Below are 144179 nucleotides of genomic sequence, written 5' to 3' on the forward strand. Positions count from 1 at the left end.
AAAAAAATGATCATTTTAAATGTAATTATCCTAATTAAAAAATAAACCATAAAATTCAGTATAATTAACACATCAAGTAAGCCGCCACAAAATTATAATGCAGATAAGTAATTAAAACACAATCCTCGATATTGGTATGTAATTACCTAATACATACAAAAATTTAATGAAAATATGTCAACTTGTGCACACATGACAAAAAGACACAAAAATATAAAAACCTTCTTTAAAAAGAGATAAAATATTTTGAAACACTAAAAACCTGTCATATGACTTGAAAACACAAAATATAAAATCCTTCTTTAAAAAGAGATAAAAATTTTGAAACACTAAAAACATGTCATATGACTTGAAAATATGTTGTATGTTAACTTAATTGAACAATAAAAGCTTGTAATACTCTAATATGTCCTCTACAAATCAATAGGTCTGACTAGAATTTAATGTGAAAAGCGAATGTTATGGTAAATTTCCAAAATATTGTTACTTTTTGGCACCTTCCCAAGAGAAAACTTGGATGACTAGCCATTTATTGAATCCTTCAAATCTGATTATCAAATTTTTACCTAAGGTACTTCAATATGTATTGTAAAATTTGTTAAAATTTTACAGTTTGAGGTTCCCTAGAGAAGAATTATAGCCAATATGCCATGATCACCCATTTGAAACTAATTTCAAGACCATTAACAAACCTCAATTACCATACGGTATATTTCATAAGTTATGGAAAACTAGATTCTAAAATTTTTACTAGCGATACCTTATGATCCCTTCTTAATCACTAGAAATTTCACATTCTAAAGCATCCCAAAAAAATTATATACCGAAAAATGTTGAGATGTCTCATTTGAAACAGATTTCAAGATTAATCAATAACCCTAACTTCCATCGCCTATATCTAAGAAAATATAGAAAACCAAAATCTAAAATTTTAACTAAATGTGCTCTGAGATCACTCCTCAATATCGTGAAAATTTCACCACATAAAACATCATAGAAAAGAGTGATAAAAAAAATTCAAAGATGACCTATTTATAGCAACAAAACCATATTTTTGTATGTGTTGATGCCAAATGTTATGATTTTGTGTCTTAAAATGGTAAGAAACCAATAATTACAATTCACTTCAAAGGGGAAACCTCCTGTTACAATTAATACAATGTATAATGCAAAACTAAGACTAGGTCTCCTTAGTATACATATAGGATAGAAAGGATACAAACCTACCAATATAATAGGAGAAATGTTATAACTCAATATATAGTGTTTAATAAGGGGTTTTAGGGCCAACATGGGGCTTATATAGGGCTTAAACTCCTACATTCTTTTGTGGGATAAAAAAATCGGTAACTATCTCCAACCTCATTCTCTCTAAAAAAATAAAAAATAAAACTTTCATGTTTGCAAATTACCTAACATATCCTTCATGGGCCTTGACACAAGTTGCCAAGTAGATTCATGGACATGCATTAGTGGACTATCTTGTTCTAACATGAAATTAATTGGATTACTTAAAGGTCTAGCACAAAAATTTGGGCATGAAAATGCTCACCCTTCTTCCAACCAAAAATATGTACTAGAACTAGAATTGAGATTGGATTTTGCAGTTGAATTCTAAAATACAAGACTTTTACTTTCTCACCTAACAATAATGCACTATTTATACTTTCAAGGATATATGACATAAATTTAATTATATTACCTAAGAGATTAAGATATCCATACAAAAATTCTTGCATAATAATGCCATAGTAAGTCTTCTTCCATCCAAAAATATATATTAAAAATAAGAATTAAATTTAAAAATCCATGACACATAAATATGTTTTTTACGCATTAAAAAACAAAACAATTTCTATTTTTATTCAAAAAATTTATTAATCGTTCCATACACATGGACCTCAATTACCATAAACACATACTTAAAAAAATAAAAGTAATTCATAATTGATCCTTTTTAATATAATTATGCTAATTAAACATTAAAGCAGAAACTTACTATAACAAACACATCAAGCAAACAAACAGCCACAAAAGCCACAAAAGTTAGAAAACTTACTATAACAAACACATCAAGCAAACAAGTAGCCACAAAATTCTGAATTAAATATAGCCAAAACACAATCCTCAACCTTCGTATACAATTAGCCAATACACAAACATTTATGAATTAAATATAGCCAAAACACAATCCTCAACCTTCGTATACAATTAGCCAATACACAAACATTTATGGAAATACGGAAACTTTGTGTAAGACTTGCAGAGCATTCATAGATTAGATTGAACTATCTAAAAATTGATGAAGAAAAGTGAAAAATGAAAGGCATACGTGACTACATTAACCTAATTTAAGTAGTAATGGAAATTTCCAGCCACAGCTAGAAGATAAAAATATCCAAAGAAATAAATAAAAATACTATATAATCTTATATAATCTTACCAACTATAATGGTAACCAAAACAATAATAATAAGCCAGCATCTCTTTATATTGCATAATTATCCAACTTTTCAAGATAAACTCTTGTATCTTATCCAATGAAGCAACATGAATGTCATTATAGAATATTGACGTAGATATGAGCCCCAAGAAAAAGTTAGAAATGTGTTGGAACAAAAGCATTGACTCTTGTAGGTTCTCTAGTAAGATGCATGCTCGTACAATTCTATTCAAACAAAAGTTTTGGTTTATAATAGGTTACGTCATACTGTCATTCCTCAATATTTTTCTATAATTACCCCATCCACACAACATTTGTACACAATTACCCAATCTATACCTAGACTTAATGGAAATATGAAAACATTGTCTATGAGTGCAAAATAGAGAGATGAAATTGCAAGATCTAAAAATAGATGAAGAAATCAAAAGACCAAGGAAATACTTCATTACATTGAGGTAACCTAATTTATAAAAACAACAATGGAAATTTATAGCCTACTTAAACCTAATTTATAGTTATAGCTAAAAGATAAAATTGTATATTTGATATTTTACAAAAGGAGAAATTATACTAAAAATGTCCAAATTTGAATTTGGAAAAATACCTTTGGTTTATTTAGGTCATATTTTTGCAGGAGGACAATTGAAAATTAATTCTTAAAAGATTGATGTAATTATTAAATGGCCTAATCCTATCAATGTAATATATGTAAGGAAATTTTTGGGTGCAATACAATATTGAAGGAGGTTCATAGTCAAATTATGCATCATAGAATCTCCCTTGCTTGCCTTAGCCAGTGTGAAACATACTTTTTAGTGGAGATGAAAGAAGCAGAAGGCTTTTAACACCCTAAAGGAAAATATGACTACTACACTCGTACTAGCCTTTCCTGATCTTCAACAGCCATTTGATATTGTGACAAGTTCCAGTGGTTAAGCCATGGGTGCAGTGTTTATATAGTAGTAGATACCTGTTTTTTACCTTTCAGAGACCTTTTCCCAAGCTGTTGTGAACTATCCCACTTATGACAAGGAGTTGTATGCTTTGGTACAAAGCATCAAGAAATGTAAACGTTACTTGATTGTGTAGGAGACTGTAATTCATATAGACCACCAAACTTTATAGTACGTCCAATCACAAAACCAAGTTGCAGCGGGCTTTTCATTTCAGGTTAATGGAATTCCTCCAATAGTTTCACTTGGCAATAAAGTACAAAAAGGGTAGAATAAAAAAATTACTAGATATGCTCTCTAGACCTCTTGTTTTTGCATCAGTTATTTTGAAAAATGATTCTTTATCTCATGAAAGTTATGTTGAGCAATATGTTGTTGATGAGGATTTAAATTTTTTTATGAGAATCAAACCCATTGAACATAGGTAAATAACTAACATTTGCAGGGAAAACCACTTTATCACCTTTGGAAAACAATGTATTCTTGCTAATGAAAGAGTCAATGTAGTATGAGAATCTCACACTTCTCTTGTCTAGACATTTTGGTGTAGTAAAGACTATGTCTCACTTGTAGAGGTTTTTCTATTGGCCTCGTATGAACGATATTGTAAATAAATATGTAAAGGGGTGTTTTATATGCTCTTTTTGTAAGCCCACTAATAGAAAATTGGAGTTGTGCACACCACTGCCTGTTCCTTCTCATCCTTGGGGAACTCTCTCCGTGGACTTTGTAGGAAGGTTTCCTTTTTCAAGAAAGGGTCATGACTAATTGTATGTTGTGGTGGATAGGTTTATTAAGATGTGGATTTGTGTATCTTAATTCCCTGTAAGAAGCAGATTACTATTGGGTAGACTTCTCAAATCTTCTTTCAACATTTCTGGCTCCATTTGAAGTTTCCCACATCCATTGTCTCTGATCGAGATTCTTCATTCGTTGGAGATTATTGGACAAGCTTGTGGAAGATGATGGAAACCATGCTAAAGAGGAGCATGGAATTCCATTGACAAACTGACAAATGGACGAAGGCTATCAATAGAATGGTGGTTAACTTGCTTCGAGGTTATTATAGCAAATATCCCAAGTTGTGGGATGAGCAGATTAATTATGTGAAGCATGCATACAACAGGGTCATGCACTCATCAACTCAAAGCTCATTGTTTGAGACATGGTTTGGATACCTATCAAAACATCCCTTAGATTTTGTATTTGGGAAGGATGAGGATTCCAGTGAATGAAGTGATGAATAAAACACACATAAGTTCCTTCAACAGATCCAAATCATCCATCAAGAAATGCAAGAACAATTGGGGAAGAGTTAGGCTTGACACAAAGCTCGACATGACGAATGCTGAGTTGATCATTAGTTCTAGGTTGGAGATAGAGTATGGATCCATATTAGCAAGGACAAGATAAAGGGAGAAGGGAAGAAATTGAGACCAATCAGATACAACTCTTTCACCATCATGAAGAAGATTGGAAATAATCCTTATTACCTTGATATTCTATCATATATGTAGATGTATTTTGTGGTTAATGTTGAAAACTTGAAACTCTATGAAGCACCCATGATCATGGATCTTAAATAGAGTGGTCAAGTTCCATCCATGGGTGATTTTGCAATAGAGTACTTGGATAAGTTGCCTGAAGACATCATCCTAGAGAAAAGAACCAAGACTTCATGATAGGGAGATGTGGAGTACCTTCGAGTGGGTTTCAAAGGCATGCATCCTAATAAGGCAGGGTGGATGAAAAGGAGAAAGTGAGGGAGAAATTTCATCACCTACTTGTTGATTAATGGGGCTTTTCGTCTAAAAATATTATCAATGGGGAGAAATGATCCAAGAGGATCCTAAGAGGCCAAAATTTCAAAGTCCTCATATCATAGTGAAACCAACATCAAAATGTAGAGCTCGGTAGGAGATTTCCAACGACGTGAACAACACCTCAATCTAACACCGTATGTAAAATTTATGTCCATTTGAAGTTTAAGTCAAAAAGCTAAAAAAATTGTAGGCCATTGACAAGGTTCCACATGGCACTCCCATAGGATGCCATGTGTTAGCCACGGGGGATTCACGCAGTGAACCTCTGACATATCACATCTGTTCATGGCATATTAAACAATACCCTTAATTTGACTACATATTGGGAAATCCCTCTAGAAATCACATTATTTAACCTGCTACAAATATGAACCCAATACAACTTCCCAGTTTAAAAAACCCCTAACTTTAATAAATATTGTAGGTATCCATTTTTACATTAACATTTTTTATACCCGTTTATATCATTTTCATTAACTTTAAGCTCCTTTTTTTATATTTGCCAATATAAAAACCCTTTACCCTGTATATATCCCCCAATATATTATGTCATTTTTTTTTCAATATATATCCCCTAATATGAACCCACGTGGTATGATATTGCTCCCCCAGTGAAGCCCTCATGGTGTTAGCCTTGTTAGCAAGTACTAATTAAATTTAAATTACTCGGAATTTTGAGAGGATTTCACTCGTGCAATATGTTCCTAGATCTGAGTGGTCCATTTTTAGCTCACTCCTAGGATTGGAAGTATAATGATGCATTTTTCCATGTATTCCTCCTTATTTTTGTTGATATGAATGAAGAGGCATCCCCACTATTGAGGTAGGGCCCGAAGATGTAGTCCACATTCGACAAAATCCATCATCAAACTTTTATGTGCATTTCCTTTAGGGTATCCTTTATGTTTCATTTTCTTTAAGGATTTTCACATATGGTTTTTACATGTTCTTTTCATGCAATTCTGAAAACATCAATGAAGTAAATATCTCATATTAGAATCTATTGCACTCCTTTTTCACCACAAAGAATAATGCGTGACCGTCTAAGTTAATAACTGTGTACATACACAATTGTCATTTATAAGAAGCATGTGTAAAATCTGAAATGTTGACTTTTAATTGGAAGAAATCAACTATAGCTCCCCCTAAACATGTCATATATTTTCCTAAACAAAATTACTCTACCAAATACAACATTAGTAGCAAAAATCATCACCAAAATAATAATCATTTGAAATCATCATAAATTGTGAACTATCTAAATAGCACATCCACATAACTCTCCCTGAGATCATGCACCACTAATCCTGTGCACCTGGTTTTCATTTTATCCACATGTAATTCTACAGTTCTTTTTAGAGATATGCATCAGGTGTAATAGATTGATGTGATTACTATATTACCCTATTTTGAATCTGAAGAGGAGGAGCTTGACTTCCTATTTTTTCCTGGATTTTCTTTAGAGCATACAAATTTTTTGCATTTCCAAATCCTTTTATTATAACTTTTCTAGTGTCTACTTCTATAATTTTGCACCCATTTGATGTAAATACAATTACATTTCCTTTATAAACTATTTGGCCTACACTTAGAGCCTTCTACTTTATCCCTTCAACCAAAAATACATTAGTTGCTTCTTTATTCTTAAGATCAAGATCGATACTACCCTTTCCTAAAACTTTTTCTAGTGTATTATTTCCAAGAATAATTTTACCACTTGTTTTTCTTTAGAGAGATAAAATTTCTCTTATTTTTGTACATGTGATGAGACCATCTATCATTTATATACCATTGGTCTTCTTCTTCAAATGTGCATAGAGCAAGGCCACACTTCACTTTCTCTTCTTCCTTTTGTTGAATATGAGAAGTGTGAGTGGATCCATATTTTTCATGTTTTTTTATAATAGTATTATTTTATGGTTGCTTTCTTTGGATGGAATCTACTTCTCTGAATGTTTGTATGAGTTCATTGAGTTGGTATTGCATTCTTTTTCTACATGTATAACACCTTATGTGACCAGAGAAGGGGGGCATGAGAATCATAATATTTTTTCTTCATATTTCTACAATCAATAGCTTTATGACCAAATAAATTTCATGTAAAACAATATGCATTAAATAAAGTTGAGTACCTAGGAAATGATGGTCTTCCTGTGGAGAGATTATTCGCTTGAGGTATAAACAATATGCTTCTGCAATCAGTTGTAATGTGTCCAAAGTTACGATAGATAAACCATTCAATATCATTGACTAAAGGAGAGTGGATTGTTATTTATATTATTGGGAGCAAATGATTTCCTTTGAAAGTTCACTTTGCTTGGTTATTGGTTTAGTAACCATGATTTTCTTAATTTTCTTTGTTATACTCAAAATTTCCTACACAAACTTGTCAGTTGGATTCTCCCTTCATAGTTTCATGAAAATTTAGCCAGTTTTGATAAAGGGAGACCTTTGATTGTTAAGAATATTTTCCAATATCTTGCTACTATCGTGAAAATTTAAATGTTTATCCTTTTCTACTAATTTACCTTTTAATATGCTTATCTTAGTCTCCTCTCTTTTTGTCTCTTACAACTTTCTTCTTAACTCAAGTATTTCTTCTTTAAGCCCATTTTCTTATTCTTCAAATACTTGAAGTAACTCCTCATTTCGTTTGTTTTATTTTTCAATATCGGATTTCAGTGATATGGTCTCAGTTTCAAGTCCTTCACAATATTTTTCTTCTCATTGAGCTGTTTAGTTAATGTTGCAGTGGTGACAAATGTATCATGGTTCTTGTTTTCATATTCCTATAACTTAATCTCAAGGTTTCCATTCCTTTTCAAAGAAGACAAATTTTTTCTTCTAAGATTAAACACTTCCTCTAACCTCTCTTCTTTTGAATCAATAACTCCACCAGATATAGCAAGGATTGTTTCACGGTCACGTTCATCTTCTGATAGAATACAATCTTCTTTAGATTCATTTATTTTTTCAAAAAAAATATTACCTGGTAGTTTACCTAATGAACAAAATATCTTCTTTACAAGTTTTCCTTCTCCTTCATGTATGGCCTGCAAATTATCCCATGCCTACTTTATAGATTCATAGTGCATAATTTTCTCTAATTATGAATCAAGAATATTACAAAAGATTTCATTTAAATCCTCTCCATTCTTCTTCAATTCTTGACCTGATGGTGGAGTTTTAATATAACCATTATAGACTACAAGCTAAACATTAAATCTGAGAGATATTATCCTAGGATTCATATCTTCTTTCCGGTCATAATAATTTTCATCGTTAATTATGAGCATACCTTTATTATCCATAGTTTTTGATTTGTCTTATTCTACTATTGATTTTCCTTTATTGATAGCTGTAGATACTACTATAATATGTGATACATTTCTATCACTATCACAATTTTCTTGAACTAACTTCTTCCTTTGAGTTTCCTTCTTCTTGTGCTTCCTTCCTAGGGTCATCAATCTACTTTCAAATGATTAGTGTTTACTAGAGAGACTTGCTATGATATCAATTGTTAGAGATACTAAGGTGGGTGGGGGGGGGGGGGGGTGAATGAGTATTTCATTTTAATTAATCCTCAATTTCACATTGAATTTTTTATACGTGAATTCTCTTTAAGAAACTTGCGTGTGTACACTCTTTTAATCAGCAGAAATAGTGTATATGAAAATTTCTTATTTTCATCAATTTAATCAATCATTTTTTCACTACTTATACATTATGCATTAACCATGAGTAGTATTCAACATAAGAATAGATAAACCATAACACATAATCAACACATCAATGCATAGGGACACGAGTATTTTTAGCTGGAAACCCAATATGGGAGAAAACTGCCAGTGTTGCCATATTTGTCCTCTTTCTTATTATAAAAAAATATTTTACATCTTGCACTAGTATAGACTCTTACCAATACATAGGATCCTACCTACAGGATGGTACAACCTCAACAAATTCTCCAACGCTCACTAGAAAGAAACTACTACTCCCTGGTCAAGTTTACCAGCTCCTACCAGAAGGAAGCTCCCTCATTGAAGGCTCCAACCTTCAAAACCTCTGTGGACCACATTTTAAAATATTTCACATTAGATCCACCTGACTCAAACACACATCAAAACCTGCAAGCCACGTTTCATCCAATTTTGGAACTAGACCCATAACGAACAATGTGCTCAAACGTTGAATATCAATAACCTTTCTGAAACGAAACATTTATCAAATAGATATGCTCACTAAATTCCAAGATACCAGTCACCCCTATGCAACCAAATCACTGATATACTAAGCCAAATATCATAAACACTAACCAACCCAAATGCTTTGCTCATCAACCAAGTGAGACACTGTCCAATATCAAGTCAAACTCTTTTGCCAAAACAATCTATCATCATCAATCCAGTAAACTCTAAAGATCTTGTTAATTAACTCAATGCAACCATCATGATACTATGAGTTCATAGATCCATAAGATCATAAGACCTTGCCATGCAATGCTCATGAACAAATACCCTCTTACTCATTCAATGCTATGCCAAATTCTAGCTAATCAATAGTCCCAAAATATGAACTCAGACGCATTTATGTAAGCATTTGAGTTCTATGATTGTCTCGTGATCAATATGATGAATGGAAAAAGGCATTTGATAGAAAGATACAAAAATAAATTACAAAATACACATTAAATTTTGTTTAATTATTTTATTAATTAAACATTTGATTCAATCATATACATCCACTAAATTTTTGTGATTTATTTTCTTGCTTTTCATTACAATAACCTAATTAAAATATATAAACACCAAATTTATTAAATATAAAATAATGAAAACTCAAACTATTCAATTGTTCTATTGATTCAATCACATACATCCTTTGAAGTGCTCGCAATATTGATCCAAAATCTTTTGCTTATAGATGTGTTAAAGAATTACATGCATAAATTGTAGCTTAACATAGAAATTTAATGTGCACATGAGAGAAGAGGAGGAACACATAAAGCATGAAAGAAGACAACAAGACTTGGTAACGGAGTTCATCTGAATTGGACTACATCTCGAGGGCCTGCTCGATCAATTGGGAGGCCTTCATTCATTAAGTGGCATGAGAAAGAAGAATACAAACATTAGTTACAAAAAAAGATTTTTATACCTCCATACTAAAAAATGGCCGAAAAATGTAGGACTTTGATGGAGAAACGGACAGTGCCATTGCATTCAAGGTGTTGAGAAACGTTCAAACCATATAAAATTTGTCAAATTCTGACAAAGTGAAAATTCAACCTTCCTGCAAAAATCTGCTTCGAACTGCATGCGCTCCCTCCTCTGCCTGGGCATACTGATGAACTGCGTTTAAATAAAAAATTTGGTGGTGGATTTCTCAAGAAATCAGTTGTGCTGAGCTGGTTTAAAGATCCAGTTATTATGGAGGAGTTCAAGCAGTCAAACCCTGCCTCCTCCTTTTTTTACACACATGATGATATTTTAAAAGAATGGATCGGGCTCGGCCCGCCTTGGGCAACCTGCCCACTGCACTCACTATTGGGTCGTATTCTCATTAAGGCATGCTATTTGAATTGTAGTCGGGGTTAGGTGTTGGGTTCCCACCACAAGGGCTGGCCCACATTTAATGTAATGTTGTTTGTGTTTAAATGGGTTGGGTATGTGCCCCAAGGGCCAGCCCACTAAAAATCCGCGTTGGTTAAGGGTGGTTCTGTGGGAGGGGTCGGGGGTTGTGGCCCACCCCTCCACTAATATATATGTGCAGATAGGATTGGGGTGGCGGGGTTGGTGGCAAGCCACCCTTTTTTTGTTTAAATGAAACAAACTGCACATTTTTAAAAATTCAGATTTTGACCGAAGAAGTCATTTTAACTAGGAAACAATTTCACTTGGAATCTGGCTAAAGTTGTTCGGATTCCATCTGTCAGAAAAATTCCAAATTGTGCCTTCACTAATCCTTCCCAATCATCAAAAAGTAAACCCAACTTTCACTGCCTCTATCTCCTTCATCCGGACTTGGATTGGAGTGCCATTCACACCGTTGGAATCAGGGCAACTATCACTTCAATCTGATGTCAAGTTAATCGCCTTTCCACCACTTTGAATTTTGAGCTCTTTCCATGCCACTGGTGTCTAGAGATCCACCTAGATAAATCCTCCCCATTGAAGAGCTTTTGGACCGCCAAAAGCCTTATCAATCAATTGGCAAATGAGAGAATTGTTCCCTCACTCCTTTTTCCAGCCATTTTTCCTTGCTAGGGTGCATCCCCTTGAAAGCAACTCGAAGGTAGTCGTGAAGTCTTGGTCCTTCTGTCAAGGATGATGTCCTCAGGTAACTCATCAAGATACTTTGGTGCAAGGTCATCAACGGTAGGAACTGTGCCCACCTCTTCGGTGTCCATAATCAATGGTGGCTCATATAGCTTTAAGTTTTCCACATTCACTATGGAGTACATTTGCATATATACCAAAAAATCGATATGGAAGGCATTGTCTCCAATCTTTTCCAAGATGGTGAATGGACCATACTGGATTGGTTGCAACTTCTTCCCTTCTCCCTTCATCCTTTCCTTACTAATGTGGAACCACACTTTTTCGCCTACTTGAAATTGATGGTCAACTCAATGTTTGTCATGTCGAGCCTTGTACCGGGCTTGACTTTTCTCCAACTTCTCCTGTACTGCTTGCTGAATCAACTGGATCCGCTGAATGAACCACTGTGCTTTGTCCTTGTCATCACGTCCATTGGAGTCATCTTCCCTTCCAAAGGCCATATCAAAAGGGTATTTTGGTAGGTAGCAAAAACATGTCTCAAATGGTGAATGATGCATAGATTAGTGCACTGCTCGGTTGTAGGAATGTTGCACATATGGAAGATGCTCATCCCACAACTTAGGATGTTTCCCATAATAGCCTCACAATAGGTCTACCATGGTGCGGTTGACAACCTATATCTATCCGTCAGTCTGTGGGTGGAATGCCACGCTTCTTTTCAACTTGGTGTCCATCATCTTCCACAAGTTGGACCAAAAATCTCCGAGAATGTGAGAGTCCCGATCTGACACAGTTGATGTCAGAAACCAAAAATGGACCCAAAAATTCTGAAAGAAAAGATAAGGAGTCTGCTCTGCAGTGATCTTCTTTTTACAAGGCATTAAAATACACATCTTACTAAAACAGTCAACGACGATATACAAATAGTCGTGACTTTTTCTAGACAAAGGAAAACCTCCTACAAAACCCATCGACACACTTTCCCATGGATGACTCATAATAGGGAGTGGTGTGTAGAGTCCGAGTTTTCTATTAGAGGGCTTTGAAACAGAACAAATCACACATCCCTTTACATAATGAGTCACAATGTTCTTCATATGAGGCCAAAAAAAAAAATCTTTGTACATGACACAAAGTTTTTTCAACACCAAAATGACCAGACACAAGGAAGGTGCAGGCCTCCCGGATTACATGTACCCTTTCTCCTTTGGGTATGCACAATTTGCCAAGGTGATACAATAGTTTCCCCTACAAGTGATAGTTTTCCACCTGTGAACCATGAGTTAGTTTTGCATAAATCTTCTTAAAGTAATCATCAATAGAATATTGTTCAGCACAACTTTCAAAAGATAATGAAGCATTATGCAAAATAACAGAAGCAGAATTAGGAGGGCGAGATAGCATATCGGCCACTTTGTTGCTAGTTCCCTTATACTTTATTACCAGATGAAACTGTTGAAGAAAACCCATCCAGCTGAAATGACGAGATTGCTGCAACTTGGTTTGTGACTGAAGATACTACAAGGGTTGATGATCCATATGGATGATGGCCTCCTGGCTGATCAGGTAGTGTTTCCACTTCTTCACACTCTGGACCAAGGCATATAAATCCTTGTCATAAGTGGGATAGTTTATCACAGCCTGAGAGAAATTCTCTTAATGGTAACATATCGACTTCTTTTTTTGCATCAGTTCATCTCCCATGGCATATCCACTGGCATCTATCTCGATCTTGAATGGTTATTGGAGATCTGGTAAGGCCAAGACCAGTGCAGTGCTGATCTTTTCTTTCAATGTTTCGAATGATGTTGAAATATGGCAACATAAATATTCCAATTTTATTTTTCCTTGAATTAAATTGTGAATTAAAATCGAATTTAGTCTTAACAGTTACTTGGAAATAATTAATTAATTTATTTTAAATTAATTAGCTGGATAAATTCAAGTTAGAAGTCTTTCTGAAGTCATGCAAGAGTTATCCCTTAAATTAAGGAGATAAGATTGAGTTATTTGAGTTGTAAATAATTAACTCAGTTTACTGAGTTAAGTCCAGTTAAAATAGTTCCAAATTGTTTGAGGAACTAATAGTGAGTTAATAGTCAGTTGATGCATTAATGCACTCAACTAGTGCTACTCTAGTTAACTAAAGATTCCCTCATCAGAAACTCATGCATTTCTATTCTGAGAAAGACCTAGTTGAGATTAATGTTCAAGGATAGTGTACTATCACTTGAATGTGTTTTTTCATGGAGAAAACCCATGCATACAGTCAAGGATTCATCCTTTAGGATTGCACAGTTTTGAAGGCTGGTTTTTCCACTTGGTAATAGGCTAATCATCCATAAAGAACAACGCAAGGAAATAGGAGCTTGGAGGGTAGAGAGGAAGGCTGGAGAGAAGCCAAGATTGCCTGTGAGAATCTATGAGGATTGTATTGAGAGCTGGCTAGCTGTGAGAGCTAAGGATTTTTATCATTCCTATGTATTTCCACCATGTATGATAATACAATAGTGCGGGGTTTTATGTGATACTTCCCCAATGTATTTTCATGTGTATTGTGCCATTGATTCTTCTTCTTCTAGTTATATTGTTCAGATCAATCTTTAAGCTTCTGCAAATTGATAGTAGAAGTAGGTTATAGTCTTATGCTTTGATTTATATTGCATTATTGGGATAACCTATCACATATTTTCTACATGGTATCAGAGCTGTGAACAATATACTAAGAAGAGAATTTGAAGTTTGAAGTTCGAGGTTGTAGGTGAAAATTGAATTCATATCATACTTCACGGTTGGCCAATGGTGTTCTATGGCTTGAGACTCGAGTATTCCTTGGAAGGTAGCTCGAATTACATAGCATCGAAAGATAGAATGGAAGTTGTATTAGAAGACAATGGCTTGAAGGAATTCATTGATCAAGAAATCCAAAAGCTAGCTTCAACTAATGCACAAGAGTTGGCTGAGTGGAAGAAGTGTGTGGCGAAGGTGAGACGGATCATCCTTAAGGGATTTCGAGACCATATTGTCTCGAGTCTCCATGGGAAGGATACCCCATTTACAATGTGGAAGACATTGAACGACCTCTACCAGAACAATAGCGACCAGAGGAAATTGGTGCTCAAGGATAAGCTTTGAAGAATCAAGATGGAGAAGGGTGATAATATTTCCACATATATGAACAAGCTCACCATGTGTATAGATGATCTTGGTAGTGTGGGAATAAATATTGCCGATGATGATATGGTGAGCCTCGATCTCCTTGGCCTTCCAAAGAGTGGGAATAGATACCAGGACTCTGTGAATTGAAGGGAGAAACTGTTAGGCTAGTGATGAGCCCCAGAAATGAGTAATTATATGGGCTCATTTAGCCTCCTAATTCGACTTAATCCACCATTCTCATTATTTTATTGCATGTTTTTTATTATATTTATGCTAATAGAGTGAATTGGGTTAATCATTATGCCAACAAGTCTAATGTGTGCTTTATGCAGTGTTTTTGGTCAATTTTGAGAAAAAATCAAAGGTTTAATGAGCACTTGGCAGCCAAATTCGTGGAAGAACAAGGGAGAGGATTTGTAGAAAGGTGTCCCCTTAATTTATGGGCCCTTACCTTGAATTCTCCACCAAAAAATCGGAGCACAAGGGGCAGCCAAGCAAGTCAAGAAGGACTATTGTTAATTGCAAATTTTGGTAGCAGAGTTCCTAAAGTTTATGAGGACTGTTGGGGTCCTCAATTTGTATAAATAAGAAGACTTAGGGCCTCATTTGGAGTTAGTCAATTTTTAGTCAAATTTTAGTTAGATTGTAGTTATATTTTAGTCAGTAGGTTAGCACATTAGTGCAGCTCTGTATCAGCACATTTTCGAGCTTTTTCTTGTAGATAGTTTTTGGGATGTAACTATTATTTTTTGATCAATAAAGATGAATCCAGCTTTGCACCAACTCTGATCTTCCTTAGGAGGTTGTAGCTCTTAGGTTTGGGCCCAACCCAAGTGCCAGTACCTCCTTTGTGTAATTTTATGTGTCTTTGCTGCATTCATAGAATAAATTATGTTATTTAGGTTAAGATCTTGCTTTGCTACTTAGGTTGTCTTTGATGGTTAAAGTAGCTTTTCATGCTTCAAGTTGATTTGATAGTTTGGTAAAGGAAAAGATCTTCAGAAAAGGCCATCAAGCAACCCTTGATCTCACATCTCCCTCCTTGGGACCATGAGTTGAGACCAAGGCATACTTGCTGCCACAAAAACATTGTTTTTGCCTCTTCATGCAATTATTAGTGTTAGATTTTTAGTTAGGAAAGTTGATACCAGTTGTACTTGCATGTTTAGAATCTATTCTTACTTAGTTTCCATAATTATCTTGCATGATCTTCTGCCAATAAGCTTCTGTTCATCATGTTTATGGTTTTTAGGTCAAAGTAGGTCAAAATAACTAGATCTCTGGTTTTTCTAGTCTTTCTTTGATCAGTTTTGAGAAATAGTGTGCAGAGCATCTGTAATACCTCCTTGCCTATCCTACCTCCATCTTAAAACCTGCTCCAACCCCTAATCCAAGATTTCTTCCCTTCCTTTGCCACATTTTCCCACTTTGCCCTAATTTCGACATTCTTGTGCATCATTGCTCCCTCCATCCTTGAACAAATCCAACCGTCTTCAGTGCTCCCTAGCCTCATTGACCAGGTACTACACCTCTTCACACCCTCATCCAACCTCCATTTCCACTTTTTCACCTTTCTTCCACCATCAACCCTCCAAAATCCTCTTTCGGATCTTCCTATAGAAACATCCTATAGAAACCGCCTGTAGAACATCCTGTAGAAACATCCTGTAGAACCCCTGTAGACTTCATGTAGAAGCTCACGAGAGCGGTTTTTTGAGATCCGATCACAGTGAAACTCTCTAGAAGGGTGCTAGGGGCCGCTTAGGCCCTCTTTTCACCTTCCCAACCACCTGCAATTGCCTACGCCATTTCCTTTCGCCAATCAACCTCTGCACAGTAAAAAACAGTTAAAGCACATGCATAATAATTCTACAAAATTACTCAAAAATGAAAAAAGATGTTTTCTTCAGATATTTCTACAGAAGTAGCTTAGTCACATGCATCTTATTCTAGAAGTCAATGGCATCCATTTCCACCACTTCCATCTCTTTCCTTGCACTAGTAGGGTTAGTCGGTAAAACTAGGGTTTGCAATTCCTTTCAGCTTTTCGCTTCTTTCTGTAAGTAGATTAGCCTCTGTTGAGTTAGCTTTCATCCATAACAGTTAAAAGCTTCTTTTGAGAGCTCATAGAAGTTGTCTTAAGCTCCTAGAGGACTTGTGCCAGCCGATCAAGTGACAGCCTGCAACAAGAGCTAGTACTTGTGCATACAGCACCGTCGCTTCCAAGTTTGTTACGAACTAACAGGTTGATAAAAGTAAAGAAGGGAGTCCCAGGAGTTGCAGCATTATTGCTACAATACTAGAGCCCATCATCTTTTTGGTGCCATTTTCGGGGAAGCGTCAGAGTATTTGCGATTGCTGCTTTTCTTCTATTTTCCACTACAACCTTCTACTAAGTAGTTTATTTAAGCAAGAGTAGAGTAGTTGTTTCATTTCCATTCTGAGATTTCATTTCCACAAAAGTAGATTATACATTCCCTGCTTTCATTTCATTTCAGCAAGCGTAGATTCAATATTTCCTACTTTCATAGATTAGCATTTCAATTCTGCAATTTCAATTCTGCAAGTGTAGATTAGCATTTCAATTCTACAATTTCCATTCTGCAAGCATAGCCTAGCATTTCATTCCTGCAATTTCATTTCAGCAAAATAGATTATCCTTTCTTGCTTTCATTTCAATTCTGCATTTTCATTTCAGTAAGATAGATTTTAGTTAGTTGTAGTTCAATCTATTTTAGTTTTTGTAGGTACAAGCAGCAAAAAAAACAAAAATCAATGAAAAAGATTTCATTTCATGCCTTGTAGGAGTAGAGATAAGTCAGAAAAATGTTTGCGCAACAACCCCACTGCTTCACACAGCCAACCTTCTCTCTTCTTCAATGGCTGTGATTAAGAATAATCCTTAGGCAGACAAAAAGACATATTTGAAGAACCTCTAGGGGGAAGAAGAAGACAACAATCCTCTGGCGCAAATGGTTGAAAAAAATGTTGGGAGCAGTACCTTTTCTTCCAACTCCTCCATTGAAGGTGAAATTGGAAACATGTGGGAAGATTGCAAGGGCGAGATAAGACAGATGGTTGCATTTCATATCAAAAGAAGACAAGAGGAAGTAGAGAGGGATTTGGCCATCTTTTGTCCCAGGTGCACTAGAAAGCATCCTAGGAACGAATGTCCATTGCACTCCATAGAAGTGTGTTTTGTCTGTGAAAGAGACCATTCTATGACCTAGTGCCCTTCCTTGCCCGAACTTAAAGCTGCATATCAGAGAGCCAAAGGAGCCATTGAACCACTGTATTTCATGAACCAAAGGAGGCCACATGGACCTAGAACTTACCAAGAGGGAATGCAAGGGACATTCCAGACCTATTACAACCCCTATCAAGCCACTTCCATGCCTTCTTAGGGTTCCCCTGCTCATCCTTCATGGTCCACACCTCCTCCTTGGTCCTTCACATCTCCATATTATGTCCAACTAGCTACTCATCCATTTCACCCCTATGCTCAGCCACAGCCTTAGTGGAATGCACCTCATCAGGGGTGGAGGCCCCAGTACAACTCTCCTCCCACTCCTTCACCTCCATCACCTGCCCAACCACAACCCCATCCACATCCATCTCCAATATACACCCCCACTCAACTACCCATACCACCACTTCCAAATCTACACATTGGAGTAGCTCAACCCAATTACAATGCTGAGGAACAACGTGTCCAAACAACTCCTCTTGAGCTCAATGATATTCACCATAGCTCAGGAAGAGTATTGCAAAACAAAGATTATATTGACAACATTGAAGGACCAGATCCAGCAAAAAAAGATTCAAAAGAGGAGATCAAAGCACCATGGGCTGCACTTGATGAAGAGAAGACATCAGAATCAGAGATCAAGAGAGCTCCCTCATGGTTACCATTAAATCCTCCATGTATTCAAGAGAAAAAACAACAAAAAGAGGAAGATGAGAAGGTCATGATAGAAAGTGACATGAAGAATGATCGAGATCAGCAAAAGGACGAAGGATATCAGAGCTATATTGAGATATGGTTCCAGATGGTCACTAAGTTGCAGCAGTACTCTCTTCATCAACTATGCTTGATCCCTTCAAAGTCAAATCAGTTGGTCTCTGAAATCCGGATACCTGTCAAAGCATACATTTCAAGCCTCCACATCAGTTTGTCTATCATCTCGATGTGCACATGGCTCCATTGGAAGTATTCTTATACTTGAAAATGATTTTGATTTTCAAGTGGAGTAGGGTAGAAAAAAATAAAAAAGAGAAAAATGAAAAAATGAAAAATAAGAGAAAAATAAAAATCTAAGGTGAAAACCTCCTCTGAGGCGCCTCAGATTGGCTCATTGATTGAAAACCTCCATGAGACGGTCAATGGGTTGGAAAGAAAGAAGAAAAAGAGAATAAAATCCCTGGGTGGGAACCTCCCTTGGAGGTGCCCAGGACAGGAAATTAGGGTGAAAACCTCCATGAAGCGCCCTAGTTATTTTCAAAAAAAAAAGAGAAAAAGAAAGAAGAAAAGAGAAAAAGAAAAATAAACCTAATTTCTGTTGAATAATTGCAGGTTGTAGGAAGGACATTGCAGGTTAGGATGATCGCACAAAACAAGGACAGAGGTCAACACCAGCTTGCCAGCATCCCTCACCATCCATTCCTCCATGACCACTACCCTTTCCTAAGATTTGGTCTCATTCGGACTAGGATTTCACCTTCTACAGGAAGTTCTATGTCTCCTACAGGAAGTTCCTGTAGAACCTGCAAACAAGCCAAAATCATTCTCAGAAGAGGACCCGAAGGTTGAGAATCTATCTATGAGGCCTGTAAACATCCCTGTTTCCATCCCTCACCCTTCTCCATCACTTTTTCCACCTCACTCCGCTTCTTTTCTAAAAACTGTGTTTTCTAGAGGAAGTTCTTGTAGAAATTACAGAAAGCTAGAAATGGATTTTAAAAAGTAGTTTGGTGAACATGGAAGCTTCATAAAGGATTCATAAATCCTCCTGCAATCTTCAAACCTTTCTCCCATCAATTCGAAGCCTGCATTATAGCCCAAGCTCATTTTTTCTTACGGTGCAAAAAACTGCAGAATGCTCTCATACAAAAATACATAGAGCAGAAATTTGTTTTCTCCCTAACTTGAAAACCGTGCATCCATTTAAAAAAATTGTTTTATGGGGAGTTGTATAGGGATGATGGAAACATGCCCAAGCAATTTCAGCTAATTCCAGTGCACGGTTTCCAAGAAATCAGCCTCCATCACCTTCAGCCATTTTTGCATTTTCTCCATATCTGTGCATCCATTCCAAAACCTGTTTCATGGGGAGATTCATATGGGTGATAGTAACCTCACCAAGCAATTTCAGCCAATTCCAATGCATGGTTTTCGGGAAACTGACCTCTGTTACCTTCAGCCATTTTCAGTTTTTCTCGAAATCTGTTCATCCATTGACCACAATTTTGCTATGGGAGGTGCATAACAATGATAGAAACATGCTCAAAAAATTTTAGGTCAATCCAATCTATCGTTTGGGAGCTATGGAGAAAACAAGTCGCTGTCCTGCAAAAATCTAGCATCAGCAGCATGAGGGTGCAAATCTGAACGTTGAAACAGACTCCTGCAGCTTAGATCCAGCCAGAGGATACCTGCACAAGAAAAATAGCCACGTATCAGCAACCAAACCAGCATGCATCCACAGAAACAAAGGCATGCAGCAGAAGGAAAGGCCATAGCACCTCACAGCAAACGCATTCGACTTCCAGGTACATGAATAAACTCATTCCTCTGTTGCATGAACGTAATTTAAGAACTGCGTGGACAATGAGATGGTTGTGATTAAATAAGATCAGTGGCTAGCTAAATGGCCACCCTCATCTAGTTCAGACAGTGCCTCGTCTAGTTCAAAGAGCGCTCGGTGGGTGCAATCGACACGTGTGCTCAGCCATCTCAGGAAGAAAACTAAAAATAGGTAGTGGTGGCTGTTTAAACTCCAATGTAATTGATGGAAGTGATTACAAGTAGAGAACATACAGTTCATAATAACACTATAGTGGGGACCAATGGTCTGCATGGGGCCAACGTTCACTTGGCCAGCTCACCCTCCATCAATGGAAGTCTCCATAAACAACCAATCAAACTCATCTTTCAAATACTCTCACCACCATTGTTTCCATTTTATCATCGTCATTGCAGCTGCAACAAGCTCCATACCACCTCCATAGCAGCAAACCAGTCTTTCTCAGCCATTTTTCAAAACCCTCCTGCTTATCGGCATTCTACAGGAAGCTGTAATAGTTCTACAGGAACCGGGAGCCTTCTACAGGAAAGGCATAGAACTGCTCTGCAGAAAGAAAACCTGAAATTTTCGTCAAATTTCAAGCTCAAAATGAGGTAGGCTTGAGAAAACTTCTCTGTACATGATTTGTTTGTGCAAGGTGGTGAATTAAACTCGACATCCGATTGAAAAATCAGAGGAAAAGTCTGCTTGTGTAGTGGAAGTAAAATGTTTGCCTGCATATTGCACTGAGTCTCCCCAATTTTCCTACATCAAAAATCTCCTCCATGTTTTCTTTTTAAATTCTCCTATAGGGAAGATATATGCAGCTGTGGAGGCCAGCCTGTGCATGTGTATAAAAAAAAATTGGATTTGCATATTTGTCTGTGTGCTGAGAAGAGAACCTGATCCTTATGCTCTGCCTGTAAAAACAAAATTCTTCCTTTCATAAGCAAACAGTCGAGTTCTGGGTGATAGTAGTCTTAAAACAAGGGAATTGTTGCTAGTTGATATTGGACACACGAGAAATTCCTTCTTGGGTTCAGGGAAACCAAATTCAGCTATCCTCTATTTTACATTGACTCTTTAGTTGCCTAAGCATTTTCTTTTCTAATTAAAACATAAAAAGAGCACTCTCTAGAATGAAGTCAGTTTCCAACTTATGAAGTGCATCATGTGTGAAGGGAGGTTTAGCATCATCTATGGTTATCATTTCAGGTTGTTGTGTGAACTAAGGCATGGGATTGCCTTTCCTCCAGCCAAGAAACTGAGCATCCCCTATTTCCTTCTTCAGTCACTAATTGAATGTGGTACAAAGTTAAATGAAGGGATCCCAGATCAGTTGGTCCATCATGGGCTCATCAAACTATTGGTGGAAGATGCTTTGCACACCTACACTGTTCCCATCTCTTGGAAAATATTCAGAAACATGTCCAGGGATGACAATATTAGAATTTTCGCCGAAAACATTGCCCCATCCAGTAGTGAGGATGGAGAACACACTGAAGAAGGTGAGAAAACCAATGGTGAAGGAACACAGGACATTCAAGCACATGAAGAACAGAAAGAAAAAGGGGAAATGGGCCAAATTGCTGAGCCTAAAATAGAGGATGAAACAACAGTAAAAACACCAAGGGAAAAGAGGATGTAGAGTAGGACAGAGAAGGTCGAAAAAGCCCAAATGAAGGCTACCGCAGCCAAAGCAGGCACACAAAAACAAAAGAAAAAGACACACCGTGAGATCTCAGCAACACACACAGAAACAATTGACACAGGGATTTCTACAGGAAGCAAGGAAAAAGAATAGCAAGAGGAGAAATCACCTCAGATATTGGCAAGGGAGGCAGCAACTGTGCTTGCTGCTAAGCACACCTACAAAACAAAAAGGAAAAGGAGAAAGGCAAACCTCCATGTATTGCAAGGCTAGGAAAAGCACAAGAATTCAAACAAGCAGAATAGAAATAATAGTGGAAGGACATGGACAAGAAGGCAGAATTTTATGGCACACATGAGTAGACCACATCAGAAACTTGGGGTGATAAGGAGGCCACCAAGGCCATCAAAGATGAAGAGATAGATTAGTTGCTCAGAGGATGAGCAACACTTTCAGTAGGGGGGTGATGATGAGCTCCAGAAATGAGTAATTATATGGGCTCATTCAGCCTCCTAAATTGACTTTATCCACCATTCTCATTATTTTATTGCATGTTTTTTATTATATTTATGCTAATAGAGTGAATTGGGTTAGTCATTATGCCAACAAGTCTAATGTGTGCTTTATGCAGTTTTTTTGGTCAATTTTGAGACAAAATCAAAGGTTCAATGAGCACTTGGCAGCCAAATTCGTGGAAGAACAAGGGAGAGGATTTGTAGGAAGGTGTCACCTTCATTTATGAGCCCTTACCTCAAATTCTCCACCAAAAACTCGGAGCACAAGGGGCAACCAAGCAAGTCAAGAAGGACTGCTGTTAACTGCAAGTTTTGGCAACCGAGTTCCTAAAGTTTAGGAGGACTGTTTGGGTCCTCAATTTGTATAAATAAGAAGGCTTAGGGCCTCATTTGGAGTTAGTCATTTTTTAGTCAGATTTTAGTTAGATTGTAGTTAGATTTTAGTCAGTAGGTTAGCACTTTAGTGCAGCTCTGTATCAGCACATTTTCGAGCTTTTTCTTGTAGACAGTTTTTGGGATGTAACTATTATTTCTTGATCAATAAATATGAATCCATCTTTGCACCAGCTCTGATCTTCCTTAGGAGGATTTAGCTCTTGGGGTTGGGCCCAACCCAAGTGCCAGTACCTCCTTTGTGTACTTTTATGTGTCTTTTCTGCATTCATAGAATAAATTATGCTATTTAGGTTAAGATCTTGCTTTGCTACTTAGGTTGTTTTTGATGGTTAAAGTAGCTTTCATGCTTCAGGTTGATTTGACAGTTTGGTAAAGGAAAATATCTTCAGAAAAGGCCATCAAGAAACCCTTGATCTCACCTCTCTCTCCTTGGAACCATGAGCTGAGACCAAGGCATACTTGCTGCCACAAAAACACTATTTTTGCCTCTTCATGCAATTGCTAGTGTTACATTTTTAGTTAGGAAAGTTGATACCAGTTGTACTTACATGTTTAGAATATGTTCTTGCTTAGTTTCCATAGTTATCTTGCATGATTTTCTGCCAATAAACTTTTGTTCATCATGTTTCTGGTTTTTAGGTCAAAGTAGGTCAAAATAGCTAGATCTCTGGTTTTTCTAGTCTTTCTTCAATCAGTTTTGAGAAATAGTGTGCAGAGCATCTGTAATACCTCCCTGCCTATCCTACCTACATCATACAACCTGCTCCAACCCCTAATCCAATATTTCTTCCCTTCCTTTGCCACATATTCCCACTTTACCCTAATTTTGACATTCTTGTGCATCATTGCTCCCTCCATCCTTGAACAAATCCAACCGTCTTCAGCGCTCCCTAGCCTCATTTACCAGGTCCTACACCTCTTCACACCTTCATCCATTTCCACTTTTTCGCCTTTCTTCCACCATCAACCCTCTAAAACCCTCTTTCGGATCTTCCTGTAGAAACATCCTGTAGAAACCGCCTGTAGAACATCCTGTAGAAACCCTGCAGACTTCCTGTAGAAGCTCACGAGAGTGGTTTTTCGAGATCCGATCACTGTGAAACTCTCTAGAAGGGTGCTAGGGGCCCCTTAGGCCCTCTTTTCACCTTCCTAACCGCCTGCAATCGCCTACCCCATTTCCTTTCGCCAATCAACCTCTGCACAGTCAAAAACAGTTAAAGCACATGCATAATAATTCTGCAAAATTACTCAAAAATGAAAAAAGATGTTTTCTTTGGATTTTACTACAGAAGTAGCTTAGTCACATGCATCTTACCATTCTAGAAGTCAATGGCATCCATTTCCACCGCTTCCATCTCTTTCCTTGCACTAGTAGGGTTAGTTGGTAAAACTAGGGTTTGCATTTCCTTTCAACTTTTCGCTTCTTTCTCCAAGTAGATTAGCCTTTGTTGAGTTAGCTTTCATCCATCATAGTTAAAAGCTTCTTATGAGAGATCATAGAAGTTGGCTTAAGCTCCTAGCAAACTTGTGCCAGCTGATCAAGTGACAGCCTGTGGTAAGAGCTAGTACTTGTGCATATAGCATCGTCGCTTCCAAGTTTGTTACGAACTACCGGGTCGATAAAAGTAAAGAAGGGAGTCCCAGGAGTTGCAGCATTATTGTTGTAATACTGGAGCCCACCAACTGGGAAGGACTGTGGTTGGATCTTATGCAGGAGGACATTAGGAGGAGCACACGAGATGGTTCTTCATCCAAGAATGATGATGAAGAAAATCTGGCCTTAGCAAGTAAGGCAGGGAAAGGGAAGGGGAAGGCTTCCCATTTCAAATCGAATTCTTCTCATGGAGAGAAGAAGGGTGACATGTCTAATGTAAGATTCTTTAATTGTCACAAGATGGTACATTATGCGACTAATTGCCCATCGAAGAAGTCCAAGAAGGGATCCTCAGAAGGATTGGAAGGTGAGGCATTGGCCTCTCAGTTCCGAATGGACTTTACCCTCATCATATACATGGTGTCATCGATAATGGGTTGTGTCTGGTATCTTGACAGTGGAGCCTCATTCCACATGACCGGTGATAAAAAATTATTAAGTGCCTTGGAGGAGAAAGACATCAAGATGCGCATAGAGATGGATGATGATGGAAGCTATAGTGTTTCAAGAGTGGGTATGGTTTCTTTCGAGACGCAGCTCCTCTCACCTTGACAGATGTGATGTATGTGCCTGGACTAACAAAGAATTTGGTATTGATCGTGATGTTTGAGGACAAAGGCTACGATGTTGTCTTAAGTAAAGGAAAGGCATTCCTAAGACACGTAGCCATCAGTCAGACTAAGAGGATAGGGATTCAGGTGAAGAATCTCTATAAACTAGAGGTAGATGATTATGCAGCATTGAGTACGAAAGAAGAATTGGTGAAAAGCCAAGACATTGGCGAGTTGTGTCATAGGTAGTTGGGCCATTTGCATCATGGGGATTTGAAGATAATGCATCAGATATCTAGAGGACTTACCAAAGGTAAACTTGAGCAAGTTGACACATGCAAAGGTTGTACCTTGGGAAAGTACACCAAGTCTTCCTTTCATGATTGAGATAGTCGAGCAAAGGCTATCTTAAAGCGATTTCATATTGATTTGTGTGGACCAATCTCGAAGGAATCCACAACAAATAAAATGTATTATGTGATTTTCATTGATGACTATTCTCGTAACTTTTGGATTTATTTCATGTAGAAGAACGACCAAACTTTCACAAAGTTTTGTGAGTTCAAATGTTTGGTTGAGAAAGAGTCAATCAAGGCCTTGAGAAGTGACAATGGTGGAGAATATGTCTCTCAAGAGTTTAAGGACTTCTATGCAACAGAAGGAATTAAATGAGAGTTGACGACACCTCATAACCCACAGCAAAATGGGGTGGCCGAGAGGAAGAACAAAACTATTGTAGGGGCAGCACAGGCGATGTTGCATGACCAAGGCCTACCACTTCACTTGTGGGCTGAGGCATACAACATAGTGGTCTATTTGCATAATAGAAGTCTGCATCACATACTTGGGATGAAGACACCAGAGGAATCTTTCTCCGGTAAGAGACCAAATGTGGGTCACTTCAGGATCTTTGTCTCATCGGTATATTTCCATGTGATAAAAGATACATGGAAGAAGCTTGAGCCGATAATAGAGTTGGGGATATTTGTGGGATACAGTGATACACCTCACAACTATTGGGTGTACTTGCCTACCAGTCCGAGGACAGTGGTTCACATAGATCTCAAATTTGATTAGCAGAAGGCCATGTGAGTTTCCCTGGAGAGGGAGCTCCAACTACAGGTTGTGGAGGAACTGTTGGTTCCTAAGGAGGAGGAGCCTCAGACTGATGTAGAGTAGACACATGCAGAGGTTCCAGGAGTGGAGACGTCCACTCAAGCAAAGTCTTCTAGATATGGATGGAAGCGCACAAGAGAAGATGACAAATTGTTGGAGGATGCGAGAGAGAATGTGGGAGCACCATCTTCTCAGCGCAAACAGAGGAGGTCACCTGAGAGGTACACTAGATACATGGCCCTTACTGGGGAATGTGTTGAGACTGAGCCATATTCCTTTGAGGAAGCAATGCAACAGCCAATTTGGGTTGATGATATGGTGGAGGAGTATGACTCCATAGTTCGTAACAGTGTTTGGCATGTGGTTCCAAGACCGAAGAACAATTCAGTTGTGAGTTCCCGTTGGCTTTACAAGGTAAAGCAAGCTGTTGATGGTAGTGTGGAGAAGCATAAGCCAAGATTTGTTGTCGTTAGCTTTTCACAGATCAAGAGCATCGTGTTGCTGCAGTATATTTCGACAAAGAAGCAAGATGCTGACATTTTGACAAAGGCATTGTCAAAGTGTAAATTTGAGTTCCATAGAGACAGGATCAGGGTGGCAGATAATCCCTTTCTTGTTGAGAGGGAGTATTGAAATATGGCAACAAGAATACTCCAATTTAATTTTTCCTTGAATTAAATTGTGAATTAAAATCGAATTTAGTCTTAACAACTACTTGGAAATAATTAATTAATTAATTTTGAATTAATTAGTTGGAGAAATTCAAGTTAGAATTCCTTCTGAAGTCATGCAAGAGTTATCCCTTAAATTAAGGAGATAAGATTGAGTTATATTTGAGTTGTAATTAGTTAACTCAGTTTACTGAGTTAAGTCCAGTTAAATTAGTTCCAAACTATTTGAGGAACTAATAGTGAGTTAACAGTCAATTGATGCATTAATGCACTCAACTATTGCTACTCTAGTTAACTGAAGATTCCCTCATCAGAAACTCATGCATGTCTATTTTGAGAAAGACCCAGTTGAGATTAATGTTCAAGGATAGTGTACTATCAGTTGCATGTGTTTTCTCATGGAGAAAACTCATGCATGTAGTCAAGGATTCATCCTTGAGGATTGCACAGTTTTGAAGGCTGGTTTTTCCAATTGGTAATAGGCTATTCATACACAAGGAACAACGCAAGGAAATAGGAGCTTGGAGGGCAGAGAGGAAGGCTGGAGAGAATCCAAGATTGCCCATGAGCATTTGTGAGGATTGTACTGAGAGCTGGCTAGCTGTGAGAGCTAAGGCTTTGTATAATTCCTATGTATTTCCACCATGTATGATAATACAATACTATGGGGTTTTATCTAAGACTTTACCCAAAGTATTTTCATGTGTATTGTGCCATTGATTCTTCTTCTTTTGGTTATATTATTCAGCTCGATCTTTAATCTTCTGCAAATTGATATTAGAACTAGGTTATATTATTATGCTTTGATTTATATTGCATTATCAGGTTAACCTATCACAAATTTTCTACAAAGGACATCTTCTACTTTCCTCCCCATTGAAAGACTTGCTTTACACTTGTCAATGTGTGTAAAGGTGTTGCAATAATAAAGAAATTGGCAATAAATCTCCTCCAATACTGTACTGCACCCAGAAAGTTGTGAACCTCAGTTACATTAGTAGGTTTAGGCCAATTTACAATTGCTTCAACTTTAGAAGGATCAATTTTTAGCTGACCATGACCAACAATATGACCTCGATAAACCAAAGAGGTTTTCCCAAACTCACACTTTGACAATTTTACATAGAGTTTTTCTTTTTTCAATACTTCAAGCACTTTCTTCACATGGCATACATGTTCATTCCAACTTTTAGTAAAGATAAGAATATCATATAGATATAAAAGAAAAAATTCATCAATGAAAGGCCTAAAGGGATCATTCATGACCCTCATGAAAGTGGCTGGAGCGTTGCAAAGTCTGAATGGCATCACCATCCATTCAAACAACCCATGTTTGGTCTTGAAGGTGGTTTTCCACACATCCTGCTATGCAATTCAAACCAGGTGATAACCACTATGCAAATCCAATTTGGCGAAATGTTTAACATTATTTAATTGATCTAATAAGTCATCAATGTAGGAAGAGGGTCACGATTTTTCACCGTGATTTTGTTTAGTGCTCGATAATCCATGCACATCCTCCATGTGCCATCTTTCTTCAGCACTAAGACAATTGGTGAGCTACATGGAGAAGTGCTTGATCTGATGACCCCTTCGTTCAACAGTTCCTGCACCTGCTTTTTGATCACCTCCATCTCAATGGTCGACATCCTATACATGCCAATATTCGGTAAAGGAGCTTCATGCTGCAAATGGATCTCACATTGTATTTCCCTCTTCGGAGGCAATCCCTTTGGTTCTTGAAACATCTCATCATAGTTAGAAATTAATTCACATAATTCCTTTTCATGCACATGATCACAACCCTAGAAAGCATCGAATAATTCTACATCTTTCCCCCTTACAACCATAAGCATGCAACCCTTACTGGAATTCACCAACCTCTTCATTTGTCCTACACTTACAAGCCTCATATTGGTTTTAGTTTGATGAGCCCTTACATTATATTCTACCCCATCTTTTGTGATCTAGTATTTGTTTTCATGAAGGAATAAGATTGCCTTTCTATCATATAAATATGGACTCCCTAACACCATGCCACAGATATCCAATGGTATCACATGAAGTTTTACCTCATCCACTAACTTAGAGGCCATCACATATTTAACCTTGCATTTCTTAGTTAAATTCAGTTTTGCTTTATCATGTATCCATCCTAGTGGGTAAGGTTTTGGATATGGTTTGGTTTCTAAGCCTAACTTCTTTACCAAGGACTCTAAAATTAAGTTTTCTTGGGATCTGGTATCAAATAGAGTTTCCACTTTTGTATTATTTATGATAACGCTAATATGAAATAGCTCAATTCTCTTTCGTTCATTAGGAAGAGACTCATCTATTGAACTAGTACCTTCAGAATTAACATGAGGTGTAAGAGTACCTTTTGTTACTGCTACTATGATCAATGCTTCATCTCTCGAATCAGATCCAAGGTCTTGCTGCACAATTGCGACTGTCTTCTGCTTTCCTTTTCCTCCATACTTCTTTGGTCTCTTTTCCAGGTACAGTTTCCAACAATGATCATCGTCATGACCTTCCTTTTTGCAGTGAGTGCAATAAGGTCTATATCCTTCATTTTTCTTGGTTCATGTCGTCCTCTTCTCCTATCCTTTTGCTTTCACTTTGGGTTTTCCATTTGGAGGTTTTAAAGGTGGTTTCTTGAAATGATCATCTCTTTCATTTTTCCCCTGTTCTCAAGATGAATGGCCTTTTCACTGGCCGAGTCAATATTAGTTGGTTCAAACAACAATAATGAATGTCTAAGGTAACTATGTAATGATTCAATATACTTAGTTACTACTTCAGGTGATTAAAGTGCGATGCCCACATTAAGTGGTTGTTTTCTAAATTCCTCTCTAAATCTTTGAACATCTTGACCTCTGCCTTGCCTTAAGTATTGGCAATCCATTAAAGATTTTTGTTTATAACACAAGGGATAAAAATGTTCCTTTAATGTAGAAATGAAACTAGGCCATGAGGAAAGAAGATTACCCACACTCTTACTGCTTCACAATTTTCTCTCCCACCAAACGAGAGTGGTGCTACTCAGTTGAAGAGAGGCCAGTTGAATCTCTGCCTCATCCTCTTCAATCTATTGAATCCTGCAGTAGATTTTAATCTGCCTAATCCAATTATTAAGATTTTCTGCATTACTTTCACTGTTAAACATGGGAAGATCAAATTTGACATCTAATTTAAAGAAAGGTTTATTAGATGCATCCCTTGAATTTCTATGATGATGGTGATGAGAGGAAGAAGAACTTTCACTCGTGGAAGGAGAAGGAGGGGGTTCTTCTTCACCATTTCCATGCACTGAACATTGTTCTTCTACCTTTTCCCTTATGCTTTCTCCAGTCTTGAAAGAAATTGACCTACAGTTTCTACCATTGAATAGAAGGTTTTGTAGAAATTGAGCTCCTCTTCATGACGAGCCTCTTCATCTGCCATGTTTCTCCTTCGATGTGCACGCCCCACTTCAGGATCGAAATATTTTAGTTTCCCTTCGCCTCTTCAAAGCCTATTTCTTATTAGCATACAAACATGCAATTCACATCTAAAAAGACCTACTCTGATATGACTTGATCGAAAATCTTTTTCTTATAGATGTGTTAAAGAATTACATGCATAAATTGTAGCTTAACATAGAAATTTCATGTGCACATGAGAGAAGAGGAGAAACACATAAAGCATGAAATAAGACAACAAGACTTGATAACGGAGTTTGTCTGACTTGGACTATGTCTCCGAGCCCTGCTCAATCAATGGGGAGGTCTTCATTCATTAAGTGACATGAGAAAGAAGAGTACAAGCATTAGTTACAAAAAAGGAGTTTTATACCTCCCTACTAAAAAATGGCCAAAAAATGCATAATTCTGATGGAGGAATGGACAACGCCATTGTGTTCATGGTGTCGAGAAATGATGAAACCATATAAAATTTGTCAAAATCTGACAAAGTGAAAATTCATCCCTCCTACAAAAATCTACCTCGAACTACGTGCACTTCCTCCTCTGCCTGGGTGCATTGATGAACTGTGTTTAAATAAAAAATTTGGTGGTAGATTTCTCAAGAAATCAGTTGAGCTATGTTGGTTTAAATATCTGGTTATTATGTAGGAGGTCGGGCGGTCAAACCCCGCCTCCTTTTTTTTACACACATAATGTTATTTTAAAAGAATGGATCGAGCTAGGCCCACCTTGGGTGACTTTCCCACTCCACTTACCGTCGAGTTGTATTCTCATTAAGGAATGCTATTTGAATTGTAGTCGGGGTTAGGTTTTGGGTCCACGGCCCAAGGGCTGACCCATGTTTAATGTAATTTTGTTTGTGTTTAAATGGGTTGGGTCTATGCCCCAAGGGCTGGCCTACCCAACTCCACGCTGGTTAATGGTGGTTCCATGGGAGGGGCCGAGGGTAGTGGCTTGCCCCTCCACTAATATATATGTGTGAATAGGATTAGGTGGCGAGGTTCATGGACCACCACCCTTTTTTTTATATTTTTTTATTTAAATAAAACAAACTGCACATTTTTTAAAATTGGGATTTTGACTAAAGGAGTTGTTTTAACCAGGGGACAATTTCACCCGAAATCTAGCCGGATTTGTTTGGATTCCATCTGCCGGCAAAAGTCCAAATTGTGCCTTCATTAATCCTGCCCAGTCATAAAAATTCAACCCAACTTTGACTGCCTCTATCTCCTTCGTTCAGACTCCGATTGGAGTATCATTCACACCGGTAGAATTAGGGCAACGAGCATTTTGATCTGATGTCAAGTTAATTGTCTTTTTTCCACTTTGAATTTTGAACTCTTTCCATGCCACTAGTGTCTAGAGATCCACCTGGATCAAATTTCTTCATACTTTTGATTGCAATAATATAAATACTAAAATTACTAAATATAAATTTATGTAAACAAGGCTTAACTTTTGACTTTTCTAGGACTAACTATTTCATACAAACTCAACAACCCTTGACTTGACTGGAACATTAAATCATTATGCATCACTAGCCTTGGATGTTTATACATAACATGTAATTACTATTTCTAACAGTGCGTGTTCATACAATTTTGTTGGGATAGACTGGATGAAACAAAAGCTTTGGTTTATAATAGTTTATGACACACTGTTATTACCATGAATGTGACTATTTTAAATATAACATCGTGCTTGATTTGGGATTAGAGTTGAGGTGAGATGATCTCTCTGTCTGGCGCAGGTGAGGGGAGAAATAATGAGGAGTCAAACTATAGGTGATTAAACATGTCAAGAACTACGTTCATGGACAACCTAAGATTGGGAGCCGATCGAGTGCAAAATGTGGCAATATCAATTATCTTCAATATTTCATCCTTCATGTTGTTATTATAATCACCACTCCTTCTCAAATCATTATCAATTATTTCATCCATTCTCCCTTCCTTGGCCTTCTTCACAGCCCATGAAGTTAGATGTATAAATTCCTGATCGTTCTCTTTTATCACTGGAGGTTTTCCACTTACCATTTCTAATAACACCACGCCAAATCTATACATGTCCTGCTTCGTCATTTCGTTCACTCCATACCCACATTCTACACATATAGAATATTAGGATGACATTATGATGATCTCTGCAACTACTTTTCATATATAACAATAATAAATGCGTCACAATCAAAGAGAAATCGCATGGACATGATTTAGTACCGGGAGCAATGTAGCCATGAGTCCCTCCAAGGAGAGAACTTGATTCAGAATCTATTGATGAATTCTTCATTAGTCTGGCAAGTGCAAAGTCTGCAATGTGTGCTACATATTCATCATCCTCTAAGATTAAAAACTTCCTCTAACCTCTCTTCATCTAAGATTAAACACTTCCTCTAACCTTTCTTCTTCTAAATTTACCTAATGAACAAAATTTCTTCTTTACTGGTTTTCCTTCTTCTCCATGGATGGCCTGCAAACTATCCCATGCCTCCTTTACAGATTCATAGTTCATAAATTTTCTCTAATTTTGAATCAAGTATGTTACAAAAGATTTCATTTAAATCCTCAACATTCTTCTTCAATTCTTGACCTGATGGTGGAATTTTAATATAACCATTATCGACTAAAATCTAAACATTAAATCTGAGAGATATTATCCTAGGATTCATATGTTCTTTCGAATCCTAATAATTATCATCATTAAGTATGAGCATAACTTTATTATCCATAGTTTCTGACTTGCCTTATTCTACTACTAGTTTTCCTTTATTGATAGTTGTAGATATTGCTATAATATTTGATGCATTGCTATCTATGTCACACTTTTCTTGAGCTAACTTCTTCCTTTAAGTTGCCTTCTTCTTGTGCTTCCTTCCTAGGGTCCCCAATCTACTTTCAAGTGATTAAGCTTTACTAGAGAGACTTGCTATGATATCATTTGTTAGAAATACTAAGAGGGGGGTGAATTAGTATTTCATTTCAATTAATCCTCAATTGCACATTGAAATTTTTACACGTGAATTCTCTTTAAGAAACTTGCATGTGTACATGATTTTAATGAGTAGAAATAACGTATATAAGAATTTCCTATTTTCATCAATTTAATCAATCATTATTTCACTACTTATACATTATGCAATAACCATGAGCAATATTCAACATAACAATATATAAACCATAACAAGTAATAAACACATCAAGAAATATGGATATGAGGGTTTTTAGGTGGAAACCCAATTTGGGAGAAAACTGTGAGTGTTTCCATCTTTGTCCTTTTTCTTATTATAAAAAAATATTTTACATATTTTACTGGTGTAGACTCTGACAAGTACATAAGATCCTACCTACAGGAGGCTACAACCTCCACAAATTCTCCATCTTTGACTGAAAGGAAGCTACTACTCCCTAATCAAGATTATCGGCTTGACTGAAAGGAAGCTACTACTCCCTAATCAAGATTATCGGCTCCTACTAGAAGGAATCTCCCTCACTGAAGGCTCCAACCTTCAACACCTCTATGGACTACATTTCAAAATATTTCACATTGGATCCACTTGTGATCCAAATAGAAAATGGCATCAACCAATGGTATTCATCCAGCCATGTTATTCATCCACCCATGGAATTTACCCATGGTATTGTAAGTGGCATCCACCCATGGTATTGTAAGTGGCATCCAACCATGGTATTCATTCACCCATGGTATTGTGACATCCACCCATGGTATTCATTCACCCATGGAATTTACTTGTGGTATTGTAACTGAAAAAGGTTATAAGTAACAAGTTGCATTTTGTAAAATGAAAGATTTTCCACCACAATGTAGCTTTTACAATTATTCTTCATTTTAATAAAAATTTCCTTTGTAGTTTTATTTACTGTGTGTTCTATCATTTTCATTCTAGCACTGCAAATTTTCAAATCTTGGGGGCCTCCTCCTAAGATCCAGATCCGTGGTATCAGATTAGGTTATGATTCCACGGGAGCGAGGGTTTAATGCATATTTCAGTTTGAATTCTTTGCAACAATATTCAACAAACTTTAGGAACTTGCTGCGACCTCCACAAAGCACTTTCTTGGGACAAGCAAGAAGAATTTTTCTTTTTTCATTTTTTTGCAGGATTTTTTTTGGGCAGGGAGTTTTTAGATCATATCTGAAACATTTGGTGCAAAATTTGCAAAAAAAAATAAATAAAGTATCTGGATTCCTTGCGGAAAAATATCAAAATTCAAAAAAAAATCGGCCGATTCAGAATCTGGATGAACGAGATATCGTTGGTTTAAAATCATTTATGTTGTAGAATTTTTTCTATTGGCAACTGTTGGACGACAACTCTCCTATCATTTTTTGTAGTTTTTGTGTAGAATTTTAGAACAATGATTGAAGATCTGAGCTCCTCTTAAAAAATCACCTAATTTTAAAAAAAAATTGGGTTGAATCGGAGATCGAATGTGGGAGATATATCTGATTTAAAATCAGTGATTTTTTCAGAACTTTTGCAATGACAGAACAGTTGCAGTGCGAATCTGGGACTCTAGAGTGTCCAGATAAGGATTTCCAACACATGGGAAGATGCAGAATGGTCATTATGTTCCCAAAAATAGGTTATAATAAATATTTTGAGCTATATTGACCGAGTTATGTCCATTTTAAATCTGGAGCAACATTCGGAGCGGGTTCCCTTTGGAGACGTGCCCTCCCACCCTAGGCTATGTAGGCAACTACTACTTCATAAAAAATCAACAACATGGTTATGGGTCAACCACACAAAATCCTTGTCATTGAAGTCCATTTTCTAGGTTGCACACTGTTAGTATCATAATTGATCACAACCATTACAAGGTATCTCTATCCTTGGATCTTCATTCATCTAGTTATGGGTCATCCACAAATCCACACTTCATCAATGTCCATTTTCTAGGCCGCACATTATCAGTATCATAGTTGCTCACAAGCATTACACAGTATCTCTATCCTCGGATCTTTGTTCATCATGGTTATGTGTTAACCACATAAAACGCTTCTCTTCAGTGGCTCTTCACATTCAACAAAGGCTTCATAGGAGGGAACTTCACACAATAGGGACCATTGCTTCTTAAGGAGGGAGGAATGATCCGAATATAAAATGGCATCAACCCATGGTATTCATCCACCCATGGAATTTACCCATGGTATTTATCCGCCCATGGTATTGTAAGTGGCATCCACCCATGGTATTCATTCACCCATGGTATTTGCCCATGGTATTGTGACATCCACCCATGGTATTCATTCCCCCATGGAGTTTACGCGTGCTATTGTAACCGAAAAAATATACAAGTAACAAGTCGCATTTTGTAAAAGGAAAGATTGTCCACCACAATGTAGCTTTTAGAATTATTCTCCATTTTAATAAAAAAAATTCTTTGTGGTTTTATTTACTGTGTTTTCTCTCATTTTCTTTCTTCCATTGCAATTTTTCAGATCTTGGGGGCCTCTTCTCAAGATTTGGATCAACATGAGTTAAACACACATCAAAACCTGCAAGCCACGTTTCAACCAATTTTCAAATTGGAACCATGACCAACAATGTGCTCAAACACTTAATATCAATAACCTTTCTGAAACCAAACATTGTCAAATAGAAATGCTCACTGAATTCCAAGGCACCAGTTATCCCTATGCAACCAAATCACTGATATACTACGCCAAATCTCATAAACACTAACCAACTCAAACTCTTTGCTCATCAACCAAGCTAGACACTGTCCAATATCAAGTCAAACTCTTTGCCAAAACAATCTATCATCATCAAGCCAGTCAACTCTAAAGATCTCGTTAATTAACTCAATGCAACCATCATGATACTATGAGTTCATTGATCCATAACATCTTAAGACCTTTCCATGCAATGCTCATGAACAAATACCCTCTTACTCATTCAATGCTATGCCAAATTCTAGCTAATCAATAGTCCAAAAATCTGAACTCAGACTCATTTATGTAACCACTATCACACTATGCAATATCATTGTTAGCAGCAAACTCAAAATAGCATATTCAATAGGCAACCAACAGAACCATAGCAGTAGCTTTAATAATGTAATTATTCACATTATTTCAATTGTTGTTTCATCAAAACAAGTTGTGTTTGATGACTAGATGATGATAGATTTGCATGGAGTTGATTATACTATGAATGAAATTAGAGAGGAAGTTTGTGCACAATCTTTTAGTGAATAAATTCTTGTAGTGTCCAACCTTTTATTCAATAGTCAACAAGTCTAAGAATTAATCATGGGCATGTCCACTCTCCTCCCCAGACTGATTTGCAATTTATTGAAGAGGTAATAACTCCTATGTTTGTAACTCCATAATAAAGAGGTCAAGAGTGCCAAAATGTAGGTCCATTGTGTGGTAAAGTACTCTTAAATGTAATCAGATGGATGAAAATGATCTAGCATTATATGGAGGCAAGCTATCCAATTGAGATATTCATTATCAATCATACAAAACCATTAAAGTATATTCCAACTCAAAATCTATTGTAACAAAATATCAATTATTTTTGTCTTGGTTAAAATCTAGGTGTATCATTATTATTAGGAAAAGTTTAGGTCTTGAAGTAATTAAATTTTCATAAAAAAATAATCATAGTGTTAAAAGCCTTGTGAATGTTTCTCATATTATTGGTAAGAAAATCATTTCCAAGACCATAATGCACCCCAATGTGTCTTATCACAATTAATTGTTATCAAGGTCACAAGAAAATATTGTTGGACCACATAAACATCTCATATATTAAATGCAGTGTGAAAACCCTTGAAATGTCTCATATCATTAAATGCAGTGTGAAAACCCTTGAAATGTCTCTTAATGGATAAGATGTCCTTGACACAAGTGGCCAAATGGATTCAAAGACACGCACGATTGAATATGGAGGCAAGTTATCCAATTTAGCTATTCATTATCAATCATACAAAACCATTAAACTATATTCCAATTCAAAATCTATTATAACAAAATATCAATTATTTTTATCCTTGTTAAAATATAAGTGTATCATTATTATTAGGAAAAAGTTTAGGTCTGGAAGTAATTAAAATTTCATAAAAAGAAAATAAAATAATAATTAAAAGCCTTGTGAATATTTTTCATGATATTAGTAAAAAAACCATTTCCAAGAACATAATGCATCCCAATGTGCCTTATCACAATTAATTGTTATCCAATTCACAAGAAAACCCTTGAAAGCGCTGGCAATATCGTCATACTTTTCATTACAATAATATAAATACCAAACTTACTAAATATAAAATTATGCAAACAAGACTTGACTTTTGACTTTTCTGGGACTAACTATTTCATAAACCACACTTGACTTGACTCGAACATTAAATCGTTATGCATCACTAGACTCGGATGTTTGTTTATACATAAAATGTAATTACAATTCTAACAGTGCATGCTGGAACAACTCTGCTCGAATGAACCGAAAGCTTTGGTGTATAATAGGTTACGACACACTGTCATTACCGTGAATGTGACTGTAGGCGATTAAACATGTCAAGAACTAGGTTCATGGACGGCCTGAGATTGGGAGCAGATCCAGTGCAAAATGTGGCAATCTCAATTATCTTCAATATTTCATCCTTCATGTTGTTATTATAATCGCCGCTCCTTCTCAAATCCTTATCAATTATTTCGTCCATTCTCCCTTCCTTGGCCTTCTTCGCAGCCCATGCAGTTAGATGTACAAATTCCTGATTGTCCTCTTCTACCACAGGAGGTTTTCCGCTTACCATTTCTAACAACACCACTCCGAAGCTATACACATCTTGCTTGGTTGATGCCTTGACTCCATACCCACATTTTGCACATAACATTAATGTATTAGCGTGACATAGAATATGATGATCTCTACGATTACATTTCAAAACAAAAATAAATGCGTGACGATCAAAGAGAAAACGCATGGAGATTTATTACCGGGAGCAATGTAGCCATGAGTCCCTCCTAGGAGAGAACTTGATTCAGAATCTATTGATGAATTCTTCACTAGCCTGGCAAGTCCAAAGTCTGCGATGTGTGGTACATATTCATCATCCAGCAATATGTTGGCAGACTTTATGTCGCAGTGAATTATTGGAGGTTCGCAGTCTTGGTGCACATATTTGAGTCCCTCTGCCACGCCCACTGCAATGTTATACCGAGTCCTCCAGTCCAGCCTCTGATTAGGACGTTTCGATGCTCCGCCCAGATATTCCCACAACGATCCATTGACCATGTAGTCACACAAAAGAACTATTACCTCATTCGTTCGATCATGCTCTGTTATCAGGTCCCGATGACGCAGGATGTTTTTGTGACGGGCGTATTTCAATGATTCGATCTCGTGCCTCAGACTGCGATATTGAATATTATCCTGATGATGATTCGCTAATTTTAAGCATTTGGCAGCAAGGATTTTGTCATGTCCTGGAATCATCACCTTGTAGACCATGCCGGATGTGCCAGAGCCGATGACGTAATCATCACTGAAGTTGTCTGTAGCTTCCACTATATCTCTGTATTGGACTCTACCGAGTTGTCCATCTCCTGAAAAAATAGTACACTTGCTGTGTCTATTACTGTTCGGCTTTGACGCTTTTAAAACGTATAGCAGCGCAAGCATGAGAATAGTTAGGATCCCAATACAGGCAACGGTAATCCCTGCGACTTCGGCTGAGCTTAATTCTTCCTTTTTACCTGCTACTTCTGAATCCGAACAACTGTTCCTTGTTGGTGGTCCGCAAAGGCCTGGATTACCCTCAAATGCATTCTGCGGGCCTTGTAAAAATGCCCTTAATGAAGGAATGGCCCCTGTGAATAGGTTGAAAGAGAAGTTGAAATGATCTAGGCTTACCATATCTGTGAGAGATTGAGGAATATTACCAGACAGGCGGTTATGGGAGAGGTCCAAAGATTCAAGGAACTTCAAGTTTCCTATCTGAGGAGAAAGAGATCCAGATAGATTGTTCCAGCTTAGATCCAACCCATATCTGAGACTGGCTGCAAGCTTTCCCATCTCCAAAGGAATGGTCATGCTCAGCTTATTTCTAGCCAGGTATAGGCCGCTTAATTGTTTGCAATACCCCAGGGAACTGGGGATTCTTCCTGTTAATGCGTTTACACTCAAGTTTAATGTCAACAGATTCGTAAGATGGACCAAGGCTGCCGGTATGCTTCCTTCCAACCAGTTTCCGCTCAAATCTAAAACCTCCAAATTAATTAAGTTCCCTACTTCTGGAGGAATGGTTCCACTGAGATTATTGCGGCTCAAATTGAGCTTTCCCAGATTTCTCAACTCTCCTATCTCGGGAGGAATGGCACCACTCAGATTGTTGTGGGCAAGGAGGAGATTTGTAAGGTTCTGCAACCGTCCAATGGAAGAAGGTATACTTCCATGGATGTTGTTGTAAGAAATCTCAAGGTAATACAAGTCCGAGAGCATAGAAATATTACCTGGTATGAAGCCCGTGAAGAGATTGTTTTGCAGCCGGACGCGTTGTAGTGAGACGCAGTCTTGTAGAAGGCCGGTGATGTTCCCCTCTATTCGGTTATCGAAGATGGCAAGATGAATCAAAGACCTACCGTTGCATAGTCCAGAGGGAATCGATCCGCTTAATCCGCTTGAATATGAATCAAGATCTTCCAGGTTGCCAGAGCTTCCAAGTCGAGCAGGCAGCGGACCTTTGAACATGTTTTTACTGAGATACAACATTGTCAGATTGGGAAGGAGGCCGATTCCTTCAGGCAAAGTGCCTTCAAAATTATTGTAAGATAGATCTAGCATCTGCAGGTTTGTAAGATTGGTGAAGGACGAGGGGATCGACCCTGACATGTCATTGTTACCAAAGGACAAGAATGTCAAATTCTTAAGATTACCCATTTCATATGGTATAACCCCACTCAGATCATTGGTCCATGCATCAAATGATTCCAATTTCAGCAGTCTAGTGAAGAAACCTGCGGGGATGGAGCCTGCAAGATGATTCTTGTAAACCCATAAAACTCTCAGATTTTCCAACAGGGCTATTTCCCCTGGTATCGTACCTTCCAAGGTGTTGTTATAAACTACAATAGCTTCGAGGCTGCTGCAGTTGCCGATAGAAGAAGGGATGGCACCGATCAAATCGTTTTCGTGCAGCGTCACCTCTACGAGCATTTTCAGATTCCCAATTTCCCACGGAATCTTTCCTTGCAATCCCGCAGTGTTCATGTACAAAATTCGCAGCTGACTGCAATTGCCGATTTCGGGCGGTAGAGAGCCACTGAAATAGTTGGAGTATGCGGTGATTGTATCAACATTGGCAAGCTTTCCAATAGACCAAGGAATGATCCCGGTGAGATTATTTGTATCCACCGACAGTGTAGTCAGGCTTATTAGATTACCCAGTGCAGGCGGAATAATACCTGATATATTGTTGGTACTGATATTCAGAACTGTAAGAAGGCTACAATTCGCGATATCCGGAGGGATGAAGCCCGTGAAGAAATTGTTGGCGAGATTGAGTTCTCGAAGCTCTGTGCAGTTGGCTAGCTGGCTAGGAACCGTGCCGGATAACCTATTGCCCGAAAGGTCGAGCTTCTCCAGGGTGGCAATCTTGCCTACTGCACTGGAAAGACGGCCAGATAGCCCTTTGTACGGCAGGGAAATTGATGTGACCCGCTTTCCATAACTGCTGCAGCCTACACCTTCCCAGCTACACGGATTGACATCAGAAGAGCTGTCGTTTCTCCAACTTGAAAGAACATTAGGAGGAACTGCAAAATATGACTTGATTTGTAAAAGAGCCACTCCATCTGCAGACAGAGCATTAGCGCTGCAAATAAGTGCAGGTAATGGGCCAAAATAATTGACCTGAGTATGAATGACAATAAACATTAATATTAGTAGACACGGAAGATTGTATCCTTTCATTCTCATCTTGCCTGCTCTGCTGCTTGGATCAAGCAACATCATGAACAATTGGCTATGTGAGTGTCAGTGGCTCCTCCTGCCATGAACTATTTATAACTAATTATTTATTTATATGAGAATCGTGATTATTGTTGCAAGTTAATTATTGAAACAAACACTAGACTCCACCAAGTCTTACCTTGATTGCGTTTTTGGCAGGGTTGAAGGTCACATGTAAGTAAGTTTCAAAAGCGACAGGTTTGATTGCTGCACCGACGGGCAGCAGCAGATCAAAGCTGATAGGTTATGATTTTGCTTGCACCATGCTTGAAAAGTCACTCAAATCGCCCTCCTCATACCCTTTTGGGCGCGTCACCCAGAACAGACAATGATATCTTTTTGGACCCGTCATGAAAGTTTGCGTGCAGAATGAATAGTCACACGTAGACTAGAGAAATCGCCCAGCTCAGACCTTTTCTTCCACCTAGTTAATTATTGAAACAAAGACTAGACTCCACCAAGTTTTTGAGCAAATCATATCTTCATTGTCCGCATGTGTTACCTGCTACCACAACGGATTTCAGATATTGTTGCAAGTTAATTATTGAAACAAAGAATAGACTCCACCAAGTCTTACCGTGATTGCGTTTTTGGCACGGTTGAATGTCACATGGAAGTAAGTTTCAAAAGCGAAAGGTTTGATTGGTGCACCAACGGGCAGCAGCAGGTCAAAGTTGATATGTTACGACTTTGCTTGCACCATGCTTGAAAAGTCACTCAAACAAACAAAGGTAGTCTACACAAATCGCCCTCCTCGTACCCTTTTGGGCGCGTCACCCAGAACAGACAATGATATCTTTTTGGACGCGTCATGAAAGTTTGCGTGCAGAATGAATAGTCACTCGTAGACTAGAGAAATCGCCCAGCTCAAACCCTTTTCTTCCACCCAGTTAATTATTGAAACAAAGACTAGACTCCACCAAGTCTTTGAGCAAATCTTATCTTCATTGTCCGCATGTGTTACCTTCTACCACAACGGATTTCAGATATTGTTGCAAGTTAATTATCGAAACAAAGACTAGACTCCACCAAGTCTTACCTTGATTGCGTTTTTGGCACGGTTGAATGTCACATGTAAGTAAGTTTCAAAAGCGAAAGGTTTGATTGGTGCACCCACGGGCAGCAGCAGGTCAAAGTTGATATGTTCCGACTTTGCTTGCACCATGCTTGAAAAGTCACTCAAACAAACACAGTCTACACAAATCGCCCTCCTCATACCTTTTGGGCGCGTCACCCAGAACAGACTGATATCTTTTTGGACGCGTCATGAAAGTTTGCGTGCAGAATGAATAGTCACGCTAGACTAGAGAAATCGCCCAGCGCAGAGAAATCGCCAAGCGCAGAAACAAAGACTAGTCAAAATGTCGCCTTTTCAACCCGTCAAGAAAGTTTGGGGTGCAGCATGAAAAGTCACTCAGGACGGACAAAGGTACAGAAGACAAATCGCCCAGCTCAGACCCTTTTCATCGACACCTCAAGCAAATCACTAAGAACAATTTGGAGTTTTGAAGAATTTAAGCAAACCATAGTCTCTCTAAGCCTAAAGGATTAGGGGATGAGCGAGGGCTTGGATATCATTTTCCTCGTTCTCACGTTCCCGTCACTCAATCATGATGAAATTCCTAAATAATAAGAGAAAATTGGTCAGGCCACTCGATGGAGAAAATCCATCACACAACTATTCATTTAATTTTTACAAACCTAGGTTGCATTGCTCACACCTACACTATTTGATGAGGCTCATCAATAGGTATATTATATGGGTCACAATGCCATCCTCCAACTTATTAAATTATCTCTTTCTCACATTTATCTACAAATTTCATTATATTATGCTTAGTGTAAGAGTTAAAGATGTGTTGTTATGTCTTGTGGCCTAATGTGTGTTAAATCCAGAAATTGGGGCAATTTTAATTTGATTTGAGTGTGGGAATTCATAGTAGACAAGAAAGAGAGATTCTAGGAGCTAGTCCACCTCCTTAACTCCTCCAATTAGTTGAATATCCTCCTCTCTATCTCATCAACTTGGTGTCAATCGCAGCTAAGAAGGGCGAGTTCATTGACAGTCGAGCCAGTGCAAGTCAAAGAAGAGTTAGATTCACCTATTCTCGAGTTACGGAGTGAAATATCGCTATTTTCTAGGGATTTGTTGGTAGCTCCACTTTTGTATAAGTAAAAAAGCTAAGGGACTCATTAGGATTCAAAGTTTTATTATAGCCAAGAGGCCATTGAGCTGAAGAACATTCTACTATTATTTTGATGATGTATTTGACACTTTTTGAATGATAATGAGAAGTTTTTTTTTGATCCAGTACTAAGTTGACTCAGAGGTTGAAGCTCTTGGGTTAGGGCCCAACCCTAGTAGGATAATTTCCTCTCTTGTATCTATACTATTAGTCTAGAACGTTGGGTAATTGCTAAAGTTTATTCATGTTTCTTTTAGCTTAGAATATAGATTAAGTTGTTGCTCATGCATGTTTCCTTTATCTTAGAGCGTAAATTAGTTATTGTAGTTCTGTAGAGTAAATTCCATCAAAAAGCCTGTGATAGTGAACCCTATCTCATCTTCCTCATGTGATCATGATTAGAGGACCCCAATATCACAACCCAAAAACAGAGTGTGGTTTCCTGTTCATTGCATAGATCAAGTTTTAACATTGGTTAGATAGTTGTTTATGGTTTCTTGGAAAGATTTACATTTTTTATTTTTATTCATATGATTGTTGTAGCTTAGAAGGTAGTTCATTTCATAGATCATGTTCTTAGCATTAGTTGGATAAGATTTCCAAATTTAATTAAGCTTTTCCACATTGACTTGTAATAATTTGCAAATGAAAAGAGAAATTGGTGCATGTGTTATTGCAATGTTGTTGGATATGCAGGAAAGGAGCCCTTTCACCATCCCCATTGAGGTCTTCTCCACCTTCTTTTTATGCTTGCCAGCCCATGTTCTAGATCTTTATTTTTCCGGTCACCGTGAGAAACCGCCTTAGCCCAAACCCAACCTTCTTGAAGTACTGGGTTTGGCTAAGGGTGTTGATCACCTTCCCCACATTTCCCACAACCTTCATACAACTTTCCAACACTTCATCTCACCATCCTTACCCTCCAAAACCTCTCAGCCAACTTTCTGTATCATTTCAGGACATCATGTAGCAGTACATGAATCCTGTAACAACATCTTGTAGAATACCTATAGTAGTCTGTTTTGACCCCATTTTGACCTGCAATGATAGCCTGACTTAGTTTAGGAGTAGTTTGACCCCTTAGCTTGGATTCCATGACCAAAAGTGCACCTAGACCAATCCCTTCACTCCTTTTCCTTTCCTGCAAGATCATAGAGCATTAGTTCTTTCATTTCTGAATTTAGCAAGTAGAACTTATTTACTCTACAAGTGTGAGTTATATAGTCAATGCATGCATTCCTGAATTATGAAATGGTAGAATAATCTTCTATTTTCAAGCAACCCTGATATTTAGATGATTAAGTGCAAGTTAACATAGTTTCCTTTCCACAAATTAGCATAAGATTTGTGTCCTTTCCTAAGCATTTATAGGTTGAAAAGTTTCATTTTATGAGTTGAAAAGCATTTACTTTCTCTGCACTAGGACTAGCCCTTACATTTTTCTTTCAGTAGTTAGACTCCTTTCAGTTTAGTAAAGGAATGGTTTGGAACCCTAATGATCAAGTGACCTAGTTGAGGATGGCCTGAGTAGGATGATGTATCTACTATGTATATAGATTGTCACCTATAAGTTTGTATGAAACCCTGGGTTGATAAAGTAAAGTTGGTAGCCTTGGGAGTTGTAGCATTCTTGTTGCAATACTGAGGCCCATCACTTTTTGGCGTTGTTGCCAAGGAGGTGCCTGGGTAGATGTAATTTCTGCTTTTCTTTCTATTTTTCATTTAGTAGATAAATGACATTCTTGCTTTCCTTTTTGTTTTGCATTTGGTTTTGAAAAGAAACACTTAAAAAGAAAAAAAATCTTTCATTCATAGTAGGAGTAGAGAAACTTTAGGAAAATTCGTGCCAAATACCCCCACATCATCTAACAGTCAACCTTCACTCTTCTTCGGTGATTGTCAACTTCCCTCTCTGACTAGAGGGGCGTTAGAGGACCCCTTAGGTGAACAACCTGAGATATTTTAAGAGCCTATTAGGGAAGAAGAAGAAGAAACCCTTCCACATCCCTACACCATGGTTGAAAACAGAAATGAGGGTGCTTTTCCCATCAGAGATACTAATGGAGATACCAGGATGAAAAATATAAGCCCTTCTTCCCTTCCTAAATTCCATGGCTTAACCTCAGAGGACCTTGATACTTTTTTGCTTGAGTTTGTTGTTGCTTGTAGAACTTATGATTATACCTTTGATGACCAGAAATTGAAGTTGTTCCCATCCACCCTTAAGGATGAAACCTTGCCCTAGTTCATGGGTCTACCTGGGGATAACATCACTAATTGGGCTCAAATGCAACAATCCTTTAACAAAAAGTATATGGACTATTGTAGGTCCAAATACACCAATGAGGAAATCTTTAGAATGACTCTTGGACCAGATGAATCCCTGGAAGGCTATGAGGAAAGGTTCCAACTCAGTTGTAAAAGGGCTAGATGCACCCTTGATCCTGAATCACTCAAGTTAGTCCTTCTTAGAGGAATCAAGGTGGACATACTGGAAACCATAAACATGTTGTCTGGCGGATACATTTATCAGCTACCCTATGACAACATCAAGACATTATTCAAAAACCATTTTATGGTTGTTAGGAAGAAGGGTAGGTCTAGTCAAGCTTTGGCTAGTTCCTATTCCTCCACCACATCTATCAAGAATGAAATTGGAAAAATGTTGGAGGAATTTAAAAGTGAAATGATGGATACCTTTGCTCTACAAATGGACACCATGCAGATCAAAAGGATACAAGAGGAAGCAGAGAGAGCCTTAGCTATATTTTTCCCTAAATGCACTAGAAGGCACCCTAGGAATGAATGTCCATTAAATGTTATAGAGGTTTGCTCAGTCTATGAGGAAAACCATTCTAGGGATAAGTGTCCTTCTTTACCTGGATTGAAATTTGTATACCAATGGGTCGAAGGTGGGGCTAAACAACTATGTTACATTAATCAAAGGCGGCCTCAAGGACCTTGGCCATACCAGTAGGGCATGCAAGGTGCATCCTATTCCTATTACCATCCCAACCAAAATGCACCCTTTCTCCCTTGGTATTATCCTACTCATCCTTAATCGTCCACACCTTCTCATTGGTTGTATGCACCTCAGTATCCTCCCCAAACTTCCAATGAAACATTTCAGCCATATGACTCTACACATCCTCAGTGGAATAACCCATCACAAGGTTGGAGGTGTTAATTCAACCAACCACCTACTTTATTTCCTCCACCTCCATCTCAAACAAAACTCATTCATCCTTCTCCACCCAGGCAACCTTAGATGCCTACTCAACCAAATCTGAACCTGGACAACAAGCAGGAACAACAAGTCTACAGTGGACAAACTTCTTACCCTGCCCATGCTGTGGATATTCAAGCTGAAATCAAACATAGGCCTATAAGATTGCTCCCAGATAACTGACCACCATCTCCACCTAAGGAGATTGAAGAGGAAAAGGAAGAGAGTGTCCCTAAAAAAAACCCACCTCCTTTTCCTGAAATATTGATTCATCCTAACTAGCACAGCCCAAAAGAGATTGAACTTCTGGGAGAATTGAAAAAATTGTGTGTTGAAATCCCATTCCTCCAATATATCAAGGATGTTCCTATCTACAAAATGCATATAAAACAAAAATTATTCAAACATAATGGGAGGAGAAACACCATATGTAAAATTTATGCCCATTTCAAGTTTAAGTCAAAAAGCTAAAAAACTTGTAGGCCATCGACAAGGTGCCACATGGCACTCCCATAGGATTCCATGTGTTAGCCATGGGGGATTCACTCAGTGAACCTCTGACATATCACGTGTGTTCATGGCATATTAAACAATACCCTTAATTTGACTACATATTGTGAAACCCCTCTAAAAATCACATTATTTAACCCCCTACAAATATGAACCCAATACAACTTCCCAGTTTAAAAAACCCCTACTTTCAATAAATATTGTAGGTATTCATTTTTTCATTAACGTTTTTTATACCCCTTTATATTTTTTTCATTAACTTTAAGCTCCATTTTTTATATTTTCCAATATAAAAAGCCTTTACCCCCTATATATCCCCCAATAGATTATGTCATTTTTTCTTCAATATATATCCCCCAATATGAACCCACGTGGTATGATATTGCTCCCCTAGTGAAGCCCCCATGGTGTTAGCCTTGTTAGCAGGTACAAAATCTCCTAGGCTAATCAGGGAGTGCCACATGTCAATTATTTGGAGATGACTAGGCATATCTGTTGGCAGGACATGGGAGAGTGGGTGCACATGTAGGAAAATGGGTGGGCACCATGTGGCACCCATTTGTAGCCCACAAGGGTCAGGCCAACCCATAGATAGATGGCAGGTTAATTATCAAATGGGATGGTCAATGCATTGAATGGTTATGAAATGGTGTAACATATATATACCATATAACATATGGTTATTGTTATAGACATTTTTGTGCCTTACAGCATTGAGCATGAAATGTCCATAATCCAAGGGATCCAAAGTCCCTAAAAGAGTTGTTCCTACCCCTAAAGGAACAAGGTCAACCAAAGACAGCTTCTCCCAGAAGTTCTCCACCAAAAATCACTCAGAAATGGTCAAATCAGGATCAATTCAATGGCTCCACTAGCTGCCTGCGTTGAAATGCATAGGTTACACTGGCTAGGTGCACTACAACGCAGGTGGAAGCACTACCAGGGTGCGCTGAGTGGGAAATGACAAATGGCAAGTTCATTCAACGAGGTGGAAAGACCCTGGAAGCTTCCAGAATCTTCCTCAATGAATTCGACCAAGTGATGAGTAAGAGGTTCTCAACCTCCAAGTGGAAGCAAGAACTGACAGAGAGAAGCCACAAGTCAAAACATAAGCTGACTCATCCTCTCTGCTTACATCTATATATGGATCTCTCACCCAGAGGTTCAGGAGGCTGGAATTTTGTACTTTGCAGAGAATTGATGTTGGTTTGAGATTGAGATTAGTACATTGGGTGATTTATGCTTTGTTGGAGGAGAGGAAGGGATTCCTTTGCTGGGAGGTAGATGCTGGATCGGGACTCACTTGGTTGTATCTCCTCTTGAACCTTGTTATCATATCAATAAAGCTATTTGAGTTTCTCCTATATGATGGTATTTCAATGATGTTTTGTTATATTTGCATATTTAGTTTACATCTGATCCTAAACTAGTTATGAATGTGAATCTATGTCTTTTGTGTAGTTTTCCTCTCTTGTGATCTTGCAGGAACTGGATGAAGCTGGACCAGTGAAAGAGCAGGCAGCGGGAAGCGAACAAAAGAGAGAGTGATTGGGTCGAGAAACTAGCGGAAGACACCAGTTAGTTACATCCTTCTTTCTCTATTTACATCTCATAAAGAAGAATACTTAGATAGTTTTCCTTGTTTGTTGCTAAGGCACTATCACCTCTTAGAGTGGGATAGGGGCATTCCAAATTGGATACTTTTCCCAACAACAAATTGGCGACTCCGCTGGGGAGAGTATCTTGTTAGTTTATTTGTGTTTCTATTGCTATTCATTTCATAAACTCAAGAGTGTCGAATCGAACTGCATTTTCCATTTACAAATGCAAAGTAGAGATCAGCTACTCTAGTCCATTCACTGGGCCTGTTTATGATCTGAACAACTGATCCACAAGTGCTCTAACAGCCCTTTGTGATAGATCTTAGTCCTCCTATAAATCATCCTGCTAATTGTACCTAATTGATAGTTTTTATCTGGCCAAAAACTGTAGATTAAACTGCAAACCGTGACCCAGAACCCAGAAACAACTCTCGTTTCTGCTTCAGCGCAGAATCTATGAAGAGGCTCTGCATTTCAACGCAGGTCCCGTGAAGGCTACCTGCGCTGAAATTCAGTTTCTCTGTACTGAGGGTGTGCTGATCAGTCTTTGCTTTGTGCAGCTGTGGTTCCCTGCTTCTTTTTGCTCAGTTTTATCTCTGTTTTTTGCAGCCTGTTATCAGTCAATGTACCTATCTGAAACCCCTTTTCTTTGCCTCAATTCCGCCTCCGTTGTATAAAGAAACTGTATTTGTTCTTTGTGTATTTTTTACATCATTTGCAGTTTCCCATTACAAAAGTAAACTAATCATACTGTCGCCCTTAGATCTAGACCTGTCGTAAGTGTCGTTTTGATCTTAGGAGTGAGTTTGTTTGCTGTTCACAGTTGATTTAGCTTTTACTTTTGTCTTTTGGTTTGAATTTATGCATTTCTAGTGTCGAAACAAGTAAATCATAAAGTGTCATAATCGTCCTTTTGATTTCGAAAAAGGAACTTGTTTGTGTTTTTCACTTGAAATTGAATTCAAATTTGTACAACAACTTTCTTATTAGGCATCAATATTAAGAAAGCGAAAACAAATACATGCATATGTGCATTTGCATTTTGACAGTTTGTATGTTGATTTAGGAAAAGTGCATTACAGTGTGCTCTATGCTCTTTGAGAAAAGATGGTGTCTTTCTTTTCCCCTTGTAGCTAGGATTTTCATTGTTGAAAAGATATAAAAGCTTGCTTATCATCTTTAGACTGCATTTAGGAATTGTATCATACATCTCGTGGTGATCTAAAAAGGCAAACTTCTAAGAAAGATCAACCTAAAATAAATTGAATGAACTTAACAACGCTTTGTAAATTAACGCACAACATAGAGGTCTAAGCTAGAGACGTGTTCCGGCGTCGTAAAACCTGGTCACTGGTCGCCTCACTGATGGTTGGGTGATTCCTCCTGAGAGACGATAAGTGCCAGTACGGATTGTGCTCCCACATACCGTCGAGTATATATTGGGAGACCCCTATAGGCATAAAACCTTTATCCATAGGAAGCCGTGTCGGCCGCCCTACTGATCGCAATGCACTGAACACAGCATTTGGGAAGATTGACCGCCCGTACCCTAAAAAGTATTCTGCGGTTTTGCGAAAAAGTTTGGCACACCCTCTACCTAGAACTCCAGAGCAGTCCCTTGCGTTCCTTTTCAGACTCCTTAACGGAAAAGGTCCATCTGAACACTTGTCACTTCAGGCTCATTAAAAATCGAAGGAGACTAGAGTCATCTTTAGCTTTTTCTCGACTCTTTAAAATTGAAAAACCAAGTTGTGTCAAAGCGTGTTAAAATTAATTTTAAACGGAATAATCATCACCATTCCCTCGTTGGTCTTAGAAGTTAGTCTCTTTTCATCGCAAGTTCTTGTAGAATCGCTAGAAAATCTTTTGGATAGACTAAATATGTCTGAACAACCGTCGACATCCAGGACTGTGTCATCCGACACAGCAGCGGCAGAGCCTCCTGCTGCTACTCTAACGATGTTCGCTAGTATACCATCTGTCCCGGTAAATTGTCAACAACAAGCTGGAGTCCAATTAGAGACTGTTTCGACGACATGGTTAGTTCCTATTTCTTCATCCGGATTATCATCTGGTATTTCTTATGTTGAAACTCAACAAATTGATCCAATGTGTCTTCAAAGGCCAATCTACCCTTTAAGTACTGGATTGCCACCATATGGAGGACAGTATGCCTTTTCATTGTTCCCCCCCGGAGAACAACCATATGGGAGTTTACAACAAAGTTTAGGTCAAACTGGAATTACATCCAGCGGATGGGTACCAATACTGCCTCAGCAACCAAGGGTTGCATATTCAATGCAACCAGTCCACCCTGTGTCGAATGTTGCCACTATACCTGGTATGGTGATTGCGTCGCAAGTACAAGCGCTACCTGTTGTATGTCAACCCCAAGTTTCTCAGGTTGCCATACAACAGCCTCTTGTCTCGACAACTCAATCACAACCTCCGGTTAGTGCCTCCTTATCTGGAGTGACTCAGGCTCAAACAGGTACTATGACTCCTCATCTTGGTCAATCATCCAGTATTGGACAACAGCAAATGGTCCAACAACCAGAGCTGGTTCAAACTCAACAACCGCAATTCCAGCAATCATATCAAGGACCTGAGCAACAAGTCTTTGTAAGTAATGGGCAACCGCATTTCCAAAGCGGTTATCAACAACCATATTATAACGGTTATGCCCATCAACCTTGTCAAAGTTGCCAGCATCAAATACATTATGCTGGTATGCAAAGACCCACTGCTCAAGCGATTCCATCTTATCCTGGGTATGCTTCGCCTAACCTGAATCAACAGTTGCCCTTTGTAGCAACTCTAGAATTACCAGATCTAAACCGGCTGACGAATGATCCAATTGCTTATGCCTCTTGGTGGCCAGCGATTCCGCATAAACTTCCATCAGATATTCCTAAATTTAATGGAAATCCGGGTGAAGATCCATCGAATCACGTGATGAAATTTCATCTATGGTGTTCATCAAACACTTTAAATGATGATTCGATAAGGCTTTGCCTTTTTCAGAGGACATTAATGGGTCTGGCGACAAAATGGTACATTGAATTGCCTAGAGCTTCGTTCGACAACTTCAGCACCTTAGCCACAACCTTTTTAACCCATTTTCAATTACCGATAAGGTATGAAACGGGAACAGAACTGCTTACCAACTTTAAACAGACAACAGCCACTCACATATCTGATCATATACATGAGTGGCGACGTCGTCGTAGGATGGTAAAAACGTACGTTCCCGATCAGCTATTAGCTGAATGGTTTATCAAGTCATTACTGCCTTCCATCACGGAAGATGTGGCAAAGGGGGGGGTCATAACGGAAGAGCAAGTGATCGCTCGTGCACAATATCTGGATTTGATTTACACTCAGTCCGGCACGCTCTACGACAAAATACCTGACGCCCCTAGACCGGAATCCTCGATTCCTCCTCCTCCTAAATCAAACAATGACTCTCATGCCGGCGATGGTGTGATTGGCACGACAGACACGAAATCGACAAAGGCTACATCTAAAAAGGCCTGTAAGATTTCTAGTCATAATGCAAATGAGGAACTTCTTGCCTCGGAAGCAAATGCCGTGTCGGCCGACAAGGGCAAACAACTGAAGCAACCAGGGGGCAAGAAGAAAAAGAAAGGGAGAAAAAGGAAACCCCCTGCGGGGTGTCATATATGCGATGAGGATCACTGGACCTCAGAATGTCCATACAAAGCTGAGCTTAAGAAATTCTTTAAGAGTTCGAAAACCTCAGCAGTGTTGACTGATCCGTTTCCAAACCCGGGAACCAAACTGGTTGCTAATCAAAATTCTTCCCGATCCCAAGTGCTTATGTTGTCTATCTCAAAGCAGCAAAATGATGCTTTGACAAGGAATAAAGATTACGGGAATCCACAGCTGTCGAATAACAAGGCTAATGAACAACCTAGTAGTTCGACGACAACTTTGACCGAAGTTGTGCCACCCATCATTCCTGAACAAATGATAAAGTCGCCAAAGAGAGTAGTACACAAATCGACATTTAATCCTCGTGCAAAAATAGCACAGAATTATAATATAATAGAGGACCTGGCCCAATCGCCGTCCGCTATGTCGACACTTGAGGTACCGCAAAATTGCCTCTCCCAAGAGCAAGCTTTATTATCAGAAATAGGTGGGATTGACCCAATGGATTCCAATCTTGTGGTTTTTGATCATAAAGGATATGACCCTCAGTTACCAGCTCAACTAGCTTTCCTTATTCAAGTGAAAGCCCTCAACAAAACTGTTCATCGAACAATTATTGATGAGGGGGCATCTACATGCATTATGTCGATGAGTTGCTGGAAAACTTTAGGATCTCCAACCTTGTCGCGATCTTCGACGACATTAAAAGCATTCGACGGAAGGACATATACCCCATATGGTATCCTAAGTAACTTGAAAGTTGAACTAGGAGGGAAAACAGTAGAAATTGATGTTGAAGTAATCGACGGAAACCTTGATTACAACATCCTATTGGGAAGACCCTGGATATATGCCATGGCCGCAGTTGTGTCGACCTACTTTAGGAAGATTGCATTTCCCTTCCAAGGAGGAATTACAATCGTCGACCAACAAACATTTCTCCCCAACAGTCCACAAGTTACGGGAAGCATTCCAATGATCCATGGAAGCAATCGTGCGCTCCAAAATATCGGAGTAGGTCTCCTAAAAGACCCTGCCTTAATGGGTACTTTTGCCCTACCGCCTCCGAGTAATCTGGCAGAAGTGGCCACAGTGGAATATGAAACCTTCTATATCTAATGGATTTGGACTCCGAGGACAGTTCTTATCTCGTGTCAACCTCATTAAAAAATGAAACAAGGAGTCATGAGGATAGTTCTTTTACTGTGTCAACCTCATTAAAAAAAAAAAAAAATGAAACAAATCCCCTTTTGAAATCTCAAAGGTAAACCTTCATTCCAACCACCGAGTTGAATGTAATGAAGCTTGGGGGGCATGCACCTCGATTTGCGTTATTATGCTGGGGGCATGCAAACTTATGATCGAGCAGTTTTAGCACATGGTTCAAGCTCGTTAAAAAATAAACCCGGACCGAGCAAATGTTTCCACCCTCGTTTAAGCTCGTTAAAAAATGAACTATCCCCCGGTAAATAACCACCGTGAATGTAGTACTTCAGCCATTAAAGCCTTGGTCGTGTTTGCACCGTCACCTCCACTTTTCCATTGGCCGATCATTCACCTCCATTTGATTGTTTACCCATTTTGAGGAACAGCTGCGAAGAGTGATTTCACTAGCCATCCTTGTGACACTGCCGTGATTGGAAAATTCCAAACCTTACTCGGAATCAGCTGCTACCCATTCTATCACTCGTTCCTCAAAAGACGAGTCTTCTTTAAGCTCTTTTCAACTGACTCGTAAAATATGAAAAGATTGCCGAGTTTTGGCCTTCCAGCTCATTAAAGCAACCGGAAGTGCTATCCCTCCTCTAGATTTTAATCTTTTTGGACCTGAGGGATTATTGCACAAAAAGATCGAGCGCTTGTTTTGTTCGGCTCGTTAAAACTATCGAAAATTCATCCCTTCTGTATTGTTTTATACTTTTTCGGACTTAAGGGATTAGATGACGAAAAAAGAATTTCGGAGTTACCTTTACGTACCTTTTCAGACTCTCTAAAAATGAAAAGGACCGAGTTATCTTTGTCGTTAGACTCGTTAAAAACATTAATAGCGACAAACTTGTCTTTAGACAAGAATGAGTTTCACTATCGCTAGGCTCGTTAAAACATAGCGATGGGTTTGCCCGAAGGGCAAATTATAGAACAAGCATATGTTATCCTCCTCAAGCTTGACAAAAATAAAGAGGTACTGGTCAGAAATGACTGGGGAAAATTGGGAAGAAACTCAAAGAACTTTTATTGGTAGCAAGTCGCTCTTGAACATGACACTTCCACTCCGTGCCTGAGTCGGGTTGGGTTGTTTCATTCACCGGTCACATCGCCATGGTCTCACCATACCATCCACCTTTGGGGTAAATGCTACCAATCCATCACATAAGTGTCGCCGATATGTTCAAGAGAAGTCATCCAGAGAAGTCAACCGTGTCCCATCCACTACCATACATTATCCTTCATTCTTTCATGACCGCCACCCTGAACCATATATCATCAGATCCTTTTCACCTCCATCAAAATCATTTGCTCCGTTCCGTGTCACTGATGTGGGATGCATCAAGGACTCCTTTGACAGATCGCTTCTTGTCGACACCAGCTCATCATCCAAGAAGTTGATCTAGGAACACCCCCTTCAGTACTTTGAAGCTTGCATGCCTGAATGGCAAGTTTCTCACTTCCGACGACAGGTATACATCAATGACCTTCGACCGAAAGATTTTGCGTGGTGTTCGATGCCAAGTCATTTATTCACACCACGTGAATTGTACTGCAGTACCTTGAGAGTCATTATCATTATCGGCGATTCCTCTCGCGCTTGTTAACAGTTTACATCATTGACTGGAAATCAAGCGATGTCTTTCCATGTTCGACTTCAGAACATTTCTCACATGGATCGACTTGTACTTAGAGTGAAGATCGGACGAGATTGAAGACCCCGGATCTAGTTTCATCCATCCGGGCTGCGATATATATTCAGGAAAAATAAAGACATTGAAATGTACAGCATTGCAGCACAGATAATCATCCTACCAAAAGGATGATGACTCCATCAGAATCATCAGTCTACCATCAAACGATTGTCTGTCCTATGTACATGAAAATGAATTTATAAAGCTGAGCATGGGAATGCCCGCCTCAACTAGATCATGAAAACAGTATGAAGAAAAATGTATTGTATTGTATCTTATTACAGGTCTCCTCCCAGCATTGAAAGAACTTCGGATCCTCCTATTAAAGCATTTCACCCGATAAACGGCCTCATACTTTAGGGGGCAACTGTTATAGACATTTTTGTGCCTTACAGCATTGAGCATGAAATGGCCATAATCCAAGGGATCCAAAGTCCCTAAAAGAGTTGTTCCTACCCCTAAAGGAACAAGGTCAATCAAAGACAGCTTCTCCCAGAAGTTCTCCACCAAAAATCACTCAGAAATGGTCAAATCAGGATCAATTCAATGGCTCCACTAGCTGCCTACGTTGAAATGCAGAGGTTACACTGGCTAGGTGCACTGCAACGCAGGTGGAAGCACTACCAGGGTGCGCTGAGCGGGAAATGACAAATGGCAAGTTCATTCAACGAGGTGGAAAGACCCTGGAAGCTTCCAGAATCTTCCTCAATGACACTTGCCTCAATGAATTCGACCAAGTGATGAGTAAGAGGTTCTCAACCTCCAAGTGGAAGCAAGAACTGACAGAGAGAAGCCACAAGTCAAAACATAAGCTGACTCATTCTCTTTGCTTACATCTATATATGGATCTCTCACCCAGAGGTTCAGGAGGCTGGAATTTTGTACTTTGCAGAGAATTGCTGTTGGTTTGAGATTGAGATTAGTACATTGGGTGATTTATGCTTTGTTGGAGGAGAGGAAGGGATTCCTTTGCTGGGAGGTAGATGCTGGATCGGGACTCACTTGTTTGTATCTCCTCTTGAACGTTGTTATCATATCAATAAAGCTATTTGAGTTTCTCCTATATGCTGGTATTTCAATGATGTTTTGTTATATTTGCATATTTAGTTTACATCTGATCCTAAACTAGTTATGAATGTGAATCTGTGTCTTTTGTGTAGTTTTCCTCTCTTGTGATCTTGCAGGAACTGGATGAAGCTGGACCAGTGAAAGAGCAGGCAGCGGGAAGCGAACAAAAGAGAGAGTGATTGGATCGACAAACTAGCGGAAGACACCGGTTAGTTACATCCTTCTTTCTCTATTTACATCTCATAAAGAAGAATACTCAGATAGTTTTCCTTGTTTGTTGCTAAGGCATTATCACCTCTTAGAGTGGGATAGAGGCATTCCGAATTGGATACTTTTCCCAACAACAGTTATAAAGCATATGGTATGAAACAATAGAATTGTTGTAACAAATACTACATAAAACAAATGGAGTGGGCCGAGCATGGGGTTTAACCCCAAGTTTCCAGCAACAAGCCACAACCACTTGCGAATATGCCAAGGCATATGCCTTGGTAACTCTGTGGCCAACATAATATTTAAACCATTATTAATGCATTCAGCGGAGGGAGAGACCAATGGGACCATGTGATCGAAGGAACCTAGACGGGCGGAACCCCAAATAAGAGGCACAACCCTGTTGTGGGCCTTCCTTTCGAGACAAAATATTCCAGATGAATACTTTATGGTATATTTCAAAAATATTCCAATAGGGGAATGTGTTGTAGAATCTAAAAGATTATCTAAGGGGCCAAATTCGGAAGTGACAAAATATAATCAAGTTTAAATTTAAATTACTCAGAATTTTGAGAGGATTTCACTCGTGCAATATGTTTCTAGATCTGAGTGGTCTATTTTCATCTTAGTCCTAGGATTGGAAGTATAATGATGCATTTTTACATGTACCCATCCTTATTTTTGTTGATATGAATAAAGTTGCATCCCCACTATTGAGGTAGGGCCCGAAGATGTAGTCCACATTGGACGAAATCCATTATCAAACTTTTGTGTGCATTGTCTTTAGGGTATCCTTTATGTTTCATTTTCTTCAAGGATTTTCACATATGGTTTTTACATGTTCTTTTCATGCAATTCTGAAAACACCAATGAAGTACATATCTCATATCGAAATCTATTGCACTCCTTTTTCACCACAAATAATAATACATGACCGTCTATGTTAAGAACTGTGTACATACACAATTGTCATTTATGAGAAGCATGTGTAAAATGTGAAATGTTGACTTTTAATTGGATGAAAACAACTATAGCTCCCCCTAAACATTTCATATATTTTCCTAAACAAAATTACTCTACCAGATACAACATTAGTAGCAAAAAATCATCACCAAAATAATAATCATTTGAAATCATCATAAATTGTGAACTACTTAAATAACACATATGCATAGCTCTCCTTGAGATCATGCACCACTAATCCTGTGGACCTGGTTTTCATTTTATTCACATGTAATTCTGTAGTTCTTTTTAGAGATATGCATCAGGTGTAATAGATTGACGTGATTACTATCTTACCCTATTTTGAATCTGAAGAGGAGGAGCTTGACTTCCTATTTTTGCCTCGATTTTCTTTAGAGCATACAAATTTTCTGCATTTCTAAATCCTTTTATTATAACTTTTCTAGTGTCTACTTCTATAATTTTGCACCCATTTGATGTAAATACAATTACATTTCCTTTATAAACTATTTGGCCTACACTTAGAGTCTTCTGCTTTATCCCTTCAACCAAAAATACATTAGTTGCTTCTTTATTCTTAACATCAAGATCGACACTACCCTTCCCTAAAACATTTTCTAGTGTATTATTTCCAAGAATAATTTTACCACTCTTGTTTTTCTTTAGAGAGATAAAATTTCTCTTATTTCTGGACATGTGATGAGACCATCTGTCATATATATACCATTGGTCTTCTTCTCCAAATGTGCATAGAGAAAGGCCACACTTCACTTTCTCTTCTTCCTTTTGCTTAATATGAGGAGTGTGAGTGGATCCATATTTTTCATGTTCTTTTATAATAATACTATTTTATGGTTTCTTTCTTTGGATGGAATCTACTTGTTTGAATGTTTGTATGAGTTCATTGAGTTGGTCCTGCATTCTTTTTCTACATGTATAACACCTTATGTGACCAGAGAAGGGGGCATGAGAATCATAATATTTTTGCTTCATATTTTTTCAATCAATAGCTTTATGACCAAATAAATTTCATGTAAAACAATATGCATTAAAGAAAGTTGATTACCTATGAAATGATGGTCTTCCTATGGAGAGACTATTCACTTGAGGTATAAACAATATGCTTCTGCAATCGGCTGTAATGTGTCCAAAGTTACGATAGATAAACCATTCAATATCATTGACTAAAGGAGAGTGGATTGTTATTTATATTATTGGGAGCGAATGATTTCCTTTGAAAGTTCACTTTGCTTGGTTATTGGTTTAGTGACCATGATTTTCTTAATTTTCTTTGTTATACTCAAAATTTCTTACACAAACTTGTCAGTTGGATTCTCCCTTCATAGTTTCATGAAAACTTAGCCCGATTTGATGAAGGGAGACCTTTGATTGTTAAGAATATTGTCCAATATCTTGGTACTATCGTGAAAATTCAAATGTTTATCCCTTTCTACTAATTTACCTTTTAATATGCTTATCTGAGCCTCCTCTCTTTTTGTCTCTTCCAACTTTCTTGTTAACTCAAGGATTTCTTCTTTAAGCCCATTTTCTTATTCTTCAAATACTTGAGGTAAATTTTTCAATATCGGATTTCAAGGATATGGTCTCAGTTTCAAGTCCTTCACAATATTGTTTCTTCTCATTGAGTAGTTTAGTTAATGTTGTAGTGGTGATAAATGTATCATGGTTTTTGTTTTCATATTCCTGTAACTTAATCTCAAGGTTGTCATTCCTTTTCAAAGAAGACAAAAGTTTTCTTCTAAGATTAAACACTTCCTCTAACCTATGTTCTTCTGAACCAATAACTCCACCAGATACAGCAAGGATTATTTCATGGTCACATTCATCTTCTGATAGAATACAATCTTCTTTAGATTCAATTATTTTTTTAGAAACAATATTACCTGGCAGTTTACCTAGTGAAAAAAATATCTTCTTTACTAATTTTCCTTCTCCTTCATGGATGGCCTGCAAATTATCCCATGCTTCCTTTATAGATTCATAGTGCATAATTTTCTCTAAATCTGAATCAAGTATATTACAAGATATTTCATTTAAATCCTCACCATTCTTCTTCAATTCTTGACCTCATGGTGGAGTCTTAATATAACCATTATAGACTACAAGTTAAACATTAAATCTGAGAGATATTATCCTAGGATTCATATCTTCTTTCCAGTCATAATAATTTTCATCATTAAGTATGAGAATACCTTTATTATCCATAGTTTCTAACTTTCCTTATTCTATTACTCATTTTCCTTTATCGATAGTTGTAGATACTGCTATAATATGTGATACATTGCTATCATTGTCACAATTTTCTTGAACTAACTTCTTCCTTTGAGTTTCCTTCTTCTTGTGCTTCCTTCCTAGGGTCCTCAATCTACTTTCAAATGATTAAGCTTTACTAGAGAGACTTGCTATGATATCAATTGTTAGAAATACTAAGAGGGGGGTGAGTTAGTATTTCATTTCAATTAATCCTCAATTGCACATTGAAATTTTTATACATGAATTCTCTTTAAGAAACTCGCGTGTGTACACACTTTTAATGAGCAGAAATAGTGTATATGAAAATTTCTTATTTTCATCAATTTAATCAATCATTATTTCACTACTTATACATTATGCAGTAACCATGAGCAGTATTCAACATAAGAATAGATAAACCATAACACAAAATCAACACATCAATTCATAGGGACACCAAGATTTTTAGGTGGAAACCCAATTTGAGAGAAAACCACCATTGTTGCCATATTTGTCCTCTTTCTTATTATAAAAAAAATATTTTATATCTTACACTAGTGTAGACTCTTACCAGTACATAGGATCCTACCTACATGAGGCTACAACCTCAACAAATTCTCCAGCACTGACTAGAAAGAAGCTACTACTCTCTGGTCAAGTTTACCAGCTCCTACAAGAAGGAATCTCCCTCACTGAAGGCTCCAAGCTTCAAAACCTCTATGGACCACATTTCAAAATATTTCACATTGGATCCACCTGACTCAAACACACATCAAAACCTGCAAGCCACGTTTCATCCAATTTTCAAACTGGACCCATAATGAACAATGTGCTCAAACACTAAATATCAACAACCTTTCAGAAACGAAACATTTATCAAATAGATATGCTCATTGAATTCCAAGATACCAGTCACCCCTATGCAACCAAATCACTGATATACTAAGCCAAATCTCATAAACACTAACCAACTCAAACGTTTTGCTCATCAAGAAAGTGAGACACTATCCAATATCAAGTCAAACTCTTTGCCAAAAAAATCTATCATCATCAATCTAGTAAACTCTAAAGATCTCGTTAATTAACTCAATGCAACCATCATGATACTATGAGTTCATAGATCCATAAGATCATAAGACCTTGCCATGCAATGCTCATGAACAAATACCCTCTTACTCATTCAATGCTATGCCAAATTCTAGCTAATCAATATTCCCAAAATCTGAACTCAGACACATTTATGTAAGCATTTGAGTTCTATGATTGTTTCATGATCAATATGATGGATGGAAAAAAGCATTTGATAGAAAGGTAAAAAAGTAAACTACAAGATACACATTAAATTTTGTTTAATTATTTTATTAATTAAACATTTGATTCAATCATATAAATCCACTAAATTGTTGGTGATTTATTTTCTTGCTTTTCATTACAATAATCTAATTAAAATATATAAACACCAAATTTATTAAATATAAAATAATGCAAATTCAGACTATTCAACTATTCTATTGATTCAATCACATACATCATTTGAAGTGCTCGCAATATTGATAAAAAATCTTTTGCTTATAGATGTGTTAAAGAATTACATGCATAAATTGTAGCTTAACATAGAAATTTAATGTGCACATGAGAGAAGAGGAGAAAAACATAAAGCATGAAAGAAGACAACAAGACTTGATAACGGAGTTCGTCTGACTTGAACTACATTTCCAGGCCTTGCTCGATCAATGGGGAGGCCTTCATTCATTAAGTGGCATGAGAAAGAAGAGTACAAAAATCAATTACAAAAAAGGAGTTTTATACCTCCACACTGAAAAATGGTCGAAAAACGCAGAACTCCGATTGATAAACGGATAGTGCGATTGCATTCGTGGCATCAAGAAATGCTAAAACCATATAAAATTTGTCAAAATATGACAAAGTGAAAATTCGACCCTCCTGCAAAAGTCTGCCTCGAACTGCGAGCACTCCCTCCTCTCCCTGAGCACCCTGATGAACTGCATTTAAATAAAAAATGTGGTGGCAGATTTCTCAAGAAATCAGTTGTGCTGATCTAGTTTAAAGATCCAGTTATTATGGAGGAGGTCGAGTGGTCAAACCCGACTCCTCCTTTTTTTTACACACATTATGTTATTTTAAAAGAATGGATCAGGCTGGGCTCGCCTTGGGTGACCCGCCCACTGCACTTACTACTGGGTTGTATTCTCATTAAGTCATGTTGTTTGAATTGTAGTTGGGGTTAGGTATTGGGTCCGTGCCCCAAGGACAAGCCCACGTTTAATGTAATGTTGTTTGTGTTTAAATGGGTTGGGTCTGTGCCCCAAGGGCCAGCCCACCCAAACTCCGTGCTGGTTAATGGTGGTTTCGTGGGAGGGGTCGGGGGTAGTGGCCCACACCTCCACTAATATATATGTGTGGATAGGATTGGGGTGGCGGGATTGGTGGCTCGCCACCCTTTTTCTTATATTTTTTTGTTTAAATAAAACAAACTTCACATTTTTGAAAATTCAGATTTTGCCCGATGGAGTCGTTTTAACCAGGCGACAATTTTACCCAGAATCTGGCCGGAGTTGGCTAGATTCCATCTGCCAGAAAAATTGCAAATTGTGCCTTTATTAATCCTTCTCAGTCATCAAAAAGTAAACCCAACTTTGACTGCCTTTATCTCCTTCATACGTACTCGGATTGGAATGTCGTACGCACCATTGGAGTCATGGAAACGAGCAATTCGATTTGATGTCAAGTTAATCACCTTTCCGCCACTTTGAATTTTGAGCTCTTTCCATGCCACTAGTGTTTGGAGATCCACCTAGATCAATCCTTCCCATTGAGGAGATTTTGGACCACCAAAAGCCTTATCAATCAATTGGCAAGTGAGGGAATTGTTCCCTCACTCTTTCTTTTTCCAGCCATTTTGCCTTGATAGGGTGCGTCCCCTTGAATCCAACTCGAAGGTATTCCAAATCTCCTCGTCATGAATTCCTGGTCCTTCTGTCAAGGATGATGTCCTCAGGTAACTCATCGAGATACTCTGGTGCAAAGTCATCAACTGTAGGAACTGTGCCCACCTCTTCGGTGTCCATAATCAATGGTGGCTCATATAGCTTTAAGTTTTCCACATTCACTACGGAGTACATTTGCATATATACTGGCAAATCGATATGGAATGCATTGTTTCCAATGTTTTCTAAGATGGTGAATGGACCATACCGAATTGGTCACAACTTCTTCTCTTCTCCCTTCATCCTTTCCTTACTGATGTGGAACCACACTTTGTCGCCCACTTCAAATTGATGGTCGACTCAGTGTTTGTCATGTCGAGCCTTGTACTGGGTTTGACTTTTCTCCAACTTCTCCTGTACTGCTTGGTGAATCAAATGGATCCGCTGAATGAACCACTGTGCTTTGTCCCTGTCATCACATCCATTGGAGTCATCTTTCCTTCCAAAGACCATATCAAAAGGGTCTTTTGGTAGGTAGCAAAAAAATTTCTCAAATGGTGAACGATTCATAGATTAGTGCACTGCTCGGTTGTAGGAATGTTGCAAATATGGAAGATGCTCATCCCAGAACTTAGGATGTTTCCCACAATAGCCTCACAACAAGTATACCACGGTTGTTATAGCTCCAAATCTCACTCTTGATGTTTGTGATGCTACACGCATGGCCTAGGGCAACCCCTCCTTCTAGACCTGATCCAAATACTTAAAAAATAGTGTTTTATTCCCTATACGCGACAGTTCCCTGAGTTAAACGTGTGTGTACGTGGGTCTGTGTATACCCAACCTGTGTTTATGTCTTAAAACACTTAAAAAAATTAAATCTCCTTAATTTCGGGTAGAGATAACATGTTTTACCTGTTGATTACCTATTAGTGCCCATGGCCCAACTGTTCCCAACGAATTCCAAACTAAAAAACTACTTTGGGAGAAGTATAAAAAGGCTTCAATGGGAAGACCTAAGGAGGAGAAGATAGAGAGAAAAATCACTTTTCTGAGATTATCCCTGACCAGGCCTAAAGATCCTTGTGCTTCTAACACTTCCCCCATTACAGGAAACCCTTGTTTCCTTGAGTTATGATGTCTTTCCACTACTTGAGATATCTTGAAGTAAGTCATGAAAGGAAACCTGTCAAAAACTGAGAAGGACTTCACCAGAGTTCAGCCTGCCAAGCCACAAAAGGAGATCAGAAAGAAACACTATCTGAGGCAGGCATACCCATGCTCAGGGAAAGTAAAGCATGTCCGCATATCAAGTACACATGGATCCACTAAGTATACAGGTATAAAAGACTGGGAAATACATAATGGATCATCTGATCATGATCGAACAAGTACATGTTTGAATATCACATATAAGAACGTCAATGATGCTGAAGGATGAAGCGGATCACTGATATCAAAGACTGATCCCACAAGTACCAAATGAACATGACGAATTAAGATGGTACTACGCTGTAAACTCAGGTGCCAACATATAGAATGTCGCCATGAATGACTACAGCATATAAGGTGAAGTGGTATCAACTAGCAGCAACAGGAGCCATTTTCAAGTGAACCAATGAATGTTGATGCAACTTGAGGTCTTCACTGATCGCCATGGTACATTTCTACACCATGGGAATAAATGATCTGACAACCTCTGTCTATCTGTCAGTCTGCTCTGTAGTGATCTGCTTTTTACAAGGCATTAAAATACACATCTTACTAAAATGGTCAACGATGACATACAAATAGTCGTGACTTTTTCTAGACAAAGGCAAACCTCCTACAAAATCCATCGACACACTTTCCCATGGACGACTCGGAATAGGGAGTGATGTGTAGAGCCTAGGTTTTCTATCAGAGGGCATTGAAACAGAACACATCACACATCCCTTTACATAGGGAGTCACAATGTTCTTCATATGAGGCCAAAAACAAAATCTTTGTACATGACACAAATTTTTTTCAACACCAAAATGACCAGACACAAGGGAGGTGTGGGCCTCCCAGATTAAATGCACCCTTTCTCCTATGGGTATGCACAATTTGCCAAGGTGATACAATAGTTTCCCCTCCATGTGATAGTTTTCCACTTGTGAACCATGGGTTAGTTTTGCATAAATCTCCTTAAAGTCATCATCGTTAGCATATTGTTCAGCATAACTTTCAAAAGATAACAAAGCATTATGCAAAATAATAGAAGCAGAAATATGAGGGGAGATAGCATGTCAACCACTTTATTGCTAGTTCCCTTCTTATACTTTATTATCAGATGAAACTGCTGAGGAAAACCCATCCACCTGAAATGACGAGATTTCTGCAACTTGGTTTGTGACTAAAGATACTGCAAGGGCTGATGATCCATATGGATGATGGTCTCCTTGCCGATCAGGTAGTGTTTCCACATTTTCACACTCTGGACCAAGGCATATAAATCCTTGTCATAAATGGGATAGTTTATCACAGCCTGAGAGAACTTCTCTGAATGGTAACATATCGGCTTCTTTTGCTGCATCAGTACATCTCACATGGCATATCTACTAGTGTCTGTCTCGATCTTGAATGGCTATTGGAGATCTGGTAAGGCCAGGACTGGTACGGTGCTGATCTTTTCTTTCAATGTTTCGAAGGATGTTGAAATATGGCAACAAGAATATACCAATTTAATTTGTCCTTAAATTAAATTGTGAATTAAAATTGAATTTAGTCTTAACAGCTACTTGGAAATAATTAATTTATTTATTTTAAATCAATTAGTTGGAGAAATTCAAGTTAGAAGCCTTTTTGAAGTCATGCAAGAGTTATCCCTTAAATGAAGGAGATAAGATTGAGTTATTTGAGTTGTAATTAGTTAACTCAGTTTACTGAGTTAAGTCCAGTTAAATTAGTTCCAAATTGTTTGAGGAACTAATAGTGAGTTAACAGTCAGTTGATGCATTAATACACTCAACTAGTGCTACTCTAGTTAACTGAAGATTCCCTCAGCAGAAACTCATGCATGTATATTCTGAGAAAGACCCATTTGAGGTTAATGTTCAAGGACAGTGTACTATGAGTTGCATGTGTTTTCTCATGGAGAAAACTCATGCATGCAGTTAAGGATTCATCCTTGAGGATTGCGCAGTTTTGAAGGTTGGTCTTTCCACTTGGTAGGCTAATCATCCATAAGGAACAATGCAAGGAAATAGGAGCTTGGAGGGTAGAGAGGAAGGCTAGAGAGAAGCCAAGATTGCATGTGAGCATTTGTGATGATTGTATTGAGAGTTGGCTAGCTGTGAGAGCTAAGGATTTTTATAGTTCCTATGTATTTCCACATGTATGATAATACAATAGTGTGGGGTTTTATCTGAGACTTTCCCCAAAGTATTTTTATGTGTATTGTGCCATTGATTCTTTTTCTTCTGGTTATATTTTTCAGCTCGATCTTTAAGCTTCTGCAAATTGATAGTAGAAGTAGGTTATAGTATTCTGCTTTGATTTATATTGCATTATCTAGTTAACCTATCACATATTTTCTACATGGTATCAGAGTTGTGAACAGTATACTGAGAAGAGAATTCGAAGTTTGAAGTTCGGGGTTGCAGGTGCAAATCGAATTCATATCATACTTCAAGGTTGGCCAATGGCGTTCTATGGCTTGAGATTCGAGTATTCGTTGGAAGGTAGCTCGAATTACATAGCATGGAAACATAGAATGGAGTTTGTATTAGAAGACAATGGCTTGAAGGAATTCATTGCTCAAGAAATCCAAAAGCCAGCTTCAACTAATGCACAAGAGTTGGCTGAGTGGAAGAAGTGTGTGGCAAAGGCGAGATGGATCATCCTTGAGGGAGTTCAAGACCATATTGTCTCGAGTCTCCATGGGAAGGATACTCCATTTTCAATGTGGAAGACATTGAAGGACCTCTAGCAGAACAGTAGCGACTAGAGGAAATTGGCGCACAAGGATAAGCTTCGAAGAATCAAGATGGAGAAGGGTGATACTATTTTTACATATCTGAACAAGTTGACCACCTACAGAGATGAGTTTGGCAGTGTGGGAATAAATATTTTCAATGATGATATGGTGAGCCTCGCTCCACTTGGCCTTCCAAAGAGTTGGAATAGAGACCAGGACTCTGAGAATGGAAGGGAGAAACTGTCAGATTGGGAACGACTATTTTTGGATCTTATACAGGAGGAGATCTTATACAGTGGAGCCTCATTCCACATGACCAGTGATAAAAAATTATTTAGTGCCTTGGAGGAGAAAGACCACAAGATGCGCATAGAGATGGGTGACGACGGAAGGTATAGTGTTTTAGGAGTGGGTACGGTTTCTTTTTAGAGGGAGCATGGAGCTCCTCTAACCATGACAGATGTGATGTATGTGCCTGGATTGAAGAAGAACTTGGTATCGATCACGATGTTGGAGGACAAAGGCTACGATGTTGTCTTCAGTAAACGAAAGGCGTTCCTAAGATACATAGCCATCGGTCAGACCAAGAGGATAGGGATTTCGGTGAAGAATCTCTATAAACTAGAGATATATGATTGTGCAACATTGAATACAAAAGAAGAATTGGTGCAAAGCCAAGACATTGGCGAGTTGTGGCACAGGCGGTTGGAGCGAGTTCATACTGATTTGTGTGGACCAATCTCGACAACATCCACAGCGAAGCAATGGTATTATGTGATTTTCATTGATGACTATTCTCATAAATGCTGGATTTATTTCATGCAGAAGAACGACCAAACTTTCACAAAGTTTTGTGAGTTCAAAGCTTTGGTTGAGAAAGAGTCAGGGAAGAAGATTAAGGCCTTGAGAAGCGACAACGGTGGAGAATATGTCTCTCAAGAGTTTAAGGACTTCTGTGTAGCGGAAGGAATTAAATGAGAGTTGACGACACCTCATAACCCACAGCAGAATGGGGTGACCGAGAGGAATAACAGAACTATTGTAGGGGCAGAACGGGCAATGCTGCATGACCAAGGCCTACCACTTCACTTGTGGGCTGAGGCATGCAACATAGTGGTCTATTTGCAGAATAGAAGCCCGCATCACATACTTGGGATGAAGACACCAGAGGAAACTTTCTCCGGTAAGAGACCAGATGTGGGTCACTTCAGGATCTTTGGCTTATCGGTATATTTCCATGTGACAAAGGATGCAGAGAAGAATCTTGAGCTGACAGTAGAGTTGGGGATATTTGTGGGGTACACTGATAGACCTCACAACTATCAGGTGTACTTGCCTACCAGTCAGAGGACAATGGTTCGCATAAATCTCAAATTTGATGAGGAGAAGGCCATGCGAGTTTCCGTTGAGAGGGAGCTCCAACTACATGCTGTGGAGGAACTGTTGGTTCCTAAGGAGGAGGAGCCTCAGACTGATGCGGAGTAGCCGCACGCAGAGGTTCCAGGAGTGGAGACATCCACTCAAGCAGAGTCTTCTAGAGATGGACAGAAGCACGCAAGAGAAGATGAAAAATTGTTGGAGGATGCGAGAGAGAATGTGGGAGCACCATCTTCTCAGCGTAGACAGAGGAGGTACCCTGAGAGGTACACTAGATACATGGCCCTTGCTGGGGAGTGTGTTGAGACCAAGCCATCTTCCTTTGAGGAAGCAGTGAAATAGTTGATTTGGGTTTATGCTATGGTGGAGGAGTATGACTCCATAGTTCGCAATAGTGTTTGGGACATGGTTCCAAGACCGGAGAACAAGTCAGTTGTGAGATCCCGTTGGCTTTACAAGGTAAAGCAAGTTGTTAATGGTAGTGTGGAGAAGCATAAGGCAAGATTAGTTTCCCATGGCTTTTCACAGGTCAAGAGTATCATGTTGTTGTAGTATATTTCGACAAAGGAGAAATATGCTGACAATTTGAAAAAGGCATTGTCAAAGTGTAAATTCAAGTTCCATAGAGACAGGATCGTGGTGGCAGATAATCCCTTTCTTGTTGAGAGGGAGTGCTGAAATATGGCAACAAGAATATTCCAATTTAATTTTTCCTTGAATTAAATTTTGAATTAAAATCGAATTTATTATTAACAGCTACTTGGAAATAATTAATTAATTTATTTTAAATTAATTAGTTGGAGAAATTCAAGTTAGAAGTCTTTTTGAAGTCATGCAAGAGTTATCCCTTAAATTAAGGAGATAAGATTGAGTTATATTTGAGTTGTAATTAGTTAACTCATTTCACTGAGTTAATTCCGGTTAAATTAGATCCAAACTATTTGAGGAACTAATAGTGAGCTAACAGTCAGTTGATGCATTAATGCACACAACGAGTGCTACTCCAGTTAACTAAAGATTCCCTTATCAGAAACTCATGCATGTCTATTTTGAGAAAGACCCAGTTGAGATTAATGTTCAAGTACAGTGTACTATGAGTTGCATGTGTTTTCTCATGGATAAAACTCATCCATGCAGTCAAGGATTCATCCTTGAGGATTGCGCAGTTTTGAAGGGTGGTTTTTCCACTTGGTAAGAGGCTAATCATCCACAAGGAACAATGCAATGAAATAGGAGCTTGGGGGGTAGAGAGGAAGGCCAAAGAGAAGCCAAGATTGCCTGTGAGCATATGTGAGGATTGTACTGAGAGCTGGCTAGCTGTGAGAGCTAAGGCTTTGTATAATTCCTATGTATTTCCACCATGTATGATAATACAATAGTGTGGGGTTTTATCTGAGACTTTCCCCAGAGTATTTTCATGTGTATTGTGTCATTGATTCTTCTTCTTCTGGTTATATTGTCTAGCTCGATCTTTAAGCTTCCGCAAATTGATAGTAGAAGTAGGTTATAGTATTATGCTTTGATTTATGTTGCATTATCAGGTTAACCTATCACAGATTTTCTACAAAGGACTTATGTTTCTTTCCTCCCCATTGAAATACTTGCTTTACACTTGTCAATGCGTGTAAAGGTGTTGTAATAATAGAGAAATTGGCAATAAATCTCCTCCAATACTATATTGCACCCAAAAATCTGCGAACCTCGGTTACACTAGTAGGCTTAGGCCAATTTACAATTGCTTCAACTTTAGAAGGATCAAGTTTTAGCTAACCATGACCAACAAGATGACCTAGCTAAACCAAAGAGGTTTTCCCAAACTCACTCTTTGACAATTTTACATAGATTTTTTCTCTTTTCAGTACTTCAAGCACTTTCTTCACATGGCATACATGTTCATTCCAACTTTTACTAAAGATAAGAATATCATCTAGATATACAAGAAAAAATTCATCAATGAAAGGCCTAAAGAGATCATTCATGACCCTCATGAAAGTGGCTGGAGCATTGAAAAGTCTGAATGGCATCACCATCCATTCAAACAACCCCTGTTTGGTCTTGAAGGTGGTTTTCCACACATCCAGCTATGCAATTCGGACCTGGTGATAACCACTACGTAAATCCAATTTGGTGAATAGCATTATTTAATTGATCTAATATGTCATCAATGCAGGGAAGAGGGTAACGATTTTTCACCGTGATTTTGTTTAGTGCTCGATAATCCACACACATCCTCCATGTGCCATCTTTCTTCGGCACTAAGACAATCAGTGAGCCGCATGGAGAAGTGCTCGGTCTGATGACCCCTTGGTTCAATAGTTCCTGCGCCTGCTTTTTGATCTCCTCCATCTCAATGGTCGACATCCTATACATTCCAATATTCGGTAAAGGAGCGTCATGTTGCAAATGGATCTCACATTGGATTTCCCTCTTTGGAGGTAATCGCCTTGGTTCCTGAAACATCTCATCATAGTTAGAAATTAATTCACATAATTCCTTTTATGCACATAATCAAAACCCTCAAAAGCATTGGATAATTCTGCATCTTTCCCCCTTACAACCATAAGCATGCAACCCTTACTGGAAATCACCAACCTCTTCATTTGTCCTGCACTTACAAGCCTAGCATTGATTTTAGTTTTGATGAGCCCTTACAATATATTCTACCCCATCTTTTGTGATTTCGTATTTGTTTTCATGACGGAAGAAGATTGCCTTTCTATCATATAGATATGGACTTCCTAACACCATGCCATAGATATCCAATGGTATCACATCAAGTTTTACCTCATCCACTAACTTAGAAGCGATCACATATTTAACGTTGCACTGCTTAGTTACATTTAGTTTTTCTTTATCATGTATCGATCCAAGTGGGTAATGTTTTGGATGTGGTTTGGTTTCTAAGCCTAACTTCTTCACCAAGGACTTTGAAATTAAGTTTGCTTGGGATCGGTATCAAATAGAGTTTCCACTTTTGTATGATTTATGATAACTCTAATATGAAATAGCTCAATTCTCTTTCGTTCATTAGGAAGAGACTCATCTATTGAACTAGTACCTTCATGTGATTTAGAATTAACATGAGGTGTAAGAGTACCTTTTTTTCCTGTTGCTGTGATCAATGCTTCATCTCCCGAATCGGATCCAAGGTCTTGCTGCACAGTTGCCACTGTCTTCTACTTGCCTTTTCCTCCATACTTCTTTGGTCTCTTTTCCGGGTACAGTTTCCAACAATAATCGTCGTCATGACCTTCCTTTTTGCAGTGAGTGCAATAATGTCTTTATCCTTCATCTTTCTTGGTTCATGTCATCCTCTTCTCCTTTCCTTTTCCTTTCACTTTGGGTTTTCCATTTGGAGGTTTGAAAGGTGGTTTCTTGAAATGATCATCTCTTTCATTTTTGCCCTTGTTCTCAAGATGAATGGCCTTTACACTGGCCGAGTCAATAGTAGTTGGTTCAAACAATAATTATGAATGTCTAAGGTAACTATGTAATGATCCAATATACTTAGTTACTACTTCAGGTGAGTCAAGTGTAATGCCCAAATTAAGTGCCTATTTTCTAAATTCCTCTATAAAGCTTTGAACATCCTGACCTCTGCCTTGCCTTAAGTATTGCCAATCCATTAAGGATTTTTGTTTATAATGCAAGGGATAAAATTGTTCCTTTAATGCAAAAATGAAACTAGGCCATGAGGAAAGAAGATTACCCACACTCTTATTGCTTCACAATTTTCTCTCCTACCAAACGAGAGTGGTGCTACTTAGTCGAAGAGAGGCCAACTGAATCTTTGCCTCGTCCTCTTCGATCTTCTGAATCCTATAATGGAGTTTATCCAACTTGGACTATGTCTTTGGGCCCTACTTGATCAATGGGTTGATCAATGGGGAGGTCTTCATTCATTAAGTGGCATGAGAAAGAAGAGTACAAGCATTAGTTACAAAAAAGGAGTTTTATACCTCCATACTAAAAAAGGCTGAAAAATGCATAACTCTGATGGAGAAATGGATAGATCCATTGCGTTCATGGCGTCGAGAAATGTTGAAACCATATAAAATTTGTCAAAATTTGACAAAGTGAAAATTCGGCCCTCCTGCAAAAATCTGCCTCACACTGCGTGCACTCCCTCCTCTGCCTAGGCGCACTGATGAACTACATTTAAATAAAAAATGTGGTGGCGGATTTCTCAAGAAATCAGTTGTGTCGTGTTAGTTTAAAGATCCAGTTATTATGGAGGAGGTCGGGTAGTCAAACCCCGCCTCCTCCTTTTTTTTACACACATAATGTTATTTTAAAAGAATGGATTGGGTTGGGCCCGCCTTGTGCAACCCGCCCACTCCACTTACCACTGGGTCATATTCTCATTAAGATATGTTGTTTGAATTGTAGTTGGGGTTAAGTGTTTGGTCCGCGCCCCAAGGGCCAGCCCACGTTTAATGTAATGTTGTTTGTGTTTAAATGGGTTGGGTCTATGCCCCAAGGACTAGCCCACCCAGCCCCGCACTAGTTAATGGTGGTTCTGTGGGTGGGGCTAAGGGTAGTGGCCCGCCACCTTTTTTTTAATATTTTTCTTATTTAAATAAAACAAACTGCACATTTTTTAAAATTCGGATTTTGGCCGAAGGAGTCATTTTAACCAGGGGACAATTCGCCCGGAATTTGGCCGGAGTTGGCCGAATTCCATCTGCCAGAAAAAGTGCAAATTGTGCCTTCATTAATCCTGCCCAGTCATAAAAATGTCAACCCAACTTTGACTGCCTCTATCTCCTTCATTCAGACTCAGATTGGAGTGTCGTTCACACTATTGGAATCAGGGCAACGAGCACTTCGATCCAATGTCAAGTTAATTGTCTTTCCACCACTTTTAATTTTGATCTCTTTCCATGCCACTGGTGTCTAGAGATCCACCTAGATAAAATATCTTCATACTTTTCATTACAATACTATAAATACTAAAATTACTAAATATAAATTTATGCAAACAAGACTTGACTTTTGACTTTTCTAGGACTAACTATTTCATACAAACTTAACAACTCTTGACTTGATTGGAACATTAAATCATTATGCATCACTAGCCTTGGATGTTTATACATAACATGTAATTACTATTTCTAACAGTGCGTGCTCGTACACTTTTGTTGGGATAGACTGGCTGAAACAAAAGCTTTGGTGTATAATTGGTTACGACACATTGTCATTACCGTGAATGTGACTATTTTAAATATAACATCGTTCTTTTTGAGGGGAGAAATAATGAGGAGGAGTCAGACTATAGGCAATTAAAGATGTCAAGAACTACATTCATGGACGACCTGAGATTGGGAGCCGATCGAGTGCAAAATGTGGCAATATCAATTATCTTCAATATTTTATCCTTCATGTTGTTATTATAATCAATGCTCCTTCTCAAATCATTATCAATAATTTCATCCATTCTCCCTTCCTTGGCCTTCTTTGTAGCCCGTGCAGTTAGATGTACAAATTCCCGATCATCCTCTTCTATCACTGGAGGTTTTCCGCTTACCATTTCTAATAACACCATGCCGAATCTATACATGTCCTGCTTTGTCGATGCCTTCACTCCATACCCACATTCTGCACATACATAACATTAGGATGATATTATGATGATCTCTGCAACTACATTTCATAGAATATGATGATCTCTACAACTACATTTCATATATAAGAACAATAAATGCATCGCAATCAAAGAGAAATTGCATGGACATGATTTAGTACCAGGAGCAATGTAGCCATGAGTCCCTCCAAAGAGAGAACTTGATTCAGAATCTATTGATGAATTCTTCACTAGCCTGGCAAGTCCAAAGTCTGCAATGTGTGATACATATTCATCATCCTCTAAGATTAAACACTTCCTATAACCTCTCTTCTTCTGAATTTACCTAATGAACAAAATTTCTTCTTTACTGGTTTTCCTTCTCCTCCATGGATGGCCTGTAAACTATCCCATGCCTCCTTTACAGATTCATAGTTCATATTTTTCTCTAATTCTGAATCAAGTATGTTACAAAAGATTTCATTTAAATCCTCACCATTCTTCTTCAATTCTTGACCTGATGGTGGAGTTTTAATATAACCAATATAGACTAAAATCTAAACATTAAATTTGAGAGATATTATCCTAGGATTCATATTTTCTTTCGAATCCTAAAACTTATCATCATTAAGTATGAGCATACCTTTATTATCCATAGTTTCTGACTTGCCTTATTCTACTACTAGTTTTCCTTTATCGATAGTTGTAGATACTGCTATAATATGTGATACATTGCTATCTCTATCACACTTTTCTTGAACTAACTTCTTCCTTTGAGTTAACTTCTTCTTGTGCTTCCTTCCTAGGGTCCCCAATCTACTTTCAAGTGATTAAGCTTTACTAGAGAGACTTGCTATGATATCAATTGTTAGAAATAATAAGAGGGGGGTGAATTAGTATTTCATTTCAATTAATCCTCAATTGCACATTGAAATTTTTACATGTGGATTCTCTTTAAGAAACTTGCGTGTGTACATGCTTTTAGTGAGTAGAAATAGTGTATATAAGAATTTCCTATTTTCATCAATTTAATCAATCATTATTTCACTACTTATACATTATGCAGTAACCATGAGCAGTATTCAACATAATAATATATAAACCATAACACATAATCAACACGTCAACAAATAGGGACATCAAGATTTTTAGGTGGAAACCCAATTTGGGAGAAAACTACGAGTGTTTCCATATTTGTCCTTTTTCTTATTATAAAAAAATATTTTACATCTTGTACTAGTGTAGACTCTTACAAGTGCATAAGATCCTACCTACAGGAGGCTACAACCTCCACAAATTCTCCATCTTTGACTGAAAGGAAGCTACTACTCCCTGGTCAAGATTACTGACTCCTACTAGAAGGAAGGTCCCTCACTGAAGGCTCCAACCTTCAACACCTCTGTGGATCACATTTCAAAATAATATACATTGGATCCATCTGTGATCCAAATAGAAAATGGCATCAACCCATGGTATTCATCCCCCCATGAAATTTACCCATGGTATTGTAAGTGGCATCCACCCATGGTATTTATCCACCCATGGTATTGTAAGTGGCACCCACCCATGGTATTGTGACATCCACCCATGCTATTCATTCACCCATGGAATTTACCTGTGGTATTGTTACTGAAAAAGTTTATAAGTAACAAGTCGCATTTTGCAAAAGGACAGATTGTCCACCACAATGTAGCTCTTACATTTATTCTTCGTTTTAATAAAAATTTCCTTTGTGGTTTTATTTACTGTGTGCTCTATCATTTTCATTCTGGCATTGCAAATTTTCAGATCTTGGTGGCCTCCTCCCAAGATCCAGATCTGCGGTATCGGAGTAGGTTACGATTCCATGGGAATGAGGGTTTAATGCATATTTCAGTTTCAATTTTTTGCAACAATATTCAACAAACTTCAGGAATGTGTTGCGACCTCCACAAAGCACTTCCTTGGGCCAAGTAGGAAGAATTTTTCTTTTTTCATTTTTTTGCAGGAATTTTTTTGGGCGGGGATTTTGTAGATCATATCTGAAACATTTGGTGCAAAATTTGGAAAAAAGTAAATAAAATATCTGGATTCCTTGCGAAAAAATATCAAAATTAAAAAAAAAATTGGCCGATTCGGAGTCTGGATGAAGGAGATATCGTTGATTTAAAATCAGTTATGTTGTAGAATTTTTTTGTATGGGCAACTCTTGGACGACGACTCTCCTATAATTTTTTGCAGTTTTTGTACAGAATTTTACAACAATGATTGAAGATTTGAGCTCCTCTTGAAAAATCATCTAATTTCAAAAAAAAAAAAACGGATCGAATCAGAGATCGAATATGGGAGATATCGCTGACTTAAAATCAGTTATTTCTTTAGAACTTTTGCGACAACAGAATAGTTGCAGCGTGAATCTGGGACTCCAGAGTGTCTAGATAAGAATTTCCAACACATGGGAAGAAGAAGAATGGTCATTATGTTTCCAAAAATAGGTTATAATAAAGATTTTGAGTTATATTGACCGAGTTATGTCCATTTTAAATCTAGAGCATCATTCGGAGCGGGTTCCCTTTGGAGACGTGCTCTCCCACCCCAGGCTATGTAGGCACCTGCTACTTCATCAAAAATCAACATCATGGTTATGGGTCAACCACACAAGATCCTTGTCATTGAACTCCATTTTCTAGGTTGCACACTGTCAGTATCATAATTGGTCACAACCATTACAAGGTATCTCTATCCTCGGATCTTCATTCATCTAGTTATGGGTCATCCACAAATCCACACTTCATCGATGTCCATTTTCTAGGCTACACATTGTTAGTATCACAGCTGGTCACAAGCATTACACGGTATCTCTATCCTTGGATCTTCGTTCATCATGGTTATGTGTTAACCATATAAAACCCTAGTCTTTAGTGGCTCTTCATATTCAACAAAGGCTTCATAGGAGGGAACTTCACGCAATGGGGACCATTGCTTCTTAAGGAGGGAGGAATGATCCGAATATAAAATGGCATCAACCCATGGTATTCATCCACCCATGGTATTCATCCACCCATGTTATTCATCCACCCATGGAATTTACCGATGGTATTTATCCACCCATTGTATTTATCTGCCCATGGTATTGTAAGTGGCATCCACCCATGGTATTCATTCACCCATGGTATTTTCCCATGCTATTGTGACATCCACCCATGGTATTCATTCACCCATGGTATTTTCCCATGGTATTGTGACATCCACCCATGGTATTCATTCACCCATAGAATTTACGCGTGGTATTGTAACCGAAAAAATCTATAAGTAACAAGTCGCATTTTGTAAAAGGAAAGATTGTCCACCACAATGTAGCTTTTACAGTTATTCTCCATTTTAATAAAAAAATTCTTTGTGGTTTTATTTACTGTGTGTTCTCTCATATTCTTTCTTCCATTGCAATTTTTCAGATCTTGGGGGCCTCCTCCCAAGATCTAGATCAACCTGAGTCAAACACACATCAAAACCTGCAAGCCACGTTTCAACCAATTTTCAAATTGGACCCATAACCAACAATGTGCTCAAACACTAAATATCAATAACCTTTCTGAAACCAAACATTGTCAAATAGATATGCTCACTAAATTCCAAGCTACCAGTCATCCCTATGCCGCGAAATCACTGATATACTAAGCCAAATCTCATAAACGCTAACCAACTCAAACTCTTTGCTCATCAACAAAGCTAGACACTGTCCAATATCAAGTCAAACTCTTTGCCAAAACAATCTATCATCATCAAGCCAGTCAACTCCAAAGATCTCGTTAATTAACTCAATGCGACCATCATGATACTATGAGTTCATTGATCCATAACATCATAAGACCTTTCCATGCAATGCTCGTGAACAAATACCCTCTTACTCATTCAATGCTATGCCAAATTCTAGCTAATCAATAGTCCCAAAATCTGAACTGAAACTCATTTACGTAACCACTATCACACTATGCAATATCATTGTTAGCGGAAAACTCAAAATAGCATATTCAATAGGCAACCAAGAGAACCATAGCAGTAGCTTAAATAGTGTAATTATTCACATTTTTCCAATTGTTGTTTCATCAAGACAAGTTGTGTTTGATGACTAGATGATGATAGATTTGCTTGTAGTTGATTATACTATGAATGAAATTAGAGAGGAAGTTTGTGCAAAATCTTTTAGTGCAAAAATTCTTGTAGTGTCCAACCTTTTATTCAATAGTGAACAACTCTAAAAATTAATCATGGGCATGTCCACTCTCCTCCCCAAACTGATTTGCAGTTTATTGAAGAAGTAATAACTCCTATATTTGTAACTCCATAATAAAGAGGTCAAGAGGGCCAAAATGCAGGTCCATTGTGTGCTAAAGAACTCTTAAATGTAATTAGATGGATGAAAATGATCTAGCATTATATGGAGGCAAGTTATCCAATTGAGCTATTCATTATCAATCATACAAAACCATTAAACTATATTCCAAATCAAAATCTGTTGTAACAAAATATCAATTATTTTTGTCTTGGTTAAAATCTAGGTGTATCATTATTATTAGGAAAAGTTTAGGTCTTGAAGTAATTAAGTTTTCATAAAAAAATAATCATAGTGTTAGAAGCCTTGGGAATGTTTTTCATAATATTGGTAAGAAAATCATTTCCAAGGCCATAATGCATCCCAATGTGTCTTATCACAATTAATTGTTATCAAGGTCACAAGAAAACATTGTTGGACCACAAGGAAACATTGTTGGACCACATAAACATCTCATATCATTAAATGCACTGTGAAAACCCTTGAAATGTCTCTTAATGGATAAGATGTCCTTGACACAAGTGGCCAAATGGATTCAAAGACATGCATTGGTGGACTATCATGTTCTGACATGAAGTTAATTGGATTGCATATGGAGGCAAGTTATCCAATTGAGATATTCATTATCAATCATACAAAACCATTAAACTATATTCCAATTCAAAATCTATTATAACAAAATATCAATTACTTTTATCTTTGTTAAAATCTAAGTGTTTCATTATTATTAGGAAAAAGTTTAGGTCTTGAAGTAATTAAAATTGCATAAAAAAATAATAGTTAAAAGCCTTGTGAATATTTTTCATAATATTGGTAAAAAAACCATTTCCAAGAACATAATGCATCCCAATGTGTCTTATCACAATTAATTGTTATCAAATTCACAAGAAAACCCTTGAAAGTGCTGGCAATATCGTCATACTTTTCATTACAATAATATAAATACCAAGCATACTAAATATAAAATTATGCAAACAAGACTTGACTTTTGACTTTTCTGGGACTAACTATTTCATAAACCACACTTGACTTGACTCGAACATTAAATCGTTACGCATCACTAGACTCAGATGTTTGTTTATACATAAAATTTAATTACAATTCTAACAGTGCATGCTGGTACAATTCTGTTAGGATGAACCAAAAGCTTTGGCGTATAATAGGTTATGACACACTGTCATTATCGTGACTGTGACTGTAGGCGATTAAACATGTCAAGAACTATGTTCATCGACGGCCTGAGATTGGGAGCGGATCCAGTGCAAAATGTGGCAATCTCAATTATCTTCAATATTTCATCCTCCATGTTGTTATTATAATCACTGCTCCTTCTAAAATCCTTATCAATTATTTCATCCATTCTCCCTTCCTTGGCCTTCTTCGCAGCCCATGCAGTTAGATGTACAAATTCTTGATTCTCCTCTTCTACCACAGGAGGTTTTCCTCTTACCATTTCTAACAACACCACTCTGAAGCTATAGACATATTTCTTCGTCGATGCCTTCACTCCATACCCACATTCTGCACATAACATTAATGTATTAGCGTGACATAGAATATGATGATCTCTATGATTACATTTCAAAACAAAAATAAATGTGTGACGATCAAAGAGAAAATGCATGGAGATTTACTACCAGGAGCAATGTAGCCATGAGTCCCTCCTAGAGGAGAACTTGATTCACAATCTATTGATGAATTCTTCACTAGCCTTGCAAGTCCAAAGTCTGTAATGTGTGCTACATATTCATCATCCAGCAATATGTTGGCAGACTTTATGTCGCAGTGAATTATTGGAGGTTCGCAGTCTTGGTGTAGATATTTGAGTCCCCCTGCCACGCCGACTGCAATGTTATACTGAGTCCTCTAGTCCAGCCTCTGATTAGGATGTTTTGATGCTCCGCCTAGATATTCCCACAACGATCCATTGACCATGTAGTTACACAAAAGAACTATTGCCTTATTCCTTCCATCATTCTCTGTTATCAGGTCCCGATGACGCAGGATGTTTCTGTGACGGGAATATTTCAATGATTCCATCTCGTGCCTCAGACTGTGATATTGAATATTGTCCTGATGATGATTTACTAAATTTAAGCATTTGGCAGCAAGGATTTTGTCCTTTCTTGGAATCATCACCTTGTAGACCATGCCAGATGTGCTAGAGCTGATGATGCAATCATCACTGAAGTTGTCTATAGCTTCCACTATATCTCTGTATTTGACTATACCGAGTTGTCCATCTCCTGAAAAAATAGTATGCTTGTTGTGTCTATTACTATTCAACTTTTGTTAGACCATAGCATACATAACACACAATGGATTTATACTCAGAGACTTAGACGGCAATAGCAGAGAATAATTCACAGAGGCAGACAAATGGAGAAACAACGAGAACAAAAATCACTTTGCATTACATAACAGGCTTGAGCCTTGGCTTGCTTTCCTTGGCCAAAGAAATTACAAATTTTTAGAGGCAGAAGAGGGATCTAGAATCCTGTATGTGATTCAGATGGAGATCTGGAATGATCTAGAAACTAATGGCGGTGTTGAAGAATCTAGAATCCTGCATGTGATTCTAGAAACTATTGGTGGTGTAGAAGAATCTAGAATCCTGCATGTGATTCATGAATTTGGCTTCACACTTAACATTCTCCCACTTGAAGCCAAATAAGAGTCATCAAGTCATACCGAGTCCTACCATGCCTCTACATAACTCATGTTTATTTCGTGGTAGAATCTTAGTGAGCATATCAGCAGGGTTCCAATCTATATTGATCTTTTCCAAGGATAATTGTTCTTCCTCCAGCACATACCGGATCCAATGGTACCTTAAGTCAATGTGCTTGGTTTTTGAATGAAATGCTAGGTTTTCTGCCAAGTGAATGGCACTCTGAATATCACAATATAACACACACTTGTCCTGCTTTACTCCTATCTCTCCTAGGAATCGCTGCATCCACAATATCTCTTTACAAGCTTCTATTGTAGCTATGTACTCTGCTTCTGTTGTAAAGAGGGCTAATATTCTTCGTAGCCTTGACACCCAAGATACTGCTGCACCTACAAATGTATACAAATAACCTATATTGGACTTTCTGGTATCCATATCTCCAACCATATCCGCATCTATAAATCCTTCAAGCACAGTCTCATCATGACCAAAACATAAACAATAATGACTAGTACCCTTGAGATACCTCAAAATCCATTTTACTGCTTGCTAATGTTGTTTGCATGGATTAGCAAGGAACCTACTCACTACTCCCACTGAATATGCAATGTCTGGTCATGTGCATACCATGGCATACATCAAACTGCCAACTGCTGAAGCATAAGGAATCTTACTCTTCTCTTCCTTCTCCTTGTCATCACTAGGACATAATTCTGTACTCAGCTTGAAGTGGGTTGCAAGGGGTGTACCAACTGGCTTGGCATCCTTCATATTAGACCTATCAAGCACCTTCTTCATATATTTTTCTTGTGATAGCCACAACCTTTTGTTTTTGTTTTTCTTGTCACGCATAATCCGCATGCCCAATATCTGTTGTGCTGGTCCCAAATTCTTCATTGCAAATTTGCTACCCAAATCTTTCTTCAACCTATTTATCTTATTCTTATCATGCCCAACAATCAACATGTCATCCACATATAACGATAATATGATATACTTTCCTTGATCATACCTCTTGATATAGACACAATGGTCATCTTCCAACCTCTGAAAACCATGTTCCAACATGAATGAATCAAATTTCTTGTACCATTGTTGAGGTGCCTGTTTCAACCCATAGAGACTCTTCTTCAACCTACAAACAAGGCCTTCTTTGCCTTTTTCTATGAAGCCTTATGGCTGCTCCATATAAATTTCTTCCTCCAATTCACCATGAAGGAATGCAGTTTTTACATCTAACTGTTCATATTCTAGGTCTAAAGCAACAACTAGACCAAGAATGACTCTAATGGATAACATTTTAACAACAGGTGAGAAAATTTCAGTGAAGTCAATACCTTCTTTTTGGGCAAAACCTTTCACCACCAGCGTTGCTTTATACCTCTCCTTCTTTTCGTCACCTTCATGCTTAATCTTGTACACCCATTTATTTTGTAGAACCTTTCTACCTTTTGGGAGGTTTACCAATTCCCAAGTTTTATTTTCCAGCAAAGAGTTCATTTCTTATTCCATTGCTATATTCCATTCTTTACTATGCTCGACTTTACAAGCTTCTTGAAAACAATTAGGTTCACCTTCATCAGTCAACAAAATATAGTTTGAAGGAGGATACCTTTGTGAAGGTTTATGAGGCCTAGAATATTTGTGAACCAACTGTGGTAGTGCATTATCAGGTTGAATCTCCTGTAAAGGTTTCTGCAAGATTCCTTCCTCTTGTTGTTCATCATTTTCCACTTGTTGTTCTTCATGCTCCTGAATTTGCTGTTTATTTTCTTGTATTGGTGGTATGTTTTCCTATTGCTCTTCAAACCTGTCAATAACCTTCTTGACCCCCAACTCACCTATAGTCCTCTTGAACATTTTTGACTCATTAAATATAACATCCCTGTTTCTAATAATTTTATGATTGACTGGATCCCATAGACGATATCCAAAATCTTCATCCACATATCCAAAAAAAATGCATTTCATAGATTTATCATCTAGCTTAGTTCTATTTTCTTTGGGAATATGTACGAATGCTTCACATCCAAAGATTTTCAAGTGAGAATAATTCAAATTCTTACCAGTCCAAACTTCTTCAGGGATACCACCATCCAAGGCTATAGTTGGAGATCTATTTATGAGGTAGCAAGCGGTCCTGACTGCTTTAGCCCAAAAATTCTTCTCCAAACCGGAATTGGACAACATACTTCACACATTTTCCATAATGGTGTGATTCATCCTTTCTGCGACACCATTATGTTGAGGAGTACCAGGCACAGTCTTCTCATGCTTTATGCCAAACCTATTACAATATTCCTTAAATGCATTTGAGCAATATTCTCCACCATTATCTATTCTTAAACACTTCAGCAATTTGTTAGTCTCTCTTTCAACAGCAACATGGAATTTTTTAAATATTCCAAACACTTCACTTTTATTTTTCATAGGATATGCCCAAACCTTCCTAGATGCATCATCTATAAATGTTACAAAATATGATGCTCCTCCTAATGATTTGATGTTAACAGGCCCAAACACATCTGAGTGTACCAATTCTAACACATTTTTCTTTCTGTCATGGCCACCTCTAAGGAATGAAACCCTTCTTTGTCTACCATATATACAATGCTCACAAAGATCAAGATTGTAGGATTTCAAACCTGGCAATAAATTTTTACCAACAAGGATTTTTAAGCCCTTCTCGCTCATGTGACCCAAATGCTTATGCGATAGATCTGCTGAATTTCCATCTTTTGTGACAGTAGCCAAATCTGATTTTCCTATCAGTGTCTTCAATGTGTATAATGTTCCTGTCTTGGGTCCTTTGGCCACGACCAATGCACCTTTGCTAATTTTCCAGCCTCCTTTTCCAAAGCTTGTCGAATAGCCTTCATCATCCAGTCGTCCCATAGAGATTAAACTCATGCACATTTCTGGTACATGCCTGACCTGTTTCAACAATATATCTTGTCCATCTTTCATCTTGATCTGGACATCTCCCACTCCAAAAATACTGCAAAAATGATTATTCCCCAAATGCACTCTACCATAATCACTAGGATTGTATGAAACAAAATTATCTTTGCATGGGGTTACATGGTGAGATGCCCCAGAGTCAAGGATCCAATCAAAGCTACTGCTAGATGTATATACACATGCATCCTCTACTGAAACAGTAAACAACACATCACCATTTGTGGCTACATCAGTAGTCTCACCTTCATTTGTGCTGGACAACTTGTCATTTGTACTAGACAGTCTCTGATCCTTTTGTCCTTTATTCCAGAATCGATTTCTTCATGTGCCCAGGCTTGGCACAATGAAATCAGATGATCTTGCCTCTCCTTGATTTTGATTGACCTCTCGATCTTGATCGCCCTTGCCAGCCTCGATCCATTCTCCTACCATGATCAGCTGGAGCTAGAGCCTCTTCTCCCTGGTTTTCTGCAATTGACTTGTGTCGCAGCTCCTCATTCATTAAACTACTGCTGACATCATCAAACTTCAGGGTCCCTGTAGTTTCTGAAGTGCTCATAGCTACAATTAAATTTTCCCAGCTGTCTGGCATAGAACACATTAGCAAAATAGCTCTAATTTCATCATCTAAAATGATTTTAACAGAGGCAAGCTGATTAGTAATAATATTAAATGCATTCAAGTGCTCAGCAACTGAAGCACCCTCCTTCATTTTGAGATTATAAAGCTTCTTCATCAAGAACACTTTGTTTGATGTCATGTTCTTCTCATATAGATCATGGAGCTTCTTCCATAATCCTTCAGCTGTCTTTTCTCCGGACACATTGAAATACACATTCTTTGCTAAATATTGGCAGATTGTTGCAATCACCTTTCTATCTAGCTTATTCCACTCTTCATTTGTCATCGATGAGGGTTTCTTTGTTGTGCCCTCAATCGGCAAATACTGATCCTTTAAAATCAGTATATCCTCCATCTGTGATTTCCATAGGGCAAAATTAGCCCCGCTCAACTTCTTCATATATGTAACTGTTGTCTCCATTTTCAATCAAATTCACGCCCCAAAACACAAAAACTCCACTTAAAAATAAAACTTTAATTATTACTCTTTAAAATTTAGTAATAATGACCTTCCTCCTTTTAAAATACCCTTTTCAAAATTCCTGCTCCCTTTTAAAATATACTTTTGAAAATTCCGACATATAATTATATATGTTTCATAATAAATATAAAAATGTATATAATGTTTTAACCTTTCCACATTTCACACATACATATGTTGGTTTGAGAAAAAAAACTTGAAGTATACGTGCAAACTTGATGTAAAAAAAAAACTTACAAACACCATGTTTCAACTCCAAACTCCACGGATCTCCACTTTTGAAACTCCAGCAACAAGTTTCAACATAGATCCATGACCTTGCTTTTCTTGCATTAATTGTCTTTTAGTTCCAACGTTCGTCAGCTATTTCCTGGACAGATCCTTCAACAGCTCCAGGGGTAACAACCAACGTTTTAACGAATGCTGTCAGAGTAAGGCGATGGCACTAAGCGGCTTGCATAGTGGATATTTGACCGTAGCTCTAATACTAGTTGTTAGACCAGAGCATACATAACACACAACGGATGTATACTCAGAGACTTAGACGGCAATAGCAGAGAATAATTCACTGAGACAGAAAAATGGAGAAAAAGCAAGATCACTCAGTCAGAAACAATGGAATAGATAAAACAATCACTGGAGAACATAAATCACTTTGCATTACATAACAGGCTTGAGACTTGGTTTGCTTTCCTTGGCCATAGAAATTACAAATTTATAGAGGTAGAAGAAGGATCTAGAATCATGTATGTGATTCAGATGGAGAGTTGGAATGATCTAGAAACTAATGGTGGTGTTGAAGAATCTAGAATCCTACATGTGATTCTAGAAACTACTGACGGTGTAGAAGAATCTAGAATCCTACATGTGATTCATGAATTTGGCTTCACACTTAACAACTTTGACGCTTTTAAAACATATAGCAGCTCAAGCATGAGAATAGTTAGGGTCCCAATACAGGCAACGGTAATCCCTGCCACTTCGGCTGAGCTTAATTCTTCCTTTTTACTTGTTACTTCTGAATCCAAACAATTGTTCCTTGTTGGTGGTCCGCAAAGCCCTGGATTACCCTCAAATGCATTTTACGGGCCTTGTAAAAATGCCCTTAATGAAGGAATGGCCCCTGTGAATAGGTCAAAAGAGAAGTTGAAATGATCTAGGCTTATCATATCCGTGAGAGATTGAGGAATATTACCAGACAGGTGGTTATGGGAGAGGTCCAAGGATTCAAGTAACCTAAAGTTTCCTATTTGAGGAGGAAGAGATCCGGATAGATTGTTCTAGCTTAAATCCAACCCATATCTGAGACTAGCTGCAAGCTTTCCCAAATCCAACGGAATGGCCATGCTGAATCTGTTTCTGGCCAGGTACAGTTCGCTAAAACCCCTGCAATCTCCCAAGGAAGTGGGGATTCTTCCTATTAATGTGTTTACACTTAAATTTAATGTCGACAACATGACAAGATGGCCCAAATCTACGGGTATGCTACCTTCCAATGAATTTTCACTGAGATCTAAAACTTGCGAATTAGTTAAATTACCTATCTCTGGAGGAATCGTTCCAGTGATATAATTGTAGCTCAGATTGAGCATTCCCAGTTTTCTAAGCCTTCCTATTTTAGTAGGAATGACATCGCCAAGGTTGTTGTCCGCAAGGAGGAGATTAGTAAGATTCTACATCTCTCCCATGACAGAAGGTATACTTCCATGGATGTTGTTGGAAGAAATGTCAAGGTAACTCAATGTAGCTCGAGCTTAGAGATATCACCTAACCCGTGAAGAGGTTGTTCTCTAGCTAGACGCGTTGCAGTGAGACACAGTCTTGTAGAAGGCCGGTGATGTTCCCCTCTATTCGGTTATCGAAGATGGCAAGACGAATCAAAGACCTACCATTGCATAGTCCAGAGGGAATTGATCTGCTTAATCCGCTTGAATATGAATTAAGCTTCTCTAGGTTGCCAAAGCTTCCAAGTCGAGCAGGCAGCGGACCTTTGAACATGTTTTTACTGAGATACAACATTGTCAGATTGGGAATGAGGCCGATTCCTTCAGGCAAAATGCCTTCAAAATTATTGTAAGATAGATCTAGGATCTGCAGGTTTGTAAGATTGGTGAAGGACGAGGGGATCGACCCTGACATGTTATTGTAAGCAAAGGACAAGAATGCCAAATTCTTAAGATTACACATTTCATATGGTATAACCCCTTAGATTATTGGTAGATGCATCAAATGATTCCAATTTCAGCAGTCTAGTGAAGAAACCTGCGGGGATGGAGCCTGCAAGATGATTCTTGTAAACCCATAAACATCTCAAATTTTCGAATAGGGATATTTCCCCTGGTATCGTACCTTCCAAGGAGTTGTTATAAACTTCAATGGCTTCAAATCTACTATAGTTGCCGATAGAAGAAGCGATGGCACCGATCAAATCGTTTTGGTATAGCGTCACCTCTACGAGCATTTTCAAATTCCCAATCTTCCACAAAATATTTCCTTGCAATCCCACAGTGTCCCTGTACAAAATTCGCAGCTGACTGCAATTTCCAATTTTGGACAGTAGAGAGCCACTAAAATAGTTGGAGCATGCGGTGATTGTATCAACATTGGGAAGCTTTCTAATAGACCAAGGAATGATACCAGTGAGATTAGTTGTGTCCACTGATAGTGTAGTCAGGTTTATTAGATTACCCAGTGAAGGCAGAATAATACATGATATATTGTTGGTACTGATATTCAGAACTGTAAGAAGGCTAAAATTCACGATATCTAGATGGATGAAGCCCGTGAAGAAATTGTTGGCGAGATTGAGTTCTCGAAGCTCTGTGCAGTTGGCTAACTGGCTAGGAACCGTGCCGGATAACTTGTTGCCTGAAAGGTTGAGCTTCTCCAGGGTGGCAATCTTGCCTACTACACTGGAAAGACGACCAGACAGTCCTTTGTATCTCAGGGAAATTGTGTGACCCGCCTTCGATAACTGCTACAACCTACACCTTCCCAGCTACACGGATTGACATCAGAAGAGTTGTCGTTTCTCCAACTTGAAAGAACATTAGGAGGAACTGCAAAATATGACTTGATTTGTAAAAGAGCCACTCCATCTGCCGATAGAGCGTTAGCGCTGCAAATAAGTGCAGGTAATGGGCCAAAATAATTGACCTCAGTATGAATGACAATAAACATTAATATTAGTAGACACGGAAGATTGTATCCTTTCATTCTCATCTTGCCTGTTCTGCTGCTTGGATCAAGCAACATCATGAATAATTGGCAATGTGAGTGTCAGTGGATCCTCCTGCCATGAACTATTTATAACTAATTATTTATTTATATGAGAATCGTGATTATTGTTGCAAGTTAATTATTGAAACAAATAATATTGTTGCAAGTTAATTATTGAAACAAATACCAGACTCCACAAAGTCTTTGAGCAAATCTTATCTTCATTGTCCGCATGTGTTACCTGCTACTACAATGGATTTTAGTTGACAAAGAATATTGTTGCAAGTTAATTAATGAAACAAAGACTAGACTCCACCAAGTCTTTGATTGCAGCTTACAAAGAATATTGTTGCAAGTTAATTATTGAAACAAAGACTAGACTCCACTAAGTCTTACCTTGATTGCATTTTTGGCATGGTTGAATGTCACATGTAAGAAAGTTTCAAAAGCGACAGGTTTGATTGGTGAACCAACGGGTAGCAGCAGGTCAGGTCAAAGTTGATATGTTACGACTTTGCTCGCACCATGCCTGAAAAGTCAGTCAAACAAACAAAGGTAGACTACACAAATCGCCCTCCTCATACTCTTTTGGGCACGTCACCCAGAACAGACAATGATATATTTTTGGACGCATCATGAGAGTTTGTGTGCAGAATGAATAGTCACACATAAACTAGAGAAATCACCTAGCTCAGATCCTTTTCTTCCACCCCTTAAGCAAGTTTGCATGCACATGAAAAGTCACTCAGAACAGAGAAATGTCCCCTTTTCAACCCATCAAGAAACAAAGACTAGTCAAAACGTCGCCTATTCAACCCGTTAAGAAAGTTTGTGGTGCAGCATGAAAAGCCACCCAGCTCAGCTCAGACCCTTTTTGTTGTCCTTTTTAGGGAAAGTTTGCTTTGCACATCAAAAGTCACTTACAATAGAGAAAGGCGGTCTTTTCCACACGTCAAGGAAGTTTGTCAACCTGAAGACAAACCTGGCCTTTACGATGCATCAATAAAGTCATTCAGGACAGACAAAGGTAGATTAGACAATTCACCCCACTCAGACCCTTTTTGTCAGCGGCTGAAGCATGTCAATGAGAACACACAAACAGTTCTCAAGAATAGTTTGCCTGCACATCAAAAGTCACTTAGAACTGACAAAGACAGTATTTTCCATGCATCAAGAAAATTCAACAGTAATGAAAGACGGTGCTTTCGAGTAATGAAAATTCAATAGGTAGACAATGTTACTGAAAATTCTCCCAAATATTGAATTCAATGAATCTGTCATTGTTTTTCATCTCATTGGGAATATTCTTCTTCTAATATAGCATTTACCCAATATGTGGTTTGTTAATTAGATATAATATTTTATATTATTTTTAATATATTAAATTAATATATTTAATCAATATAGTTGATATATATTCGATTAATATATAGTTGATATAAATTTAATTAATTAATCAATATAGTCAATATTACCGATATGACCAATACTTATTTCTCTCAAATCAAAATATTATTCAATACTTTTTAAATCAATACATATTAAATCAATGCATATTAAATCAATAATACTTGAATCATTATTTTATTTAATCTATAAGTTACCAACACCAACACTTAGCAACGCACATTTAAATATACTTTAATAGATAAGTCACTGCCACCAACACTCTTTATATTAACTTTAGATTTATTTTCACTTTCATTTAAATTCAAACGGTTCACGCTCCCTTACATGATAGTTGTTGAGGAAGCACCAAGACAAAGCATATCCTGAGTATATTCTCTTAAGATTCAATCTTCATGTCCATTTAAAAAAAAAACAAATGTCAACAAACTTACATCCATGGTCTCATAATTAGAAGTCGCTCTAGGAAGAACAAATAATATTGGCATATAAAATTTGTTGTTGCCATGCCATCTTACATTGGGTGTGCTGGTATTTCATGTTTTCCAATAATCCCTCACACCAATTGAAGAGTTTTGGCTCCACACATCATATAGCCAGATCCATATGAGACTTGGTGGCTAGGTGTGGTGTTGATGACCCAACTATTCGAAGGACAATGAAGAGTATAGTCTGTAGGGTGAGCTATGAGATATCTTTGATGGGTACCTTATTGCTCAGTTTTCTCACACGTGGCCCACAATATTGAGCCACATACTCATCTACATTGTCCTTTACAGTTCTCCTCACACCATCTAGAACCATTAGTGCACCCTGCCTGTGTGAACCTATCAAAAATCTTATGTCCTCTACCTCTAGCTGCAAAATTCCCCCCTTCACTATGAAATGTTGGTTTTGGAAATCCCACATCTCCACCAAACATTGTAGTAACCTTGTCTAGCTCTTCATGCTCAAACTAAGGAAACCATGCTCAAACTAAACCTCCAATGTGATGACTAAGGAAACCATGCTCAAACTAAGCCTCCAAGGATCTTTGATAACTACCACCATAGGTTTTCAACTTGCAAACAGGTTCACAATGGGTCCTGAGGGACTTGTTGAGGATGTAATGGTCTCTATTGATTCCTGGGAGTATCTTGCTAACTTCCTAGGTCTCCAGCCCAAGACCAAATTCAATGGCTATCCTCTCATCCTTGGAAGACCATGGCTAGCCAATGATGATGCTTACATAAGTTGCAGAGCTAGGAACATGACCATTAAGAATGGGAATTTTTCCAAACAATTGGTATTGTACCCTCCTTCTCAACCATCCTTGGAGCATGACTTACCCCTATGGTCGGAAGAGGAGGAGGAACATGAAGTGTATCATACCACATCCCATCCAATCTATATCCTTGATGTTATTATAAGAGGGAGGCAACCTGATGAATATGACCTCAATGAATAAATCCTCCAAAACCATCCCCCCAACACCATGCCTCTTGATCAAGGAAAATTTTAAGGATGTGTTGTAGCGGCTACAACCACGACTTTTTCCAAGGAAAAAAAAATGATCATTTTAAATCTAATTATCCTGATTAAAAAATAAACCATAAAATTTAGTATAATTAACACATCAAGTAAGCCGCCACAAAATTATAATGCAGATAAGTAATCAAAACACAATCCTCGGTTTTGGTATGTAATTACCTAATACATACAAAAATTTAATGAAAATATGTCAACTTGTGCACACATGACAAAAAGACACAAAATTTAAAAACCTTCTTTAAAAAGAGATAAAATATTTTGAAACACTAAAAACCTGTCATATGACTTGAAAACAAAAAATATAAAAGCCTTCTTTAAAAAGAGATAAAAATTTTGAAACACTAAAAACCTGTCATATGACTTGAAAATATGTTGTATATTAACTGAATTGAACAATAAAAGCTTGTAATACTCTAATATGTCCTCTACAAATCAATAGGTCTGACTAGAATTTAATGTGAAAAGCGAACGTTATGGTAAATTTCAAAAATCTTGTTACTTTTTGGCACCTTCCCAAGAGAAAACTTGGATGACCAGCCATTTATTGAATCCTTCAAATCTGATTATCAAATTTTACCTAATGTACTTCAATATGTATTGTAAAATTTGTTAAAATTTTACAGTTTGAGGTTCCCTAGAAAAGAATTATAGCCAATATGCCATGATCACCCATTTGAAACTAATTTCAAGACCATTAAGAAACCTCAATTACCATATGGTATATTTCATAAGTTATGGAAAACTAGATTCTAAAATTTTTACTAGCCATACCTTATGATCCCTTCTTAATCACTAGAAATTTCACATTCTAAAGCATCCCAAAAAAATTATATACCGAAAAATGTTGAGATGTCTCATTTGAAACAGATTTCAAGATTAATCAATAACCCTAAATAGGGCTTAAAATCCTACATTATTTTGTGGGATAAAAAAATGCGGTAACTATTCCCAACCTCATTCTCTCTAAAAAAATAAAAAATAAAACTTTCATGTTTGCAAATTACCTAACATATCCTTCATGGGCCTTGACACAAGTTGCCAAGTAGATTCATGGACATGCATTAGTGGACTATCTTGTTTTGACATGAAATTAATTGGACTACTTAAAGTACTATCACAAAACTTTGGGCATGAAAATGCCCACCCTTCTTCCAACCAAAAATATGTACTAGAACTAGAATTGAGATCGGATTTTGCAGTTGAATTCTAAAATCAAAGATTTTTACTTTCTCACCTAACAATAATGCACTATTTATACTTTCAAGGATATATGACATAAATTTAATTAGATTACCTAAGAGATTAAGATATCCATACAAAAATTCTTGCATAATAATGCCATAGTAAGTCTTCTTCCATCCAAAAATATGTATTAAAAATAAGAATTGAATTTAAAAATCCATGACGCATAAGTGTGTTTTTTACGCATTAAAAAACGAAACCATTTCTATTTTTATTCAAAAAAATTATTAATCCTTCTATACACATGGACCTCAATTACCATAGACACATACTTAAAAAATAAAAGTAATTCATAATATAAATTAATACCATCAATTAAAAATAACAATAATACCAATGAAACATAACCTATCTATGATTCCTTTTAATATAATTATGCTAATTAAACATTAAAGAAGAAAACTTACTATAACAAACACATCAAGAAAACAAGCAGCCAAAAAATTTCGAATTAAATAAATAGCCAAAACACAATCCTCAAAATTTGTATACAATTAGCCAATACAGAAACATTTATGGAAATATGGAAACTTTGTGTAAGACTGGCAGAGCATTCATAGAATAGATTGCACTATCTAAGAATTGATGAAGAAAAGTGAGAAATGAAAGGCATACTTCACTACATTAACCTAATTTAAGTAGCAATGGAAATTTCTAGCTATAGCTAGAAGATAAAAATATCCAAAGAAATAAATAAAAATACCATAAAATCTTACAAACTATAATAGTAACCAAAACAATAATAATAAGCAAGCATCCCTTTATATTGCATAACTATCAAACTTTTCAAGATAAACTCTTGTATCTTATCCAATGAGGCAGCATGAATGTCATTATAGAATATTCACATAGATATGAGCCCCCCCACAAAAAAATTAGAAATGTGTTGGAACAAAAGCATGGACTGTTGTAGGTTCTCTATTGAGATGCATGCTAATACAATTCCATTCAAACAAAAGTTTTGGTTTATAATAGGTTACGTCATACTATCATTCCTCAATATTTGTCTACAATTACCCAATCCACACAACATTTGTACACAATTACCCAATCTACACCTAGACTTAATGGAAATATGAAAACATTGTCTATGAGTGCAAATTAGAGAGATGGAATTGCAAGATCTAAAAATAGATGAAGAAATCAAAAGACTAAGGAAATACTTCATTACATTAACATAACCTAATTTATAAAAACAATAATGGAAATTTATAGCCTACTTAAACCTAATTTATACGAATAATGAAAATTTATAGTTATAGCTAAAAGATAAAACTATATATTTGATATTTTACAAAAGGAGAAATTATACTAAAAATGTCCAAATTTGAATTTGGAAAAATTTCTTTGGTTTATTTAGGTCATATTGTTGGAGGAGGACAATTGAAAATTAATCCTTAAAAGGTTGATGTAATTGTTAAATGGCCTAATCCTACAAATGTAACATAGGTAAGAAAATTTTTGGGTGCAATACAATATTGAAGGAGGTTCATAGTCAAATTATCCATCATAGAATCTCCCTTGCTTGCCTTAACCAATGTGAAACATACTTTTTAGTGGAGATGAAAGAAGCAAAAGGATTTTGACACCCTAAAGGAAAATATTACTACTACACCAGTACTAGCCTTTCCTGATCCTCAACAGCCATTTGATATTGTGACAAGTTCTAGTGGTTAAGCCATGGGTGCAGTGTTTATGTATTAGTAGATACCCGTTTGTTACCATTCAGAGACCGTTTATCAAGCTGTTGTGAACTATCCCACTTATGACAAGGAGTTGTATGATTATCAAATTTTTACCTAAGGTACTTCAATATGTATTGTAAAATTTGTTAAAATTTTACAGTTTGAGGTTCCCTAGAAAAGAATTATAGCCAATATGCCATGATCACCCATTTGAAACTAATTTCAAGACCATTAAGAAACCTCAATTACCATACGGTATATTTCATAAGTTATGGAAAACTAGATTCTCAAATTTTTACTGGCCATATGATCCCTTCTTAATCACTAGAAATTTCACATTCTAAAGCATCCCAAAAAAATTATATACCGAAAAATGTTGAGATGTCTCATTTGAAATAGATTTCAAGATTAATCAATAACCCTAACTTCCATCGCCTATATCTAAGAAAATATAGCAAACCAAAATCTAAAATTTTAACTAAATGTGCCTTGAGATCAATCCTCAATATCCTGAAAATTTCACCATATAAAACATCATAGGAAAGAGTGATTAAAAAATTCAAAGATGACCTATTTATAGCAACAAAACCATATTTTTGTATGCGTTGATGCCAAATAATATGATTTTGTGCCTTAAAATGTTAAGAAACCAATAATTACAATTCACTTCAAAGGGGAAACCTCCTTTTACAATTAATACAATGTGCAATGCAAAACCAAGACTATGTCTCCTTAGTATACATATAGGATAGAAAGGATACAAATCTACCAATATAATAGTATAAATGTAATAGCTCAATATATAGTGTTTAATAAAGGGATTTAGGGCCAACATGGGGCTTATATAGGGCTTAAACTCCTACATTCTTTTGTGGGATAAAAAAATGCGATAACTATTCCTAACCTTATTCTCTCTAAAATAATAAAAATTAAAACTTTAATGTTTGCAAATTACCTAACATATCCTTCATGGGCCTTGACACAAGTTGCCAAGTGGATTCATGGACATGCATTAGTGGACTGTCTTGTTTTGACATGAAATTAATTGGATTACTTAAAGTACTAGCACAAAACGTTGGGCATGAAAATGCCCACCCTTCTTCCAACCAAAAATATGTACTAGAACTAGAATTGAGATCGGATTTTGCAGTTGAATTCTAAAATCCAAGATTTTTACTTTCTCACCTAACAATAATGCACTATTTATACTTTCAAGGATATATGACATAAATTTAATTAGATTACCTAACAAATTAAGATATCCATACAAAAATTCTTGCATAATAATGCCATAGTAAGTCTTCTTCCATCCAAAAATATATATTAAAATTAAGAATTGAATTTAAAAATCCATGATGCATAAGTATGCTTTTTACGCATTAAAAAACAAAACAATTTCTATTTTTATTCAAAAAAATTAATAATCCTTCCATACACATGGACCTCAATTAGCATTGGCACATACTTAAGAAATAAAAGTAAGTCATAATATAAATTAATACCATCAATTAAAAATAAAAATAGTACCAATGAAACATAACCTATTTATAATCCTTTTTAATATAATTATACTAATTAAACATTCAAGAAGAAAATTTACTATAACAAACACATCAAGCAAACAAGCAGCTCACAAAATTCTGAATTAAATAAATAACCAAAACACAATCCTGAACATTTGTATACAATTAGCCAATACAGAAACATTTATGGAAATATGGAAACTTTGTGTAAGACTGACAGAGCATTCATAGATTAGATTGCACTATCTAAGAATTGATGAAGAAAAGTGAAAAATGAAAGGCATACTTCACTACATTAACCTAATTTAAGTAGCAATGGAAATTTCTAGCTATAGCTAGAAGATAAAAATATCCAAAGAAATAAATAAAAATACTATATAATCTTACAAACTATAATAGTAACCAAAACAATAATAATAAGTAAGCATCCCTTTATATTGCATAACTATCAAAATTTTCAAGATAAACTCTTGTATCTTATCCAATGAAGTATCATGAATGCCATTATAGAATATTCACGTAGATATGAGGCCCCCCCAAAAAAATTAGAAATGTGTTGGAACAAAAGCATTGACTCTTGTAGATTCTCTAGTGAGATGCATGCTCGTACAATTCTATTCAAATAAAAGTTTTGGTTTATAATAGGTTACGTCATACTGTCATTCCTCAATATTTGTCTACAATTACCCAATCCACGCAACATTTGTACACAATTACCCAATCTACACCTAGACTTAATGGAAATATGAAAACATTGTCTATGAGTGAAAAAAAGAGAGATGAAATTGCAAGGTCTAAAAATAGATGAAGAAATCAAAAGACTAAGGAAATACTTCATTACTTTATAAAAACAAGAATGGAAATTTATAGCCTACTTAAACCTAGAATTTATACGAACAATGAACATTTATAGTTATAGCTAAAAGATAAAACTATATATTTGATATTTTACAAAAGGAGAAATTATACTAAAATTGTCCAAATTTGAATTTGGAAAAATATCTTTGGTTTATGTAGGTCATATTGTTGGAGGAGGACAATTGAAAATTAATCCTTAAAAGGTTGATGTAATTATTAAATGGCCTAATCCTACCAATGTAACATACGTAAGAAATTTTTTGGGTGCAATACAATATTGAAGGAGGTTCATAGTCAAATTATCCATCATAGAATCTCCCTTGCTTGCCTTAACCAGTGTGAAACATACTTTTTAGTGGAGATGAAATAAGCAAAAGGCTTTTGACACCCTAAAGGAAAATATTACTACTACACTAGTACTAGCCTTTCCTAATCTTCAGCAACCATTTGATAGTGTGACAAGTTCCAGTGGTTAAGCCATGGGTGCAGTAATTATGTAGTAGTAGATACCCATTTTTTACGATTCAGAGACCTTTTCTCAAGCTGTTGTGAACTATCCCACTTATGACAAGGAGTTGTATGCTTTGGTACAAAGCGTCAAGAAATGGAAACGTTACTTGATTGGGCAGGAGACTGTAATTCATATAGACCACCAAACTTTACAGTACATCCAATCACAAACCAAGTTGCAGTGGGCTTTTCATTTCAGGTGAATGGAATTCCTCCAATAGTTTCACTTGGCAATAAAGCACAGAAAGGGTAGAATCAAAAAATTACTAGATATTCTCTCTAGACCTTTTATTTTTGCATCAATTATTTTGAAAAATGCTTCTTTATCTCATGAAAGTTATGTTGAGCAATATGTTGTTGATGAGGATTTAAATTCTTTTTATGAGAATGAAACCCATTGAACACAGGTAGGTAACTAACATTTGCAGGGAAAACTACTTTACCACCTTTGGCAAGCAATGTATTCCTACCAATGAAAGAATCCATGTAATATGAGAATCTCACACTTCTCTTGTGTCTAGACATTTTGGTGTAGTAAAGACTATGTCTCACTTGCAGAGGTTTTTCTATTGGCCTCGTATGAATGATATTGTAAATAAATATGTAAAGGGGTGTTTTATATGCTCTTTTTGTAAGCCCACTAATAGAAAATTGGAGTTGTACACACCACTCCCTGTTCCTTCTCATCCTTGGGGAACTGTCTCCATGGACTTTGTAGGAAGGTTTCCTTTTTCAAGAAAGGGTCATGACTAATTGGATGTTTTAGTGGATAGGTTTATTAAGATGTGAATTTGTGTATCTTAATTCCATGTAAGAAGAAGAATACTATTGGGTAGACTTCTCAAATCTTCTTTCATCATATATGGGTCCATTTGAAGTTTCCCACATCCATTGTCTCCTATTGATACTCTTTATTCCTTGGAGATTATTGGACAACTTGTGGAATATGATGGACACCATGCTAAAGAGGAGCATGGAATTCCATTGACAAACTGACAAACAGACGGAGGCTATCAATAGAATGGTGGTTCACTTGCTTCGAGGTTATTACAACAAATATCCCAAGTTGTGGGATGAGCAGATTAATTATGTGAAGCATGCATACAATAGGGCCATGCACTCATCAACTCAAAGCTCATTGTTTGATACATGATTTGGATACCTATCAAAACATCCCTTAGATTTGGTATTTGTGAAGGATAAGGATTCCAGTGAATGAAGTGATGAATAAAACACACACAAGTTCATTCAACGGATCCAAATCATCCATCAAGAAATGCAGGAACACTTGGAGAAGAGTTAGGCTTGACACAAATCTCGGCATGACGAACGCTGAGTTGATCATTAGTTCCAGGTTGGAGATAGAGTATGGATCCATATTAGCAAGGAAAAGATAAAGGGAGAAGGAAAGAAATTGAGACCAATCAGATATGGTCCTTTCACCATCATGGAGAAGAATGGAAATAATCCTTATTACCTTGATATTCTATCATATATGTACATGTATTTTGTGGTTAACGTTGAAAACTTGAAACTCTATGAACCACCCATGATCATGGATCTTAAAGAAAGTGGTCAAGTTCTGATTTTGCAACAGAGTACTTGGATAAGTTACCTAAAGACATCATCCTAGAGAAAAGGACCAATACATCATGACAGGGAGATGTGGAGTACCTTCGAGTGGGTTTCAAAGGCATGCATCCTAATAAGGTAGGGTGGATGAAAGGAGAAAGTGAGGGATAAATTTCATCACCTGCTTGTTGATTAATGAGGTTTTTGGTCCAAAAATATTATCAATGGGGAGAAATGATCCAAGAGGATCCTAAGAAGCCAAAATTTCAAAGTCCTCATATCATAGTGAAACCAACATCAAAATGTAGAGCTTGATATGAGATTTCTAACAATGTGAACAACACCTCAATCTAGCACCGTATGTAAAATTTATGCCCATTTGAAGTTTAAGTCAAAAAGCTAAAAAAATTGTAGGCCATTGACAAGGTGCCACATGGCACTCCCATAGGATGCCATGTGTTAGCCACGGGGGATTCACCCAGTGAACCTCTGACATATCATGTGCGTTCATGGCATATTAAACAATACCTTTAATTTGACTACATATTGGGAAATTCCTCTAAAATCACATTATTTAACCCCCTACCAATATGAACCCAATACAACTTCCCAGTTTAAAAAACCCCTACTTTCAATAAATATTGTAGGTATCCATTTTTTCATTAACGTTTTTTATATCCCTTTATATTTTTTTCATTAACTTTAAGCTCCATTTTTTATATTTGCCAATATAAAAACCCTTTACCCCCTATATATCCCCCAATATATTATGTCATTTTATCTTCAATATATATCCCCCAATATGAACCCACGTGGTATGATATTGCTCCCCTAGTGAAGCCCCTGTGTTGTTAGCCTTGTTAGTAGGTACAAAATCTCCTAGGCTAATTAGGGAGTGCCACATGCCAATTATTTGGAGATGACTAGGCATATCTGTCGACAGGACATGGGATACTAGGTGCACATGTGGGACAATGGGTGGGAAGCATGTGGCATCCATTTGCAGCCCACAAGGGTCAGGCCAACCCATAGATATATGGTAGGTTAATTATCAAATGGGATGGTCAATGCATCGAATGGTTATGAAATGGTGTAACATATATATACCATATAACATATGGTTATAAACCATATGGTATGAAACAATAGAATTGTTGTAACAAATACTACATAAAACCAATGGAGTGGGTTGAGCATGGGGCTTAACCCCAAGTTTCCAGCAACAAGCCACAACCACTTGCCAATATTCCAAAGCATATGCCTTGGTAACTCTGCGGCCAACATAATATTTAAACTATTCTTAATGCATTCGGAGGAGGGAGAGGCCAATGGGACCATGTGATCAAAGGAACTTAGACAGGCGCAACCCCAAATAAGAGGCACAACCCTGTTGTCAGCCTTCCTTTCGAGACAAAATATTCCAGATGAATATTTTATGGTATATTTCAGAAATATTCCAATAGGGGAAAATGTTGTGGAATCTAACAGATTATCTAAGGGGACAAATTTGCAAGTGAGAGAATATAATCAAGTTTAAATTTAAATTACTCAGAATTTTGAGAGGATTTCACTCGTGCAATATGTTTCTAGATCTGAGTGGTCCATTTTTAGCTCACTCCTAGGATTGGAAGTATAATGATGCATTTTTACATGTACCCCTCCTTATTTTTGTTGATATGAATGAAGAGGCATCCCCACTATTGAGGTAGGACCTAAAGATGTAGTCGACATTGGATGAAATGCATTATCAATCTTTTTTGTGCATTGTCTTTAGGGTATCCTTTATGTTTCATTTTCTTTAAGGATTTTCACATATGGTTTTTACATGTTCTTTTCATGCAATTCTGAAAACATCAATGAAGTAAATATCTCATATCAGAATCTATTGCACTCCTTTTTCACCACAAATAATAATACGTGACTGTCTAAGTTAAGAACTGCGTACATACACAATTGTCATTTATAAGAAGCATGTGTAAAATGTGAAATGTTGACTTTTAATTGGAAGAAATCAACTATAGCTCCCCCTAAACATGTCATATCTTTTCCTAAAAAAAATTACTCTACCAAATACAAAATTAGTAGCAAAAATCATCACGAAAATAATTGTCATTTGAAATCATCATAAATTGAGACTACTTAAATAGCACATCTGCATAGCTCTCCCTAAGATCATGCACCACTAATCCTGTGGACCCAGTTTTCATTTGATCCACATGTAATTCTACAGTTCTTTTTATAGATATGCATCAGGTGTAATAGATTGACGTGATTACTATATTACTGTATTTTGAATCTAAAGAGGAGGAGCTTGACTTCCTATTTTTGCTTTGATTTTCTTTAGAGCATACAAATTTTCTACATTTCTAAATCCTTTTATTATAACTTTTCTAGTGTCTACTTCTATAATTTTGCACCCATTTGATGTATATACAATTACATTTCCTTTATAAACTATTTGGCCTACACTTAGAGTCTTCTACTTTAGCCCTTCAACCAAAAATACATTAGTTGCTTCTTTATTCTTAACATCAAGATCGACACTACCCTTTCCTAAAACTTTTTCTAGTGTATTATTTCCAAGAATAATTTTACCACTCTTGTTTTTCTTTAGAGAGATAAAATTTCTCTTATTTCTGGACATGTGATGAGACCATCTATCATTTATATACCATTGGTCTTTTTCTTCAAATGTGCATAGAGCAAGGCCACACTTCACTTTCTCTTCTTCCTTTTGCTTAATATGAGGAGTGTGAGTGGATCCATATTTTTCATGTTTTTTTATAATAGTATTCTTTTATGGTTTCTTTCTTTGGATGGAATCTACTTGTCTGAAAGTTTGTATGAGTTCATTTAGTTTGTCTTGCATTCTTTTTCTACATGTATAACACCTTATGTGACCAGAGAAGGGGGCATGAGAATCATAATATTTTTGCTTCATATTTCTATAATCAATAGCTTTATGACCAAATAAATTTCATGTAAAAAAATATGCTTTAAAGAAAGTTGAGTACCTGGGAAATGATGGTCTTCCTATGGAGAGACTATTCGCTTCAGGTATAAACAATATTCTTCTGCAGTTAGTTGTAATGTGTCCAAAGTTAAGATAGATAAACCATTCAATATCATTAACTAAATTTGAGTGGATTGTTATTTATATTATTGGGAGAAAATGATTTCCTTTGAAAGTTGACTTTGCTTGGTTATTGGTTTAGTGACCATGATTTTCTTAATTTTCTTTGTTATACTCAAAATTTCCTACACAAACATGTCAGTTGGATTCTCCCTTCATAGTTCATGAAAACTTAGCCCGTTTTGATGAAGGGAGACCTTTTATTGTTAAGAATATTGTCCAATATCTTGGTACTATTGTGAAAATTCAATTGTTTATCCTTTTCTACTAATTTAGCTTTTAATATGCTTATCTCAGCCTCCTCCCTTTTTGTCTCTTCCAACTTTCTTCTTAACTCAAGGATTTCTTCTTTAAGCCCATTTTATTATTCTTCAAATACTTGAAGTAACTCCTCATTTCGTTTGTTTTATTTTTCAATATCGGATTTCAGTGATATGGTCTCAGTTTCAAGTCCTTCACAATATTGTTTCTTCTCATTGAGTTGTTTAGTTAATGTTGTAGTGGTGACAAATGTATCATGGTTCTTGTTTTCATATTCCTGTAACTTAATCTCAAGGTTGTTATTCCTTTTCAAACAAGACAAAAGGTTTCTTCTAAGATTAAACACTTCCTCTAACCTCTCTTCTTCTGAATCAATAACTCCACCAGATATAGCAAGGATTGTTTCATGGTCACATTCATCTTCTGATAGAATACAATCTTCTTTAGATTCGTTTATTTTTTCAGAAGCAATATTACCTAGTAGTTTACCTAATGAACAAAATATCTTCTTTACTAGTTTTCCTTCCTCTTCATGGATGGCCTTCAAATTATCCCATGCCTCCTTTATAGATTCATAGTGCATAATTTTCTCTAATTCTGAATCAAGTATATTACAAAAGATTTCATTTAAATCCTCACCATTCTTCTTCAATTCTTGACCTGATGGTGGAGTTTTAATATAACCATTATAGACTACAAGCTAAAAATTAAATCTGAGAGATATTATCCTAGGATTCATATCTTCTTTCCAGTCATAATAATTTTCATCATTAAGTATGAGCATACCTTTATAATCCATAGTTTCTGACTTGCCTTATTCTACTACTGATTTTTGTTTATCGATAGTTGTAGATACTGCTATAATATGTGATACATTGCTATCACTATCACAATTTTCTTGAACTAACTTCTTCCTTTGAGTTTCCTTCTTCTTGTGCTTCCTTCCTAGGGTCCTCAATCTACTTTCAAATCATTAATTTTTACTAGAGAGACTTGCTATGATATCAATTGTTAGAGATACTAAGAGTGGGGTGAATGAATATTTCATTTCAATTAATCCTCAATAGCACATTGAAATTTTTATATGTGAATTCTCTTGAAGAAACTCGCGTGTGTACATGCTTTTAATGAGCAGAAATAACGTATATGAAAATTTCTTATTTTCATCAATTTAATCAACAATTATTTCACTACTTATACATTATGCAGTAAGCATGAGTAGTATTCAACATAAGAATAGATAAACCATAACACATAATCAACACATCAATGCATAGGGACACTAGCATTTTTAGGTGGAAACCCAATTTGGGATAAAACCACCATTGTTGCCATATTTATCCTCTTTCTTATTATAAAAAAATATTTTACATCTTGCACTGGTGTAGACTCTTACTAGTACATAGGATCCTACCTACAGGAGGCTACAACCTCAACAAATTCTCCAGTACTGATTGGAAAGAAGCTACTACTCCCTGGTCAAGTTTACCAGCGCTTACCAGAGGGAAGCTCCCTCACTGAAGGCTCCAACCTTCAAAACCTTTGTGGACCACATTTCAAAATATTTCACATTGGATGCACCTGACTCAAACACACATCAAAACCTGCAAGCCACGTTTCATCCAATTTTCAAACTGGACCCATAACAAACAATGTGCTCAAACACCGAATATCAATAACCTTTCTGAAACAAAACATTTATCAAATAGATATGCTCACTGAATTCCAAGATACCAGTCACCCCTATGGAACCAAATCATTGATATACTAAGCCAAATCTCATAAACACTAACCAAATCAAATGCTTTTCTCATCAACCAAGTGAGACACTATCCAATATCAAGTCAAACTCTTTGCCAAAACAATCTATCATCATCAATCCAGTCAACTCTAAAGATCTTGTTAATTAACTCAATGCAACCATCATGATACCATGAGTTCATAGATCCATAAGATCATAAGACCTTGCCATGCAATGCTCATGAACAAGTACCCTCTTACTCAGTCAATTCTATGAAAAATTCTAGCTAATCAATAGTCCCAAAATTTGAACTCAAATGTAAGCATTTGAGTTCTATGATTGTCTCATGATCAATATGATGGATGGAAAAAAGCATTTGAAAGAAAGATACAAAAGTAAATTACAAAAACACATTAAATTTTATTTAATTATTTTATTAATTAAACATTTGATTCAATCATACACATCCACTAAATTTTTGGTGATTTATTTTCTTTCTTTTCATTACAATAACCTAATTAAAATATATAAACACCAAATTTATCAAATAAAATAACGCAAAATCAGACTGTTCAATTATTCTATTGATTCAATCACATAAATCCTTTGAAGTGCTTGTAATATTGATCCAAAATCTTTTGCTTATAGATGTATTAGAGAATTACATGCATAAATTGTAGCTTAACATAGAAATTTAATGTGCACATGAGAGAAGAGGAGAAACACATAAAGCATGAAAGAAGACAACAAGACTTGATAATAGAGTTCATCTGACTTGGACTACGTCTCCGGGGCCTGCTCGATCAATGGGGAGGCCTTCATTCATTAAGTGGCATGAGAAAGAAGAGTACAAACATCAGTTACAAAAAAGGAGTTTTATACCTTCATACTGAAAAACAACAAAAAAATACAGAACTTTGATGGAGAAACGGACAATGCCATTACATTCATGGCATCGAGAAATGCTGAAACCATATAAAATTTATCAAAATCTGACAAAGTGAAAATTCAGCCCTCCTGTAAAAATTTGCCTCAAACTGCGGTGCACTCCCTCCTCTGCCTAGGCACACTGATGAACTACGTTTAAATAAAAAATGTGGTGGAAGATTTCTCAAGAAATCAGTTGTGCTGAGCTGGTTCAAAATCCAATTATTATGGAGGAGGTCGAGTGGTCAAACCCCGCCACTTCCTTTTTTTACACATATGATGAAATTTTAAAAGAAAGGATCGGGCTGGGCCCGCCTTAGGCGACTTGCCCATTTCACTTACCTTCAGGTTGTATTCTCATTAAGGCATGTTGTTTGAATTGTATTCGAGGTTAGGAGTTGGATCCACTCCCCAAGGGTCGGCCCACATTTAATGTAATGTTGTTTGCATTTAAATGGGTTGGGTCTGTGCCCCAAGGGCTAACCCACCCAAACACCGCACTGGTTAATGGTGGTTTTGTGGGAGGGGTCAAGGGTAGTGGCCCACCCCTCCACTAATATATATGTGTGGATAGGATTGGGGTGGCGGGGTTGGTGGCCCACCACCCCTTTTTTTTATATTTTTTGTTTAAATAAAACAAACTGCACATTTTTTAAAATTCAAATTTTTCCTGAAGGAGTCATTTTAACCAGGCGACAATTTCGCTTGGAATTTGGCCGGAGTTGGCCAGAATCCGTCTGTCAGAAAAAGTCCAAATTGTGCCTTCACTAATCCTGCTGAGTCATCAAAAAATAATCCCAACTTTGACTGCCTATATCTCCTTCATCCGGACTCGGATTGGAGTGCCATTCACACTGTTGGAATCAGAGCAACGAGCACTTCAATCTGATGTCAAGTTAATCGCCTTTCCACCACTTTGAGTTTTGAGCTCTTTCCATGCCACTGGTATCTATAGATCCACCTGGATAAATCCTCCCCATTGAGGAGCTTTTAGACCGCCAAAAGTCTTATTAATCAATTGGCAAGTGAGGGAAGAGTTCCCTCACTCCTTTTTCCAGGCATTTTGCCTTTCTAGGGTGCATCCCCTTGAAACCAACTCAAAGGTATTCCGCATCTCCCTGTCGTGAAGTCCTGGTCCTTCTATCAAGGATGATGTCCTCAAGTAACTCATTGAGATACTCTGGTGTAAAGAAATCAACTGTAGGAACTATGCCCACCTCTTCGGTGTCCATAATCGAGGTGGCTCATATAGCTTTAAGTTTTCCACATTCACTACGGAGTACATTTGGATATATACCGGAAAATTGATATGGAAGGATTGTTTCCAATCTTTTCCAAGATGGTGAATGGGCCATACTGGATTGGTTTCAACTTCTTCCCTTCTCCCTTCATCTCTTCCTTACTGTTGTGGAACCACACTTTGTCACCTACTTGAAATTGATGGTCCACTCAATATTTGTCATGTCGAGCCTTGTACTAGGCTTGAATTTTCTCCAACTTCTCCTATATTGCTCGGCGAATCAATTGGATCCACTGAATGAACCACTGCGCTTTGTCCCTGTCATCATGTCCACTAGAGTCATCTTCCCTTCCAAACACTATATCAAAAGGGTCTTTTGGTAGGTAGCAAAAACATGTCTCAAATGGTGAACGATGCGTAGATTAGTACACTGCTCGGTTGTAGGAATGTTTCACATATGGAAGATGCTCATCCCACAACTTAGGATGTTTCCCACAATAGCCTCGCAACAAGTGTACCATGGTGCAGTTGACAACCTCTGTCTGTCCATCAGTCTGTGGATGGAATGTCGTGCTTCTTTTAAACTTGGTGTCCATCATCTTACACAAGCTGGTCCAAAAATCTCCGAGAATGCGAGAGTCCTGATCTGACGTAGTCGATGTGGGAAACCCAAAATGGACCCAAACATTCTGAAAGAAAAGATAAGCCGTCTGCTCTGTAGTGATCTACTTTTTATAAGTCATTGAAATACACATCTTACTAAAATGGTCAACGACGACACACAAATAGTCGTGACATTTTCTAGACAAAGGAAAACCTCCTACAAAATCCATCGAGACACTTTCTCATGGGCAACTCGGAATAGGGAGTGGTGTGTAGAGCCCGAGTTTTCGATTAGAGGGCTTTGAAACAGAACACATTACACATCCCTTTACATAGTGAGTCATATTGTTCTTCATATGAGGCCAAAAACAAAATCTTTGTACATGACACAAAGTTTTTTCAATACCAAAATTACCAGACATAAGGAAGGTGTGGGCCTCCCGGATTACATGTACCCTTTCTCCTGTGGGTATGCACAAGTTGCCAAGGTGATACAACAGTTTCCCCTACAAGTGATAGTTTTCCACCTGTGAACCATGAGTTAGTTTTGCATAAATCTCCTTAAAGTCATCATCGTTAGCATATTGTTCAACATAACTTTCAAAACATAATGAAGCATTATGCAAAATAACAGAAGCAGAATTAGGAGGGCGAGATAGCATATCGGCCATTTTGTTGCTAGTTCCTTTCTTACACTTTATTACCAGATGAAACTGCTGAAGAAAACCCATCCAATTGAAATGTCAAGATTGCTGCAACTTGGTTTGTGACTGAAGATACTGCAAGGGCTGATGATCCGTATGGATGATGGTCTCCTTTCCGATCAGGTAGTGTTTCCACTCTTTCACACTCTGGACCAAGGCATATAAATCCTTGTCATAAGTGGGATAGTTTGACACAGCCTGAGAGAACTTCTCTTAATGATAACATATCGGCTTCTTTTGTTGCATCAGTTCATCTGCCATGGCATATCCGTTGGTGTCTGTCTCGATCTCGAATAGTTATTGGAGATCTGGTGGTCAAGACCAATGCAGTGCTTATCTTTTCTTTCAATGTTTCGAAGGATGTTGAAATATGGAAACAAGAATATTCCAATTTTATTTGTCCTTGAATTAAATTGTGAATTAAAATCGAATTTAGTCTTAACAGTTACTTGGAAATAATTAATTAATTTATTTTAAATTAATTAGTTGGAGAAAGACAAGTTGGAAGTCTTTCTGAATTCATGCAAGAGTTATCCCTTAAATTAAGGAGATAAGATTGAGTTATTTGAGTTGTAATTAGTTAACTCAGTTTACTGAGTTAAGTCCAGTTAAATTAGTTCCAAATTGTTTGAGGAACTAATAGTGAGTTAACAGTCAGTTGATGCATTAATGTGCTCAACTAGTGCTACTCTAGTTAACTGAAGATTCCCTCATCAAAAAATCATGCATGTCTATTCTGAGAAAGACCCAGTTGAGATTAATGTTCAAGGACAGTGTACTATCAGTTGCATGTGTTTTCTCATGGAGAAAACTCATGCATGTAATCAAGGATTCATCCTTGATGATTGCACAATTTTGAAGGCTGGTTTTTCCAGTTGGTAAGAGGCTAATCATCCACAAGGAACAACGCAAGGAAATAGGAGCTTGGAGGGCAGACATGAAGGCTAGAGAGAAGCCAAGATTTCTTGTGAGCATCTGTGAGGATTGTATTGAGAGCTGGCTAGCCGTGAGAGCTATGGATTTTTATAATTCCTATGTATTTCCACCATGTATAATAATACAATAGTGTGGGGTTTTATTTGATACTTTCCCCAAAGTATTTTCATGTGTATTGTGCCATTGATTCTTCTTCTTCTAGTTATATTGTTCAGCTCGATCTTTAAGCTTCCACAAATTGATAGTAGAAGTAGGTTATAGTATTATGCTTTGATTTATATTGCATTATGGGTTAACCTATCACAGATTTTCTACATGGTATCAGAGCTGTGAACTGTATACTGAGAAGAAAATTCGAAGTTTGAAGTTCGAGGTTGCAGGTGCAAATCGAATTCATATCATACTTCAAGGTTGGCCAACGACGTTCTATGGCTTGATAGTCGAGTATGCCTTGGAAGGTAGCTCAAATTGCGTAGCAACGAAAGATAGAATGGAGGCTAGATTGGAAGACAATGGCTTGAAGTAATTCATTGGTCAAGAAATCCCAAAGACAGCTTCAACTAATGCACAAGAGTTGGCTGAGTGGAAGAAGTGTGTGCTGAAGGCGATACGGATCATCCTTGAGGGAGTTCGAGATCATATTGTCTCGAGTCTCCATGGGAAGTATACTCCATTTTCAATGTGGAAGACAGTGAAGGAACTCTACCAGAACAGTAGTGACCAGAGGAAATTGGCTCTCAAGGATAAGCTTCAAAGGATCAAGATGGAGAAGGGTGATACTATTTCCACATATCTAAACAAGCTCACCACCTGTAGAGATGATCTTGGCAGTGTGGGAATAAATATTGTCGATGATGATATGGTAAGCCTTGCTCTCCTTGGCCTTCCAAAGAGTTGGAATAGATACCAAGACTCTGTGAATGGAAGGGCGAAGCTGCTGGATTAGGAAGGACTATGGTCAAATCTTATGCATGAGGAGATTAGGAGGAGCACACGAGATGGTTCTTCATCGAAGAATGATGATGAAGAAAATCTGGCCTTAGCAAGTAAGGCAAGGAAAGGGAAGGGGAAGGCTTCCCATTTCAAATCGAATTCCTCTCATGGAGGGAAAAAGGGTGACATTTCTAAAGTAAGATGCTTTAATTGTCACAAGGTGGGACATTATGCGACTAATTTCCCATCGAAGAAGTCCAAGAAGGGATCCTCGGAAGGATTGGAAGGTGAGGCATTAGCCTCTCAATTCCAAATGGAATTTACCCTCATCGCATGCATGGTGTCATCGATGATGGGTTGTGTCTGGTATCTTGAGAGTGGAGCCTCATTCCACATGACCAGTGATAAAAAATTATTCAGTGCCTTGGATGAGAAAGACCTGAACATGCGCATAGAGATGGGTGATGATGGAAGGTATAGTGTTTCAGGAGTGGGCACGGTTGCTTTCGAGAGGGAGCATGGAGCTCCTCTCACCTTGACAGATGTGATGTATGTGCCTAGACTGAAGAAGGACTTGGTATCAATTGCGATGTTGGAGGACAAAGTCTATGATGTTGTCTTCACTAAAGGAAAGGCTTTCCTAAGACACATAGCCATCGGTCAGACCAAGAGGATAGGGATTCAGGTGAAGAATCTCTATAAACTAGAGGTAGATGATTCTGCAGCATTGAGTACGAAAGAAGAATTGGTGCAAAGCCAAGACATTGGCGAGTTGTGGCACAGGCGGTTGGGCCATTTGCATCATGGGGCTTTGAAGATAATGCAACAAATATCTACAAGACTTCCCAAAGGTAAACTTGAGCAAGTTGACACATGCAAAGGTTGTACCTTGGGAAAGTACAGCAAGTCTTCCTTTCATGATCGAGATAGTCGAGCAGAGGCTATCTTAGAGTGATTTCATATTGATTTGTGTGGACCAATCTCGACGACATCCACAACAAAGAAAATTTATTATGTGACTTTCTTTGATGACTATTCTCGTAAATGTTGGATTCATTTCATGCAAAGAATGACCAAACTTTCACAAAGTTTTGTGAGTTCAAAGCTTTGGTCGAGAAAGAGTCAGGGAAGAAGATCAAGGCCTTGAGAAGCAACAAAAGTGGAGAATATGTCTCTCAAGAGTTTAAGGACTTCTTTGTAGTGGAAGGAATTAAACGAGAGTTGACGGCACCTCATAACCCACAACAGAATGGGGTGGTCGAGAGGAAGAACAAAACTATTGTAGGGGCAACACGAACAATGCTGCATGACCAAGGCCTACTGCTTCACTTGTGGGCTGAGGCATGCAACATAGTGGTCTGTTTTCAGAATAGAAGCCCACATCACATACTTCGGATGAAGACACCAGGGGAAGTTTTCTTCGGTAAGAGACCAGATGTGGGTCACTTTAGGATCTTTGGCTCATCGGTATATTTCCATGTGACAAAGGATACATGGAAGAAGCTTGAGCAGACAACAGAGTTGGGGATATTTGTGGGATACACTGATACACCTCACAACTATCAGGTATACTTGCCTACCAGTCGGAGGACAATGGTTTGCATAGATCTCATGTTTGATGAGCAGAAGGCCATGCGAGTTTCCCTTGAGAGGGAGCTCCAACTATAGGTTGTGGAGGAACTGTTGGTTCCTAAGGAGGAGGAGCCTCAAACTAATGTGGAGTAGCCGCATGTAGAGTTTCTAAGAGTGGAGACATCCACTCAAGCAGAGTCTTCTAGAGATGGACAGAAACGCACAAGAGAAGATGACAGATTGTTGGAGGATATGAGAGAGAATGTGGGAGCACCATCTTCTCAGTGCAGACAAAGGAGGTCACCTGAGAGGTATAATAGATACATGGCCCTTGATGGGGAATGTGTTGAGATTGAGCCATCTTCCTTTGAGGAAGTAGTGCAAAAACCGATTTGGGTTGATGTTATGGTGGAGGAGTATGACTCCATAGTTCGTACCAGTGTTTGGGACGTGGTTCCGAGACCATAGAACAAGTCAATTGTGAGTTCCCGTTGGCTTTACAAGGTAGAGCAAGCTGCTGATGGTAGCGTGGAGAAGCATAAGGCAAGATTTTTTTCCCATGGCTTTTCACAGGTCAAGATTATCATGTTGTTGCAGTATATTTCGACAAAGGAGCAAGATGCTGACATTTTGACAAAGGCATTGTCAAAGTGTAAATTCGAGTTCCATAGAGACAGGATTGGGGTGGCAGATACTCCCTTTCTTGTTGAGAGGGAGTATTGAAATATGGAAACAAAAATATTCCAATTTAATTCTTCCTTGAATTAAATTGTGAATTAAAATCAAATTTAGTCTTAACAACTACTTGGAAATAATTAATTAATTTATTTTGAATTAATTAGTTGGAGAAATTCAAGTTAGAAGTCTTTCTGAAGTCATGCAAGAGTTATCCCTTAAATTAAGGAGATAAGATTGAGTTATATTTGAGTTGTAATTAGTTAACTCAGTTTATTGAGTTAAGTCCAGTTAAATTAGTTCCAAACTATTTGAGGAACTAATAGTGAGTTAAGAGTCAATTGATGCATTAATGCACTCAACTATTGCTACTCCAGTTAACTGAAGATTCCCTCATCAGAAACTCATGCATGTCTATTCTGAGAAAGACCCAGTTGAGATTAATGTGCAAGGATAGTGTACTATCAGTTGCATGTGTTTTCTCATGGAGAAAACTCATGCATGCGGTCAAGTATTCATCCTTGAGGATTGCACAATTTTGAAGGTTGGTTTTCCACTTGGTAATAGGCTAATCATACACAAGGAACAATGCAAGGAAATAGGAGCTTGGAGGGTAGAGAGGAAGGCTGGAGAGAAGCCAAGATTGCATGTGAGCATTTGTGAGGATTGTACTGAGCGCTGGCTAGATGTGATAGCTAAGGCTTTATATAATTCCTATGTATTTCCACCATGTATGATAATACAATACTATGGGGTTTTATCCGAGACTTTCCCGAAAGTATTTTCATGTGTATTGTGCCATTGATTCTTCTTCTTCTGGTTATATTGTTCAGCTCGATCTTTAAGCTTCCACAAATTGATAGTAGAAGTAGGTTATAGTAATATGCTTTGATTTATATTGCATTATTAGGTTAACCTATCATAGATTTTCTACAAAGGACTTCTTCTGCTTTCCTCCCCATTGAAAGACTTGCTTTACACTTGTTAATGCATGTAAAGGAGTTGCAATAATAGAGAAATTGGCAATAAATCTCCTCCAATACTGTACTGCACCCAGAAAGCTGTGAACCTCGGTTACACTAGTAGGCTTAGGCCAATTTACAATTGCTTCAACTTTAGAAGGATCAATTTTTAGCAGACCATGACCAACAATATGATCTAGGTAAACCAAAGACGTTTTCCTAAACTCACACTTTGACAATTTTACATAGAGTTTTTCTTTTTTCAATACTTCAAGCACTTTCTTCACATGGCATACATGTTCATTCCAACTTTTACTAAAGATAAGAATATCATCTAGATATACAAGAAAAAATTCATCAATGAAAGGCCTAAAGAGATCATTCATGACCCTCATGAAAGTGGTTGGAGCGTTGCAAAGTTCGAATGGCATCACCATCCATTCGAACAACCCCTGTTTGGTCTTGAAGGCATTTTCCACACATCCTGCTTGATCCGAATTGGATCCTTAAACACTCTTAAAGCTACCCGAACTCTGTAAAAGCTCATATCGAAGTTTAAAGTCTTGTGGATGTCGAAGCCTATCAGAAATAACCTCTGAACAATGACAATTTGCAGCCAACACAGAGCAACGAGGACCTTTGATCAAAGCACGTTGACTGTTGGCCCATGGAGACTGTGCATGGTGCAAAAATGGTAGTTGGGAAGGTCAAAACCAGAAATAGAGGTTGTTTCTGATGTGCATTTTGCGCAAAGCACTAATCGTGCATCGATGGGCAAAACCCCTTGAGAATGCCCCGAGTGCTCGGTCTTAAGGGAAACCAGAAAAACCGTGGGAAAGCGCTAAAACTGACAGGCAGTTCCCCCCCTCCAAAACCGGTGGAATATCAGAGGCGTTTTGGGCGGTAAGCAGGTTTGGAAGGGGACCAAGCAATGTCGTACATTGGATGATGCATGTTGGGTGGATGAGAGATAAAACCACTCTCATCGCAGGATAACGGTCGAGCAAGTCACCCATGCAATAAAAGCGATGACCGTAGGATCTGGGAGCTCCAGATCGGACAACGGAGATTGCACCCGATGGATGATCAGACCCGAGGGAGAAATAAGCTATGTCGCATAAAGATTTGAAGTCCGATGTGGATGATGAGTTGGCAAAGATTCATGTTTCGTGGGCATTCTTGGAGTAAACGGAAATAACGACTGTTTCAAATGATCGAGTGTTTCCGTTGAACCTGACACTTATTCGTTATGGAATAGGTGGCCACTTCCCTGTGAGGTGTGATGTAGTGACTGTAACAGCCGAAAGAAGGGATTCAAACGGATAGAGGAAAGGAACAAGAGAGCTAAAAGTGGAAATGAACAGTCAGGAAGCAGATGGCTTAAAGCCACAGACTGATAGAGATAAAATGGGGGACAAAAGAAGAGAGGAGAGGGAACAGCAAGAAAACGTTGAATGCGCAGAGAGTCTTTGGAGTCACTCGGAGGTTGAGTGAAAAGCTAGAGAGCTCAATTGACAGTAGCAAATTGTTGTTGGAGTTGCTTGGAGGAGAAGCGACTCACAGAGGCATGCAAAGGCCAAGAGAAAGAGCTTAGAGAAGCCAGACCAGAGAGCCATGAGCCACAGCTAAAGCAAGAGCCAGAGCGAGCGCTAGAAGTGAGAGTTGAGAGCCAGAACTAGAGCCCGAGCCAAAGAACCATTGCTAGAGTCAGAGCCATAGCTAGAGCAAGAGCTAGAGCCAGAGCCAAGAGCCAGAGCTAGAAAGCCGAAGAGCTCCAAAAACCATGGGATAAGATGGTGTTCTGAGCCCAATGTTCCTGTATAAAACATTGAAGTTAAGTGTAGCACTTGTAAAAGAATTGAAACCATAATCCCAGAGGGCCTAATTGAGTCGATTAGAGCTCAAGGAGACGTAGCCCAAGATATCAGGGTGAACTCCATATTATATTGTTAACTTATGTGTTTGTTTTTACTACTACTTTAACTACTGTTATGTGCAATTATATATCAGTTTAAGTACCTTCCCATATCAGCACAAAAAATATATTTTAAAGTAAATAATCAACTGAAAACAATCACAAGAATACACCCATATTTTCAAGCATTTGTTATTTCCTCATTGGTTGATCAAATAGACTTGGGAGAATTTAAAGCTTTGGAAGTGGGAGAGGTTCTTGTAAGTTAGACAAGAATCCTAAGAGCCCCATTTTCAGATCAGGTGGTATCAGAGCTAACGATTGATTAACCCCACCTTCAAAGAAGGTTGTATCAGAATGCTTGATTGACAGGGCAAAGATTTCTTGTCTAAAAGGTGTTTGGACAGTCAAGGATTGATTGCCTCATTGATTGTATGCTTGGTTGCAAACTGACTATTGTTTTAGTTTGCACAGGTGAAGGGAAAGCTATTGATAGCTCAGTCTAGGGAGGACTGTTACAGGGAAAAGTGTCTATATAGAACTGCTCTATCCCACTAAGGTGTGACAGCTGCCTTAGAAACAAACAGAGAAAATCTACTTTCATTTTTCCTTTATGAATTATAGATAGAGAGGAACAAGAAGACCAACCTCTGTCTTGCACTAATCTCCTGATTTGATTCCTCTCTTCTTTGATAGTCTTTGGCTACTTGCTCCCTTGCACGCCCAGCTTCACAAAGTACCTGTAAGATCATAGAAGCATAGCACTATACAAAGACATGGATCTATAATCATAAACAATCTAGGATCAGATGTAAATTGACCATACAAATGCAGCAAACATCAATGATACAAGAGCATGGAGGAAAACTTGAATAGCTTTTATTGATAAACAAGAAAGAGCCAAGAGGAGTTACAACCAGTTGTTCTGACCCAGCATCAACCTCCCAGCAAAGAAGCCCCTCTTCACCTCAAACAAAGCTTAGATCACCGAACAATCTGATGTTTGTCTCAAGAAACCAACAGCAATTCCTTACGATATGAAAAATTACAGCCTCTGGATCTTTGGGATGAGGGATCCATATATAGATATCTGTAAGGGAGATGAGTCAGCTTGTGATTTGACTAGTGTCTTCCCTCTGATAGTTCTTGCTTCCACTTGGAGACTGAAGGTCTCTTACTCATCCTTGGTCGAATTCAGTGAGGCAAGTGTCACATGAGAAGATTCTGGAAGCTTCCATTGCCTCTCCACCTCGCGGAATGATACTGCCATTTGCCATTTCTCGCCCATCGAACCCCATAGAAGGGATTTTTGAAATGCAACACACCCACACAGTGTATTTAGGTGCAATGCAACGCACTTAGCCAGTGGAGCAGCTGAAATGATCCTGTTTTGACCAATTATGAGCAGTTTTTCATGGAGAACTTCTGGGAGAAGCTGTAATCTGTTGACCTTGTTCCTTTAGGGGTTAGAACAACACTTTTAGGGACTTAGGAGCCCTTGATTTATGGACATTTCATACTTGGGGTTGTAGGGCCCAAAAATGTCTATAACAGTTGCCCCCTAAAGCATGAGGTCGTTAATCTTTTGATGTCAGGTGAAATGCTTTATTATGAGGATCCGAAGTTCTTTCAATGCTGGGAGGAGACCTGTAATAAGATACAATACAATACATTATCTTCATAATACTTTCATGATCTAGCTGAGGCGGGCATTCCCATGCTTAGCTTTATAAATTCATTTTCATGTACATAGGATAGACAATCGTCTGAGTGTAGACTGATGATTCTGGTAGAGCCATCATCCCTTTGATTGGATGATTATCTGTGCAGCAATGATGTACATTTGATGTCTTTATTTCCATGAATATATATCGCAACCCGGATGGATGAAACTAGATTCGGGGTCTTCAATCTCATTCGATCTTCACTCGAAGTACAAGTCAATCCATGTGAGAAATGTTCTGAAGTCAAACATGGAAAGACATCGCTTGATTACCAGCCAATGATGTAAACTATTAACAAGCGCGAGAGGAATCACCGATAATGATAATGACCCTCAAGGTACTGCAGTACAATTCACGTGGTGTGAATAAAGGACTTGGCGTCGAACACCATGCAAAATCTTTCGATCGAAGGCCATTGATGTAAACCTGTCGCCGGAAGTGAGAAACTTGCCATTGAGGCATGCAAGCTTCAAAGTACTGAATGGGGTGTTCCTAGATCAACTTCTTGGATAATGAGTTGATGTCGACAAGAAGTGATCCGTCACAGGAGGGCCTTGATGAATCCCACATCAATGACACGGAACGGAGCAAATGATTTTAATGGAGGTGAAAACGATCTAGTGATATAAGGTTCAGGATGGCGGTCATGAAAGAATGGAGTATAAATGTATTGTAGTGGGCGAGACACAGGTGAACTCTCTGAATGACTTCTCTTGAACATATCGGCGAAACTGACATGATGGATTGGTAGCATTAACCCCAAATGTGGATGGTGTGATGGGACCATGATGATGTGACCGGTGAATGAAACAACCCAACCTGACTTGGATGTGGAGTGAAAGTGTCATGTTCAAGAGCGACTTGCTACCAACAAAGTTTCTTCAAGTTTTCTTCCCAATTTTCCCCAGTCATTGCTGACTAGTACCTCTTTATTTTTGTCAAGCTTGAGGAGGATAACATATGCTTGTTCTATAATTTGCCCTTCGGGCAAACCCATTGCTATGTTTTAACGAGCCTAGTGATAGTGAAACTCGTTCTCGTCTATAGACAAGTTTGTCGCTATTAAAATTTTAACGAGCTTAACGACAAAGATAACTCGATCCTTTTCAATTTTAGAGAGTCTGAAAAGGAACGTAAAGGTAACTCCAAAATTCCTTTTTCGTCATCTAATCCCTTAAGTCCGAAAAAGTATAAAACAATACAGAAGGGATGAATTTTCGATACTTTTAACAAGTCAAACAAAACAAGCGCTCGATCTTTTTGTGTAATAATCCCTCAGGTCCAAAAAGATTAAAATTTAGAGGAGGGATAGCACTTCCTGTCCCTTTAACGAGCTAGACAGGCCAATAGCTCGGCAATCTTTTCATATTTTACGAGTCAGTTGAAAAGAGCTTAAAGGAGACTCGTCTTTTGAGGAACGAGTGATAAAATGGGTAGCAGCTGATTCCAGGTAAGGTTTGGAATTTTCCAATCACGGCAGTGTTACAAGGATGGCTAGTGAAATCACTCTTCGCAGCTGTTCCTCAAAATGGGTAAACAATCAAATGGGGGTGAATGATTGGCCAATGCAAAAGTGGAGGTGATGGTGCAAACACGACCAAGGCTTTAATGGCTGAAGTATTACATTCACGATGGTTATTTACCGGGGAATAGTTCATTTTTTAATGAGCTTAAATGCGGGGGGAAACATTTGCTCAAGGCTTATGTTTATTTTTTAACGAGCTTGAACTATGCGCTAAAACTGCTCGATTAATCCAGTCATGTGATAAGAATGTCTCATATAAAAATGGCAACTTTTAGATTTTTTCCCCACATCCTTTCTTTATGAAATTTAGGAAACGACCAATCCTACGAGTTTAGAGGGTTAGAGGACCTACAAATTTAAAAAATAAATAGTCGCTCTTTGCTTGCATGCCAAAAGGTTTGCATGCCCCCAGGTATAAAACAGAGTTTCAAGGTTACCCCTACTTCTTTCCGTCAAAACAATTGTCTTGCTGAGAGAGGCCTACCTCTTACAGGTTACCAAAGATTGTTCTATCTACGGTGTAAAAAAAACACTTCTTCGGCGATGTCTACCGAAATAGACAAAGGTGAGTGAAGGAGGTTACCCCACTCACATAACTTTGACAAGAGAATCTTGTTCTAGAATAACTCCCTCTTCCAATCACGGATGGGAGTACAGACTAGTCATATTTTCTCGTGGAAACCTACCCTATACCCGAAGTTTTCCTGCCGAAGCAGACTAGGGTGCATGCCCCCTGGGTTTCAGTCATGTCCCCCGAATCACTCGCGCTCATCGGGTGGACGGACTGGGGACTGAGACATTTCTTGCGTGAAAATACCATTCAGGGATGGTATATGACTATTTGCTATGCGTGATCCAGGAAATGAAAGCTGGTCTACGAGCTTGACCACTCTTCCTTCGTGCAGAAAACACATCACTCTAAAGAGTGATGAGACAATGGATCTCATGCAATAAATATAGTCTCGTCCAAGGAGTAGATTGTAATCCAGGGGTCCTTGAACTACCATTACGTTCATTTGAACGGTTTTCCCTCTCAATGTTATGGGCACATTGGGAAGGATCCCTAACGGTCGACTGGTTCCTTTATCAAAGCCCGTTAGATTTCTCATCTTGGGCAAAAGCGATGGCGAACCAAGCGTTTTCCAAGCAGTCGAGGAAAGGATACTCACAAAAGCCCCTTCATCAAAGATGGTACCGGCCATAACCATTCTATATATTTGAACAATGATTCGGAATGGTATACCAGCTGGTAAACGGGGTCTGCCTAGTTGATTCCAGTCGAAGGAGACAACTAGGTTGCTTGGAGGTGGGACCGAATAGACGGCCGGGTATGACTCTGACGAACTTCCTTCCTGCGGTAAAGGAACAGGTAAATTGCCCCCATGTTCATTGGAGTCTGTGCTTATGAAAAGAATTCGGACGGTGTCATCCTTGTTCTCTTTGGTGACTGTATCATCTGAAGACGGAACCTATGAAGGCAAGACCGGGTCAACTACCACCTCGACCTTTTGACTTTCGTCTGGTATGGGTTCAGATGGTTTGTCTTCAATGATAGATGCTTCGGCCGACCACCTGAGCGGGCCAGCCGAATTTTCAGCTAGTGACGGACTCGGCAAGAGTTTTTTACATCCAGGAGGAAGTCGTAACGGCAAAACCAGACGATCGTCCAAAACTCTTTTAGCCTCGTCTAAGAAGGGACAACGGTGGATAGCATGATCGCCTTCACACAGTTTACAAGGAAATCTATATTTTCCTTTTTGTCCTGGGGCTTCACTTTCACTAGTTGACGGTGTGTTTTCAACATGATCATCAGAGGTTGAAGACACTGGATTGTGCAAATGAGGAGACCAGTCCCTTAAGATCCGAGGGATGCAAGGAAAATCTCTGTGATAGTGGTCTCCTTTGCAAATGACACATGGCGATTTAGGCCTGGTCGGTGCAGTGTGTGGATTTTCGCTAGACGACTATTGGGTCCCTATAATACTAGTGATTACCCCATTACTATTGTAGTTATACCCCTTATTTATATTGTTGTGCCCCTATTACCCCCATATTGTTATTTCTGTGCCCCATAGAATCCCTCTATTGTTATTTTTGTGGCTTTATATTATTATTGTTAGGTCGGCTGGATTATATTGTGACTCCTTAGACTCCTATATATAGAAAGGAGGTTTTGTCATTTGTATCATCCAAGAATTGTTCATTTATGTAATGTAAAGGAGGTTTCCCCCTCGAAGAGGCTGAATTCTAAGGCGTTGATCTATCTTTTCTATCTTTTCTTGAGCTGGTTTCATAACATTTGGTATCAGAGCTTTGGATTCTAGGGTTTCGCTGCTCCAAACAGGTCATCGTGGCATTTTCGCTATAACTTTTTTTCTGTGACGTTTCAGAAGTCGCAAAAAAAACCCATTTGAGAAGAAATCGCGCTGAACCTTGGGTCCGAATTTCAGAGCTTTTTGCACGATATTTGTGGAGATATGATCTGAGGAAGTTGGTCTTTTTGCAGACTCCTGAATTACATTCAAAACAGGTGACCTGGGGAAAATCGTCATAACTTTCTCTCTGGGGATCGGATTGAAATTTCGTAAGAAGGTACAGAAAGAGGACGGACTGTAGTTTCTTGTGTGTGTGTTTTAGATTCAAAGGTTGAAACAGTGACTCGTGGCACGTCGTACAAGTTCGCTCTACTGAACCAGTCTAAAAGAAGTCACTGTGGGAGATTTCACATAACTCTTCCTTGGAGAATCCAATTTGGCTCAGACTTGTGGCATTGGAAAGAGGACGCAGAAGGCTACTACAGGTAGCAATTTCAGAACTGGATGATCCGAAATTACAGAGATACATCAGATTCAATATCAGGCTTCTATAAAGTGAAAAAAGGTGTGTAGTTTTTTTTAAATTTTTGTGTAAGCTTGGTTTAACGGAATTCAAAGGGCATAGTAAAGCATTATTATCGGTAACTGATGCCCCGAGGAAAGAAAATGCAAACACCTAGTAAGGAACCTGAAAGCTCTAGCATGACTCATGAAGAAGAGGAAGAAATGCTACATGATATATCAAAATTACAAGAACAAGTGCAACAAATGTCACGCTCACAAAAGCTAACAGAAGCTAAGATAAGTGGCGTGGAATCTAAGATAAAGGGCATGGAAGCTAAGATGGATGATTCGAAGACAGATTTGAAGAGAGACATGGCAGATTTGAAGATAGATTTGAAGACAGACATGGAAGAATTGAAGAAGTTGCTACAAGAAAGGTCACTAATGGTGAAAAGGTAGTAAAGGAAACTCATGATGAGAACAAAAGAAATGTTAATCATGATTCCATAGACTCTAATGTTGGATCGAAGAATCACCATATTCCAAAAATCGATATGAGGAAGTTTGATGGCAAGGATCCCGCCACATGGATATTACAGATGGAGCAATTCTTCGATCTCAATAATGTGCAAAACACACAAAAGGTACGTATGGCAACTGTATATTTGGAACCAAATCAGTTTGTATGGTATCAATGGCTTTGCTCTCGTAAACAATTTATCACTTGGGCAATTTTTACGGAAGAATTGATAGCACATTATGAAGATACAAAAAGCAACACTTTTTTTAGCCAATTGATAAGTCTCAAACAAAAGGGTTCAATAATGGAGCACATTGAGGAGTTCCAAAAATTGAACATAAGGGTAAAAGATATTCCAGAGGAGCATAGGATTGATGTGTTCATAGGGTCTTTAAAGGATAATATCCAACATGATGTTCGCCTTTGGGAACCTGATTCATTAGAGAAGGCATTCAGGTTAGCAAGAAAAATGGAAAGCAAAATTATGGCAACCAGGAAGCATACCACTCACAACTATAAAGACGGAAGTGTTGTTGCCCCTAGTCTTCCACAACCTATAAGGTTGACACCACAACAATTGGAAGAAAAAAGAGCAAAAGGGCTTTGTTACAGTTGTGATAGCAAATACACTAAAGGTCATAAGTGTGCTGAGAAGAAATTATTCTACATAGATTGTGAAGAGGAAGAAGAAAAGGAGCAAGAAAGGTCAAAAGAAGAAGATATACTCCAGGAACAAAGCCTAGATGAAGAACAAATAAATCCGACCATATCTTGTAATGCATTGGCGGGAATTACCACTCCTCAAACCATCAAGATAGAAGGACAAATCAAGAAGAAAAAGGTAATAGTGTTGATTGATTCAGGAAGCACCCACAATTTTATTCATTGTAGGGTAGCAAAAGAATTGAATTGCTTCCTATATCCAGCACCAGAGTGTCAAGTGATGATTGCAAATGGAGGAACAATAAATTGCTCTGGAAAGTGCCATAATATCAAGCTATCCATGGGAGAATATGTATTGACTAGCCCAATGCTTTCCATTCCAATGGGAGGTGCTGATGTTGTACTAGGAGTCCAATGGCTACAATCCTTGGGTACAATAGCTTTTAATTTTCAAGAACTTTTCATCAAATTTTCTACGGAAGGAAAGGAAGTTGAATTAAGGGGTATTGCAGGGAAACCAGGAAAGATAATCAGCTCTAATGGCATGACAAAGCTTCTAAAAAAGGAGCAAAGAGGTGTAATTGCACAATTATGTTCGCTAGATGTTTCCACATTGGAATCATCTATTTCTCCAGATCTCCAAAAAGTCCTGGACAATCATTCCAAGGTATTTGAGACTCCCAAAGGTCTCCCACCTATGCGTGATCATGATCATGCTATTCATCTGATTCCAGGAAGTGTTCCTCCAAACATCAGGCCGTACAGATATCCCTATGTCCAAAAAAGTGAAATTGAACGTATGGTTGCAGAAATGCTAGAGGCTGGTATAATTCAACCGAGTCAAAGTTCTTTCTCAGCTCCAGTAGTATTGGTGCACAAGAAGGATGGATCATGGCGCATGTGTCCGGATTATAGGGAGCTCAACAAGCTCACTATTAAAGATAAGTTCCCCATTCCTGTCATTGATGAATTACTGGATGAATTGCATGGATCAATTTACTTCACCAAGTTGGATCTTCGTTCGGGATATCATCAAATCAGAATGAAGATTGAAGACATTCCGAAAACGGCATTTAGAACTCATGAGGGTCATTATGAATTTTTGGTCATGCCTTTTGGCCTTACCAATGCACCTTCAACATTTCAAGGTTTGATGAATTCAATTTTCAAACCATTCCTTAGAAAATTTGTGTTAGTATTTTTTGATGATATACTAATCTACAGCAAGTCTTGGAAGGATCATGTTGAACATGTTGACAGGGTGCTACAACTATTGGAGGAGAAACAATTATATGCAAAAAGATCCAAATGTTTCTTTGGAGTCCAGGAGGTGGAATATTTGGGTCATATTGTATCTCATGAAGGAGTTAAGGTAGACCCTAGCAAAATTAAAGCCATTAAGGAATGGAAAATCCCCACATCCATAAAGCATCTGCGAGGATTTCTTGGGTTGACAGGGTATTATCGCAAGTTTGTTAAGAATTATGGGAGAATAGCAGCACCTCTAACAACATTATTGAAGAAAGATTCATTTTCATGGACTCCGGAAGCAACAAAGGCCTTTGAACATCTTAAAGAGGCAATGTGCCAAGCACCGGTCTTAGCTACACCGGACTTCACAAAAACCTTTATTGTGGAATGTGATGCTTCAGGAAATGGAATTGGTGCTGTTCTAATGCAAGATGAAAGACCCATTGCTTTTGAAAGTCGTCCAATCAAGGGAAAGTTTTTAAGCAAAGCTATTTATGAGAAGGAAATGTTGGCAATACTCCATGCACTTAAGAAATGGCGACCCTACCTAATGGGAAGACACTTCAAGGTAAAAACGGATCATGATAGCCTTAAATACTTTTTAGAACAAAGATTATCCTCTGAAGAGCAACAAAAGTGGGTCACAAAGATGTTGGGTTATGACTTTGAAATCATCTACAAAAAAGGGAAGCAAAATGTGGTGGCAGATGCACTCTCAAGAAAGGATGAGGATGTGGAAGCATTGTTGTGTGCCATTTCTATTATCCAACCAGATTGGATAAACGAAGCAAGGGAGGAATGGAAGAATGACGAAGAAGTGTGGGCACTTATTCGAAAGCTACAACAAGATTCCAGTACTTCTGATACATTTAGCTGGCAAAATGATTCGTTATGGTACAAAGATCGCTTATACCTCTGTAAGAATTCCCAGCTAAAACAAAAGATTCTTATGGAATTGCACACTTCTCCCTTAGGAGGGCACTCAGGATTTTTAAAAACTTACCACAGGGTTAAGAAGGAATTTTTTTGGGATGGCCTTAAATCAGATATTCAAAAGTTTGTGGCGGAATGTTTGGTTTGCCAACAAAATAAAGTTGAAACAATTAAGACACCGGGTCTATTACAACCTTTATCCATTCCAAGCCAACGTTGGGAGGAGGTTTCAATGGATTTTATCACAGGTTTACCCAAGTCTGAGGGAAAGAGTGTCATCATGGTGGTAGTTGACAGACTTACCAAGTATGCACACTTTTGTGCATTATCACATCCATTTAAAGCCAGTACAGTTTCTACTGCATTTATGGAAACAGTTCAAAAGCTACATGGAAACCCAAAGATTATTGTAAGTGACAGAGATCCCATTTTCACTGGAAATTTTTGGACAGAATTATTTTCTTGTCTTGGTACTCAGTTAGCTCATAGCTCATCTTATCATCCTCAATCTGATGGGCAAACTGAGATAGTAAACAAATGTTTGGAAGGATATCTTCGTTGCTTTGTATCTGATAAACAGACACAATGGGTCAAATGGTTGCCTCTGGCTGAATGGTGGTATAACACTTCCTTCCATACAGCAACAAAAATGACCCCATTTATGGCACTTTATGGGTATCAACCACCATCCATCACATCATATTTAAGAGAAAATTCTAAGGTTCAGGCAGTGGAACATCACATCGAACATCAACAACAAGTCCTCCAACTCTTAAAGGATAACCTCGTGTTGGCACAAAATAGAATGAAACAACAGGCAGATCAACATCGCAGTGAAAGAAGTTTTGATGTAGGTGATTGGGTATTCCTACGGCTACAACCATATAAGCAAATGTCCCTAAAGCAAGCTAAGAAGGATAATAAATTATCACCAAAGTATTATGGTCCGTACAAGGTGTTGCAAAAGATTGGTACTATGGCATACAAATTGGAGCTTCCTGCAGCTTCTCGATTGCACCCAGTTTTCCATGTTTCATGTTTAAAGAAGGTTATAGGTGACAAGCTCCCAATTCAAACAATATTGCCAGAACTTGACGAGGAAGGAAAAATTATATTGGAACCGGAAGCAGTCACAGAAACAAGAACTCGACAGCTACGAAATCGATCAATTTCAGAGTATCTTATCAAGTGGAAGAACTTATCCGCTGAAGATTCCACATGGGAGGATGAGAATTTTATGCAGAAGTATCCAGAACTACTCAAGCGTTGAGGAAAACACTTTTTTGAAGGAGAGGGGCATGTTGGGTCCCTATAATACTAGTGATTACCCCATTACTATTGTAGTTATACCCCTTATTTATATTGTTGTGCCCCTATTACCCCCATATTGTTATTTCTGTGCCCCATAGAATCCCTCTATTGTTATTTTTGTGGCTTTATATTATTATTGTTAGGTCGGCTGTATTATATTGTGACTCCTTAGACTCCTATATATAGAAAGGAGGTTTTGTCATTTGTATCATCCAAGAATTGTTCATTTATGTAATGTAAAGGAGGTTGCCCCCTCGAAGAGGCTGAATTCTAAGGCGTTGATCTATCTTTTCTATCTTTTCTTGAGCTGGTTTCATAACAACGACACTCGTTTGCCCCCATTCGCTTTTGGCTCCTTCTTCTTCTTCTCTTTCTTCTTCTTTTCCTTCTTCTTCTCGGGTACTTGAATTTTGGCTTTACCAGCCCCATCAAGCAAAGAGGAAGGAGGAGAGGAAGAATTAGAGGAAGTAGAAGGTTGGTGGGTAACTCTGGACTCGTCTAGTTGCTGACTCGATTGTTCAGGAATTGCGGTGTTCTGAACGACAGAGGTTGAGAAGAGCCATACAGGCAAACCGATTGTCAGTCCTGGAAGCGACAATGTGGCCATATGGGGTGCACCAACATCTCCCTAAGAGGAGAAGGGACTAGGATTTCCTCCAAGGGGAACTCCTTGGTTGGTGGACTCCATTTTCTTCAACCTAAGATCAATGTAGGAAAAGGTGATGATTATTCCGTTTAAAATAAATTTTAGACGCTTTGACACAACTTGTTTTTTCAATTTTTAAGAGTCGAGAAAAAACAAAAGATGACTCTAGTCGCCTTCGATTTTTAATGAGCCTGAAGTGACAAGTGATTAGATGGACCTTTTCTGTTAAAGAGTCTGAAAAGGAACGAAAGGGACTACTCTGGAAATCTAGGTAGAGGGATTACCAAACCAATCGCAAAACTGCAAAATTCTTTTTACGGTACGACAGTCAATCTTCTCGAATGCTGTGTTCAGTGCATTGCGATCAATAGGGTGGCAGACACGGCTTCCTATGGATAAAGGATTAAGCCTATTGGGGTCTCCCAAAATATACTCGACGGTACGTGGGAGCACAAGTCCGTATTGGCACTTATCATCTTAAAGTGGAGGAATCACCCAACCATCCGTAAGAACAACAGTTACCAGGCTTTACGATGCCGGAATACGTCTCTAGCCTAGACTTCTAAATGTTGTGCGTTAGGTTCCAAAGCATTGTTAGATTCATTGAATTTATTTTAAGTTGATCTTGTTTATAAAGTTTGCCTTTCAGGTTCACCGTGAGATGTAGATGTAATTCCTAAAATGCAACCTAAGATGACAAACAAACCTTTTATCTTCTTTGTGCAATGAAAATCCTAGCTACTAAGGAAAAGAAAGACATAATCTTTTCACAAAGAGCAAAGAGCACACTTTAATTGCACTTTCCTAAATCAAGCCAATCAGATTGTCTATATGCAAATTCACATGCATGTATTTGTTTTCGACTTTCTTAGTATATGAATGCTAAAAAGAAAGTTGATGCACAAATCTGAATTTCATTTCAAGCGACAAATATCAACAAGTTTCTTTTCGAAATCAAAAATGGAGATGATCACAACACCTTACGATTTTGAAATGAATACTTGTTCTTGACACTAGAAAATTACAAATTCAGACCAAAAGCAATAGTAATAGGATAATCGACCATTAACAACAATCAAACTCTTTCCTATGATCGAAATCGACACTTGCGACAGTTTCAAATCAAAGGACGACAGTACGATTATGCTACTTTTGGAAAGGAGAACTGGAAATGACTCAACAAACACACAAAAACATCTACAGTTCTTTTGTACAAAGGAGGCGGAATAACAACAAGGAAAAGAGGTTTCAAACAGACATATACTGATCACAGGCAGCAAAATCTAGGAATAGAACTAGAAAGAAAGAATCACAGAAACCAAAACTGCACAGAGCCTAGTCTGATCAGCACACCTGTAACACAGAGAATTTGAAATGCAGCGCAACTTGTCCACTCGGGAAGTGCGCTGAAGTTCAGATTCTCTGAATAGTACCTGCGCTGGGCCAGAGACGAGACTTTGGTTGGGTTCTGGGTCACAGTTTGCAGTTCAGTTCTTGGGTTTTGGCCAAGTAAAAAGCAATCAGTAATGCAACAATCAGGGGTAGATCTAAGGAGGATCTAAGAGCTATCACAAGGGCAATCAGAGAGTTTGTGAATCAGTTGTTTAAATCATAAACAGATCCTGGAGATTGACTGAAGCGACATTTATCTACTTTGCATTTGCATAGCAAATGCAGTTCAGAAGCTACCTGGCACGACTTCAGGCTCCATCTGTAAGTTTATGAAATAGACAACAAGAAACATAAACAAACAAACTAATACGTCCCCAGTGGAGTCGCCATTTTGTTACAAGGAAAAGTGTCTATATAGAACTGCTCTATCCCACTAAGGTGTGACAGCTGCCTTAGAAACAAACAGAGAAAAGCTACTTTCGTTTTTCCTTTATGAATTATAGATAGAGAGGAACAAGAAGACCAACCTCTATCTTGCGCTAATCTCCTGATTTGATTCCTCTCTTCTTTGATAGTCTTTAGCTACCTGCTCCCTTGCACGCCCAGCTTCACAAAGTACCTGTAAGATCACAGAAGCATAGCACTATACAAAGACATGGATCTATAATCATAAACAATCTAGGATCAGATGTAAATTGACCATACAAATGCAGCAAACATCAATGATACAAGAGCATGGAGGAAAACTTGAATAGAATTTATTGATAAACAAGAAAGAGCCAAGAGGAGTTACAACCAGTTGTTCTGACCCAACATCAACCTCCCAGCAAAGAAGCCCCTCTTCACCTCAAACAAAGCTTAGATCACCCAACAATCTGATGTTTGTCTCAAGAAACCAACATCAATTCCTTACGATATGCAAAATTCCAGCCTCTGGATCTCTGGGATGAGGGATCCATATATAGATATCTGTAAGGGAGATGAGTCAGCTTGTGATTTGACTAGTGTCTTCCCTCTGATAGTTCTTGCTTCCACTTGGAGACTGAAGGTCTCTTACTCATCCTTGGTTGAATTCAGTGAGGCAAGTGTCATAGGAGAAGATTCTGGAAGCTTCCATTGCCTCTCCACCTCGCGGAATGATACTTCCATTTGTCATTTCTCGCCCATCACACCCCATAGAAGGGATTTTTGAAATGCAACGCACCCACACAATGTATTTAGGTGCAATGCAATGCACTTAGCCAGTGGAGCAACTGAAATGATCCTGTTTTGACCAATTCTGAGTAGTTTTTCATGGAGAACTTCTGGGAGAAGCTGTAATCTGTTGACCTTGTTCCTTTAGGGGTTAGAACAACACTTTTAGGGACTTAGGAGCCCTTGATTTATGGACATTTCATACTTGGGGTTGTAGGGCCCAAAAATGTCTATAACAAGGACAAGAAGGAAGAAGGGCCAAAGGCATTCCTCTTATCCCCAAAGGACCTTAGGGCAATCCTTGAAGCACAAAAGGTTGTTGCAAGAGGTTACTGGATAAGCTCTTTAATAATCTTATTTGAAGTTCTTTTGTGCATTTTGAAAATGACAACTTCTACAAGTGAGTCCTCAAATTCTTCTTTCTTCACAAGTTCCTTTGATGGAGACATGAAGCAAGACTTGTCCACCATGATGGATATGGTGAGAGAAATGTATGAGGATGGAAGGAAGAGCAACATACTTAGAGAGCAGTTGAATTCCATGGAGGAAGAGAAGCAGATGCTTTCCAGAAAATTACAGGAAATGGAGAGGCAATTTCATATTGCAAATATGAACTTGAAAAGGATGCATGTGTTGGAGTCACAACTCTTCGTTGCCAAAGAAGCCTTGGTCAAGTATCAAGTTGAAGAAGAGTTAAACCATTCCATTTTTTCTTCAAATTCTTCTAAGAATTCTCATATTGGTTCTTTTGAAAAACATACTAGAGGCATAGGTTCCAAGCTAATGTCCAAGATGGGCTATGAAGGAAAGGGCTTGGGAAAGCATGCACACGGTATTTTTGAACCAATAATGGTTGAGGAAAGGCCTAAGTATTGGGGTCTTGGTTATGGACAATCTTATTAAGAGATTTCCAAAGCTTCCATGAAGGACATTGAAACAGTTCCGAAAAGGATTTTCATTGCAGGTCCTCTACCTCAGAAGTGTGAATATTGTATTTAGGATGAATGCAATAGCTCAAAACATCATTCACATGATGCAGGTGTTCAAAAGCACATACTTGAACTAGAGGGTTGTGGAAACTCTAACAGCCTTGAAGAAAGTGATAGTTTTCCAAAGGGAGCTACTTCTACATTTGTCTCACCTCCTCGTGAAGGCAATAAAGGTGAGAGAGGCAATTATAAATATGGTTCTAAGCACATTCCTTTTGATTTTGTAAAGCATGGAAAAATAATTGCATGTTCCTTTTGTGGTTTGGATAACAATTATGTTTCTAGATGTTGGAAGAGGATGGCCACATACAGGAAACTTTTGAAGGAAAAAAAGCAAGCAGCCAAAGGTCCACAGGACAAGGAAAACCATGTTGTCAAAAGGATGCACATGTGTTGCACTTACTACCATAAGCAAGGGCATCTTACTGAAAGGTGTTGGACTTTGAATCCAACATTGCTTCCACCAAAGCTGAAGGAGAAGGTGGAAAAAGAAAATGGCAGGGATGGAAATAAAGATTCCATGATTGATGTGGTTCAGGATGATGTACAAACAAAGGTGGGACCTTTGAAATGGATTGGTAAGAAATGGTTAGAATTCTTATCCAATTAAGACTGCATGTCCTTTGATGCATCTGTTTGCATTTCTTTGTGGAATAAATGCAAGTTGTAGGATCTTACCAAAATGGTAAATGGAAAGAGGTTGAGTAGGAAACTCACTTTATTGCTGCAACAATATGTTCATTTCAGCTTCGAAAGTACAGTGTACTTAAGCGAAAGTTGATAGATGGAATGCATGCATGAGCATGAGATGCATGTAATGTTGGCTTGGGAGAAGTTAACTTGGTATCCAAAATGGAGATAATGATGAAGTGTTTCATCTTTTAGAAAGGAGTCCTAAAGGTCCTTTTCCTACATGCTTGCCTTGAAGGGTCATTTGTTGTAAAAGCATGTTTTATTGGCTTGTTATCTAGTCAATCATTTATATGCAGATACAAGACAAGGAAGGGTTCACGAGATGTGAAATATATTTTTTTGTTGAAATAGGAGTTAGTCCAGCCAGTTGTTGTCTGTATACCTGCTATTGTTAACAGTTGTTGTTGGTAGCTTTTCAAACAGGGACAAATGAAAGTTTTGTGGAGCAGATGTACTTCACATTTGTTTGAGCCACCTTAGATCAAGGATCAAGGCAAAGAAGTTCAAAATACCTTCTGTAAACCTCACAACAGAAGTTCTGCATGAAGTTAAGGAGGAAAACATTCTTCCTGAGATGAGCAACCCATCCAAGAAGGGAAGTGGTCAGAGAGTTTGGTTCAGAGGCACTATGCAAAGGCAAGTGTAGGGAGGCTGAAAGAAGAGGGTGTTGTTACTCTCATTTACTGCTCAGATCACTATATCAGTCCTTTGGTGGACCAAAAGTTCTTTTAGTGGGAAGGCGTGATTCGAATTGGATTCTTAAACTCTCTTAAAGCTACCCAAAATCCGTAAAAACTCATATCGAAGTTTAAAGTCTTGTGGATGTCAAAGCCTATCAGAAATAACCTCTGAACAATAACAATTTGTAGCCAGCACGGAGCAACGAGGACCTTTGGTCAAAGCACGCTGACCGTTGGCCCATGGAGACTGTGCATGGCGCAAAAATTGTAGTTGGGAAGCTCAAACCCAGAAATGGAGCCTATTTCTAATGCGCAAGGGCAAAACCCCTCGAGAAGGAAAAGCCCTGTGTGCTCGGTCACAAGGGAAACCAGAAAAACTGTGGGAAAGCGCTAAAACCGATAGGCGAGTCCTACGCTCCAAAACTGGTAGAATATCAGAGGTGTTTCGGGGGACCAAGCGATGCCATACATTAGATGACATGTGTCCAACGGATGAGAGAGAAAACCACTCTCATCGTGGGATAACAGTTGAGCAAGTCACCTGTGTGATAAAAGCAATGACCGTAGGATCTGGGAGCTCCAAATCAGACGGCAGAGATTGCACCCGATGGATGAATAGACCTGAGGGAGAAATAAGCTATGGTGCATAAAGATTTGAAGTCCGACGTGGATGATGAGTTGGCAGAGATTCGTGTTTCGTGGGCATTCTTAGAGTAAACGGAAATAATGGCTGTTTCAAACGATCGAGTGTCTCCGGTGAGGTGTGATGCAGTGACTGTAACAGCCGAAAGAAGGGATTCAAATGGATAGAGGCAGGGAACAAGAGAGCTGAAAGCGGAAACGAACAGTTAGGAAGCAGATGGCTTAAAGCCACAAACTGACAAAGATAAAAGGGGGGGCAGAAGAAGAGAGGAGAGGGAACAACGAGAAAATGTTGAATGTGTAGAGAGTCTTTGGAGTCACTCGGACGTCGAGTGAAAAGCCATAGAGCTCAATTGACAGCAGCATATTGTTGTTGGAGTTGCTAGAAAGTCGAGCGACTCACAAAGGCATGCAAAGGCCGAGAGAAAGAGCTTAGAGAAGCCAGAGTAGAGAGCCACGAGCCATAGCCAAAGCAAGAGCCAGAGCGAGCACCAGAAGTGAGAGCTGGGAGCCAAAAACAGAGCCCAAGCCAAAGAGCCAGAGCTAGAGTCAGAGCCATAGCTAGAGCAAGAGCCAGAGCCAGAGCTAGAAATCCAAAGAGCTCCAAGAGCCAAGGGATAAGATGGTGTTCTGAGCCCAATGTTCTTGTATAAAACATTGGAGTTAAGTGTAGCACTTGTAAAAGAATGAAAGCCATAATCCCAGAGAGCCTAATCGAGTTGATTAGAGCTCAAGGAGACGTAGCCCAAGATATCAGGGTGAACTCCATATTATATTGTTCTCTTATGTGTTTATTTTTATTGCTACTTTAACTATTGTTATGTGCATTTATATATCAGTTTAAGTACCTTCCCATATCAACACAAATAACAGATTTTAAAGTAAATAACTAGCTGAAAACAAATACAAGCATACACCCATATTTTCAAGAATTTCTTATTTCTGCATTGGTTGATCAAATAGACTTGGGAAAATTTAAAGCTTTGGAAGTGGGAGAGGTTCTTGTAAGTTAGACAAGAAGCCTAAGAGCCCCATTTTCAGATCACTGCTATGTAATTCGGAATTGGTGATAACTACTATGCAAATCCAATTTGGTGAAATAGATAACATTCTTTAATTGATCTAATAAGTGATCAATGTGGGGAAGAGGGTAACGTTTTTTCACTGTGATTTTGTTAGTACTCGATAATCCACGCACATCCTCCATGTGCCATCTTTCTTCGGCACTAAGACAATCGGTGAACCGCATGGAGAAGTGCTCTGTCTGATGACCCCTTGGTTCAGTAGTTCCTGCACCTGCTTTTTGATCGCAAACATTCTTTACATGACAATATTCGGTAAAGGAGCATCATGCTGCAAATGGATCTCACGTTGGATTTCCCTCTTCGGAGGTAATCACCTTGGTTCCTGAAACATCTCATCATAGTTAGAAATTAATTCACATAATTCCTTTTTATGCACATAATCACAACCATCGAAAGCATTGGATAATTATGCATCTTTCCCCCTTACAACCATAAGCATGCAACCCTTACTGGAATTCACCAACCTCTTCATTTGTCTCACACTTACAAGCCTCGCATTGATTTTAGTTTGATGATCCCATACAATATATTCTACCCCATATTTTGTGATTTGGTATTTGTTTTAATGACGGAAGAAGATTGCCTTTCTATCATATAGATATGGACTCCCTAACACCATGCCACAAATATCCAATGGTATCATATCAAGTTTTACCTCATCCACTAACTTAGAAGTGATCACATATTTAACCATCCAAGTGGGTAAGGTTTTGGATGTGGTTTGGTTTCTAGGCCTAACTTCTTTACCAAGTACTCTGAAATTAAGTTTGCTTGGGATCCAGTATCAAATAGAGTTTCTACTTTTGTATGATTTATGATAACTCTAATATGAAATAGCTCAATTCTCTTTCGTTCTTTAGGAAGAGACTCATCTATTGAACTAGTACCTATCATATGACTCGAAAATACATTGTATATTAACTGTATTGAACAATAAAAGCTTGTAATACTCTAATATGTCCTCTACAAATCAATGGGTTTGACTAGAATTTAATGTGAAAAGCAAAAGTTATGATAAATTTCCAAAATCTTGTTACTTTTTGGCACCTTCCCAAGAGAAAACTTGGATGACCAGCCATTTATCGAATCCTTCAAATCTGATTATCAAATTTTTACCTAAGGTACTTCAATATGTATTGTAAAATTTGTTAAAATTTTACAGTTTGAGGTTCCCTAGAAAAGAATTATAGCCAATATGCCATGATCACCCATTTGAAACTAATTTCAAGACCATTAACAAACCTCAATTACCATACAGTATATTTCATAAGTTATGGAAAACTAGATTTTAAAATTTTTACTAGCCATACCTGATGATCCCTTCTTAATCACTAGAAATTTCACATCGTAAAGCATCCCAAGAAAATTATATACCGAAAAATGTGTAGATGTCTCATTGAAATAGATTTCAAGATTAATCAATAACCCTAACTTCCATCGCCTATATCTAAGAAAATATATCGAATCAAAATCTAAAATTTTAACTAAATGTGCCTTGAGATCACTCCTCAATATCTTGAAAATTTCACCATATAAAACATCATAGGAAAGAGTGATAAAAAAATTCAAATATGACTTATTTATAGCAACAAAACCATATTTTTGTATGTGTTGATGCCAAATGTTATGATTTTGTGCCTTAAAATGGTAAGAAACCAATAATTACAATTCACTTCAAAGGGGAAACCTCCTTCTACAATTAATACAATATACAATGCAAAACTAAGACTAGGTCTCCTTAGTATACATATAGGATAGAAAGGATACAAACCTAGCAATATAATAGTATAATTGTAATAAATCAATATATAGTGTTTAATAAAGGGTTTTAGGGCCAACATGGGGCTTATATAGGGCTTAAACTCCTACATTCTTTTGTGGGATAAAAAAATGTGGTAACTATTCCCAACCTCATTCTCTCTAAAATAATAAAAAATAAAACTTTCATGTTTGCAAATTACCTAACATATCCTTCATGGGCCTTGACACAAGTTGCCAAGTAGATTCATGGACATGCATTAGTGGACTATCTCGTTCTGACATGAAATTAATTAGATTACCTAAAGGACTAGCACAAAACTTTGGGCATGAAAATGCTCACCCTTCTTCCAACCAAAAATATGTACTAGAACTAGAATTGAAATTGGATTTTGCAATTGAATTCTAAAATCCAATATTTTTACTTTCTCACCTAACAATAATGCACTATTTATACTTTCAAGGATATATGACATAAATTTAATTAGATTACCTAAGAGATTAAGATATCCATACAAAAATTCTTGCATAATAATGCCATAGTAAGTCTTCTTCCATCCAAAAATATGTATTAAAAATAAGAATTGAATTTAAAAATCCATGACACATAAATATGCTTTTTACGCATTAAAAAAAAAAAAAACAATTTCTATTTTTATTCAAAAAATTTAATAATCCTTCCATACGCATGGACCTCAATTACCATAGACACATACTTAAAAAATAAAAGTAATTCATAATATAAATTAATACCATCAATTAAAAATAAAAATAATACCAATGAAACATAACCTATTTATGATCCCTTTTAATATAATTATGCTAATTAAGCATTAAAACAAAATACTTACTAGAGCAAACACATCAAGCAAACAAGCAGCCACAAAAAGCAGAAAACTTACTATAACAAACACATCAAGCAAACAAGCAGCCACAAAATTCTGAATTAAATAAATAACCAAAACACAATCTTCAACATTTGCATACAATTAGCCAATACACAAACATTGGAAATATGGAAACTTTGTGTAAGACTGGTAGAGCATTCATAGATTAGATTGCGTGCTATCTAAGAATTGATGAAGAAAAGTGAAAAATGAAAGGCATACTTGACTACATTAACCTAATTTAAGTAGCAATGGAAATTTCTAGCCATAGCTAGAAGATAAAAATATTATACTATATAATTTTACAAACTATAATAGTAACCAAAGCAGTAATAATAAGCAAGCATCTATTTATATTGCATAACTATCAAACTTTTCAAGATAAACTCTTGTATCTTATCCAATGAATCAACATGAATGTCATTATAGAATATTCACGTAGATATGAGCCCCCCCCAAAAAAAAAAATAGAAATGTGTTGGAACAAAAGCATTGACTCTTGTAGATTCTCTAGTGAGATGCATGCTCGTACAATTCTATTCAAACAAAGTTTTGGTTTATAATAGGTTACGTCACACTGTCATTCCTCAATATTTGTCTACAATTACCCAATCCACACAACATTTGTACACAATTACCCAATCTACACCTAGACTTAATGGAAATATGAAAACATTGTCTATGAGTGCAAAATAGAGAGATGAAATTGCAAGATCTAAAAATAGATGAAGAAATCAAAAGATTAAGAAAATACTTCATTACATTAACGTAACCTAATTTATAAAAACAACAATGGAAATTTATAACCTAATTAAACCTAATTTATATGAACAATGAAAATTTATAGTTATAGCTAAAAGATAAAATTATATATTTGGTATTTTACAAAAGGAGAAATTATACTAAAAATGTCGAAATTTGAATTTGGAAAAATTTCTTTGGTTTATTTAGGTCATATTGTTGGAGGACGACAATTGAAAATTAATCCTTAAAAGGTTGATGTAATTGTTAAATGGCCTAACCCTATAAATGTAGCATAGGTAAGAAAATTTTTGGGTGCAATACAATATTGAAGGAGGTTCATAGTCAAATTATCCATCATAGAATCTCCCTTGCTTGCCTTAACTAGTGTGAAACATACTTTTTAGTGGAGACGAAAGAAGCAGAAGGCTTTTGACACACTAAAGGAAAATATTACTACTACACCAGTACTAGCCTTTCCTAATCTTCAGCAGCCATTTGATATTGTGACAAGTTCCAGTGGTTAATCCATGGGTGTAGCCTTTATGTAGTAGTAGATACCCGTTTGTTACCATTCAGAGACCTTTTCTCTAGTTGTTGTGAACTATCCCACTTATGACAAGGAGTTGTATGCTTTGGTGAAAAGAATCAAGAAATGTAAATGTTACTTGATTGGGCAGGAGACTGTAATTCATATAGACCGCCAAACTTTATAGTACATCCAATCACAAAAAAAGTTGCAGCGAGATTTTCATTTCAGGTGAATGGAATTCCTCCAATAGTTTCACTTGGCAATAAAGTACAAAAAGGGTAGAATAGAAAAAGTACTAGATATGCTCTCTAGACCTCTTGTTTTTGCATCAGTTATTTTGAAAAATGCTTCTTTATCTCATAAAAGTTATGTTGAGCAATATGTTGTTGATGAGGATTTAGAAAATTTTTATGAGAATGAAACCCATTGGACATAGGTAGATAACTAACATTTGCAAGGAAAACTACTTTACCACCTCTGGCAAGCAATGTATTCCTACCAATGAAAGAGTCCATGTAATATGAGAATCTCACACTTCTCTTGTGTCTAGACATTTTGGCGTAGTAAAGACTATGTCTCACTTGCAAAGGTTTTTCTATTGGTCTCGTATGAACGACATTGTAAATAAATATGTAAAGGGGTGTTTTATATTCTCTTTTTGTAAACCCACTAATAGGAAACTGGAGTTGTACACACCACTCCCTGTTCCTTCTCATCCTTGGGGAACTGTCTCCGTGGACTTTGTAGGAAGGTTTCCTTTTTCAAGAAAGGGTCATGACTAATTGTATGTTGTGGTGGATAGGTTTATTAGGATGTGCATTTGTGTATCTTAATTCCATGTAAGAAGCAGATTACTATTGGGTAGACTTCTCAAATCTTCTTTCAACATATCTGGGTCCATTTTAAGTTTCCCACATCCATTGTCTCTGATTGTTAATCTTGATTCCTTGGAGATTATTGGACAAGCTTGTGGAAGATGATGGACACCATGCTAAAGAGGAGCATGGAATTCCATCGACAAACTGACAAATGGATGGAGGCTATCAATAGAATGGTGGTTCACTTGCTTCGAGGTTATGACAACAAATATCCCAAGTTGAGGGATGAGAATATTAATTATGTGAAGCGTGCATACAACAGGGCCATGCACTTATCAACTCAAAGCTCATTGTTTGAGACATGATTTGGATACCTATCTGTTAGATGATCCAAAAATACAATTTTATCATAGGTTATAAAATTAGAATAAAATAATTATTAATTTAAGATATTAAATTAATAATTATTATTCTAGAATGTTTAGTTATTTAATGGAGACATTTAGAATTAGTATATTGTTGTAACAAGATATGACTCTCCAAATGTGTCGTATCTTAGACTCTATTTTAGGAGATTTGTTAGCTAGTTGGTTTGAATAGCATTTATTGTAAATGGACACTTGTTATTTAATAAGTGATCCATAATTAGAGGTAGTTAGGACATGGAGCTTATAAATAGCTCATTGCAAGAGTGTTTGGTTGTTCGGGTGTAAACTCTTGCAAAATCAAATTATGTAATTATTTTTTCTGATTAATAAAATTACGTGTCTGAGGACACTTCTGCCATTATTGTGGTATCAGAGCTCCAGTAATGCTGCAGTTGATTTGAGGAGGAGATTCCAGCTCTATCAGATCGTGGAAAACTCAACTCCGTTGAAGTGATCAACAAAATATTGTTATGAAATTTGCATTTTTTTTTTATTGATTTTAGATCTGCAAATTCTAAGATCATTTTTTAAAGCAGCAAATGGAAATCTGTGTGACTTTTTCAAATTGTTTGAGTGAATAAAAAAAAAGGGACAGCACTGTATATTTTAATTTTTTTTAAAGTCCTTTCAAAACATTCAAATCGATTCTGCAAATCGATTCTTCATTTTTATGAGTGGTTTACGTCAATTTATGCTCAAATCCCCTGCGTTGAGCATTCTGGCATCGATTCAGCTTTGTGGTCTGGCATTTGAACCAGCATCCTCCAGCAATAAGAACCAGCGTTATATTCCAACGGTTTCATTGGCATTGACTTATGATTTTGTTGAAGCATTTTTAATTGGCATCGAATTTCATTGTCTGTACTTTAAAACAACGTTTTACAATATTTAATTGCCCTCAAAAGATTGTGGACCAGAGCCAAAGTTTTTTTGTTAGTGTTTTTTCATGTAGCGGACCAGCGTTCAGTTGAATTTAAGAACAACGGTTTTACACGAAAGCCAGCAGAAAACCACAGTGATTTTAAGATTGCAGAGGGGTCAAAGCTTATCAGATTAGCGATCTTCATGGTATTACCTTGAAAGCAGCCTTGGACAGTCATCAGTATATGGTTCCTGCAGAGTCCTCGGTTCAATGACCACAAATCTATTGCCTCGTTTCATGCCATGCCAGGCCCGGTCTCTGTCCAGCTCCGTAAAACCACTTGGATTCGAGCCCAGCACCTTGTGGTAACGCCTTCTTAGCACCTGATAGTCTCTTTGTAAAACAAACAGCATGTCTTGGACTGAAAGGGACCGTGGATCTAGCCTGTACTTTTTGGATCCGCTCGCCAGAACTATTAAATTGTCAAAGATATCGATTTATATGTACTCCATGAATTGTGGCATGACTGCTGGATTTTTGCAAAATATGGATATGTGATTTTTTTGCTCAAAGGACCTGGGATTGAAATCCGTATTTCACAATTATTCAGACTACAAGATTGAAGATATTGGACTTCGTGTTGCAGTCTGCCATTGGCAATTAAAATAAATGAGTTTAAAATGCCAATGTGTTGTGGGGAAAAGTATCCGACTCGGAATGACCCTATCCCTACTCTAAGGGTGATAGTTCCTTAGCAACAACTGAAAGTAAAGCTTTGATATTTTTCCTTTATGAAAGTACAGAGAAGGAAGAAAAGATTGACCAACCGATGTCTTTCGCTTTTGTCGATCCTGTCTTCTCTCTTTGCCTCTTGTTCCCAGCTCCTTGCTCCCTTTGCCGGCCCAGCTACACAAAGATCCTGCAAAAACAAGAGAGGGAAACTACAAGAAACATGTACTCATAACTGATGCATGGATTAGAATGGATCAAATATACAGATAAAAACAATACATCATTGCAATACAAGTATATAGGAGAACATCAAAGCTTTATTGATAGAAGAAAAAGGTTCTGAGAAGGTTACAACCATAAATGGTTCCAATCCAGCAGCACCTCCCTAGCAGCAAGAAATCTCCTCTTCTCCTCTATAAAAGCAATCACCCAATAGCTCTAACTGTAAACCAACAGCACTTCCTTGCTTTGCACAAAATTCCAGCCTCCCTAGACCTCATAGAAGAGCTCTATATATAGGAGATTTGGAGAAAGGATGAGTCAGCTTGAGGCTGGCAAAAAGCTGACTAGTGTCCTCTCTCTCTTCAGTTAGACTTCAGTTCTTGAGTCCACTTGGAGATCCTTGCTTCCACATGGAGATCAAGTACCTCTTACTCATCACAGGGCGAATTCCTCGAACCAAGTGTCAGTTTGGAAGCTTCCTGGGCAATTGACACCTTGCAGAATGACTGTGCCACTTGGCCAATCTCGCCCAGCGCAGGTAGCCTTCATTAAAGTTGACTTTCAGCGCAGGTACAAGGAGGAGCAGTTGACATTCAGCGCAGATGCTCAGTGGAGCAGCTGACATGATCCAAAAATAGCCTGTTTTTAAGTGTTTTCAGGTGGAGAACTGATAGGAAGTGCTGTGGTTTGCTGACCTTGTTCCTCTAGGGGTAAGAACAACATGTTTAGGGATTGAGGATCCCTGTAATTATTGACATTTCATGCTCCATGCTGCGAGGCACAAAAATGTCTATAACAGTTGCCCCCTAAAGTATGAGGTCGTTTATCGGGTGAAATTCTTTATCCAGAGGATCCGAAGTTCATTCAAGTGCTGAGAGGTGCCCTGTAATACAATACAATACAATACATTATTTTTCATTTTGTTTTCATGATCTAGCTGAGGCGGGCATTCCCATGCTCAGCTTTATAAATACATTTTAGTACATAGAACAGACGATCGTCTGATGGTAGACTGATAATTCTCTGCTGAAATTATCATCCTTTGAGTAGGATGATCATCTGCTGCAATGATGTACATGACAAATGCTTTTATATTTCCTGAATATGTATCGCAGCCCGGATGGATGAAACTAGATCCGGGGCCTCCAAACTCGTTCAATCTTCACTCTAAGTACAAGTCGATCCATGTGAGAATTTCGTTGAAGTCGAACATGGAAAGACATCGCTTGATTACTGGTCAATGATAAAAACCGTTAACAAGCGCGAGAGGAATCACCGATAATGATAACGACCCTCAAGGTACTGCAGTACAATTCACGTGGCGTGAATAAAGGACTTGGCGTCGAACGCCACGCAAAATCTTCTGGTCGAAGGTCATTGATGTATACCTGTCGCCGGAAGTGAGAAACTTGCCATTGAGGCATGCAAGCTTCAAAGTACTGATGGGGTTGTTCCTAGATCAACTTCTTGGATAATAAGCTGAAGTCGACAAGAAGCGATCCGTCAAAGGAGGGCCTTAATGAATCCCACATCAATGACACGGAACGGAGCTAATGATTTTAGTGGAGGTGAAAACAAACTGTGACATATGATTCAGGGTGGCGATCATGAATGGATGAAGGATAATGTATGGCAGTGGATGGGACACGGTTGACACTTTCAGAATGACCTCTCTTGAACATATAACGACACTGATACGATGGATCGGTAGCATTACCCCAAAATGTGGATGGTTTGGCGAAGACCATGGTGAAGAGACCGGTGAATGAAACAACCCAACCCGATGTGGTACGGAAGAAAAGTGTCATGTTCAAGAGCGACTTGCTACCATTAAGCTTTGATGTTCTCCCAATTTTTCCCCAGTCATTTCTGACCAGTACCTCTTTATTTTTGTCAAGCTTGAGGAGGATAACATATGCTTGTTCTATAACCTGCCCTTCGGGCAAGCCCATCGCTATGATTTAACGAGCTTAGCGATAGGGAAACTCGTTCTCGTCTAAAGACAAGTTTGTCGCTATTTAATCATTTTAACGAGTCTAACGACAAGGAAAACTCGGTCCTTTTCATTTTTAGAGAGTCTGAAAAGGTACAGAAAGTCAACTCCATAATTCCTTTTTCGTCATCTAATCCCTTAAGTCCAAAAAAGTATAAAACAATACAGAAGGGATGAATTTTCGATTGCTTTAACGAGCCGAACAAAACAAGCGCTCGATCTTTTTGTGCAATAATCCCTCAAGTCCAAAAAGATTAAAATCTAGAGGAGGGATAGCTCTTCCGGTCGCTTTAACGAGCTGGAAGGCCAAAACTCGGCAAACTTTTCATATTTTACGAGTCAGTGAAAAGAGCTCAAAGAAGACTCGTCTTTTGAGGAACGAGTGATAAACAGGGATAGCAGCGGATTCCAGGTACAAGTTGGAATATTCCAATCACGGCAGTGTCACAAGGATGGCTAAGTGAAATCACTCTTCGCAGCTGTTCCTCAAAATGGGTAAACAAACATATGGAGACGAACGTTTGGCCAAATGAACGGATGGAGGTGAGACTGCGAGAACACGACCAAGGGCTTTAATATGGCTGTCAAAGGTTACATTCACCAAGGTTATTTACAGGTTCATTTTTTCTAGGTGAGCTTGAACTCTAGGGGAAGATTGCTCACAACTTATGTTTATTTTTTAACGAGCCTGAACTATGCGCTAAAACTGCTCGGATCTTGCGTTTATTTTTTAACGAGCATGAACTATGTGCTAAAACTGCTCGATTCTTGCATTTATTTTTTAACGAGCATGAACTATGTGCTAAAACTGCTCGATTCATGGTCAAATTTGATTTTTTACTTTTACTAGCTTTTCTCTTTTCAAATGTAGTACTTCACCTTCAATTGCTGCAACAAACTTTGTTAGAAATGGACAATATTTGCATGAAAATGAGATTATAACCCTAATATTTAACTTTAAACTGTGTAAAAAGTCATAAAAAGGTGTTTTTACCTCTCATTTACCATTTCATTTGCATTTTGCTTGTTGGAGCTCTGGAGGTGCCTCTTCTTCCTTGATTTTCACCAGTTGATTCCAGGAGATTCTGTGGACGATTTTCGGCGCCGTTTGGACCAGGTAGGAGCTAAACCTTAGCCCTTCACTTTCATGGTTTCCTTTTTCAGTTTTATGCACATTTTTCAGGGTTTCTGAGCCTCAGGGGTCCATCAAGGCGCCCTGGCATCAGCGCAGGTTCTCCTTTCGAAACCTGCGCTGCATGTCAGGTTGTCTTAAGGCAGACTGCGCATCAGCGCAAGGGAGAGACTCTCTGCCTGCGCTGGGCCTAGAAAAACTGATCCTGTATGTGATTTTCGATGATTTTTCGCCAGTTTTTCATCAAAATTAGGAACTTACTCCTCCTCTTGTTTGCTTGCAGGGAACTTCGAACAAAATGTCCCTTACATGGCGAGAACGAGAACATGAAGCAGAGGACATGGTTGCACTCCATGACCCGGTCACGGTGAACGCGCTTCGGAACTGTGGCCTACTGAAGTTCTTCCGTATCTCTAGCATGAGAGCACAGATTTCTTTACTGCAGTATATGCTTGATGCTTGGGATCCTGTTAACCAAGTATTCCAGATTAGGGGGAAAACCATCCCCTTGACCATAGAGGACATGTACTTCTTGACTGGGTTGTCAAGGCGGGGTGCCCCCATTTCTTTGTCAGGTACGGTTCGAGGGACTAATTCCACCAGAGACTATATCCGTCAGTATTGCCGGGAAGGTTCACAGCCGAGCAAAGACGGCAAGATCAATATCCGTGACATCACTGACAGGTCTCTTAGGTCCATTCTGTTTACCATTGGTAGGATGGCCGGTAGCGCAGCTTTACATGTTGCCAACAGATCTTACATGCAGCACGCCTTGGAGTGTCTCCAACCGAAAGTGTTTAACTGGTGTGATGCAGTACTTGTTCAGATGAAAAGTCAATTGACCAAGGTAAAGGACGGGGGGCTGAAGAACTTTGGATTTGGTTCTATTCTGACTGCCTTCGCCTTGGAGAAAATCCCATTGATGCAGCCTCAGTACATCATACTTGACTTGCCTTCTCCGACCGAGCCACGCATGCAGAGGTGGGTTGACCACATGTCCCGACATGCTGGTCAACCTCAGATTACTTTTACTGAGGCCTTCTTTAGGTGGTTCGAGCGTCAGGAGATGGTGTTTTCTGAGTATCCATATGTGGGTATGGACTACCGAGGTGATCCGGACTTGGTGCTACCGGATGGCGAGCAATGGGGCGCTATTGGTAAAATTTCTGACCATATCACTGTTTATTGTTTTTACTCATGATGTTACTGTGCAAAACCAATCAAACTCTTGGGTGCATGCAGATGTTGGTCCTGTTCGTCCAGCAGCCCGTCCACGATCGCCAGCTGCTGCCCCAGCAGCAGAGCCTGCTAGGAGAGTTGTTATTCGCGACCTTGGTGATACTGAGACACTTACAGCTGTGCAGGAGCAGGTTGAGAGCCTTACTCGTGGTCTTCCGGATGTACAGATTGACGAGTTACCTTTACAGTTGCAGCGGCACACTATTGGCGTGCCTAGACGATGGACTCGTCTCTTGCGCATGATTGCACAGACCGTGACGTACTATCATGAGCACCACTAGGCTAGGGTGCCCCCTAGCATCTTTTTGAGTTCTAGGTCATACGACCAATTTTGTTTTGATTACAGCACATCATGTACAAACTATAAACAGCTTTATATATTTTGATTTTCGGGGTTTATTCTGGTTTATTTGCGATCCACTTGCATAGCACCGATGCATCTCTTTTTATATATGTCGTAAATGTCTATCTAATACATAGTTTGCTAATGAATCTGTTAATGTGTTCAAGTTTCTGGAAATATGTTGGTATTGAATTGAATCAAACTCTCTTTCCAAAATCTTAACCCTTAGAAACATTCGATAAATAGCTGGATTGCGGACTGAATATATACCAGTGAGTTGTAGTATCACAAGCTGTGAGTCTAGCCTAACAATTAGTCGGCGTATACCATGAGCGATGGTATCAGAGAGGAGTTCAAT

The sequence above is a fragment of the Pinus tabuliformis genome, chromosome 7, assembly GCF_031772625.1.
Source record: "Pinus tabuliformis cultivar Carrire ecotype Pingquan chromosome 7, CPIR1, whole genome shotgun sequence".
NCBI lineage: Eukaryota > Viridiplantae > Streptophyta > Pinopsida > Pinales > Pinaceae > Pinus > Pinus tabuliformis.